Below are 140,416 nucleotides of genomic sequence, written 5' to 3'. Positions count from 1 at the left end.
TTCAGAGAAATAAAAAGCCGGAAACCTGTTGTAATTGCACTCCCACTTATAAAAGCAGGAAATGGGAACATCTGCTTTAATTGAAGGATTCCACCACTCAAAAAACCACCCCAAGCTGCCTTCTAGATAATACACAAGCAGCATCTATGGTGGCCATGGATGGTTACTTTGCTTACCTCAGCCCTGGGGTGCCACTGTGTAACACCAACAGCAGAGGTGACAGCAGATCATTGGCAGGACACTCTCACCTGTGGGAGTTCAGAGGAAATATCAAAAGAGAAAGAATTGAAGAAAATTCATTAATTCATTAAGAATTAAAGAAAATTCAAGAGGGAAAAAGGGGCCCATGGGAGCAACAAGCACACATTGGGTCCAGCAGTGAAGTTGATAGTCTTGAATAGCCCAGTTCAACCATTCAAACATCCTTGTGGCATTATCTGATGGGGTTTTCCCAGTGCCTCAGAAACAGTGTCCCTGGAGCCAGCCAGGGAGGGGACGCTCAGGCTGTCATCGCAGTGTCCCCGCAGGGACTCCTGCCGTCCCTCAGGCCATCCATGCGCTGTCACCCCGTGTCCCCGCAGGGACTCCTGCCGTCCCTCAGGCCGGGCGCTGTCATCCCGTGTCCCCGTAGGGACTCCTGCCGTCCCTCAGGCCGGGCGCTGTCACCCCGTGTCCCCGCAGGGACTCCTGCCGTCCCTCAGGCCGGGCGCTGTCACCCCGTGTCCCCGCAGGGACTCCTGCCGTCCCTCAGGCCGTGCGCTGTCACCCCGTGTCCCCGCAGGGACTCCTGCCGTCCCTCAGGCCGGGCGCTGTCACCCCGTGTCCCCGCAGGGACTCCTGCCGTCCCTGAGGTGGCCACGGGGGGGCAGGCGGGGGCCGCAGCAGCCTCGCCTGGATAAAGGGAAAAGCCAGCAGGAAAAGGGATGAAATGCAGCGCGCCTTCATTAGAGATAAATCAGGCCCATCTAGGCAGCTTCCTTGGGAAGAATACCGTAACTCTCGGTCTGAGCGTGCCTCTTTCAAATGCCACTTGCCAGCTTGCTACCTTTAGGCATTATCTAGTAATTCTCAGCAAGTCCTTCCTGGGCTTATTTTTGTCACAGTGAATCAGAAAGAGACCAGAAGCCCCAGGATCTGCCCCCTCTGTCACATCGACAGAACCTCGCACTGGCAGCCCTGCCAAAGCTGCGATTCCTGCATGCTGCAAAAGCTATTGCAGAGCATCAGACACACCCAGAATTCAGGTGAGTTGTTCTTGCATGAAATTACAGTTAACCTTTGACTTCAAGCCCAATTCATAAAAGCCTGGATTTCTCTCAAGAGTGTTTGGGTCTAAGTTTAGCAACTAAACTTAATGTTTACCAGTTCTATATGACAAACCCCAGTTCTCACGTGTCCTGTTAATACTTAAACTGCTGAGCATACCAGTCTCTACCTGTACCTTTGCAGTGCTAACAATATTCCAAAGGACGGCATGCAAATCTTCAGAAAGCCACTATGAGAGTTTTTCTGAAAAAGCTGAGGTTCTCAGTGAGACTAGTGATGGGAAGAAGTACTTTGCCATCTACAAAGGAAGCTCCAAGAGACACGGAGTTGGTGAATGCAATGTGCACACACTAAAATGGAACCAGCACCTACACCCAGGTCTCCAGTTGCTAGCAGCACTCTCACAACAAGGCCATCCTGTCCCCATGATCCCAGCATGGCTCCTTCACTGCTGTTTCATGTCCCATCCCAATCCATCCTGGAGATGGAGGCAGTGGCATTGGGCAACCAACTCTGAATGCTGTGGCATAGGTTGAAACGGCCATCAGGGGTGTGACAGCCACCTTGGTATTGGCACTTTGCATCCAGAGAGCACAGCAGGGACTTGGGCAGCCCAAGCACACAGCTACAAGGAGCCAAAAAATGTAGATGAAGATTCATAGTTCAGAGAGTTGTTGTCCAACCTCCTTTACTGCTGCTGTGGAAGGGGGCAGCTACAGACACATTAGACACAGCAGAAGGGAGCAGACCCACCAAACAGCTCACCTGATGAAAGTGACATGTCCCACTGCTTCCATGGGGAGAGGCTGCTTCACATCAGCTGAAGATGTAGCTTGCTGCCACATCAGTTATTTTTTCTCTTACTAATGACTTTGTCCTCCCCTGCGTGCCAAACCTGTTTATGTATAGCCCACATTTCTTTTACCTCCCTGCCTTTGTGCTTATTACCCTTCCTTACAGAGTTAAGAGAAAGACAGGAGGAAATAAAATACCAACCTTTTACTCAAGTAAGTCCTGACCTAAATGCAAATCTGTTCAAGCAAATTCAGAGAGCTTTGATGCTGTATAAAGAAGAGAAAAGGAAGGAGAGCAGCCTCTACTGCTATCGAAACAGATCTTTACTGCTGCATAACAACCAAGCAATGAAGCAAAAGCCAAGGGAGTTTAAAGAGGAAGCTCAGACAAAGGTCACCTGGCTGCCCCAGGTGCTTGTTATCAGTGCCTTGGAAAGAGAGAGGAAAGTGACAGGAGCTGATTACAGCAAGAGCAGGAAACAGCTGACAGGGCTGGGGGAGCTCTCTCCTCAGCATGCAGAGGGCCTGCAAAGCCTGGACTCTGCAGTTGCTCAGGACACTAAGAGAAAATATTTCTGCTTCAGATTTGAAGTGTCTGCTAGGCAGAGAGCCAGAAAGCACCCTGTTAATTGCAATACCTTGTTTTATTTGCTGCCTAGTCTTTGCAGTGGATTTGTTGGGTGAGGGGAAGGTGGCAAGGGCATGCCTGCAGAAGCAGCAGAGGAATACACTGCTACTCCCTCTGTGGAGCTACACAGTTCTTAAGCCATCTGAGAGAGAGCAAGTAAAGGGAGCTCATACATGCCTGCAGTTTCCAGAACTAGCCTAAAGAGGAGAAGAATCCAGGAGTGAGAAAACCTCAAGCTGGATCCAGCCAGAATATCATCAACAGCCTCTTGGCATCTACAAAGTTGTCTCTGACCACTTACAATGGTTCTAGTGTTTTAAGCTGCTATAAGATCTTAACATCTGTTACAGGAATGTAGATCAAACCTGGCTTTAAAATGTCTCCAGCACAGGTGGCTCAGCTGTGCTGATCTTGCTGACCAAGGGCAGGTGGCTGCTTTCAGTCCCTGAACTTTCTCTGCTGGTGTCTGCAGGGGTGAGCAGAGTTCAGGCTTTGCTGAACTCACAATTGCGTCAACCCAGAGCCCAAAGTGCACAAAAACTGGTGCTAGGAAAACCCTAGCTGAGTTCACAAGAATTAAGCTGAAACCTTTGGGACATGGAATTCCTCACTCATGGGGCACAGGTCCAGCACCCACACCCAGCAGGGTTCATTGCCACACAGAGCCTGGGGCTGGCCTGGCCAGGGCCGGTAACACTGCATGTCCAGCACCACCTACCTACAAAGCAGGTTGGTATTGCCAGTGCCATGCAAGCATGTTCCAGAATTCACCCATCCCCATGGGGCTGCTTTCCAAACAGCACTGGTCACTGGGCTGGATCACATTTGGCCTTGACTTTTAAGCCTCTAATCTTATCGAACAGTTCTTTGTCCCAGAATTTCACAAATCTGGGACCTCACTCTGCAGATTAGAGGAGGGTATCAGTCAGACCCTGCTGAAGAGTATCAAGTGTCCATGGAAAGCGGGAAAAACTAAAAGGATGAAGACTCAGCCATGCTGAGAGCAGAGTGGGCAGGGTGACATCAACCTTCCTAGAGAAGCTCCTGCTGACAGGAGAGTTTGGTCAGGACAGGCAAGCACAGAACTGCCCAGTCTTTCATCTAAAGCTCTCTGCTCTCAGGAGCCTTGCACCTCCTGAAGACCCAGAGCTGGCTTCTCTCCTTCCCACACACCATTCCTGCACATTGCAGAAAGGAATGGCAGGTAAGTGTGACCAGAGCAGACCACAGAACAACCCCAAATATCTGTTACATTTGCTGCCCTTACATGCTGAAGGGAAGGATGCACCTGTTTGCAGAATGTCAGAGCAGCCCTTGTTCCACTGAGCATAAACTCCATGGCACCCACCTGAGCATCTCCCCTGCAGCACTTTCCCCTCTGAACAGACCATAATTACTAAAGCTGGACATTCCTGCTGAGAACTGAACTGTGTGAGAGGACAGTGGCTCTTTGTATTTCCAAGCCAGTTGAAGCAGGCAGAACTAGATAGTGGTGGGCTCACTGCCCACCACCCAAACCAATTGCTTCCTTGCACGAATCATTTACCCTTCCAACATCTTATCCTCAGAAAGAGAAAGAAGCTCCTGGCTTCCTTTCTGTCCAGTGCCAACAGCAGCTCAGCCTTTGCTGCATCTCTTTGTGCTAGCAGGACATGGCCACATTTGTGCTGGGACAGGTCTTGCTGAGGCCACTAAAGCACAAGTAGGACATTAAAGACACAGGACTATATAAGAGAGTGTTCCACTGTTCAAATAGGACAGGACAACCAGAAAGTTTTACTGTTCAAACAGTTTATTATCAACTCCATTAGGCTGTGGCTATCAGGCTTTCTATCCATTCAGTGCTCCAGGAGGCTCTAGAAGCGTGGGAGCAGCTGCCAGTGGAGAGGGATGGGCTTCAGCTGACACCTGCATGTCCCTCCACACTGACCATCTGGGCTTTTGGAGGGGCCTTTCATCCAGGCCTGCTGCACACAGGGCTCTCTGTTTGAGGGCAGCTCTCCTTTTGCACATTCCCAGCAGCCAGGGATGTGCTCTGTTGAAGCTGGGGTTATAGTAGTAGAGGATCTAAAACAAGGAGAAGAGTTAGTTGCTATTATTCCAAGACTGGAAAAACCCAAGCTACAAGAACTAGGACTCTGAATTGCAAAAGAGGAGCATGGCTAAGGAAAAGGACTTTGAACTTAAATATGGAACTTAAAGCTCAGGCTAAAGCATTATGTGGCCATTGTGTTCAGCCATCACAACTGAGGTTTTGCCCTCCTGGGGGCCAAAGCAGAACAGCTGCTTTCAAAAGCTAAATATCACTATTTCTGAGCAGCTTCAGTGCAGATGTGAGTAGGCAGGAAATCCCACGATCCTTGGATGCATCTGCTTGGCATTGGGCAAGTGCCACAGGAAGATTTAATACAGATTTAATACAGCAAGACACAGAGCACAAACATTCAGAGAAACCAGATTACACTGAGTCTGTCTGTCCCTTAAACAGGTTCTAACTCAGTAGCTCTCACTGAAATGTATCTTATTTGCATTTCTACTAGTCAGAAAGACTCTCTCAAATCTGCCTGAGCACAGGCTGAGAAAGGAACGAAAACCAAACCACTCACTCCCATCCCCACCTCTTCTATGGAAAGGCCTTATTTGCTCTGAAGGTCCCTTTCCCCCCAGATTATCACAAGCATTAGTAGCTGTGCAGAGCAGCTGCTATACCTGGCTGTGAGCAGAAGCTGCTGCTTCCTCTGATAGGAATTCAGGCAGAGAGGCAGATCTTTGGCAATCCCGCTGCACTTTGGTGAATCCATAGAGGTTCAGCTGGCGAATGACACTCCTGATGTGCTGCGTGTTAAAAACCCGCTGGCAAACTCCCCTGTCCAGCACCTCCACTTCAAAGAGATCTTTGTTGATGGCCACACATTTTCCACCTTCACTCCACCAAATGGACCGAAACTGGTCACTTTCCAGCATTTTCCAAAGCTTCTCTGGAAAGCAGAGGGGCAAGAATAGATTGTCTTTGCCTGCGCTCTCATTGGAAACAGCAGGAGCTTGTCTGGTCTTGTGTGCGTCACTGCCATTCCAGATGTCCTGCTCATCCTCCATTGCTTGTATGGCAGTGTCACAGGGCACAATTCCCCCCTGTCCTGGGAGACCAGGAGCAGCCATGTCAGCCCACTGCCCCTGTGCACCTGGAGCAGAAAGGGCTGGTGTTTCTGGGGGAATCAGCTCGCTTTTCTATTCTCACAGGTGGCCTGAAGCTTCCCTCATTGGCCATTGCCCTGCACAGCCATACCTCGTTCTCCCAGTCAGTGGGCAAAAGCCAGCTGGCCATGGCTAACTGTGGGTTCCAATAAATATTCTGGCATATCACAGTGGTGCCTGTGCTCTGAGGACATTGCAGGTGACATCTCAGGGATGGTTGCCACTGATCTCACCACTGATCTCAGTGGTGCCCTGGCAGGGGGAGCAGCCCAAGCAGGAACTGCTGAAGGGAACTTGTTTCTCTGTCTGGTGGGAGCCCAGAGCCCAGCAGTGCCCACAGAGCTGTCCTGAGGGGCTGTGGGCAAGGAGAGGCCTGGGCCATGTCTGGCTGCACCAGGAGTGGGTCCCCAGGGAGGAGCTGGGATGGCTGCAGCCTTGGCCATCCCAGGGCCCTGTTTGGGGACATTTCTGGCTGGGCCTCTCTGACACCTGCAGAAATGCCCTTGTGGATATCAGGGAGAGAGGCCAGCCCAAGGGACTGCACCAGACTGCACAGGGGGAATGTGGGAAAGCCCAGCCCTGATGCCAAAGGTGGAGGCCAGCCAGGGCCTGGCTGCTGGGTGGTGGTGACAGAGATGAGGAATTCCAGACATTCTTTAGCACAGCTGGGAAGTGGGGGAGCAGCTGCTTGTCGAGGTGTACAGGGTCTGCATATGCAGGGATATGTGTTAGGGGTTAGCTGTGTTACCTTGGCAAGCACAGGGTTTCTGTGAGCAAACACCTGTGTGTCCTGTGCAGGAGCTGCTGTGAGCACCTCCTTCTCCATGCCAGCAGTGGTTCCCTGGACAGGCCAAAGATCTTGGCAGCTTCCTGAGGGGCAGCTTTCCTCCAGCTCCTCATCCAGGCACAATGCAGCTGGGGTTCTTTTTTTGTGGCTCACTCTTGGCTTGTAGCCTTCCAGCACCTTGGGATGGTCCATCTTAAAGCTGGGCTATAACAGAGCTAGAGAGTGCAGAGAAGGAGAGTTAGTTGTAACCAGTTCAAGCCTGAAAAACAAAAATACATAAGGACTAAGGCTTTAGTCTTGGCCAAAATCCAAACCTGGGTACTGAGGAAGACAGGGGAGTTTGAAACCTCAAGCTTGGGCTGGCTCAGATGTTGCAATATGGTTCTATTAAGTGATAACCAGCCCTGAGTTTTTACCTGAGCAAGTCCACAGAGCTGTCCTGAAGGGCTGTGGGCAAGGAGAGGCCTGGGCCATGTTCAGCTGCACCCAGGAGTGGTTCCCCAAAGAGCAGCAGGGACACCCCAGTGCCCCATTTGGAAACCTGTCCAACTGGACCCCTCTGACACCTGCAGAAACACCCTGGCAGTCTGCACCTTTTGTGATTGACTGGAGAAACACCTTGCAAAGCTCCTTGATAACAAACTAGCCTTTAATTGGCTAGGAAAAGTTCTGCCAAGCAAGGGGAAAGGGTTTTCTGTGTTGAAACACATTGCAGCAAGCCTTTGTGTGGAGTAAACACTCTTCATGCCAGCAGGATCACTACAAACAACCTGTCTTGGTACCCAGCTCTGAGCTGCTGCTTGTCTCTCTCTTGCAGCCCAGGGTGAGGCAGTTTGGCTGCAGCATTCTGTGGTCTCTGTGAGAGGAGAGGCTATTTCTGAGGTGACAGAGACCCAGCAGACGGCTGAGAGCCCAGAACAACCCCTGAGCTCACCTTGTTAGCACTGCCAGGTTGCTGTTCTCTGACAATCTGTTCTAAACATTGGCTAAGTTTGGAAACAGTGCTAAAAGCAGGCTTGTCATGGTCGTGCCAATGAATGAAGGGCTTGTCAACAGAGGGAGCACAAAGGAGAAGTATAAATATGATTCTATTTCCTCTATAGAACAGTTCATATCTAGCTGTGAATCCCTCAAACTGCTGCAACAGGGCTTTAATACTGTATTAAGGGCTGGTAAATTGGAGGGTCAGAGGATATTTCACTGTCTAGCTCCAGTCTTTTGCAAATGAATGTGAATCCTCCATTCAAAACAGATTCAACAAGCCAGTTCCTAACAGGTTCTGACCCTTATAAAGTGTCCATATTCAGCTTTTGACCTCAGCTTTATCTCCAGAAAATCCTCAGTAATTTAGGCTTACTCCAAGGGCAAAGCTCACCAAGCATTCACAGAAGACAAGGAGCAGCCACATGCTGCTGCTGGCGGCAGGACAAACCCTCTGGGGTGAAGAGCCAGCATCCAGTGATCACAGCACCACCTCTCCCAACTCAGCCTTCAGGAAGTAAGTTGTTGTGTTTTTTCCTGTGAAAGCAGAAAGGTGAAGAAAGATGCTGGTTCTCACAGGAAGATGGACAAGTTAAAAAAATAAGGGAAAAAAAGGGAGGTGCTACAGCTGCAGTGAGTTTGGGGTGTGCTGCTTTGAGTTATCCCGAGCTATAGGAAAAGCCTGTAGGTGTAGGAGTCTCCTGCAACACCTCAGGCCTTCTCAGAAGAATTGATTTGCCACTGCAACTCACACAGCTCTGCATTTCTTGGTCGGGCTTACTCCCTCTTGGAGACCAGGCACATTCCTCTGCCCCTGCCTTTCTGCTCAATGCCAGGCCTGCAATGTCTGACAGATAAACCAAGCCCTGGCAAAACCAAGCACATTCTTGTCTAGCACCATACCTTGACCCACAGATGAGTTATTTTTTCATTATTTCCTGGAGATGTGGGAAACAGCTGGAGCCAGAATCCGTGACAGGAAGCAAAAGAATTTCAGGCATTTCAAAAATAGAAAGATCAGCAAGGTTCGGCTTGAACCAAGTGAGGCAGACAAAGCTGTAACCCCTGCCAGGAGGATGAGCAATCCAAACAGTGGATGCCTGTATCTGAAGGAGAGATTTTCCCCAGTTACAGCACAGGAATACGTTTTAAGTAGCTGGCTTTTGGTCTCTGTTTTGTTTACTCTTCCAAAGACAAAACCAAAAGTGACGCCATAGCCTTTTTTATTAAGTGCAGAAGAAAGCATCTGGGAAGGGCAGCAAAACATGACAAAGTCCAGACCAGCCTAAACAGAGACACCCACAAAGCCTCCTGAGCCTGCTGAGTATGTAGATATTTATCTAGTACAGCCTGCTACTACAGCTGAACAGAAAACACCTGCTGGGCTTCAGGATGCTCCAAGCAGCCAGGAGGAGAACAGGGGGAACATCGCACTCAGCTGCTCCTCAGGGGTTGCTTGGTCCCTTGAATAACCACCCCTGCACCAGACCTCAGGAGCTGGGAGCAGACCCCACAGCTCTGCCATAGCTCTGTTCATGCTGGCTCCAGTTCAAGGGCTCTATGGCCACTGCCCACTTGTCAACTCCTGGCAACTTCTAGCCGGTGCCAAGCAGAGGCTGAGGAGCTGAATAAGGAAGTGATCCACTGAAACTTGTTCTGTGTGAGGGACTTCCCCAGAGAACAGCACGAGAAAGGCATTGCCTGCCCAGGAGAGTGCCACACTAAAGCTGGAGAATGGCCAAGGCCTTGTTCAAGCTGCCTGATTTGATCACAGAAGCCAGTACCTCTGCCAAATGCAGGCACTGGCTGAACACTATTATAACTAGAGCTGAGGTGCTAAACCTGTTGTTTCTAATTCCTGTTGTTTTTGTTATTTTCAGTAATTTGTGTTAACCTGAAGTATTTTCAGTATTTTGTGTTAACCTGAAGAGAGATGGTGTCCAGTTTCAAGAGGTAGGAGAAGTTCACGCTAAGAACATCCAGTTTTGTTTTCCTACTTAAGCAGAGTGGTCCAAACCTAGTGGTGCAAACCTAGGTGCACAAAAAAGGTCCTAAGGCAAAGTACTTCCCTTGCTAAATCAACTTATTGAACAATTAGGGTTAGCAGTATTTAGTTCTGTCAAATTTCCCCAGAAGTAATTATTCTAATCAGCAAATATTTATTAGAAATTGCAGAGGTACAGTAAAGGACCAGCAGAGGAAGGGATCAGCTATTTCATCTGCAGCTGTCCTGACCTTCAGGGAAAAATCTCTCTAGCACAACATGGTTGCCATAAATACTTACACCATGACAAAAGATGTCAGAAATGCAGGCTGTTGACATTACAGGATACTCAGCCAAAGCAAAACCGTATGGCTTTCAAACTGAGAGTTTAAAGACCAGCAAGTTTCATGACAGTGTGATATGCTATCCTAGAGTTTAGAGGGCAGGAAAGTGCAGCTGACATTGAACACAAATATATTATTTTCTTTTAAGGAAGTTCGTTTCCGAATGACCCAGAACTGTTTAACTCATTGCCAAGTTTCAGTTTGAAACTAAGCACATTTGTCTTGAAGGTCTCTTCCAACCTAGTGATTCTGTAAAGTTCATAAAAGTTCATCAAGGCAGAGTTCACCAGAAATTTTATTCTTTTAATGATTAACAATTTTCTCTCTCTCTCTTTTTTTTTTTTTTAATTCCTGGGACGTATCCTCTGGCTCAGGGGATTGCCACGAGCACAGAGCACACCAGCATCTTCCTTTAGAGTCTGCTGCTAGCTGGATGGGCATTTGCTCTGACTCACTTGACTCATCCAGTCAGCCAAAACTGAAGTATTCAAGTGTCAGTGTTGTTTGTGCAAAACAAAGCCTCATTTGGCAGTGTGGGGTTTCTGAAAGTGTCATCTCAGAGTGTTCAGTTCCTCCTTCTGTCTCCTGTGAGCCTGAAAAGACAGACCACCATCCCTGAGGAGGACAGACACAGGGCTGCTCTGCTTCTTGTTTGTAAAGTATTACAACACTGTGCAAGCAAATGCGCAGTGGAAGGTCTAACCTCTCATGAAAAGATATCTTAGATAAATCCCTTGCATGGAATTAATCACAGTGGTGTTGCAATCATGGGTGTCATGGATAAAAATGACCCAAAGAGGAGGAGAATGACAATTTTCCATCAGGGTTTATTTACTCTAATTATAAACAGAGATTCCCAGCTCTCTTAAGCTAGGCCAAACAACAAGCACCTACCTGTGGCCTGTTATTTTAGCTGAGGATTATGCTGGAGCAGATTTTCTGCCACATATCTGGAGGGGGCTGCCTTGATCTTACAAGGTCAACAGCAAAAGCAGCATTTTACTGTTACTGCTGAATATATGTTTCTTGCACAGTTATAGAAACATTTCCCTGCTGCTATAAAGAGGTACTCTCATATCACCTCAGGATGTCATAACTATAAGGTAAAGGTTCCTGGTGCCAACCCCATCATAATCTCTGATACCTTGTTCAGTACAAAACCCTGCCCCTGAGCTCAGCTGTGGTCTCTGCTGTGCTGGTGAAACCAGCATTCACAGTGGGGTTCTGGGCTTAGACTGTGGAGAGGAAGCTTTAGCACTGAAAAATAAAATCATGAGTAACCTCATTAAATTAAGTTGAACATATCTTTTATGTAACCCCTGTCTTTCCCAAGTGAAATGCACCTGTATGGATGTGGTGCTCTTACAGCTTTTGACCTAATGCTTTTATGCAGTAGGGGAGGTGGAAAGATGACACAAAGCCTACACACAGTAAAACACCTTTGCAGCAGGATAATCAAACCCTCTACATTGTAAAAGCAAGCAGAGAGTCAGGTCATTGGGCTCAAGCAATTGATCAGGTAGAAAACCTGAGATATCTGAGTGGTTTTCTTAGGAATGGTTGACTACTTACATAGATTGTGCAACTGCTCTGCCTGTGCTCTGCAAACACAGCCTGATGTCCACACAGCGGTGTCTGTAACAGCCTGACTCTGTATTGATATCATTTGTGTGCACTTTGTAAATAAACAAATAGTGACTCACAATGACAGGCTTGGAGAAACCCAGGGCAGGGGTTATAGCCCAGGCTAAGTCCTCACGTTCTCATCTGTCCAGGCACACAGCACAGAACGGGCCTGGCTGCAGCAGGGCAGCTCCACAGCACAGCAACCCTGGCTGCCAAGGCCAAACCCTGGCCCCAACAGCTCAGTGACATTTGGCCTAACTGGCAACAGCAGCCCTGGCCTGGCAGGATATCCCCCAAAGGTGAATATTCCCACTATATCCCACCCAAAAGCACCTCTGTCCCCAGCACTGCGTGTGCCATCCACCCTCCAGACTGCCACACTGAATTAGCACTGGGCAAGTGAAAAAAAAGTACAGAAGAGATAAACAGAAATTAATGTTTAACCTTTTCCTGCCTTACACTACTGGCAAATAGCTGCAAGCAATCCAGAAATTATTTTCCACTCATTTAGTTTCTACTGGGTGAGAGATTTTGTTTCCTCTGCCATGCAAAGAGCTCCATCAGAGCACACCTAAGGAAACCAGGCCCCTCATGGATTTAGTATTTGGATAATTGGTTTCTGGTTTGATTTTTTTCCTCATGGCTGCCACAGTTCAAGTCTGCTACAGCCTGTTTCTTGGTCAGTGGATGGCAAGGTCTCTATCAACTGGCTTTGTGGTTTCAGAGCTCTCTTAGGAACCTTTAAAAGCTTTACTGTTCTTTGAGCTTTTCACTGAACTGCAGCACAGCCACCCCGTTCAAAGGCACTGGCAGGCAGTCAGCACAACCCCAGTACAGCACTGAACCCTCACAGAGTTCAGCTTGAAACAAATGGAAAAGGAAGCCAAGAGCAATCATATCCTAGCCTGGCAAAAATCCTTTAAAGCACAAGAGAATTACAAAACCAAATCTGAAAAGGCACCGAATCAGAAGATTGTTGTTTGTAGGCTCATCTCCTCAATTCTTAGAGATGTAGCCTGAACCTCCAAACCAAAGCACTTGGACACTCATGATCTAGAGACTGGATCTTCAGCCCTGAACACTGAGAGCACAGGGAAGCTCTTCAGTCCAAGTCTCCTTCTCCTATGACCAACAGCAGCCAGCCACAACTGCCTGGCATGACCCCCCCTGTCACAAGAGGAGAGTCAGTCCTTTATCCCTGCAGCCCATCTCTGTGCAGGACTGCCTGGTACTGCTGGGGAGGCTGGCTGTGAATGGATGCCTCATTCATGCTGGGACACTGGGCTGCTTTCTGTCCCAACAGCACGATCTCACCCAGCACAAGAGAGCTGTGAAACCAGTTCCCTGCACAGTGCCACTCCACTGGGCTGAGCAACCAGAGATGGCAGAGGCTTACTGGAGGCTGTGATCCCTGAGGCTTTGTCTGGTTGTAATTAAATCACCTCCTAGGGAGGATGTCCTGCCTGCTTTACCCAGCAGTGTCTGGGCAAGGCTGTGCAGGGACAGACAGAGGCTGCAAGGGCCTCCTTTGCAGCTGCAGAAAGAGCAGAGGATGCTAAGACCATTGCATTGAGGTTCCAGCAGCCTCCTCTTGCCTCCTTACCTCCCTCAGCCTGCACCCAGAGGTGCACACTCATCCCAAGTCCTCCCTGTCTTGCCCAGCAGGGCCCAGCTGTGCTCCTCACTCATTCCTGCCCTGGGCAGGCCAGGTCTGTGCTGGGGTCACTGCACCACCCTGGAGGTGGAGGCCAAGGTCTGAGCATTGGCAAGTTGGGGTGTGCAGGAAAGAAACAACCCCAGGCTGCAGAGAACCCACTGCCACACAAACAGCCACTGTGGTTTATTTCTTCAGGCACCCTTTACTTTAACATTAATTCAAATTAGTAGCTGTTTCATCCACAGGACAACTGAAGCTTCTAAGACAAGTAACTGGTGGGACAATACTAGCTAGGAGCCCAAGTAATTATCCAAGACTCAGGCTGGTGTTTGCTTCAAAGACCCTGCATGTTCCAGTACAGCTCACCCACTGCCCACAAGTTTTACAACATCTGAGGCTACAGTAACTGTTCAACTGCTGTTCATAGTTTGGGCAAAAACCTACATTGAACAATACCAAGACTTATCTTGATATTAGCAAAGCAAAGTTGAGCAAATGGGAGATGTGCTCTCGCAACAGAAAGCTATGCAGAGCCCCAGGCCAGGCAGAGTGCTGTCAAGGCCTCCATGCCAAGTCCAAGGGCCACCTCACCTCATCTCTTATCCAGACCAACACCAGACACTTCCCAAAGAGGTGCAAGAACCACAGACTTCCTGCATATCTGGCCTCCAGCACCTCAGGACTGGTTTATGTCTGGACAGTAACACCCAAGTTTCCCTCACAAAAGCATCACTGTTGGTTCCAACACCAGGTTGCCTTGTTTTCCATTTAAAAACATGAGCTGGACACTCCATCTTGCTAAATTTATGGTCTCACTAACTTCTGAAGACAATGAGACACACACAAGGAAGCTCAGTGGCTAAAAGGATTTTCTCACAGCCCAATCATCTTTTAGTTAAGCTCCACAATTTCATGGCAACAAGCCCCAGATAGGCTGGAGATGTTGGGAACAGGAGGTTCTTCCCAGTTACCACACAATACATATTTTTCCTGGGTGGCTATTTGTTGCTACCAATCATGCTGAGAACAGCACTGTTCCCTGTGGCACAGTGAATTCAATTTATAATAAAACCAAAAAGAGAAAAAATAGGGCAGCTTTGACAAGATCTGCTTGACTCACCCCTGCTGCTGTGTTTAATATTGTTGTAGAATTGCTCCATGCAGGGAGCAATTTAGAAAAAGCTTGATGAGAAAAGGCTTGTGATGAGGAAAGCTCATCTGCTTTCCTTTAGAGCAGCTGCCTGCCCAGGACAGATGCACTTGTCACATATGTGGAGATGGCTCATGCATATTAAAGGAGCAGCTCATTCAATAACCACACATTTATGAGACAGTTTCTAATCAAATCCTTCCTCCAAGCACAGATAACAAGCCATCCTCAACACTCTCACCACAAGTACATGACAGCTCCAGCACTCTGCTGTCTCCAGCACACAGCAGCCTCATTGTGCAAGGACCCACCAAGCCAGTGTGACAATCCCAGCCTCAGGGCACCCATCCCCTGCTAAGTCAGAAAATCTTGTGCTAGGAATGTACCCTAATCCTACATCTTGACTGAGACTCCCAAGCTGTGTGCAGTACACTGGCAGTGCCTCCAGCTAAGACACATGCCTGCTGCCTTAATGCTCTGCTCCATGTGAGTGCACAAAGCATGGGAGATGTCCTGTTACTGCAGCTGAAAAAACATCATTCTGTTCAAAATGTCACTGCTGTGTGCTTCCTGCATTGACTTCTCCAGACTACCATGGTGTGATGGGCAAGGACTGCCTGCCCCTGGGTGAGACAATGGGAGAGCTGGGATCTGCAGAGAGCTCTTCAAATATTAAATAGAAACCACCAAGATCAAGCCACTGAAGAGAAAGGACAGTCCAGTCACAGACAGATATGCTTTATCAAGCCAGCACAGCAGATGCTGGTATAAAGCAAGGAGCAAAGGCTGCAGGAGGCTGTATCTGAAACAGAGTGAGCAGCTCTGTAAGAACCTGTGATCTGGGAAAAAGTCAGTGCACCTTCAAGCACAAGAGGTGGTGCCAGGAGCCTCCTGCAGCTGGAGAGGCCTCAGACACTCAGTTTTAGCCCGGGTGAATGGGGAGGGGACCCAGCAAACAGCAAGGCAGAGGCAGAGCTGTCTGCTCACTGCAGAACCCACCTCCCCACACACCTTTTCATCACCAAAAATGCAGCATACTGAAATCTCATTGTACAATTACAAGATTGTGTTACCTCATCTTGATTATGAGTGAAGCCTTTGAGTGGTTTTAGCTTCTTCTGTCAAACCCAGCTGTCTCAAAAACATGGTGTTTCTACATGTTTGAAGGGAAAGAGAAATTCCATAGTGAACAGGGAGAAAGGGGAGCTACATTCCTGCTCCTGCCAAGAGAAAGCTGCAGTTCTCACCTGCCTGCTGGCTGACCAGCAAGAACACACACACACACACACACACACACACACACACACACACACTCTCACACTTTCCCAAGTGAGAATTAGCCAGGGCACAGGGTGTCTCCCCCCAAGCTGATATTCAGTAGGTGATTTGAGAGAGAAGTGAGCATAATGAGGGATACTAAGATTTACTGCATCAGTGACAAGTACAACTGAAGGACTTCTCCAAACCTCTTGTGCACAGAGCAACTTGTCCCTTGCTTAGGTTACACTAAGGAGTTTATGCTAAGGACTTTCTCTTTCCTCAGTGGGTATCACAAGGTGTCAGCTCTGCTACAAGCATAGTGGAGCAGCCCCAGGGTAATGGCACCAGCACAACACTGAGATGAATTTTGGTTGAGGTCCCAGTTTTACTTTTGGCATCCAAAGGCATTTGCTTGTTCTGTGTCCCCTTTTCACCCTGGCAGGACAGCTGTGCCCCAGCAGGGACATGCTCTTCCAGCAACATGGCACCAGTGTGTGCTGTGCAGACACATGACCAAGCAGACCAGTAGAAACTGCTTCCTCTTTACCCGAACCAAGCCCAAGGAAGTCAATAAAGGACAAACAACCCACTCAAGTCAAGTTCCTATTGCCTAACTTAATGCACTGTTTCCCCATCACATGGCACACTGTGCTTGCTTTCAGGGTATCACACATCCCTACAGCCTCAGAGCTTTCCCTCTCCAGCTGCTCTGCCCTGGCTGGGTGGAAGAACAGGCCATGCTGCCTGCCACCTCCTCCAGGAAAACTTTCCTTGCTTTTCTGGAAGGAACTGCTGTGTGCAGGATTCATGCTGGATTTCTCCTACTTTTGAAATTGTTTATCTTTTCCTGTTGGTGCTGACCTACATAATAAGCAGGTCACTGGAACATGAGAGACGTTTTTGAGGCAGAGGAGAAAAGCCAGGCAGGTCCCCCTCCAGGGGGGCTCCTGAGGACAAAGTGCTGCTTCCCTGGGGTCCCACTCCACAGCCTCCTTCATGCTTCTGTGTGCAAAACCAGCAGGAGCTGCTGGGGTCCCACTGGGACTATGGACAGACCCTGAGCAGAACATCAGGCTGGTTAAAGCTCCACGGGGGACTGAGGGGAGCTGCAGGAACACAAACCTCCCTCATATGAGCAGTACAGAGGCCATGTGCAGTCCCTGAGCATGAGGCTGGGAGCACATGCAGTGGCCTGGCTGTGTGGGACTCAGTCCTGTGGGCAAGGCAAGCTGCCCCCAAACCAGCAGCAACAGGGGGGAGAGAACAAGAGGTCCCTGTGGTGCAAAGCCCTCCCCAGCAGAAGGAGGGATTGGGCTGTAGCAGGTCTGCAGAGCACAGGAACACAGGGCTCAGACAGTACCAGCTGGAACAGTGCTCTACCTGAAAATCTGGCAGGTTAAAGCAGGGTTAGAAGAGCTTGAACTCAGTTTACTTCTCAAGCTCCAGTCATCATTGCTGCTTCCTCATAAGGGGAACATCCCTAAGGGTTTGCCACAATAAAGCACAAGCTAGAAATGAGAAAGAGTTGAGCCAAGAGAAGAGAGGCCCTGGGATAACCTGTCAGTATCCATATGGTTTGAGGTATGGCAGCATGGAACTGGACTGTCTCAGGATGTTGTCTCCAGCACCATCCTCCTTCATCTTGCAGCCAATCCCTCCCCTGCTCCCAAACAGGAGACAGCCCTGTGAAAGGTCTATGTCAGCATATCCAATCCCCACACCAACTGAGGCACTGCAAGCAGGAAACAGAGAATTACCTACCCACGGGTAGAACAGGGATCTATTAGAGAAATTAATGTAATGAGATCCTGCCTGGGGCTCAGAGTCAGTCCCAGAAGGACACACAGAGCAAGTAACCAGAGAAGGAAAGGGTAAGAAGCTCTCTCAGACAGCCTGATGGCTCAGAGAGCTCCAGTGACAATAGTGCAAGTCTGGTAACTAGGTCACAGTTATGATCCTTAATTAATCCTGAAGATTCCCCATCTGCCATGAGGAACATGATAGATAAGGTGGCTCATTAAACAAAAAAGCAGGCCAGGGGTTATGCCAGACCCAAGCCAAGCAGCAGCTGCTTTGCCAAGCCTGCTCCCTGCCAAGCTTTTAGCCAGCAGACACACCAGGCTATCCCCATGTCCCCTGAGGAAGTGACAGCAACCCAGAGCCTGTTCACAAGCCCCTGCCCAAACCACACTGACATAATCCATGACACAGGAGAGTGATGAGATTGAAAACAGACCAGGGCAGGCAGACATGAGGCTCCAGCAGAGGAGCTGTACCAAATCCTGATGGAGAGCTGAATCCTGGATCCCTGGGCTGTGCTCCACCTGCAGCCCTGCTCTTCTCCTCTGCACATCCCTGTGCTGGGTGGGGTGTGCTGTCCCAAGTCACTTCTTCCCACAACTCCTCTGGGAGAAGCTAAGAGATACCAGCTGCTCTGCTTGGGCTGCCTCAGCTTGCACAGAGGCAGTCACAGCCCTGGGTGCTGCAAAAGGGCATCAAGGCCAGAGGAGAAAAGGGCCTGACACTGCAGCTGACACTGGAAGAGGTCACTTGCTGGCAAAGCCAGGCTGTTCACTTGGCAAAAAGAGCTGATCCTGCCCATGACAGTGGAGAGCACATCTGCCAACAGGGAGCAGAGACGGACAGGGCAAGGCCATGGATGGCTGGCACTGGGAGAGCAGTCCAGGTAAATGTCACCTGCCCTGGCCTCTACAGCTGGTTGTGTTTTGCCTCTGCACATGATCCATACAAATATCTTGATCTGCTTAAATTCACTGGTGACAGGGAGATAAGACAGGATAATGTTGATTGAGTTTTCAAGCCCTGCTTTTGCTACCTGAGCAATTAAAAAGCAGCCACTGTCAGCAAAAACAGCAACACCTAACAGAGCTTTTGAGGACTCAGCACAGAACAGAAACATTAAAAATAGTGTTTCAGAGGAGAGATGGATGACTAATAAGCTCTACACTGACAACTGTTGGGAGAGGGGGGCAGCTTAGTACTAAAGCCATGTCTCTGGGGACCTTTATTAAAGTGTCACTTGTGCTTACCACCACCCCCAAAGGCATTGTATTCCCCAACATGAACAACTGACAGCACACCAGAGAACAGACACAATTAAACCAGGACAAGCAGAAAGGAGAAAAGCTGCCAAGTAAACATAAAACAGTATTTCTACCCAAGGAAACTTTGAAAAGCAGAGCAATCAAATTCACAGTATTTGCACCATCCCTGTAGACATGCACTGTTCTCCCTGATCCAAGTGCAGCTGGGTGAGGGACTGCACTACAGTGAGATCATTCCATGAAAACTGGGTCACTGGCTATCAAACCCAAGAGACAGTGCCAGGACTTGGGGAAGGATGCACTGAAATCACTTATTCTAATTAAAATATGAGCTCAGGAAGCATCTCTAGTTTATTTGCTCTTGTAATTAGAGCTTTAAATTTCAATTACTTGCTCAAAATCTCAGTGTTCTTCATGGTAAATAATCCTGACAGAGTTTTTACTGTGGAGGAGGCAGGCAGTTTTGGGAACAAAGCTGAAATAAACACAGGAAAGATTAGCACCTTTCCAAGAGAGAAGTACAGAGAGCACAGATCTCACAGAACAATCCATGGCCTCAAAGGCTCACAAGTGCACACAGAGCTTGCCCCCATCACACCCCCCAAAGAACAGCAGAGCTGTTTGCTGTGCTAAGCAGCAGCCTCCTCTCTGCCTGTTCCAACCCAAGTGCAAGGCCAGGTGCTACACAAGCCCCGAAGATCCCTCTGGATTTCAGCACTAGAGAGCACAAAGATCCAGCAGGTTTGCCCATCTTCACTCATTAGAGCTGTTGGCTCCTGTTTTGTGGTTGGAATGGTGGCTGTCCCCTTCTCAGGCACCACACCCTCCACTACAGTGGCTCATTCTTGCTGAGATTGGACAGAATGAACATTTGGAGAGGATGAACATTTGCTCCATATCAGAGCCTGGCCAATAAGTGTGCATGGCCCAGTATGGCATCTCTCCCCAAAATTACTCCTTGCAAGATATTGTTGCCTCACAAAATTCAGCTTGACAAAAAAACCCAACCTCACACCCACCTAGACACAGAGATTGCTCAGCACCCTCCATCAGAGGTAGAAGAACTAACCTTGAAGTAGCGAATGGGCTATGGAAAAACAATGCAAAGCAACCCAACCACACCTCTACTTGTTAAACACTGCAATAATCCATCATTATGTGCTGTATTTGCAGACTTCAAAGTGCCAAAGAACTACAAGGAAATATAAAACTGCCATCAGGGCTTTTGGGGCAACAGTTCAGCCACTGTTGGCCAGCAAGAGCCTTGTGCAGTGGAGCTAATTTGAAATTTGTCTGGTGCTACTGATGGCTGCAGAACCACCAGTTATCCTTTGCCCCGAGTTCCCTCTCCACAAGAGCCACCACACTCACTCAGTGCTTCCTCCCCATGTGATCAGTCATCCTTACCAGTGCCTGGAGAGGGTGTCTCACAGCAGGTCACCTGGAGTAACATAGAATTATTTTTATTTTGTATTAATTACTGCATTATTAAACTTCACAGTGAAAACACAATGCACCTTTTTGAGAACCTGAATTCTGAATTGCCTTTTCAAATTAAACTTTGAAGCACAGACTTTTCAAGACTAAAGGTCTCTAAAAAAAAAAAGATAAGGAGTACAAAACTAAATCATCAGAACTACACCCCAGTTTTCCTAAAAGCTTGAGGGATGTCTGCAGGAATTTCTGGGCTGAAAGTCTGAAGAGCCTAAATTATCTAATGTATATATCCATAAGATTACCAGAGCTCTCTATAAAACCATAGCACACAGGTCAATCATTAGTGCTAAGCCAGCAATAGTGATGCACTCTCCCTCCCACTCTTACAGTCAGTGGGACATGAGAAACCAGGCACAGAGGTAAAGACAATGACTTAACCTCGGTTTGTATTTTTGTCATTTCAATCTTAATGTCTCAGCTGACCCCTCTCAACCTTTTTGTTATGTAATGTTTGCACTTCCATCTCTTTCTAGGACATTCTCTAGAATCAGTTTTCATCTTCTTTGCCCAGGGCTGGGACAAGATGCATTTCCAAGAGAGAGCACATGCCTAACCCCCAATTAAGCAGAGAGATTCCTGAAAAGAAGACCTTAAAAGCTCAGAGTTCTTTACCACATCTCCTGGAGGCACAAGAGCACCACTTTTTCCCACCACTACCACCACCCCAAGCCAACACAACACAACTGGGTTTGCTCAGCACACCAAGCCAGAAACAGCTCACTCCTTTGAGTCCTCTGGTCCAACAGATCTCAGCTGGAATGATGTTCAAAGCAGCTGCAGAACCATCAGGTCTAGTAAAGCAGTGCAGACAAGGCTGCCAGCAGGGTCACAGTACCCCAAGAAACCTCCCAGTCCAGCTGTCCTGGCACCCTCACTGCTCCTGGTACTGCCTGTGCCTCTTGGCAGGCAGAGCAGCCTGGGAGCCTTGGAAGTGGAGTCAGAGCTTTGCATGACTGAGGCTGCTTGTAAGACAGGGCACACAGAGCACTTGGCAGCTTTTGGGAGAGTTCAGTACCAAAGCAAACAAGGAATGGAAGCCTTGCATACTCCAATAATCTCAATACGTCACAGAGTTTCTCTATCTGAAGCTTTCAAGTTCAGATTTGAAGATACAGTGTGCTGATTTCCTCCCTTAATGTTTCAGCACAAGGCCCCTTCTTCCCTATAGCTGACACTCTTCTCATTTCAATAACTTATCACCACCCTTTATCTGTAATCTTCAGTGCATAAGGAGGAATAGCATGTCTTGCATCTCATAGGTTAAGCAACAGGAGCTATTGCAAAACAGCACAGCAAATGCCATGGGCAGAATGCACACTGGGAGCTGGAAGCATCTGGAGCTGGACTCCAAGAAGGCTGTAAGCTCATTCTTCCACCTTTCCTGGTGTATACACAGGCTGTGGTGTTCCACTCACAGGAGAGTTTGGCTCTGTGAGGTTTTATACCCCCTGTTACCACACACTTTCATGCTATTTTCATGTCTGGAAAACCTCTACTTAAATGTGAGGCATCCTTCTGCTCTACTGCTTGGCCCCTTTGCCTCAACCCTTTGGATTATGCCTTGCAAGGAGCTAACTCTGACTGTACAACTCTAGCATCCAATATTAACTATGACAACTAATTCTACAACTATAACATTTCCCTAGCCATTGATGGAAACAATGAAAGATAAAACCACTTTACTCTGTTACTGCTTGCTTTCTCCAAGATAGTTGTTAACGCTGTCTCACAGCCAGCAATATGTAATGCTATGGAATGACTGGATAAGGAGAAAAGGCACCCAGCTAGCAGAGTTCTGTTGCCTCACTGGGTACTCGTTCATGGGATAACACCTACACAGAAACACCCAGCTTGGCTCTAGCCAGGAGCAGGATTTTCCCCCACCTTCTCACGTCATCAGCAGGTACTTCATTCTGAAATGCTTCTCCTTACCTCACTGGATTTCACTGACCTTTGCAGCAGAAATTATATTACCAGATGTGTAAAAGAATTACAAACCTTTGCTGAGACAAATAACAACAACAACAAGCCTTACTAGCAGGTGTAATGTGACTGTTAGGACTTCACTGGATGCCTTTACCCCTACTCCCAGGCTGAAAAGGCAGTCTTACTTGTATTGCTACACCTGGGAACAGAAAGGCAGCATGTACAGGCTGCAGGAAATAGTACTGATTAAAAACTGTCCAGTCAGAGAATCTTCATTTTGACAAAAAAAAGGACATCAATTTATACAAAGGATTTCACTTCCTGTAACAATCTGAGTCTGTGGTGACTGGAAAGAAGTGAGGGCAGTTTTATTATGCTACTGCCTTCTTAGGTGTCCATGGCAGGCCCATGGGACAGGTAGACAAGACAGAGAGATGATTTTTGGTCATGATTTAACACCAGTAGGCACCAAATCCCCACACAGCCCATACTCAGTCTCCCCTTTCTCTCAGATGGGGGAGATAATCAGAAGGGTGAAAGTGTAAAAATTTGTGGCTTGAGATAAAGTCAGTTTAATAACTAAAAAAGAGGACAAAAGTAACAGAGAGAAAACAAGTGATGCAAAAGAAAACAATTGCTTACCACCAACTGACTGAGGTCCTGCTAGTCCCTGAGCTATGACAGCCCCAGCCAACCTCAACCCTCCCAATTTAACTGCTGATTTTGATGTCATATGGTGTGGAATATGCTCAGTTGGGGTTGTCCCTCCCAATTTTCTTGTGTGCCCCCAGCCTACTTGCTGGCAGGGCAGTGTGAGAAACAGAAAAGCCCTTGACACTGCACAAGCCCTGCTCAGCAATGACTGAAATGTCCCTCTGTTATCATTGCTGTTTTCACCAGAAATCCAAAGCACAGACTACACAAGCTGCCATGAAGAACACTAACTCTATCCCAGCCAACACCAGCATTTTTTAGAGGACAAGAGGGAGAGAACAAGGTCTGCTCCTTGCTTCCTAGCAATCTTCTTGACAGAAAACTCCTAACAGTGACATTGCTTTAAGGGAGAGAGCCCATAGGCTCCAGCACAACATTTTTCACTGCTGTAGGCTGATTTATTGTTTTCTTGTCCAAGGACCTGGACAATTCCCCTTCTGTTTTGACTTCCTCCTGCCTGCCAAAGCCCACGTAGCACAGGTATGAGCAACACTTGGGGCTCTCACTAGAGATACCTGCTATAGCAAAGATGCTTTACTACTTAAGCATGACTTGAGTGTCTTTCTGGGCCTGAAGCATTTAAATTCAAAGAGACACACACTTCTCTGACAGCTGCCCTTCCTATAGAGAAGCAGACTATCTATTTAAATACATTCTGGAAAACTCCATTCTGTTTCTTTAAAGAGCTCTGACTAAAAATCCAAGTCCTTTCCCCACCCTCTCACACCTTCAATATAAGAAGCACTTGAATTCACATTTTCTAAGGTATTTCTGCTCTCTTTGAGTAGAGCTCCTAAACTGGACGTAGAAGGTGCTGTCTCTGTCTGAGTACCTAGTGAGGAGAAGTGAGGGCTGGGATATGCAATAAAAATGACAGGCTGAATAACTTCAATAACCATGACTAAAAGTATACTGGTTGGGATCTACTGGTTCTTTCTAAGAGAAGGAGGAAAACTGTGGGAGAGAGGAGGAAATGAGGGTGTGGAAGCAAGTCATGGCAAGTGCAGCAAAGCACACAGTAGCTGGAAGGATTAGTGTATCATTTCCTGCTATGCGCTGCACAAAGCAAGACAAACTCAACAATGAAAGATTAAAACAAATTATTATGTGATTTTCCACATCTGAAGCAACTGGAGAGACATCAGGGAGATATTCTGGACTTAGGATAAGCCACTGGTGGATGTGTTAATCAGCTGGGCTGTGGACTGCATCAGCAGTGTGGGGTGGTGCCCTTCAGTGGGACAGCAAGGTACCTTGTGTGAGGGTGGCAACAGCTTCCACTGCCCGGACTGAGCCTGACTCACCCCCTGTGATGGGACTTTGCCAGGAAACCAAGCTCCTCTGCAGCAGTGGGCAACTCCTGGCAGACAGGAAAAGTGTCCTGACCCAACAGCTTAGTGAGGGCCCACCAGCAGCCCATGGATTTGAGGAGATCCTTTGCAGCAGGGAACAAAACAACTCACACTCGTTTGTATGAGATGGGTATGGATCTTGCCTGGCCTGTGTCAGTGAGGCAGGGGTGCTGCTCAGCCACTCCTCAGCATCCAGCAGCTCCTCCAGCTTGCTCCAAGTCTCTGCTGCTCAGAGGGTCCTAGAAAGGAATGAGATTTCCTGTTCTGTCATGTAAAAAAGACACTGGCTCCAAATCAGGAAACGTGTTAAAGAAATTCACCATGGGAAGAACTGTCACTATGCAGCTGCTAGAACAGGCCTCCAATTTTGCCTTAAAAGGTAAATAAACTAAATCCTCTCTAAGAACTGCTGGTCTCAGGGCCGGAGGTGGAAGTTCTCAGATGAAGCCTGGAATCTGTGTCTGGATTAAATCCAGATGTCAGGATCACACCCACTCCCTCGGAAATTTCAGATCTCAATATAGGCAAGGGTTTGTGCATGGGGAGGGGGAATTGTTTTTCTGGCTTGCCCTCTCTGACACTGACAGGATGGGAAAAAATTAGGAATATGCACAGTCTGACTTCAGAAGTGGGCAAAAGGGATTAGATGTTGCTAATTATGGTGCAGTTACAGCCTTTCATGTGAACAGGCTGAATGCAGAAGGGCTCTGACCCTTGCTTTTCTGCTAAGTATGTAAATGCTCTCTTCAAAGCATAAATTTCATGAAAATTCTATGAAAGGAGCTACCTGCAGACAAGTGCAAGGGGAGATGAATGCTCCAAACCTGTGAACCCAGTTCTGCTTCCAGGAATGCTGGCGCAAACATGCTTGAGAGAAGAGGGATGGGAGAGAAGCATTCAAGGTAACTTACACCTGACCCTACATGTAAACCAGCAACATGGAAAGAGACCATCCTCACCAGCAACTCTTCAGGGACATCTGCAGACATTAACATGATCTTATGGCAGGGGATTTTTCCCATTTCAATTTCTCTGTGGGAAGCACTTCCTGTGGCTTCTCACCCTCCACTCAAACTGCTGGAATTTAACCTTGTTTTCCCTTAACTTTTATTGAGCTAAGAAATTGACAAATCATCAGAACAGAATTGGCTTTAGGAAACTTAAATCAGCAGAGGCTCTCAGGATAGCCAAGAGTTTTCCCTTCTCTTCCTCTGCCACAGCAACACAGGAGCCTTTCAGGCAGATTGGTCTTCCTGTGCTCAATCCATCTGGTCTCTGTAAAGGCTGCTCCAAAACATAGGCTCAGTAAGGAAATACATTCTGAGCTACATTTTGTCAGGGCCAGCTGAATAAATTTGTTCTCACACCAGTGCTACCCCCTCTGCTTAAACCCTTTTCCTCCATGTTCCCCTGCCCTTTCCATAGTGCCAAGCAGCCATTCCTTCTCCCCTGCCTGCTGTACCTGCTGCCTCTCTCTGGTCTAAGCCTGATTTTCCCCTCTCAGGATGGGCCCCTGTTCCCTCCTGCTGCACACTGTGCTCCTCCTGCAGTGTGGCAAACAACATTTGTTTCTCCTGAGCCCTTTTGGATGGCAGTAATACACTGCCACAATTAACATCCTTAAACACCGTTTAATTAATCCACTGAAGCCCTAAGAAATTTTAATTAACAGCAGCTTTATTAGTATTTACTTCACCTCCAACGCGTAAGCTCTGGCAGTGTTTGCAAAGGGAGGAAGGACACTGGCAGAGCAGACAAGACCCCCTTTTCCTGACTTTTCCCTGCTCTGCTGCTGCCAGAGCTGCAGCCAGCTCTGGGCACTGACAAGGACAGTTCCTTCCTCACCCTCCAAGATGAGGGTCAAGTTAACGTCGTTCCGCTGCTCTGCGCAATTCCCGTCATGCACAAGGTTAAATCAATTCACCAAAATCAAGCTTCAAAAGAAGAGTTGTTGGAGTGTGTGATGAACAGCACAGATTGGAGGGGAGTCTGACAGGCAAGCCAAGAGTTCTGCTCCATTTGGAGATCTCCATGTCATAGCCAAGGTCGCCGTCTCTCAGCTGCCAGCCTTGAATGTTTGTGTAAAAAGCAGATGCACTTCAGGCTTCACATGCACCGCTGAACACAAACCCAGCAGCCTCTGCATTCCTGCAACCAAGCAGACTAACACGCAATCCCTCAGCCCTACACCATGGCAGGATGCTGCTGTTCACATTACCAGGATAAAGGAGGATTAGCAGATTTCTGAGGGATCTAACCTGCTGTGGCAGGTGTCCAGGCAGACAAGCTCTGCAGCCTCTTGCAGCAGATTTGCGCTCATTTGCTCAACACCTTTCTCTGGTGCCTCTTACAACAAGACACACATTCCCTCTGAGCTAAGGATCATGGACAATTGTTAAGGGAAAAATAGGAGGAGAAAGAAAAATACTCTCAACATACTATAAATCAAGGTTATGGGGCTTGATTTCTGCTGCTAAAACTGCAATTAACCCCAGGAGCACAGGAGTGATCCCTTGGGCCCAGACACATGAACTGTGCTCTAAGGACACTTGCCAGGTATCCACAAGTTAGAATGCTGTGATGTTCCCTCAATCACTGATGTGATACAAAACTTCAGGGTAGAGAGTCAAATGTTGATGTTCCAGGAAACAGGGACAGCAGTAGTCTGAAACACAGATCAGGTGCCTTTAAACTTATTATTTTGCTAAATACTTGAGGCATGTAACACTACCCAAAACACAGTTGTGGGAGGGAAAAAAAAAACCAAAAATAAATTCTTAATGAGCAACTGAACTAATAATTCAAACCACCATTCTGGTATTACCAAATGACCAGGACTCCTGCTATCATAACTGTTTCAGAGGCTGAGGTCAAATACCACTGCCCTACTTTAATAATTTATCTACAGAACAAATTAAAACTAGCACATATCTGGTGTAATGACACCAATTATGCATTACACTGACAAATACTGAGTTAAGATCTGAGCATTGAGACTTCTTATATAACACTGTCTTAAATTTCTAATAAGCAAGAAGTGAACTGTGCTTAAACCACTCCTACTAAAGCCCTACTAAAACCCAAATCCCACACCCTGCCTTGTACAACCCCAGCTAACTTTTCCAGGGTTTTGTAAGTAGTACATGAGGGCAGAACTCTGTTCCATTTCCTGCTTCAGAGCTTAGTAACACACTGGAGCTGACATCAAATCTGACATTTGACTATGAGGTTTTCTTCCTGAACGACTTACTCAGATCCCAAAGTTTACAAACTGCATGCAGCATCCTCAAAGCAAGTCAGTGGTGAATAAAAGAGGGTCAGGCAAATACCTTGCTGGTTGTCCCCCAGATTAATCTGCAGTACCTAAATGCTAAAGAAGTGTTTTTTAAAGCCAAATTTGTGTTCAGCAGCCACAGTCCTATACAGGCTTTGTACTTCTCTAGTCATGCTACATGAGCACCTTCTAGTAACTACACAATGTGACTTCATGCAAGGCAAGAGCCAGGAGTGACCTTGAAGAAAGCTCTCCTCCAAACTCCACACCTGTTACAGAACCCACTCCTGCCCCAAAGCGCCCAAGACAGCTCTTGGCTCTCTACCCAAATCCTGTCTTCCGTCAAATTGTTTCACAAGATGAGGGGAAAAAAACGTGTTGTCGTTTTTCCTTCTCCATTCTTTCCACACTTGAGCAGTCAGCACTTACAGGAAGTAGCACTACTGTGGTTTGAATGGCCACACACGTAAGGAGAACTCCTTTTACCATTACTCTCCCCACCAAATACTCTTGTAAGCACACAAGCTTTAATGTCCATTGCAAACCAGAGAATGAAGGGTACTGTTTTACTTATTGCTGTTGTTCTTCCCTTCAAAACCCGGCAAAAATGCAATGGTGAAAGTCTGAGCATCACTCACAGAGGAGCTGTTAGATTAATACCAGCTGCAGGAAAAGCGAGAGGAGTTCAGGATCCCACCATCACTACCTGAGCCCCAGGCACGGGTTCCGCAGGGAGTCAGAGGGGCATTTAGGAACAAGACACCGAGATTCGTCCAAGCAGCGCTGGATTTCCCCCAGTGCAGCTGACCCAGAGCTCGCCTTTTCCCACCAACGGGCGCGCTGGGGTGACCCCGAGTCTCCTGTCCTGGGGGCGAGGGAGCCCAAATCTTCTGGGAAACAGGCACTGCACAGCCTGGGGCTCTGGGGAAACCCGGAGCAGCGCTTCCCGTGCGGGCCATGCCCACACAGGCCCCGCTCAGAGCCGGCTGCCCCATCCCCTCACATCTCCCCGGCAGTACCCAAACCCCCTCCGTGCCCTCACAGCGCTGCGGGAGCGGCTCAGACCCCGCACACCCTCACAGCGCCCCTATTCCCCCATGGCGCCCACACCCGCTCCAGCCCGAACGACCCCCGGGGGTCTGGATGCCTGCAGCCCCTCACGATCCCCGGGAGTCTCTCCCTGTCCTCGGGACGCCTGCAGCCCCTCACGAACCCCTGCGCCTCTCCACATGCTCAGGACACCTCCAGTCTCTCACGACCCCCGGAGGTCTCTCCCTGTTCTCGGGACGCGTCCATTCTCTCAAAGCTTTTCCCCCTCCCCCGTACCCTCATTCCACCTCCAGCCCCTCACACCCCAGCACAGCCCAGAGCCGCCGGGCGCCGCCCCCGGCCCCTCCCCGCGCCTGCGCAGCCCCGCCGCGCCTGCGCCGCGCCCCCGGCTCTATAAAGGCGGCAGTGCGGGAGCGCAGCGCTGTGTCGCCTTCCCGTCACCAGTGTCGCTTTGCCGTCACCTCCGGTGTCCCGTCCGATAGCGAGGATGGAGGCGGTGGTGCGGCGCTGCCCGTTCCTGGCCCGTGTGTCCCAGGCGTTCCTGCAGAAGGCTGGGCCGTCGCTGCTGCTGTACGCCCAGCACTGCCCGCGCATGATGGAGGCGGCCCCGCCGGCCGCCCGCGCCCTCGCCACGTCCGCCGCCCGCGGGCAGCAGGCGGAGGAGGAGACCCCCGCGGGCCGCCGCGGTGAGTACGGCCGGGGAGCGAGCCGAGGGTCCCTGAGGGGGGGAAAAATAACACAGACATTGCATGTCACGGGGGAAAACTTCTGGAATAGGCAGGGGTTGCTTAATCCTGGAAATGTCCGCGGTAATGAAATTTGTGACCGTGGTATGAATCAGGGACCGGCCTGTTGGGGCGTCCTGCGGCAAGCCCCGGGTGGGATCCGCGATCCTGGGTCTCGGAGCCGTGTTTGTCACGGTACGGTGGCCCTTCATGCCACCCGGGAATATTCCTTGGGGAATTCTTCCCCAGGCACTCAGGGGAAGGAGCTGAGGCTTGCAGCAGAGGAAGTTGCACGGCTGAAGAATCTCAGAAAGTCCTCGAAAGAAGGTCATAGAATCACTGTTAGGTTAGAAAAGACCTCTGAGGTCGAGTCCAGCCTATGGCTGACCACTGCCGTGTCAACTAAACCATGGCATTTACTGGCATATCCAGTCTTTCCTTAAATGTTCCCGTTGGGAGTGAAAGAGATATTTCTGCCTCTCAAAGGGTACAGTGCTAGATCTAGCATCTAACTCAGATGTCCCTTGGGTGTCACTGGCATTTTGTGCTTGTATAAATAAAATGTGACTGCTCAGTTAAATAGTTCTGAATGGGTCCTGCCAAATTAATTCCAAAAGTAATGGATCAAGAAACTGAAGACAGTGCATTCAGATGATGAAGCTGACATATTTTCCCTTCTCTGCCCCCATCTCAGAGGCCAAGAATGTCAAAGAAGCAGCCCAGCAGAATGCAGATGGAGCCCAGCTTCCTGCTGGCCACCCACCTGCCAGCAGTAGCCAGAGTACAGCTACCAAATGCCCGTTCCTGGCAGCTCAGATGAACCACAAGAAGAGCAATGTTTTCTGCAAAGCCAGCCTGGAGCTGCAGGAGGATGTGCAGGAAGTGCAGGCTGACAGGAAAGGTACGTTCTCTGTGCACTGAAGCAGTGATTCCTCCCGAGAGCTTCTGGTGCCTTCTCAGATGTGGAGCGTTCCTGGTCTGACAGGCACCACTGAAGTGATGCAGCTGGGATTAGGGGAGACTGCAGGGAAAAGCTGCTGGAGAATGTAGGTGTTAGTGACATACCTGTGACGTTGTGCAGGGCTTCCCTGGGTGGTTCTGATGTGGGAATACTGTGAGCTGTATTTTGATGTGCTGGCTGGCTCTGTGTGAGTCAAACTGCTACACTCGCACCCAAGCAGATGCTTAGATCTGTAGAGAGCTTTGCCATGGTGCTGGTTTAGACAAAGGCTTTATATCTAAAGCTGGAGCAAAGTGTCTAGTACCAGCACAAATCCAAGCTTGAAAGCAGGCAAATGGTTTTGGGGTGGTTTTTTTCTGTTTATGGAACTAAAGGATGTTGGCTAGCTTGCAGGGGTAGTGTGGAAGGGCTGTCCTTCAGCAGAAGGAACTTTTTAGCAGTATCAGTAAAGCCTTGCTGCCTGTCTCAGAAGGCTTATTTTACTTTCCTGATTGCCTTCTGTGGCATAGTTTAAAAAAAAAATCTGTGCTAACAGAACAAAAAGGAAGCAGCTGACTAGAGCTCTGCTTTCAGTTAGGTGTGTAGCAATCCTTTCAGATGAGTGCTGTAGCTGTATAGTGTGATTCTCTGAGTCATGATGAACCAAATACATTATAAGGAAATTGCCTGTTGTACTGTGATTGATTAGCAAGGCTAATCCTTCTGTCTTGTGAAAGGCAAATTTGTAAGCAAATAAAATAGTTCATCCTAGCAGGATCAACATGGGGTTTTGGGCATGTATTTCCTAAAGATTGAAATGTTGGTTTTACTTAAAATGTTTGCTTTGCTGAATTCAACCTACTTCACTCTGTTTCAAACCAAACAAACTCACCGGAATTTATTACAATATCTGTAGGTACGGAATTTGCCAAAATACCAAGTACTTCCACAGTGAGAAAGATTGAGGCTGAGGGAGCAGAGCAGAGTGGCTTGCTCGAGAAGTTTAAGGATATTATGCTGAAGCAAAAACCAGAAAGCGTCTCTCATCTGCTTCAGGATAACTTGCCAAAATGTAAGAATGTCTGGAAAACCCCCAGAGGCCTGGTCTGTTGTGATTATTTCCTGTGTGCTGAAGTGTCTGTCTCCTTTCAGCTGTCTCCACCTTCCAGTATGATCAGTTCTTTGAGAAGAAGATAGACGAGAAGAAGAAGGATCACACCTACCGGGTGTTCAAGACCGTGAACCGCAAGGCGCAGATCTTCCCCATGGCAGACGACTACACTGACTCCCTGATCACCAAGAAGGAGGTGTCTGTGTGGTGCAGCAATGACTACCTGGGCATGAGCCGCCACCCTCGTGTCTGTGGAGCAGTGATGTGAGTGCTGCTGTGCTCTTAAGAGGGGTTTTCAAGCTGTGTTTTGTGGCAAGGCTTCTGAAACACTGATTTATATACTGTGGGACATGAGTTGCTTTTGATGTGATTCTTGGTGTGCAGTTAAGGTTACACTTGTTTCTTGAGTGGTCCCTTAGTGTTCAGATCCAGGGCTACACTGTGTGTATTGGTCACTGGTTGTGCTCCTTGGATCTTCTCTAAAAGCCCCAAATGTTACCAGATAAACTGGATGGTACATTGCAGCTGTGCTTGGTCACTGATATCTGACTGTACTGGACTCCTGAGTGTGCAGGTTGCTCCAAGACCCAGCAGCTGCTTTTTGCTGCCAATTCTTCTTTAGAACAGTCCTGATTATGTACCAGAATGTTTTCAGCAATGATCCTTTACTCTTCTGTGTGTCTCACAGCAATGCTAATTCCTCTCTTGGGCCTTCTTTAGGGAAACACTGAAACAACATGGTGCTGGAGCAGGAGGTACCAGAAACATATCAGGAACAAGTAAATTCCATGTCGACTTGGAAAAAGAACTAGCTGATCTTCATGGAAAAGATGCAGCACTGCTGTTCTCATCTTGCTTTGTAGCCAATGACTCCACTCTCTTCACTCTAGCTAAAATGCTGCCAGGTAAGATCTCAAATTGCACCTGTTGCCACAAAAACACAGCCTTGCCCCAGGCTGTTGGGAGTATGTTTCACAAAGAGCTATCCAAAGTGAGGATTCACCCTAACCCATGGGCAGAGTGTGGTTTGCTGGTTTTAATATCATATTCAAGTTATGTTCAGTACAAATGATAGTATCAACCTATTGAGATTGAGATTTGTGAGCTGGCAACTGCTGGAGGAATTACATAAACTGAGTCTTCTATTCTTGTGGTGAAACTCTACCTGAAAATGAGACAGCAGAATTTACTGTCTTCCCACTGGAAGGGATGAACTTCTCTCTCACTTCAGAAGTTAGGATAGTTAGATAACTATTTTCTCTAGCTCTCATTTGTGTTAGTGTGAATGCCTAAAATAAACCTCAAATATTCTTGCTTCATGATCTGTAACTTGCTCTATTGATCAAGAGGATTACTTTCAAGAACAAGCTACCCTTGTTTCCTGAACTCTTGCCATACATAATGCAATGCTAGGAATCAGTTAATGCTTTCTGTACTTACTCCTAATGTAACTGGGCTGTAACCTGTTTCCTCAGGCTGTGAGATCTACTCTGATTCTGGAAACCATGCCTCCATGATCCAGGGGATCTGTAACAGCAGGGTGCCAAAACATATATTTCGCCATAACGATGTCAACCATCTCCGAGAGCTATTGAAAAAGTCTGATCCATCCACCCCTAAAATTGTTGCATTTGAAACTGTTCACTCCATGGATGGTAAGCTGACATCAAAGCCTCTTCTCTGTTTCTGGGGCAGTTAGTCCTCAGATCATCTGTTTTAGGTCTCAAAGTGTACAGTTCTGTAGGGCTTGTCTGGGGGTACTTCTGGAGTTTATCCAGTCGTACAGAAAATCCTAAACTGCCAATCTCACTGCTTTGGTTCCTAGGTGCTGTTTGTCCTCTGGAGGAGCTGTGTGATGTGGCCCACGAGCACGGGGCCATCACCTTTGTGGATGAGGTGCACGCTGTGGGGCTGTACGGAGCCCGAGGAGGCGGGATAGGAGACCGGGACGGAGTCATGCACAAGATGGACATCATCTCTGGAACGCTGGGTATGCACAGCCTGGCACTCCTGCAGGAACTGAGGCTGCAAAGCTGCTGAGCTGCCAAATTAACTGGGTTAGCTCAAAAATCAGTCTAGTCAAATGAACTTGTTAAGGGCTGCTGGGGCCTAGGATTTTTCAGAAAGCCCAAGGGATTTAAGTGTGCCCCACAGTTTGAAAAGCTTCTGTTAAGCTACTTACACTGCCTTAGAAATAGTTATGGTAGCTTTGAATGGAGTTTTCTTTCAAGCAAGCTAGCAAAAAGTCCTCCAGTGGCATGTTATACAACTCAAGAAGAAATTCAGGTGAGAATGCTAGTAGAGCAGTTCTCTATATTTAGTAGTACTTAGTTCCTTTATGTGAAATGGAGTGCTCCTAATCTAGAAACCTGAGATGGGGAGTTATGTAAAGAGATTTGGCAAGTACTGAAGCAACTGCTATTATCTGAGTAGAATGCAGGCTAAGGAGTAAGTTTGCTGCTGTAATTTGAAAGGTTTTTTAAACACCTTTTAAAACATAACTAAAATTTACTAGAAAAGTTCATGCTCCTTGGAACTTAAAGTCCTGGGTTACAGCCTAATAGGATCAGAAATGTTCGCCAGACACCCTAGTTCTCTCTGTGGCTGTGTTCTGCGCTCCAAACATTTGGAAAGAAGGGCTGGTATCAACTGCACAATCACAGTAACAGCCTTGTGTGCTCCTTAGGATCACAGGCTATTTCTAGCATCTCTGAAACAGATTATTTTAAATCTGCTGAGAGACTTAGTGTTGATCACTTGGGGTCACTATTCAAGTCCCTGCTTGATAATTTGGCTTGGAAGGTCTTCCCCAAAATAAAAACTTGTGTATTTGATAGAGGCATGAACTATCCTTCCTCTGCAGCAGCTAGATCAAGATTAGCTTAAAAACAAAGCTGTACCATGTGCTGAGTAAATACAAGATTACTGGGTGGGGAGCTGGCACATGCCATGACCACATTACATGTGTGGTCAGAATAACCCATTCCTCCAAGTGGAACAACCTGAAGCCTTGGAGCTTTTCAATAGGTGGAAAGAATAAATCCAATCACTTACCTTTTTACTTTCTCCTTCAGGCAAAGCATTTGGCTGTGTGGGAGGCTACATCTCCAGCACGAGCTCCCTGATCGACACGGTTCGCTCGTACGCGGCGGGGTTCATCTTCACCACGTCGCTGCCGCCCATGCTGCTGGCCGGGGCGCTGGAGTCCGTGCGCACGCTCAAGGGCGCCGAGGGCCAGGCGCTGCGCCGCCAGCACCAGCGCAACGTCAAGCTCATGAGGCAGATGCTGATGGATGCGGGGCTGCCCGTGGTGCACTGCCCCAGCCACATCATTCCCATCAGGGTGAGCGCCGTGGGTGCTGTTAACACAGGGATGTGGTGCCCATTTTGCTGTCCGTGAGCACATTGTGCCATCAGGTACATTAGTTACATGTGCCATTAGTTACTGCCTTCACAAAGTTCAAACCCACCTTGTTGCTCAGTGGTGGTGTGCCAGGAGTATGGCTTAAGCTGAAGTCTGGTGTAAATATAAAACAGAGGGAGAAAGACTGTGGGTCTCATACATACCATTAGTTACTGCCTTCACAGAGTTCAAACTCACCCTCTTGCTCAGCAGTGGTGTGCCAGGAGTATGGCTTAAGCTGAAGTCTGGCGTAAATATAAAACAGAGGGTGAAAGATTGGGTTTCATACACTAACAGTATACAGAAAATAAGGAAACTGCTAACAAGCTAAAAGATTTGGGTTGTAAACAGCTACCTGCCCAGGCTGCAGTGGTGTTCTTATGCCCAACACAGACTTTTAGCCTTTTTTTCTGGCATACACATATATTTTGCCATAATGATGTCAACCGTCTTTGAGAGCTATTGAAAAAGTCTAATCCATCTACAACACAGACCTTTAGCCTTTTTTTCTGACCTACACATTACTTACCAGCCCTGTTGGATTCTTAGATCTTGCTAAGTTGGGCTGACAATTTTACCAACTCTGATTCTTTTGGTTGCTCTTGTAACTTAAAATTGTGAACTTCAGGTTGCAGATGCTGCTAAAAATACAGAGATCTGTGACAAGCTGATGAGCCAGCACAGCATCTACGTCCAAGCCATCAACTACCCAACGGTTCCCCGTGGCGAGGAGCTGCTCCGAATTGCCCCTACACCTCACCACACCCCCCAGATGATGAGTTATTTTATCGGTGAGTGGACTCCTGCATCAGGGCACTGAAGATCCTTCCTGTCTGTGCAGCCTTTGTACTTTGGGAAGCACTTAAGTTTTAGTTGTCGTGAGCTGGATAGCCTGTTTCCACTGCTGCAGCACATCCTGCACACTTCCTTGCTTGGAGTGTGAGGTGTGAAGGCCAGTGCACTGTGACTTGGATCAGAGGGTGCAAGGCCACTGCAGCCCAGCCAGGGCTCTTCTCATGCATTGTGCAAACCAATCTTCACATGTTACATGCATTCCAAACTCACCTGTCCTCAGCTGAGCTGTTAACTTGTCTTAAACACGGATCTGTTCAGAGAAAGTAGATCCTCCTTGATCCTGTCAGGAGAGGTGATGTGAGGATAGCTGAGACTTAGTTGCAGCCCAGTTGTTTCAAGAGGTAGATTGTGTCAGAGTGTAATCCTATTATCCCTGCTCACTTGTTAGGAGAATAAATATGCTGAAACTTCTGCTGCTTCTCTAAAGCAATCCAGTCTTAAGCTTTGATCTTGATAACTTTTCTTAACAGAAAAACTGCTGGCTACATGGAAGGATGTTGGTCTAGAGCTGAAACCACACTCCTCAGCTGAATGCAACTTCTGTAGACGACCCCTGCATTTTGAAGTGATGAGTGAAAGAGAACGAGCCTACTTCAGTGGCATGAGCAAACTAGTATCTGTCAGTGCATGAGAGCAGCAGTGTCAGTTGTTGTCCAGCTCTAGTATGGAGTCAGTAGCATTTTTTAATTGCTCAAGTATTTTAATTGTAGTTGAAGCACTACGCTCTGAAAATAAAGTTCAAGAGCCATGATGCCTTGTTGTGTTTGTGTGCTTCTCTGTGTCCCTTCCAGAACTGGAACTGATGTCTCAGGGGGTGGGATGGCATTTGATGGAATAAAACAGTGCTCCACAGTTTAATGCCCCTCAGCTGAACTACTGCCTGTCCAATGACTATGCCCAAAGAACTTCACTAGTGCTTCCTGCACGGGGTTTATTTATTATGAAAAGAGAGAATAGCTTCTCTGGGGCATCTTCCTGAAAGCCTTTGAAAACATGCAGGGATAGTTCTACATGCCCACTAATACTTAAGCACCTTGAGAAGTGCTACTTATAAGCAGCTTGCACCCATGTTTTGGGAGGCAGGCATTTAGAATGGCTGTCTCCCTCTGCTACCCTCTTCTTCATTTGTAGTTTGTACACAAGCATTCCCCTTCTGGCATTCGCTACACTGAGGAAAAAGGTGCTAATGGCATTAATTAAGTGGTATTTTCTGACCAAGGTGGTGTGTGGCAGGGGCTGGAAAAGGAATGCATGTTTACCATTGCAGGTGGGCTCTGGCTGTAAGAACTGGCAGCAAGCAATATAATAGTTCATGTGTCTGAGAGAAGTCACTGTGGGATGGCATCAGTACTGCCTTTGCAACCCTTCTGGAACCTTAGCAATTGGTGTAACAGGCTTATCTTATTTAATGCTTTGGTAAATAGCAGAGGCCTGCTTTGAACAGGGGGAAGTAAATTCTCTGGGTGAGTGCCTTTGCTCAGAGGTCAGTATTGGCACTGAACTGCTCCTTGCGGGTGCAGGCACGTCAGGCCCTGCTGCAGTGGCTTTCTCTGCCTCTGAGCAGCCACTCTCTCCAGGAAGGAGCCAGCCTGGCACTTCCCCCTGCGGGCACACTCGCGTGTGTGCTCTGAGGCTCCCTCCCACCGGGGATCTGTTAAAGTATCACAAATAGCCATGTGGGGGGGAGATACAATCCCAAATTAAAGCAAAACCATCAGCTGGAAGTCACCAGTTGTTTAAGCATGTACTGAAGCACCCTGCCATTCTCAGAAGCGTTTTTATAAAACATTTAGCTTTCCAATTAGTAAAGCTACTTTGAAAAAGCTCTTTTCCAGCCAGCCAAGGGGCTGCCTCTGCCTTGTGCAGGTGCTCCATAGAAGTGAGGATATGACCTGCCTGGCCTTGCCATGAACCATTTGTGGCCCAAGACTCAATGCATGTGCATGCATCTGTTACAGAGCTCTTCCCATTATCTTTTAGGTTATATTCCTGCATTAACTGGAGACATAAACTAACAAGCCACAGCTCCTCCATCAGCCTCTCCCAAGGACTTTGTCCCCAGCACCACGACATGCCAACAATGTCATTGCAGACTGGCAACAATCAGGGAACAGCTGTAAGCAATCAGTGCGTGTGGGAGATAACACAACATGTTGACTCACACATGGCCATATTCTGACAGTACCAGGCCACTTGCATTTCTAGTTTTTTTCACTGAAAGCTTTCAGAATTGGCCCAGTCCATTTTACAGACCACTTCATAAGCCCAGTTTCTCTCCCTAGTTTTAATAATGTCAACTCAACACTTTCTTCTACCAAGGAGAAGAAATAAGACATAGGAAGGCACCAGCTATCAAAAGTCTCCAAATAATCAGGAAAGAACCAAACTCCAGGATTCAAAGCTGGCAACCTTTGAAATGACAGGAACACGAATAACCTCAGCACGTGGCAGCCAGTGCCTCCACACCTTTAACATCAGCTGTGACAAATTACCTTTACACTACTGTTGGCAAGCAAGAGTGAGAAAGCAGAACCAGGGCACAGCAAGGGGCCAGCAGATGTCCATCACTTAACTGCAAAGGACAAATCCAATGGCACATTGAAAAGATAAATTCTCCCCAATGGAAAGGACAAAGAAAGAAAAAATAAACACATATTGTTTCCCAGCAAATAAAAATTGAATGGGGGGTTGTATAAGTAGGGATAAGTTATGCAAACTTCAGTTTGGTTCCCGGAAAAAATAATAGAGGAAGTAATCAGTAAAATATGTTTAAGGTCAGACAATGGCAGTGGCAGAGGGAGGAAGCAGGAATGCAGCCATAAAGCCATGGCTAACATTTGTCTGGGCCAAAACAATTCATCTAGTTAAATGTTGCATAGCCCTAAACTCACACCCCCTCCATTTCCCAACCTATTCACACAAAGGAGAAACCCCAGGTGCTGCAGGAGCAGCTAAACCATTCCAAGTGCAAGCAGGAGCACGTGTTCCCCATTGCTGGGAGGAGCTGCAGGGGTTTCTGCTCCTGCCATGGCATTACTGACACCCCCAAACCCACAGCTCTGCCATCCCTGGTGCTTTGCACCCGTTTATTTTGGGACACACCCTTGCACTGCACCCTGGCCTGCTGCCAGCAGCTGGGATGGGGGATGTGAGTGTGGAATCACCACAAACCATTCCTGTTGGGGCACACACTGGCGCAAGGCAGCAAAAGCCTCATGCAAGGTAGCCCCTGGCCCAGAGCTGCTAGCCCACCACAGCACAGCTGGACTCCAGTTATTTAGGATGTTCTGTGCCCCAGCCACCCTCCAGCTTGATCCCAAGTCCTCATTATCCTAGGTGAGGTTAGGTTTAGGTTAGGTTAGACACCCTCCTCCCAACCTAGACCCCCAACCCTGCACAATCCCAGGGGGCTGATCCCAGATATCCTTACCCCACAGGTAAAGGGCCCTTCCTTCCCTGCTGCTCCTACCTGCTTCCTGCCATTCCCCAAGGATTGGAGGGAGGACAAGGGCTCATCTCCCTTTCCCAGAGGCACCTGAGCTTTTATAGCCCAGGTGCCAATTGACTCTTAATTCCCACAGGTGTAACTCATTTGCAGCCCCTCTGCTCCAGGTCTCAGGGGAGTGGAAGCCGAAGGTGTCAGCTCCTCTGAGATTTTGCCCTTTTCCAAGTGGGAATCCCATAAAGAAAAGCATCACAGTCATATCATTTACTCTGCAGCTCATTTGCTGTGGACTCCCTGAACCTTTGTGTGTGAATCTTAGCCCTGAGCACTCAGGCTGGGTGTGGTGCTCAGCCACAGCCCCTGCAGCTGCCTCTTCTTTGAAATAGGCTGTGCCCTGCTGTCCCCTGCCCAGCCAGGCAAGTGCCACGTGCCCTGAGGTGGCACAAGCCACTGCTGGCCAAATGTGGCTTTCCCAAGCATCACCTCAAACCCCAGGCCTTCTGCAACAGCAGCAGCAGCAGCACAGACTTTTATCTCCAACCTTAAAGAGAAGCTGGGATGGGAAAGGAAAGCATGAGATGGGAGGAGATGGGGGACATGAGATAGGATGTGAGGGGACAGGTGAGAACAGAATAGGAAGGGATGGAAGATGTAGAATGAGCTGGATAGGAAAGGACATGGGATGGGATGGGACAGGGTGAGAGAGGAGGGGAAGGGTGCCCAGGCTTTGGGCTGCTCCTGGCCATCTCTGCCACGACCATGGTCCTTTGGCACAGGGGCTGGCACCTGGAATGGCTGCATGGCAGGGCTGGGGGCAGTGCGTGGGACAGGTGGGAAAAGGGGCACAGCCCGCACTCCCCCTCAGTATTCGGGCAAGCTAAAAATTACTGAGCACAGAAGGGGAGGAAGATCTGAAGGAGAACGGTGACTCAGCTTGTCAAATGACTCTGGTGGCATCAGCCAGGCTTATTAGCATTTATATACAGAGGGAGCTTTCCTGCACCGAGGCTGCTTCCTGCAGAGCAGCATCTTCCCTCCTTCTCCACGACAAAAAGAAACTGATTCAGGGCTGGATTTTTTTTTTTTTTTTTTTTTTTTGCATTAAACCTGTCTTTAAAAACATTTTACAACAGGCCTTGCAAATCTTCCACCTCATCCTGGGCATGAAGGGTAAAGCCAAGACATGGCAATGCCCTGACCTGGGTGAGGAGCAGGAGGATTTGGAGCCCAGGATGCAGGCAGACCCCACTGCATTCCCAGTTCTTCTCTTGGCTCTGCATCCTGCTGCATTCCCTCCTCATGGCCAGGCAGGAATTCACTCCAGGCAAGAGAACATCCCCAGGAGCACCTTCACAACCTTGCAGAATCACCAGCCATTAAAATAAGGAAAGCTGGGCTGAGCAGGGATGCTGCCTCCTGCAGCCAGCTCACTCTCTGGGCATTGCTGGAGTGGCCCAGTGTAAAAACCTCTGCCAGGCACTGTGGTTGTGCCAGAGCCCTGGACTGTGGATGTCCTTCAAGGTCCTGAGGGCTGCACTCAGCCAGGGCAGGTGGGCTGTGAGAGCCGCTGATCCCAGCTCACGATGTCCAAGCAATTTGCTTTGCAGCTCCAGAGCTCACAGCTGCTAAATGCCCAACATGGGGAACCCAGGGGATCTCCAAAGAGCATCAGACTGTTTTAAAAATACTTTATTCTTTAGAAAATACAGCGTTCAGTACAGTGTGCTCTGCTCCTCCCAGCTTCAACCCCCTGACTCCGCCGAGGCAACATCTGGACGTTCACTGCCACAGCTGGAAAGCAGAGGGCAGGTTTCACTGGCCCCTTTGCCATCCTCTCAGGGAGGCAGGTGGCTCTCAAGCCCTCGCTGATACCCAGCAGCAAGGTGCATTCCCCCAAGCCCCCAGTGCAGCCCAAATCACAGTGCCAGGCTCAGACCATGGAGCTGATGATGGCCCTTGGTGGCTGGGGACACGCCCAGGGCACACAGGGGCTGTCATGCTCCCCCACACAAGGATTTGGAGTAGCCCATGTGGTTACTGAGACATGGGGCTGCCCCAGCCCACAGACCCAGCTGAGAACCTGAGGGTAAGGAAATGGTGGGGGCTCGGGAATGGAGATGGGGGGCCAGGGCTCAGGAACCCCCCAGATCCCATCCTAAACAGGGATGGGCTCAGTCAGGGCTGCAGCAGCTCCTTCTGAGGGGGAAAACCTTACTGGAGCAGTTCAAAAAGGAGAAGCAAACATCACCCAAAGGCAGGGTCACCTTTCTCCAGGTCCAGGCTGAGCTCAGGACTCAGTGGGGAACTTCCACCTCCTGCTGCCTGGCTCTGCATGGAGAAGCTCCCATCCCACAGGAGGCAAAGCCCACCCCACAGGGGGTCCTGCCCACACCCTGAGGGGGTGTGGGATCACTCCAGCCTGGGGCAGAGGGGCCGTGCACACCAAGAGTGGGACAGGGGAACAGAGTCTGGAGGCTGGGGGGGGCAGGGAAAGAAGCATTTTCTCTTTTCAAACAGGAATCCCCAACCCCCTTCCCTTTGCATAGAGCAGCTTTCAGGTGAGAGTGTCCTTCAGTCACCCAGGGGACACGGAGAGCAGTGGCTGTGACCCTGAGGGGGACAGGAGCAGGGCTGGGGACACGGCTCTGCTGCCCCGGGGCTCGCACAAGGACACGAGGAACAGAACCAGCGACCACCCACCCTGAACCCTCCCCACCGCCCTGCCCCAGGTGCAACAAGCCATCCAGATGTTTAAAAAAGGAATGAAACAGGAAAAAAAAAAAAAAGGTAAAAAAACCAAAGAAGAGCTGAGATGGAGGGAAAGCTCCCCAGGTCAGCGGAAGGAGGGCGGGAAGCGCCGCAGGGATGGATGGTGTCCGTGCCCTGCCCGGGGATCTAGCTGTCCTCGCCGTTCTCGCCCGGGCCCTTGATCAGCCGCTTCTGTCCCCGCTTGCCCACGGGCCCCCGGGGCTTGGCGAAGGCCTGCTTGAAGGCGTGCTGCTTGGGGTGCACCTCCTCGTACAGGAACTCCGCCGTCAGCTCCGCCCCGTCATCGATCTCGATCTGCACCGGGAAACCAACAGGGCTCAGCAGCTCCCTTGGGGTTCCACACATCTCACAGACATCTTTTGTGAAAAATCCTTTCCTTAGGATTTTTCCTCCTGAGGAGCTGAGAGGCCTCAGGAACAAAATGTTAACATTGATTATCTGCTGCTGTGGAATGCAACAGGTGGATCTGTGATTGGTGTCATGTGGTTGTTTCTAATTAATGGCTAATCACAGTGAGCTGGCTCAGACAGAGAGCCAAGCCACAAGCCTTTGTTATCATTCTTTCTTTTGCTATTCTTAGCTAGCCTTCTGATGAAATCCTTTCTTCTATTCTTTTAGTATAGTTTAAATATAATATATATCATAAAATAATAAATCAAGCCTTCTGAAACATGGAGTCAGATCCTCGTCTCTTCCCTCATCCTCCGAGTCCTGTGAACACTGTCACAGACACCCACTTTGGGGCACCCAGCTCCCCCCAGGCCCATCAGAGGGGCTGGATCACAGCCCCTTGGCAGTGCCCAGCTCCATCACCTCTCGGGGGGTCACTCTCACCTTCTTGGCTATCTCCAAGCAGAACTCCTGCTCCACCGTGTCCAGCAACCGGCTCTTGCAGCTGGAGTAGAGCATGCGCTCCTTGATGCTGCACTTGTACCCGGGCATGGAGTAGATAAAGACTGCAAAACAGAGCAGGGCTTGTGGCACTGTCCAGGCCCATGGCCAGGGAGCACCGGCTGCATCCCACCCTGCTCACAGCTCCCACAGTGTCAGGCAACATCCAGCAACAGAGGGTGAGCCATCCCATCCATCACCCCTCCCAAATCTCCCCTGGTGCCCCTGTGTCACAGACATCTTTTATAGAAAATCCTTTCTTTAGGATTTTTCTTCTTGAGAAGCTGAGAGGCCTCAAGAACAAAATGTAAAAATTGATTATCTGCTGCTGTGGAATGCAACAAGTGATTAGCCCATGTTAGATGTTTGTAATCAATGGCCAATCACAGCCCAGCTGGCTCGGACAGAGCCGAGCCACAAACCTTTGTTCTCATTCCTTCCTATTCTATTCTTAGCTAGCCTTCTGATGAAATCCTTTCTTCTATTCTTTTAGTATAGTTTTAATGTAATATATATAATAAAATAATAAATCAGCCTTCTGAAACATGGAGTCAGATCCTCATGTCTTCCCTCATCCTGGGACCCCTGTGAACACCGTCACACCCCGGCAACACTGGAGGAAACCAAACCACCACCACCAAGTGCTCTGGAGCACCCAGAGACCTGCCCTGCACATGGCACCAAAGGGTTTGCAGCACCCACCATGAGAGCGAGCTGACTCGAGGCTCCCTATGCACCATCCCTATCCCCATCCCTGCTCGCTCCCCATGCAACCAGTGACCCAGGGAAAACAGGGATTGGCACAGGCTCAAACTGGCCTTTCCCAGTGCTGAGGCTCTCACCAACAGACTCCAGGTAATCTCCCTCGTGTGAGTGCTTGTACAGGAAGAAATGGTAGCGAGCAGAGTCCTGGGGGATCCTCTTGGGCAGGTCAGAGATCTCCGTGGGGCTCGTGTGCACCAGGTCGATGGTCTCCCGCTCCAGATCCAGCTTCTGATGGACACAGGGGACAGGGAGCAGGTGGCAGTGAGAGACAGCAGCAGCAGGACGTGGGGAGTGGGGCACAGAGAAGCCACGTGAGGGACCTACCAGCTGGATGTAGTTGATTTTCTTCTGCTTGAGAGCCTGGATGGCTTGCTGGGCGTCCAGCTGCAGGGGGAAGGCCAGGCCCTGCAGCGTCTGGTGCTTGCTCTCCACGCTGATCTCCGTCTTCACCTGGGGATGGAGACACCTCCAGCATCAGGGCACAGTGAGAAAGGGTGGGGAAGGGAGGAACAGGAAAACCAGCTGGTTCTGCAGCTAAAGGCTTCTCATCCAAGGAGGTGTCTGACACTTGTCCCACAGGGATCATGGCATTAAACCATGGGAGTCAGCCAGGCTGAGGACGGTGGTGCCTGTCACCATCCCAGCTCTCCAGGACACCACCCAGCCCAGCCATGCACCCCCACACCTCCTGCTTCACTCTCAGCAAACACAAACCAACATTCCCCAGGGAATCCCTGCAGGGATGCTGCGACCAGCACTGGCACACCTCCTCTCTGACCATCTCCAACTGCAGCCTGTGGGTGACAGGGGAAGCCCTGGAGTCACAGCCCTCAGCTGGGCACCCCACCCTCCTCAGTGGGCTGTACTGCAGCAGACAGACATTCCTCCAACACCAGAGCTGGGGACTGGAGACCCACAGCTCACAAAGATCCCAGCTGCTGATTTCCCCACAAGCCCTCCAAGGCAGAGCCTGCCAGCCATATCCCCAGCAAACCCCTCGTCCAGGAGACCAAACCCCGCTTCAGAGAGGGGAGAGAAGGAGATTGCAGAGACATGAAGAGTGGCTGCAGGTGGCTCCAGGCAGGGTGGGGAGCAGGGCAGACACGGGGGCACACCATACCTCCTCGGGGTCGGGGTACTCTACCAGCGATGGGCAGCAGCAACAGCCCCCCACCATCTGCCACAGAATACAGGGACACGGGGTCACCCCATGGCAGAGGAGCCCCTCCCACCCCCAGACCCCCTCCCAGGGAAGCACTCCACAACACTATGCCAGTGCTCTGCAGCGAGCGTGGCTCCCTTTCCTTTGGGATCAGTTCTGGGGATTTTGGATAGAGTCCAACCTTTATGGGGTTTTTTTTCTTTCTTCATTTCCCTCCCCCTGATAGAGAAAAGGAGGAGAAGTCAAGGCATGCCAAGAGAAACACAAGAGCTGGAGCTGACATCTCCAAACCACCGGGCAGCACCAAGGTGGCTCCTGTTACAGGCTGCCCTCTGTCCCCACACAGCCCCACACCCTGGGGACAGGATGGAGCCAGATGTGTGCCCGGGGCAGAGCATGCAGGAAAACACTGCCAGGAGAGGGAGAGACCGGGCACAAGCCAGCAGAGCAGAGCAGAGCAGAGCAGGGCAGAGCTGCCTACCATCTCAGTGCTCGAGCCTTGGGAGCAGGAATCCTGAGGGAGCGTGGGGAGAGGAGACACACTGTCAATGGCACAGGAGGGGGTGTGACAGCAGCAGGGGAGGGACACAGCGATGTGCCAGGAGCAGGGAGCTGCAGCACCCCTGCTGGAGCACAGGCCAGGCTGAGCCCAGCCGTGTGGGCAGGGAGAGCAGCAAAAACAACACAGGAGACGCCAGGGCAGCCCCCAGCCTGGCATGCAGGGTCTCCAGGAACACCCCTGTGCACAGCCCATCCCTGCCCCATCCCCACTCAGGCCGGCCCCACTCCAGGGTCTGGAGGAGTTCCAGCACTTGCAGCAATAGCTTTTGGGCTATCCTCCACTAAGGAGCATATAGGGAAGGTTTGTGAGGGGAAAACATGCCCAGGCCTCTATCCATGCCAAGCATCCTGGAGGATGAGCAGGGTGTTGATGTGCAGCTCTCAGGAAAGGGAAATGATTGCTCAGGTGGGCACCAATCCAGCTGACCTCCATCCCCCAGGTGCCCTGGCACCAGCAGGGCCTGAGGCAAGCACCCCTTCAGGGGGTCAGGACACACGAGTTCCCCTGGTCCCACCCTGTGCAGAGGTGCAGCACAAGGACATGAGCACTGCCAGCACCTCCAGAACCCCAGCTCTGTCTCCCATAAATGCAGGAAGGCCAGGAGAGCTACAGTGGGACCACAGAGACCTCAGCTCTGACACAAAGCACACTGAGGTCCAAAACCAGCAGGAAATGAAAATTTGTACCAGCAACATCAACTCCCCCATATAGCTCTGCATTTTCTACTCCTTCCCTTTTCAGAAACATTCAACTCTGGCTGCCTGGGCACTCCCCAGGGCACAGCCTGGGAGCAGTGCATGGGACAGCTGAGCATGTGCCACATCCCAGCCTCCCAACCTTGCCAGCAGCTTGCCTGGAGGTTGTTTTATCTCCTTTTCTTTAGGTGAGATTTTCTCCTCCTCTTCCCTCCTCCCTGGTGGTGCTGACCCTGCCTGAGGAGCATTTCTCTGTGTTATGGCAAATTCCTCACAGGAGGGTTCTGGTGAAGCACCAGCAGCACTGTGGGGCAGCTGTGAAGGACACACTGCAATGGCACCCCCACCTTTGTTCCTCCTCAATTCTCCTGCCTCCTCCCCAGCCCCAAGGCTGCCTTCCTCTGCCCCATGGGCACAGCAGTGGGATGTGCCATTTCTGATCCTGCACCACCTGTACAAAGCCTCCCCAGGCGGGGGTGTTGAGCTCAGTGCCAAACTCAAAGCTGTTTCTTAGCCCACGGTCTGTGACAACCATCAGCTCAGTAATGCTGGCATTTTCCAGCTAGTAAAAATATACACACATATATATAGCAGTGGCAAATTTCCATGAGCTCCCACCCAGCTATCAGAAAGGGGGTAACTCATGGCATCACCTGTGCCCATGCAATCCTCAAACCACAGCCTCAAACCTGCTGTGCCAAAGGCTGGGCAGCTCCCTGGGGATGTGCCAACCTGGGCCCTTCTTTGCTCAGTGTCAAAGGCCACTCTGCTGCCCTCACCTTCCCTTTGGGCTGTCCTGCCCTTCCCATGCCCTCTCCACACTCACCTGGTGGCTGGGGAGGAGCCCAGGCAGCTGCTCCTGGCCAGAAACACAGCCATGAGTGGGGTAAGGCTGCAAGTCTGCCCAAGCTGTGACACCCACACAGAGACCCCTCAGCACACCCAGCACGTGTCTGCTTCCCACCTTTAAACCCACAGGCAAAAATATATCCATCTCTTTCTTAATGTCAGTGACTCCTCCCTGTGGCCCAGGCTGACACAGGGGACCATGTACCCTTAAAATAACCCCAACAAACCAGACAGCAGCAGCACCTCCATCCAGGAGCTGCACCTCCCAAAGGCAAGGGTGGGAGGGAAGGAGAATGAGGCAGATCAATGAGCATCACAAGCACCACTTACCTGGGCCATACAGCCCTGTCAGACACACCCAGCAGCCCCCCAAACTACTCAATCCTGCAGCACAGGCCAGACAAGGGGATGGCAGACCACAGAATCAGCTGAGTCCAAAGGGACCCTCAAGGATCATCAATTTCAGATGTCCCAAGGTGCCAAACAAACCACACAGTCACCATCAGCACCTCTCTCTTCTCCAAACATGAGCATCTCCTTGGATCCTGCAGAACAAATCCTGCCCTCCAGGCTGGGAGCTGGGATAACTCCCCTAAGACCCACCTGGTGGACAGCACCCCTTGGTGGCATCTCCCAAATGTCCCTCCACTTTGCCCCCTGCAGACCTGCTCTGGCAGGTGGAGATCACCCCCAGAGCTGCTTGGACAGGCAGAAACCTCCTGCCTCATCTGTGCTATCAATGAATGCCATGGGGCTGGTTGGCTTCACACCGCACACATGTCCTGAGCCACCCTGAGAGCCACAGCCCCAGCACAGGCACAGGACAGGGATGCTGCTCCAGAGAGGAAAGCTTTCTAAGGGAAACTCCCCCATCCCAAAAAAAAATTCTGCTTCCAAGTGGTCTCCCCAACAGTGAGCACACCCCATTTTGTGCCTCAGTGTGTCACAGCACCCCAGAGGCTGTGAAAGGCCAGCAGGGAGCAATGGTGACACAGCCTTGTGTGCCCCCAGCCCTACCCCGCCCCACTTCCACATCCTTCCAGCACATAAGCCCCAAATACAGGCTAAGATCTGTATTTCTTGGGACAGCATCCCTCATATTTATAGAGACAAAGGAAGCGTATGGGAGAGGATGCTGCTGCAGTCCAAAGATAAGCCTGAATTCTTCCTGCCTTCCCTATCCTCAAACTCAGCTCTGCTTTTACTCCAATACCCACAGGTTAGAGACCTGCTTTCATCCCCAAACCACTTCTGACTGTCAGCAAAACACAGTCCTGAGCTCACAGCTCCCCTGAGCAAGAGGAAAAAAAGAGAGTAGTGTAAATTCCTCTTTATGCTACCAGTCTGACTGTGAGGGTGCTCATCCACCTTGAGAAGGGCAGGAATGGTTTAAATGGCAGAGAGCAAAGTAAAAATGAGCCATCCCTTTTAGCTGAATGCTCGCTCCCTGCATCCTCCATCCCTTTGTGCCCAGAGGGCCTCAGGCTCCTCTCCCAGGGCTGTTGGATACCCAGCCCTGCTGGACACCCTAATGGACACCCTGCTGGACACCCACCCCTGCTGGACACCCACCCCTGCTGGACACCCATCCTAGCTGTTGGACACATCCTGCAGCACACCATCCCTGCTGGACACCACCCTGCAGCACACCCATCCCTGTTCACCACCACGTGCAGCACACCCAGCCCTGTTGGCCACCATCCCTGCAGCACACCCAGCCCTGCTGGACACCATGTGCAGCACACCCACCTCGTTGATGCGGATCTGCTGCAGCTCCTGCTCGGCTGCGGTCAGCGGGGCGGGGGCAGAGCAGGAGGACACGTGCTTCTGGTACCCACTCAGGGACACGTCCTCCTGCAGACAGGGCACAGGGCAGTGTCACAGGGGTCACTGCTGCAGGGCTGGCTGTGCCCCCAGCCTTCAGCTGAGTCTCAGCGACCCAGAGAGTCTCAGGCTCCCTCCTGACCAGCAGGACTAACCGTGAGGCTCTCGGATTGCTCCATGCAAATCCCACACTCCCTTTGTCTGTTCTGACCCCCCTGCCCCTCCCCAGTCAGCCATGGCTGTGGCAGTGGGCTCCTCTGGCTGTTTCATGAAGCTCATGAGCATGGAAGTGAGAGGGAAAGGCAGAGCCCATAGCCCAGGAGCAGCAGAGGGACCTTGGAGAAGAGCAGGAATGCTCCCTGGCTGCCACCAGCACTGATGCCCTGGCTGTGCAGCTCCCTCTGCCCATGGAAGGGGAGGAGAAACCTCCATGCAAGGCAGGGCTAACCCCGGTGTGGAGCAGCTCTGGCTGCTGGAGTGACACTGCCACCAGCTGGCACCACTTCTGCCATTCAGCACAAAGCTCCACATCTCACAGCCTCCCTCCCGCCTCTCCCAGCTCCCCATCACAGACCAGGCTGTGCAGGCAGGAGAGAGCAGCACGGGCCACACAGTGTGGAGCACCAGCACCCTGCTGCTCCCTCAGCACACACCAGCATCCCGCACCCAGCACGCTCACACTGAGCTCTGGGCAGGCTCTGAAGCTCAGTCAGACCCCAGGGCTGCCCAGGAACCACCACGGTACCTTCACTGTGCCAAACATCTCGTCCTTTATGTGCCCCCCGCCAAACTCCTTCTTCACCGTGGCTCTGGTGGCAGCATAGAGCATCTTCAGCCGGACCTGCAGGGACAGGGGACACTGCTGTCACACAGGGGACACTGCTGTCACACAGGGGGACACTGCTGTCACACAGGGGGACCGAGTGCTCACAGCCACCACCCCAGCACGGGCTCCACACACCTCAGCCTCTCCCAGCAGCACCCACCGAGTTCCTGGCTGGGTCGGAGTTTTAATGGCAGCATCCCTGGGCAGGGATCAGCTGGGAAAACCCACCAGCACTATTTCTGGGGCTGCAGCCTTGCCAAGAGCTGCCCACAACCCAACAGTTTATTCCATGCTTTGCTTTCCAGTCCCTGAGCTCCAGAGCACCATTTCCCACCAGCACCTGGGTTAGAGGAGGCACAAATACCACAGACCCACTCAAAAGTGACTTTTGCCTTTGGCACTTCTATTGCATCGTTCTGCAAAATGCAGGGAAGAGCTCTGGTAAGTGCTCCTGGGCACACTGTGCTTCTGCAGTGAGAGCCTCTGTGGCTTGTTGAAAGATATACATATTTAAAAATATATATTATTATATATACACCTGTGTATGTACATGTACACATGCACAAATATGCACATGCTTATAAAATTACATACATATCACTTGTTTACATATTTTTATATATGTGGCGCACTTATATACACTGGTACACTTATATACATATTTTTTATATATTTTTATATATGTGACCAGTGCATGTATTAACGTGGCAGTAAATCTATCTAGCTTATAGATTAAAATAAATATATAACAAATAAATACATAGGAATATATATACACATATATGTATAATGTTTACATATATATGTATACATGTATATATATACATATATATATACATACCTACATATATACATATATATATATACGCAAATATGTATATAGTTAACACATCAGTAAATTTCAGCTGATGTGCTCAAGAGGATGGCATTTTCCAAGCTGTACCACTGACATCCTCTAAACCTGCTTCCCCTCCAACCAGCCCTTTTGTGTCACTCTCCACCAGCTGATTTTGGAGCAAGGCCTGCAGAAGGGCTGGCAGCCACTTTGCACCAGGCTCAGGCAGAGCAGGGCCAGGCTGGAGGCAAATCAGGGTCAGTGTCAGCTCTTCCCAGCAATGGCCAAAGCCATGGTGGGCTGTTCCATCCTGGCGTCATGTCCACACCATCCCCCCTCCACATCCCAGCTCCTCCACCTCCTCACTAGCACTGAAACAGGACAGAGACACAATCCCAGTGTATCTCTTTGTGTCTTAAAAATTCCCCATCCCCACAGCAGCCTCCATTTCTCAACACCAGGGTGTGAACGCTGCTCTCCAGCCCAGGGCACACACACAGTCCCCTTGGCCAGCACCCCCTGTCCCTGTCCCTGGGGCTCACCGGGGAGCTGTCTGGGGACCAGGAGATGAAGAGCCACTCGTAGCCCTGGGCGTTCTGGCTGTCCAGGCGGTACAGGACGTAGCAGGGCTGCTGCTCATCCAGCAGGGGCAGCAGCAGGGTGTCATAGTCGGTGTCCCAGCGCCGGGACAGCTCCTTGTGGGCTCCCAGCACGAGCTGCTCTGCAAGGAGAACACAGCAGAGGTGGGGTTAGACCAAAGCAAGGCTCATCTCCAGGACCAGGCGGTGGCTCACTAAGGGTTCATTGCAGCTCCACCACCAACAGTGATCTGTACTGCACAAGAACAAATTGTGACCTCAAGCCACGTGCAGGAGCGTACATTCCCACCAGGAGAGACCGTGGGGCTGTGGCTGTTTGTAGGGCTGGTTTTCTGCCAGCCTCTTGTCAAACATCTCTTCCCCTCCTGTGTTTCTCACCAGCAGAGTCTCCTCTCTGGTGACCACCTGTGGCTTCCTTCCCTTCTGCTCCCTCCAGCTCTGCAGTCCCACCCACCCCTCCTCGCTCACAAGAGCTTCCCCACCCCACCTGGACAAGCCCCAGGGTCACAGGAACACCTCAGCAGGGACACAGAGAACCACCAACACTTTGGGAGCTGAGAACAGTAATGGTCTCAGCAAAATCCAGGGTGATGAGCCAAATCTGCTCTCACTGGATTCCCTGTAACCTCACAGGGGCCAAAATCAGAGCTGATACCCAGAGTCCATGGCTGTGGGCAGCAGGGATGTCCCACAGTCCCCAGCCTGGAGGGGACCATGCTGCAGGAGAGCCCCAGCCTCTGGAAGCAACCTGTGCATTCCACACACACCTCAGGGCATCATTTTCAGTGGCAGTAGGAGCCCTGTGAGCTGGGCACTGCTCAGCTGGGACTCAAACACTGGTGCAGGCATCCCACAGACATGAATCCACACCCTGGCAAGGGCCAAGTCAAGCTTTGGGATGGCTGGGTGGAAAAGTGGGGGTGCTGGAAAACAGCCCCTGTATTTTTACTCTATTTGTAGCTGCAGAAAGGTCTGGGGGGAGATTACAGCACTCAGAACAAGATGTAGGAAATTCTGGGGGTACCAAAGAAAAATGTTTTGGGGCTTTGGGCAATTAGCACTTGAGGGCATGGCCTGCCAGGGCCTCTGCCCACTGGGAGCCCCCTGGCTGGGGCACAGCCCTCTCCCTCCCAGCCCACTCAGCTCAGTAGCTCCAGATCTCACGACAGGAAAGCTTTTAAGGAAAATAGTTGAGGAATGAAGGGTTAGGAGGAATTACCCACCCCTTGTTCCCACCCATGCCCTGTGACAGCAGTGCCCTCCCCTGCCCAGCACTGCCCTGGCATCTGCCACCACCACTCAATCCAGTTATTTCTGCATGGGTGGCACGAGTTGCTGGTTCAGTAACAAGGCCAGCAGAGAACAAGGTGCTTGAAATACTTTACCTTTTGCAAAACTACCTGTTTGGAGAAAGGGAAGCACAAAAACCTCTGTGTACTCCTAAAATAAACACAAAGCTCTGAGAATGGATTTGCATCACAAAGAAGAAACTGCAGGGGGATTTCGCAGGGCCAAACCCACTGGCAGCTCGAGGGTATCTCTGTCTGTAAAACAAACCAACACCTCGCTCACAGCAATCAGTGCTGAGTCACCCGGGCTATTCCCGGGCTGTGACTCAGCCGGACCCCGGTGGGAGCTGGCAGCCCTCACCTTTCCCCGAGCTCTCTGCAGTTTGCTCAATCCATTCAGGGACAAACTCCCTTCCCTGGGCAGTGTCAGAAAGGGGAAACTCGGAGCAGACGCCCTTCAGCAGAGTGACACAGAGTGACACTGGCTGGGTCGGGCTCTGTTTGTCCCAGGAGCTGCTGCTGGAAAAGCAGAGCCGGGAGCGTTTCTGGCCCTCGAGGTGCCCCCAGCACTCCCTGCCCTGCTCTGAAATGCCTCTGCAGCCCTGCCTGCAGCTCTGCTGGGTGCCCACTGCAAAACTCAGGGCACACCATCACCTGTGAGTGAAGAAATGCATCCAACAGGGGAGTCCGCAAAGCCAATCTTGTCCCAGACCCTGCTGGCAGTGAGGAGCAGAGCATCATCTAAAAACAGCTGGGGCACAAGCTGGGAAACTGCTGCTGAGCCTTGGTGCACATCCTGCTCCCCTACTCCCTCCTCCATCCAACCTCAGCTCTTCCCAATAGCTCTCCCAAGGAAAAACAACCTCTCAAATTGCTCCCAAAGGGTCACTCAGCCACAATGGTGCCTTGGAGCTGCCTGGACACAGAGCATCTGCCATGAGGTTCCTTGCACCATCTTCCTCTCCTACTCACTGCTGCCTGCTCCAAAATGCCCCAAGACAAATTCTCCACAGGGCAAAAGGTGCTGCAGCCACCCAGCAGAGAGGGAGGCTCCCCTTGCACATCCCCTGTCCACGCAGCTCTGCACACCTCCCTTCCAGGGTGAGCATCTGTCTGTCTGTCTGTGACACCTGCCTGGCCACTCTGAGTGCCCAAGGGTCCTTCTCTGCTGGGTACCACAGGCTGGTGTCCCCTGTGTGACAGCACAGTGCTGGCCCTGCTGCTGGCAATGCACAGATAAAAAAAATCCCTTTCAGCCACAGCACAAATGGTGGGAAATGCTTTCCATTGGTGATAAAAAGTCTCCCTTGTTGGCATCAGCAGCCACAACCCAAAACCAGCAGAACAAGCCCTGAGCATCCCAAGTCCAGGCTTAGGGACAGGCATGATTATCCTAACACAAACCTGACTCCACTTTTGAAAAGCAAAAGGAGCTGAGAGCACAACATTGCTGTCAAAGACACTCCAGAGAAACCATGTGGGTGTTTCACCCCCCAACAGTGGGGACCTTGCCAAGGAGCTGCTGAGCCCTGCTGCAGTTCCACAGATGTGTCCCATGCATTTCCAGTCACGCTGTTCTTCTGAACAGGACGTTGTGGCCTCTCCAAAGGTCAGGTGGGCTCCTTATGACCACAGGCTCCTCACAACCCCATCCACCTCGGTGATTGCACTGGTGGCCCACCCAGGGCAGGTGGTGACAGCAGCTTGGCAGGGCAGCAATGTCCCTGCTGCTGCTGCTGCTGGAGAAACAAGTCATTCATATGCAATTGTATGAGGCTGAGGTGATGGAAAACCTACACCAGGGCAGCTCCCCACCCCTGGGACATGCAATCAGTGCCCAGCTCTGCTCACTTACTTCACACATGCAGAGGCCACCCAAAGGACCCATTCCATGGCACAAACACGGGCCAGGCTGGTGCCAGCCTGTATCCTGGGCTAGGGGCAGCCCTGGGATGGGACGGAATGGGATGGGATGGGATGGGATGGGATGGGATGGGACGGAATGGGTCTCAGAGTGTGGCATTCCTCACAGGATGCCACTGCAGGCCTTGAGCCACCAGCACACCCCCTGCCCCAAGCATCCCCTTGCCCGCTGTGGGATGGCACACCCCAAAGGTCCCAGGGTCCCTGCAGCAGCCTGCCTCAGGGATCCATAATAAACCATGACACAGCAGCAGCAAAAGCCCCCACAGAGCACCGACCGCAGGCTGGTATTGCTCTGCTGGCAAAGTCACTGCTCCCCCCTGGAGCTGGCCTGGGGCTCCAAGAGCTGCTCACCAGCACAGCCAAGGTTTGGGCTTGTGTTTCAGGCCTGGGCTGCCACAAGCCCCAGCAGCATTTTCTTGAGGTTCACAAGAACACAAGCTGGCACCACAGTGGTGAGGAAGAAAGGAGGAGAGGAAACAGAGAACACACAGAGTGTAAATCAAAGCACTCAAAAATGGGACTTACCGTCCTCAATGATGACCTTGATGAGCCGGACTGAACCATTTCGGGCTTTGGCAAAAAAGTCCCTCAATTCTGTGGTGGCTGAAAGAACCAAAAACATCGTGATCAGATTCAGCAATCAAAGCAGGTGCTGGGTTGCTCAGTGACTGACCAGAAAGGGGACCAACTTGGCAGGATAGAAATTTAAAACTTTAAAAAAAACTTAATTAAATCTCTGGTGCCAAAAAATTCTAATAAAAAGTAACAATAGCAGAAATCCCAAAGCTGGGAGAGAAGTGCCACGTCTCCCTGCGGCAGAGAGTTAAATAGCAGCTGGGAGGGAGCACATGTGACCCAGAGAACCTGATACTTGGCCTGGGTGAACATAATCACCCAAATTTAGACGATGGCTTGGCCAGGGCAGCAGGGAGAGCTCAAGTGACAAGTTGATTGGCTTTGCAGAGCGGCAGGGGTGGCTGCAGGATGTCCTGCAGGCTGTGCTGCCCTGACAGGCTGGTGACACACGGCAGGATGCTGCTCCCAGCAGCTGGCAACCTGCACAGCTCCACACTGGACAGGCTGGTTTGGCTGAGCCCGTGGGCAAGGGAAAGGAACAGCCCTAGGGTTCTGCTCTGGAGCTGGCAGGGCCTGGATTGCAGAAGCTTTTGGGAAGAGTTTTGGGGAGCAGTCCTCCTCACCCTGCTCCCTGAGCAGCAGGCAATGGCAGCCAACCCTCAGCATCCTACAGGAGGCAGCTGGAGGCACTGGCCAGGGAAGGAGCAGCCCCAGCCAGCACTGGAGGCTTCATGTGCCCTCCCTGAAGCAGCACTGGCACAGAGCTCCCCGTGCCACCCGGGACAGGCTCTGTGTGAAGGCAAAGCCCAGGAGATGTGGCTCTGAGGGGCCAATCCCCAACAAGGATCATCTCCTGGCCTGGCTCCCTCTAAAGCCACCCAAGCCCTTTCCTGGATACAGCAAAGGGGGCCCTGTAGCTTCAAAAGCTGCTAGAAATACTCAAGGAACTGATGTTGCAAAGCTTAGAGACGTGGACAGACATCCCTTAGCCTACATCAGGACCTGTGCTGGGAATCTCCATCAGCAGCCCCTCCATTCCTGGGGCTTTGCTGAGCCAGCAGAGGGAGGAGCCTGGAGCCCGAGAGCACCCACAGCAGAGGCAGCCATCCCCACAAGGGCCATGTCCATCCCCTCAGGCCCTCCAGCACGGGGTGCCACCCCTGGCACAGCCCCAGAGGAGCCCTGGTGTCCCCAGCACTGCTCAAGGGACAGGGACAGCCCCGACTGTCCCTGAGTGCTGCCCTCAGCCCCTGCAGGCAGAGCCGGGCTGGGGCATTCCAGAGCTCTGGGACAGGAGGGATCCCTGGGGAGCTCCCAGGCACTCCTGCCTGTGCCCACAGTGACAGCTCAGCCTGCCCCGACCAGGGGATGCCGAATTCTCTCCCACAGACAGGAGAGGCACACAGCAGGGAGAGCAGCTCCCACACTGACCCAGAGATGCCCTCCTGACAGGAGCCTGCAGGGATGGGCACACAGACACCCCTGCAGAGGGATGTCACTCCTCAATGGCACGTCAGGGGACAAACAGAAGGTTTGCTGGTGTGATCCCATCACACCACAAGCAGGCTCCCTCCAGCAGCATCAGGGCATGCAGCTCTCCCAGCTGCCAGGGCAGACCTTCACCCTCTCCCAGCGCCAGCTGGGAGCTCAGCCTGCTCCTGCTGTGCCCAGCCAAGGATATTCTGGTATTTTTAGCCCCTTTCCCTGTTGAGAGTGGCAGTTTCCTCCTGGCAGCATCTGTGGTTATTGCACACACACGAGGCGGAAGAGAAAAAACATTTGGACACCCAGGAAACCTCATGCAGGAGACAAAGCTCTTAATAAGCATCAAGTTTCACCAACTCCTATTACACTGCAAAACTATGAGAGAATAACAGCACTCTTGGATGTTTCTACAGCATCAACTTCAGGGAAGGAATAGGAGAGCTCTGCAGCACTAACCTGCTTGCAAATCCCTCCAGTGTGACCCCATCCCTCCCAGAACTGGAAAATCAGGAGTCTGGGCAAATGCAACCCTGCAGCCCACTTGGAAATGCTGCGAGTGCCCTGCAGATTGACAGCCAGGATGACTGCCAGGTGAGGGGCTGACAATGACAGCCAAGCACTGGGGTCTGTGTAGGTACCCAGGGGTTGAAGGAGGTGAGGAAACACCTGGATGCTGCCAGAGAAGCCAAGCACAGGAGATACCACAAGGTCTTCCAAGGAGGGAGAACATTTCCAGAGGAGACAGCAGCAAAGCTTTCAAAATAACCTCAGAGGGGGCTTGCAAGATTTAATTCTGCTGGTTTGGTTTTTTTTTTTAAAGCAAATTTCATTTACATAAAAACCAGAGTGTCTCCAATGTCCCCTTCTGCCTCTCACAACGCAGAGTCAAGAGCCAGCGAGGAGAGAAAGCAATAAACCAGGGAAGGTTTGAGCACGAGCTCAGCACTGCTTCATTAGGGCATGATTACCACTTAATTGGCACAGCAGACTTGATGAGATGGCTTGTGTGCCTGAAATATTAATAGAGAAGTCCACAGTTGGCTCTGGAGGAAGAGCTGGAGGAGATCTCACCCTGGAGGAGATGGTGCCTCATGGCATCCCCTGCCAGGGAGCCTCCAGGACACAACTCCAGAGCTGAAAACCCACAAAAACCAAGGGAGAGGGAGGAGCAACAGGACTGAAAGGGACCCACAGATCCAACTCACCCTCCAGACATGGGCTCTTGGAAAATCCTGGAACAAATAATCCAGAAACAAATCCAAGCTGGGCTACAGCCAGTGTGGATCAGCTGAGGCCAAGATGCATGAGATCCCTCATGCTTCCCTCAGCACAGCCAGAGACCTGTGGGCTTCAGGGCTCTCAGCTCAGCTTCTAAGGGTCTCCAAGTGTCAGATGCCAGCTTGGGAACACGGGGGAGCTGAGCCTCCATGGCACAGACACAGCACTGCATGGGTAACTCACTCAGGGAGGGACCAGAGCTGGGATGGAGCAGTGTCCTGGGCACCTGGGGTGGGTGCAGCTTTATCCACATCTCCATGAACACTTCTGGCAGCTGCAGCAGTGCTTCCTGCAGCTGTAAGGTGGGAAGCTACAGGAGATGCAAGTGTGCACTGCAGAAAAACTCAGCGTTCTCTCAGGAGACTGGAGAAATGGGCTGGGAAGAAAAGAAATAGGATGAAACTCAATAGGAAGCAAAGTAAAATAACTGGAGAAAGGACCAGACAGGGCAGGGTCCAGCAGCTCCAGAGAGAGGTGGGTGACAAGCCAAGTCCAGGTTAGTCACTTCACACTGCTGCAGGCACAAACAGGAGCAGGACCACGTTATCTGGCGCTGCCAAGGCTGCAGGCACAGCACCAACACCACACCCAGCATCGTGCAAGGAGCCAGGCACAGCACACACAGCACCTGGGCCAGAGGGCACAGCCTGCAGGAGCTGCAGCTGGCCAGCCCAGGGAACAGAATAAAAATCATGAACAGTCTGTACTGGTTTTCCAGCCAGGAACATCAAGACCCACTGTGGTGTTTGGGAAAACTCATGATGAGGGTGCCCAAACCCTGGGAAGGACACCATGACTCCATCCCTGCCCTGAAAAATGGATGTTGCTGCTTGGGATGGAGGCAGTGTGAGCCCAGAGGCACCTGAGGAACCTTCTGGCCCTTCTACAGGGCAGCCCTGCTGCTGACCCTCATGGCACACCTGGTGGGCACACACACCCCTGTCCAAAGTCACCTTCAGCCACTGAGCCTGCAGCTCCTCCCTGTCCCACCTGTTTGCAGGCTGCAGTGAGCTGTCCCCTGGGCACAAACAGCCTGTAGAAGCCTGATAACAGCAAGTCCCAGGTCCCACACAACCTCCAGCCCAGTGGCAGCTCCATTTGGGGTGGAGGGCTGAGCAGAGCCAGCTGATGGCACCCAGGCTGGGGTGGCAGCTCAGGGGTGGCAGGGAGGTGGTGGCTGGCCAGCAGTGGCCTTCAGGTGGCCCTGACCCTGCAGGCAAAGTGCCAGAGGAGAACTGGAGCTGTGGGAGGAGGGCAGGACAGAGCTACCCTCGGGCAGCACTGACCAAAAGGTGCATTCCGAGCAAAGCCTGCATTCCCCCAGCCCAGGGCAGCCAGACCCTGGCACCTCCTGGCAGACAGAGGGATGTCACCAGGACAGACACTGCTGGCAGCCAGAGGGTGCCCTGTGCCGGGATGGGCCCCTTTGGATCAGTCCCCAGGAGATTCCAGAGCCTGAAGCTCGGCTCTTGTTGAGGCTGCTGAACGATGCTGCTTGTGGGGACCACCCTGCCAAAAGCTGCCCCAGACTGAGCCTTTTGTGCTTTTACAGCCCCAGGGAGCTTCTGTGAGCAGAGCTGGGCTGCAGGGGGGCACAGAGGCACTGAGGGGGCACAGAGACACTGATGGCACTGGAGGGGGCACAGAGGCACTGAGGGGGCAGAGAGGCACTGATGGCACCGGTTGGGGGGCACAGAGGCACTGATGGCACCAAGGGGGCAGAGAGGCACTGATGGCACCGTGGCCACAGCAAGGGCCCCTCTCTCCCAGCGATTGCCACCATGCAATCCCCGGGAAGCACCACGGGACGGGGATGGAGGTGACAGCCACAGCATCCCCCCCTCCTGCAGCCCCTGCCCACGTGTTGGGGCACAGCAGGTTGTTGCTGCTTTGACCCTTCCCCGTGGCCCCACGCAGCTCCCAGATCAATAATAGATGCTCCCTGAAACAGATGCCTCTCCCAACACACGCAGCCTCCCTGCCCTCCCGGCGGGAAACCCGAGCCCCGGGCCATCAATCTTTCATTCCCTGGGCATCTTCTTCAACTCAATGCGACTGCTTCCCTTTCACTGTCTGGGGCACAGCCTGCCTGGGATGTAACAGGGAAACACAGCCAAAAATCCAGCCACAAACCCAGGCAAAACTTGTCCAAGTTCCAGGGATGCGTGGCCAGACTCAAGTCAGGATGGTGATGAATAAAACATGGTTATACCTGCATTACCCACACTCTCCCTGCCCAGCTCCTGGTCTGGGCAGCCAGGAAAGGATACAACTGCAACAGGCACAAAATAGCTTTTGCTGCTGCTAACATTCCTTCTTTTCAGCCTATCCCAGTGTAACTCCTTTAGGCAGTGCCTGCTGAACTCGCTGCTGCAGGGAGCTTTGCTGCCGATGGACACGGTTGGCCAGTTTAAGCAGTAAGAGGATTTTATTCCTCACCATGGAAAAAATAAATATGTCCTTGCAGGAAATCTTTTCTGAGGAAAAAAGCTACAGATGTCAGAAGAAAAGAGAGAGAAGGGAATGGGGCAGGGGGGAAAGGGAGCAAGAGAGGAGACAAGCAAAGCTTTTCTCCCAATTTTCTGTGGGGCTAGACTGTATTCCTGCAGGATTTCACATGGACAGCTCCTGGTCCTTAGTGCAAATCCCACCCAGAGACTTTCAGCCACCTGCCTGACACCAGACAATTGCTTCTCAACACCTGATTTTCCACGTGTGCCCAGGACCTGTGTTGTCTGCACTTTGCCACCTTGGATTGGAGTTACTCATCCCGTCCCTTGCTCCAGGGCAGGCAGCACTCACCCTGCAGGCAGCATCAGCTGGATCCTGGGGCACAGAGGTGGTGCAGCACACATGGTCTGTCCTGGCCTGCAGAAGCTGCTGCTGCTGCTCCTTTTCTCCACCCAGTAAAACCACCAGTGCAGCACTGGTCTGTGCACAGGCACCCAGGGACAGACCCTGACCACAATCTCACTGCATTTAGTCTCACTGCACACTTCCCAAAGGATTTCCTCCATCCCATCACCGCTTCACTTCAAGGGGTTTGACATCTCATTTATCTGGTCTGCCACTGGCACTGCCTCTCTGGCCATCCTGATGTGCCCCCACCTGGATATGGGCCATACTCCCAGGGGACATCAACCTCCAAGGTGACCCCAGAAAAGAGACTGGGTCTGGCTCCCCAAAAATATCCTTGCAGCAGCCCAGTGCCCTGTGTTCCCCATGGACAAAAGGGGCCATGAACCAGCCATCCCTTCTCCTTCTCCTCCTTCACTGATGGCACCTTGTGGCATGTCTCTGCTTAGGGGGTGCCTCCAGCATTCCAAAGCTGCCCCCCAAATTTGTGCACCCAGGTGCCTCAGGAGCCAGTGCTGCCTCCCAGCACAGCCAGAGGAGAGGGGCTGATGATGTGCTCATGGACAGAGAAGGTCCTTCCTTCTTCTCACCAGAGAGACAGGAAGCTGCCTGCTTTCCACCAAGACTTTGGCAGACCCAGCAGCTCCTGGGTCCCACCTTATGCTCCTTTTTTACCCATCTGACAGCATTCCTGCTCATGTGCACCATGGTTATGCTCCTCCTGGAGCAAACACCCACTCCCACCAGATGCATTCCCAAAGCAAGATCCTGGGGCAAAGTGGCAGCTCAGCAGTGGATGGGAGCAAAGGTTCTCCCCTATGCCCAGATCTCACCACCTCCCCCAGAAAGAGCAGGCACCAAACTCTATTTTTAGGTTAAAGAAACAAAATGCATTTGATTTCTCTACTTTCTAGATGAAAAAATACCCTCTAAGAGACTTTTTCTCTCTACCCAGTGGTCTTGAAAGAGCTCCCAGAAGCAGCTGAAAGCAGATGACCTCCCACCAGCATCAAAGCCCGGTTCAGCACCGCCTGCCCAAGGTTCTGAGCTCAGGCAGCAAATGCTGTTCCAATCTAATGCTAATGCTCTCAGAGCAAAATAGGAACCACAAAACCACTCAATGAGTCCTCCCAGCAGCAGCTAAAAAGCAGGTTTCCAGCCCCAGGAAGCCCACAGCACCCTTTGAGAGCTTCCAACCGCCTCCCCAGCCTGGCAGTCTCCATGGCAGCCTGGTTTTCTTGCCAGCACCTTCAAGAGAGCTGCCTGAGATACCTAAAAAACAATAATTAGCCTCTTGCCCCTGCACGAAAGGCTCAGGCTTGACTGCACTCCCTGACCCCCCAGCTCTCCCTGCCAGAGCTTCCCCTGCACCTGTTTCTCCCCAAAAGCTGAATGAGATGGATGGAGGGATGATGTGGGAGTGTCTCAGCTCGGGGGTTCCCCACCACCACGTCACCCTGCCTCACACAGATCTAGCTCTGTGTCAAGCAAAATCCCTCCCAGCTTGTCTGCAACCTCCCCTAAGCCAGCTGCAGAACCTGATCACAACTCCCCTGGGAGCAGATGTCTTCCTGGAAATGGGGGAGAAATGGGAATGAGAAACAGAAAATGCTGGGTGCACACAAAGATAACCAGGCCCCAGAAACCAGGAAGAAGTGAATAATTCCTCCTCCTAGCAAACAAGAGACCTCAGTGCCTCAGCAGAGGGGATGAAAGTAGCAGTGGGATTGCTCTTCCTCATTCGGTATGGAATCTGCTCTTTGCTGAGCAAACAGAACAATTCAATCACCATGATGGGGTGGGGCAGACTGAAACATCCCAAACCCACCTCGAAGTGGGGGTTCCCTTAAAGCCTGGGGCACCCCAGTTGTGCATCACAGGTGTTGGAGGGGCAGATTTGCATTCAGAGAGGAAACAGCAGCTTCCGGGAAGAGAGACGGCGCAACAGGGCACGGAGAGAGAGCCCAGACACGTCCAGGATGCTGGGACAGCCAGACCACCCAACACAAGCTACTTTCCATAACCACAGGGGGGATTTTACACCACCCCAGCCCAGGAATCTGCTGCCAGGGCAGAGTCATGAGGTCCACCCCCTCCCTGCACTGCAGCTCCCTGGGGGAAGTGGAGTCCCTTCCCCTTTGCCGCTGCCGGGGCATGTCACATCCCACGGTGACTCCCAGCACTGGGCACAGTGGGCAACCAAGGTCAGCCAAGGGCAGGGCTCTCAGAGAGCCAAGCTGCCACATCTCCCTCCCTGGCAGCCGTAGGGTGCCACGAAGGACAGCACCAGCAGCACAGGAGCAGCAGGGCATGGCCAGAGAGCAACAGGCAGCATCTCCGGGGGCACACAGTGCAACGGGCCCTGCCTGCCCAAAGCCCATGGACAGCTCTGCAGGTGGGGCCAGCACCCCCAGAGCGCAGGTGGGTGCAGGGCTCCATCCTGCTGATTTTTACTTTTTAAAAAATTATTGTTATATTTTTACAATACAGGGAAGATTTAATTAGAGCATGTGCTTCAGGATCTCAGTTTAAGCCAGAAGCAATGAACCAGAACCCAAATGCCATCAACAACCACCAGCTCTCCTGAGCACAAGCCGGAGGAACATCTAAGCATCAACACTAGCCACTTCTCAGCTACAGCCCCTCCAGAAGCAACTGGAGGGGAAGGATGTTCTCGACCATGCTGAAGGAACAAGGATGCTCTTGCCAGGAAGGACCAGCACACACAAATTCCCACCCCGGCACAAAGGTGCTGGCCAGAGGGGGCTGAGGGGCCACTGTCCCAGCTCCCTCCCGGGACACGCTGCGGGCTGGATTCACACCCGACCGCACAGAGCAGGGCTCCAGGGCAGCGGCTCTCACATCCCTGCTCGCATATTGATTCGGTTACATAAATTATGCAGCACCTCTACTCCTGATTAATATTGCTAATTGAGCTGGCGAGGCGAGGGGCAGGAGGGAAATACCGTGAGGACACACAGTCAGTCATGCACCAAGCACACTCAGAAATGCAGAAGCCGCCGTGTCGGGGTGCCGGCTGGGTCTTGTGGGGAGCGGGCGGAGAAATCGGGAAGCAGGAATTCACTCGGGCTCTCCCCCGGGCTGGGGAGCAGCTGGGGCCGAGCATCCCCGTGGGCAAGGGAGCGGTGGCCGGGGCTGTGGCCGGGCAGACGAGCGTGACACATCTGTCCGAGCACGTCGCGGCGGGTGCTGAGCATCAGCCCAGACAAAGGATGCGGGAGAGTCCCGCACCGGCGGCACCCCGGGGCTGAGCCTCTCCCGCCAGCACCCAAACGCTCCCTCCGAGCCTGACTCAGTGTCCCCCTCCCCCGCCAACCGCAGGAAACCCGCCTGCGGGGGTTCCACCGGAGAACCGACGAACCCGAAGCTTCATCTTATCGCCCCCATCGCCGCCGCTGTCGCGATAGCGCCCGCAGCCGCCGCGGCGGGGCCGGGGATGCGCGGGGCGCGGTCCGGGGGTGCCGCTGCCGGGGGCGCGGCAGGGCAGCCCGGCCCGCGGCGGGGGCCGAGCGGCGAGGGCAGCCCCGGGACGGGCCGGGGGACCCGAGCGCTCGGCGGGCGCCGCTCACCGTGGATGCCGGTCTGGTGAGTCATGGCTCCGCTCGGCTCCGCTCCGCTCGGCTCCGCTCCGCCGCGTCCCGGGCAGGAAACGGCTGGGCAGGCAGCACCGCCCGTTCCGGAGCGCGGGGCCGCTCCGCTCCGCGCCGCCCCGGGGCGGGACCGCGGCCGGGCCGGGAGGAGCCGCACCTGCCCCGCCATGTCGGGCGAGTGGCTGCGGCGCTGGCGGCGGGGCGGCCCCGCGGAGCGACCCGGCGGAGCCCCGGCACCGGGCCCGGGCCCGCCGCCCCCCGCCCTGCGCTACCGCCGGCCCAAGTTCGTGCCCGGCGGCGGCGAGGAGGCCCCGCGGGGCGGGCGGGCCGTGCGCGGAGCCGCGCCCGAGCGGCCGCTGCCCTGGGGCGCGGGATACGCCGAGTGAGTGCAGCCGGCAGCTCCGGGAGGGCGAGGGGCGGGCGAGGGGCGCTGCCGGGGCCGGTACCGGGGAATAGGGCAGGTTTAGGGGGGTGGAGGGGGCGGGGGAGGCTTGGGGGGCTCCTGGAGGGGTGCCCGGGCGGTCGCTCCCCAGCTGCCCTGGCTGCGCCCCCCGGCTGCAGCCGCCCCGGCCCGCAGGCACAGCTCGCCCTCCTGCAGCATCTGCGGGCCAGCAGAGAGCGGCTTTGTGCCCCAGAGCAGGCTTGGCGGCGCGGTGAATCCTCCGGCCCCTCTCCATCCTGCCGGGGCCGGCGGGGACAGCCCTGGCCACCCCCTGCCAGCCCAGTGCCGGCTCCAGCGCTGGGACAGTGGCCGGGACAGCCCGAGAGCAGCACCGCTCCTGGCACAGTGGCTTTAAAGCGAAGGAAGGGGATGGCCACGATTTTAGAAACCTCTTGGTTTGCTGTTTTAAATGACACAGGGATGGATCAGGCAGGAGCTGTTCCCACGAACCCCACGGTGTTGGGATGGCACAGCGTGAAATGCAAGGAGAGCCCGCTCCCACCCAGGGACAAACATCACCGAGGCTGGAAGGAAAAGCAAGGGTGGTGGTTCTGCAGTGCACTGTGTCAACAAGGAAATGGCATGGTGTGGGCTGCTGACAGGGCTGCCTGAGGCCAGGGTGCAGGTCTCTGTGTCCCCAGCTGGGCTTTCCCCTGTTGCACATAAATGACTTAATATTTCAGTCATCAGCAGAGAGATCCTTGAGTTTGATCCTTGAGCAGGGAGCTGGAGCTGCAAAGGAGGGGCAAGGTGCAGCTGTTTGCAGGGGCTGCAGAGCAGCCAGCACAGCTGCCTGGGAGCAGCAGAGGTGCAGTGTGTCCCCACACCTTACCTGGAGTGTTTGCAGGGTTATCAATGCTGAGAAGTCGGAGTTCAATGAGGACCAGGCAGCCTGCTGTCAGATCTCTGTTCGGAGGAGAGAGCCAGGCCTGGAGGAGGATGAGGAATGGCTGATCCTGTGCTCCACACAGGTATTGCCCCAGGCAGGCTGTGCTCACCCTGCTGCCAGCCTCTTGCTGCCACCCAAGGGTGCAGGTTCAGGAAACACGGATTGCTCCATCAGTCCTACATGCCCACATGCTGAAACCCTTCCTTGGATGTATTTAGGGGACCTGTGCACCCTATGGCCAGCAAATACATAGCTCTGTAAATACCATTTCTACTTCTGTGGCCCATGACTTGCAGCATTTGAGGACATCCAAGCCCTTGGTGCCCTCACCTTTCCTGTCCTCCCTGTGCTTTCAAGGGCCAGTGTGTGCTGCCCAGCAGCATGAGCTGGGCACACGAGATGCTCTCACCAGGCTGTGCTGCACTTCTGGTGAAATGGCCCCATCTTCCCTAATACAGCCCATGAGGGGGGTAGTGCAGATCCAGATGCTCAAATGATGGGCTGGGCAGAGCAGCACGTGGGCATCACTTGAGTTTGAGGAGATTTACCAGTGGCAGGGAAGGGAAGCTGGGGTGGAAAAGTCAGGCAAAATACATGCAGTGGCATGCTGGCTCTGAGCCTGCCATCTGTACAAGCCCTTCAGCCCCTGTCTTGTCCCTCTTCCTCAGTTCCTGACTGGTCACTACTGGGCGCTGTTTGATGGCCATGGTGGCCCAGACGCTGCCATCATCGCCTCCAACTATCTGCACTACTGCATCAAGCAGAAGCTGGAGGAGGTTGTGGGAGGCATCACCGAGGCCCAGCCCCCCATGCACCTCAGCGGGCGCTGCGTTTGTGACAGTGACCCCCAGTTCGTGGAGGAGAAGCGCATCCACGCAGCAGACCTGGTGGTGGGAGCCCTGGAGAATGCCTTCCAGGAATGTGTGAGTACCCATGCAGGGCACCACTCCTGCTGGCCACAGCCTGACCCTCCCTGAGCCCTGCAAGGGCAGGGTCTGCTGTTCTACTTGCTGAGTAGGCTGGAACATTGGGCCAAACCTCTAAATGTGTTGGGATCACGCTGGGTCAGAGCCCAGGGCCTGTGTCAGGGTTGTGTGTTGGCAGAGGTGACCCAGAGCAAAGCTGCAGTAGCTCTGAACAATTCTGTAGGGCAGGCAGGTGGCTGTTGTCACACTCAGAGCATCTACAAGTCTGAGCTCTCCCCATCACCCTCCCAAAGCACCCATAGTGCAGGAGCAGCAGCTGAGCAGGCTGTACAGAAGCAGCATTGCCTGTTACTTTGTGCTTCTGTGACCCATCCACAGTCAGTTTTGGTTCTGGATTTCTGCTGGGAGGGATGAGACAGCGTGTAGAAAGCAGCAGCCCAGATCACACCAGTCTCCAAACTTGTTGAAACCAACAGGATGAAGTCATTGGCCAGGAGATGGAAGCTACAAACCAGACAGGAGGTTGCACTGCTCTGGCTGCCCTTTATTTCCAGGGAAAGCTCTATGTGGCCAATGCTGGGGACAGCAGGTGAGTCATAATAAAGGGGGAAGCTGCTGGGGATGAGAGCTGGGAGTTAAGCAGGGTTTCCAGCATCTTTCTGTCCTGGTTTCAGCTGGGACAGAGTTCTAGAGAACACTGTTGAACACCCACTGATGTTTGAGTTGTGCAAGCACTGCTCAGCAGCTGCTCACAGTCAGGGACTTTTCAGCTTCTCACCCCACCAGCAAGGAGGTTTGGGGGCACAAGAAGTTGGGAGGAGACACAGCTAGGACAGCTGACCCCAAGGGATGTTCCAGACCACATGGCACCATGCTTGGTGGGTGAACTGAGGGGAAAGGTGGCCTGGGGCCACTGTTGGGGAAGTGGCTTGGAAGCAGTCAGAAGGTGGGGAGCACCTGCACTGTGCCTCAGTTGTTTTCTATATTCTAATCCTTTTCTCATTATAATTTTCCCTCCATTCCTGTCCTAATAAACTCTTCTTCTCTCAACTGACAGATTTTACTTTCCTTTTTCCCAGTTTCCTGCCCCCCACTGGGTGTGGGGGAGTGAGTGAGTGGCTGTGTGGTGTTCAGCTGCCAGGTTAAAGCACAGCTCTGATTTAATCTTACAGACAGTAAATGTGCAGCCCAGCCATCCCCCTCCTGCCTGGCACGGGACCTGTTGGAAGAATGGCTCTCATGCCTTCTAGAACAGTTTGGGGATTTCAAGGGACTAAAGCTGCCCAGACACAGCCTTGGGGTGGTAATGCAGCAGCCCACTCAGCCTGGCAGGTGTTTCAAAGTGAGGGGTGATTTCCTTCACCTGATTGTGGCCCCCCCATTCCTCTAACAGTGAGCTCGATCACTGTCAAACCAGGCAAGCACAGTTCTCCATTGCAATTGCAATGGAGTTATTTGAAATACAGTGGCATTTTTTAACAGTTTTGAGTGCACAGCTATTCTCTGGCACAGCTGAGCTTTGCCTCTTCCCCCTTGTAGGGCAATTCTTGTCCTGAAGGACAGCATTGTGCCCATGAGCAGTGAGTTCACCCCCGAGTCAGAGAGGCAGCGAATCCAGCACTTGGTGAGTGACTCCTTCCACACAATCCAGCTGCAGGCATCCCACTGGGCCAGACAGGGCTTGTGGCAAGAGGACCTCCAGCATTCCTTGAAGGCCACTATGTGGCCATAATGTCAGCTGGAACCAGCCAGGGAGGGCCGGGGTAGAAATTCAGCCAACAGTCTTTAGTATGGGAGATGTTCATGTCCTCACTGGAATGTGCTTTCCCAATTCTGGTCCCCATTCTGCTGCTGGGAGTGCCAGTCCTGAGGCAGAAGCAGCTCTGATGCCCTACTCCACTGAAGCAGAACAGGTCCATGCTCAGCCCTCCATTCCCTCCCCCAGGCTTTCCTTTTCCCCAAGCTCCTGGATGGTGAATTCACCCGCTTTGAGTTTCCTCGGAGGCTGAAGGGAGATGATGTGGGCCACAAAGTGCTGTACCGGGATTACTTCATGGAGGGCTGGTGAGTCCCTTCTGCCCTGCAGGGCTGCAGCCAGGGCAGCCTTACCTGCTCACACCCATGGGGAAGTGAGGGGACAAGGGGCACATCCTGCCAATGAGAGCAGCAGCACAATGGTAGGGAAGGATGCTGTGAGCAGCTCCCTCCAAAGGACCATGGCAGGGTGGTTAGAAAACAGTCAGGATGGTCCTTCTGGCATCCATGGGCACGGGGCTGCTGCAGGCAGTCCCAAGCTGATGCAGGTAGAAGCTGGGGAGGGAGAGTGAGGATCACCTTGCCCCATCCTCAGTGAGCTGCCTGTGCATGGGGACACCACAAGGGTCAATCAGAGTCAAAACACTCTGGCTGGGTTGTACTATCAAGTCAGACAAACCCCAAATCAACAGTGAATTCTCTGTTCCAGGGGGTACAAGACGGTGGAGAAGGCTGACCTCAAGTATCCTCTGGTCCATGGTCATGGGAAGCAGGTAGCTTAATGCTTTACACCTTGGGAAGGCACAGGCAAGTCTTCTGGGGGTCCTCAGTGTCCCTGTCACTCATGTCACACTCTGGAGCACTAGAGCAGACCTGGAGCTCTGTTCTCCAGCACAGCACAGTCCCACAGCTGGGATACAGCAGGTGTAACCCAGAGCCCTCTGGAGCTCCCTCCTCCAGAGTACAGCAGAGCAGAGGGCAGCCCCGAGGGCTTGCACTCAGAACTCGATTCAGATGAGAACTTCATCCGCTCCCACTTGGGACTGTCTCCTTTAGCTCTAGTGCCTTTCCCACAAACTGTCCTCCTCGAGGAGAGGCTGAGCAATGAGCCTGGAGAGGGAAGGAGGAGGTAGGAAGAGGCAGTGACTGCACCCATCCAGCATCTGCCTGCAGGAAGTCCCATCACTCCCCCAGCACTACAACCCATGTGCCACTCCCTTTACTGAGTCAGTGCAGAACCCCCTTTGCCAGAACGGACACCCCCAAACCAGCCCAACTGTCTTTCCTGCCACCTCAAACCAAGAGCAGATGCCACCATGGGCCTCCTGAGGTCTGCAGCATTACCCAGAGCACATGTACTAACTCCAGAGCACACCGTGGGCCACATGGAGCCATTCACAGTCAGGCTGCTTCCACACTCCCATCAGGGCACTGCTTCTGATCATTCCTCCATCTCTAAAGCCTCCAGAGGCTGTTCTGGGTGATGCTTGGAGGAAGGTCCTAAAGCAACACATGGATCAGTCAGGACAAGCCACACACCAGCCTTGAAAGGCCCCACACCCTGACATTTCAATCCTGTTTTGCTCTGTTTGGGGCCAGGCTCGCCTGCTGGGCACTCTGGCTGTCTCTCGAGGCCTGGGGGATCATCAGCTCAAGGTCATTGACACCAACATTGAAGTCAAACCCTTCCTCTCCTGCATTCCTAAGGTCAGTCACAGCACATGGGAATTGGAGGGTGGAATTAAACAAGCTGCTCCTCTGAAGGATGCACCTTTTAAAGGCTTGGCAGGTCTTAGCATTTCTCCAAGCACCCTGGTCCCAGTGTGTCATGTCTCAGGGGCAGTCTCATCTCCCTGACCCCTGTTACACTGCAGGAATTGTCACAGATTTACTGCTCTGCTTTCCAGGTGAATGTATTTGACTTTGCTCTGCATGACATTAAGGAAGACGATGTCCTCATCATGGCAACTGACGGCCTTTGGGATGTTCTGTGCAATGATGAGGTGGCCCATGTGGTCAGGAGCTTCCTTGCAGAAAACAGGACAGATCCTCAAAGGTAATACCAGCTTTGCCTTTGTTTTCCAAAGAACCTGGTCAGAACTAAGGCAGGCTGAGATCCCACTGCTTCCAGGTCAGCTCTGGCATGACCACTCTTTTCTGTGACTTTGCAAACTGCCTATAATCTGTTGCCATCCTAAAGTAACAATGACAAAGGTGATGTCTTAAAAAACCTTGTTATTTTGACAACATAAAGCCACATCTCTCATCAGCAACTTAAGGGGAATAGTTGCTATATTAGCCCTTGCATTTTTCTACCCCCAGGTTTTCAGAACTGGCCAAGTGCTTGGTCTGCAGGGCAAGGGGAAAGAAGAGAGGCCACCAGTGGATGCTGGATGACAGCCATGAGGCATCCTACGATGACATCTCTGTATTTGTCATCCCACTACACAACAGGGAAGAGGACTGACTGTCAGGATGACACAGCATCTCTGTGTTCCCTTACTCTGGTGCCATTCTGCATCAGCCTGAGACTGAGGAACTTCTGCTGCTCTTCCAGCAAAACCATTTGCGGTGGGACCTGAAATGCACAGCCAGCACTTGGCACAGGATGAACAAGATTAGCTCCTTAACAACATGCAAGAGAAGCCCAGTGGGCAACAAATGACTCCCCTTTCTCATTGCTGGACCAAGGAGAACCTGCAGAGGGGGCCATGCACACCAAAGGGCACTTTTCCTAAGATCTTTGCGGTACAGTGACACTCAGATCCATATTTCTACTGATCCCTCTCCCTTTTTAATACTGAACAATAAGGATCAATTGAGATCCAGCCAGTCTGAAGAGCTGGCTTTTAATCAGACTTGAACTAAGCTGAACTGGATGCATAAGCTAAAGCATCTCTCGTATCCATTTGCTGTAATGTGAGATGTGCTGAAAACCTGGGAGCTGCTGCCAAGACAGCACTGGGCACAGCCCTGCCTGTGGCATGGGAATGCTGGAGCAGTAGCCCAGAGCCCCTGAGACAGCTGCCATTTGTAGGCAGCACCTCAAACCCAGAGGATGTAGCCAGGTGAAGCGTCACCCTGGTGTACAGAAGCCTCCTGTGCAAAGATGTGTGCCTTACTCTTATTTAAGAACACTGAAGTGTGTTAGTAACACAGTGTACAGATTTCTAACCAACCTTAATCCACACTTGCTGACACTTTCTCTAATCAGGTAATTTCTGATAGCAAAGCAGGTTTAGTAGCAGCAGCAGCACTGATGAGAACCAAGGTGTTCAAGCTAGTGCATCAGCTGATTCAGTAGAAGAGCTCCAAGTAAAATAAAACTGGATTGTTGCAATTTGTCTGCAGTGCTGAATTTCAAGCACTTATTCCAGCAGAAACACAGTGCAGCAGACATGTCAGAGTTGGCTTAAACTCTGAGGATCTGCTTCCCAACCTGTTTATTAGCCAGGCAAATTCAGGTCTGGACAAGCTTCCCCTCTCCCCAAGTCCCCACTTTGGTTTTCATTATTCATTACACAGGTTCCAGGATTCCCTAGAGAAGCAGCCAAACCCCAGTGTGTGTTTAAGTTCTGCAAGGATGAAAGTCCAAATAAAAGTACTTTGTTTTTTTCCCATGCATCTTACTGTGGTGTTATTCCTGCTGGGGGTTTTACATAGATCTGGGCTGGAGGAAAACAGCCTCAGAAAATCACTGGGAAATTTGTGCTTTTAATTTGTCTTTGCTTTTCTCCAGAAGCATCCCCTTAACCAGAACTGCTGCAAGGGCTTGGTGTTGGAAGATTATTTCCAGCAATGGGAGAAAATTCCCCCCAGGAATGGGGCAGCGTTCTTAGTTATCTGCTCATGGTTTAGGCAAGGGGTAGAATAAAAAACATCTCTCCTTCCCTCTTCTTAACTTTGACCTGAAAACAATGCACATGAGGATTCACCCATGGTAATGATACTGGCTGCTGTCCTCCCTCCAGTAGCTGTAACACATTTATATGCATTAACTGTAATTACCCAAGATTCCTGTCACCCAAATTCAGGAAGTTATTTTCTCACCTTGCTGAGAAAGAGCTCAGACCACAGGCTGCTGTGAACACCTCTCTACCTAGGGCACCATAGGTACCTGTCACAAGGCTTCCCTATGCTGATATATTCATAGGCAAAAAAAACCTCTTAAAATGGGCAATTTATGGTTCAAAGAACCACAATTTCCACTAAAGAATTTCTGACTCTGCAAAACAAAGGGAGATTTTAAAATATGGATGAGTTTAACATTCCCCCTCTAAGAAACCAGCAAGTTGTACCAGACTGGACAAACGCAGAATTTACAGCACTCAAGTGGTCTCTCTACAAAATATTTATTGGTCACAGCCACAACATTGAATTCTCCACATAGGTAGTATTTTGTGACAAAGCATAATTTGACTTTATGTATTTACACTCACTGGCAGATACCACCGAGGAGTCCAACTCCCTAGAGCAGCTCACGACCACAGAGACCAGTTTGTGAAAGGCTCACCAGGTTCCTGCCCCTGACCCAAAACCAAGGTGAAGTCTCTTAAAGTGCTAAAACAGCCAAGAGGCATTGGAAAAAAATACCCTGCTGCTTCCAAATGTGTCACTCAACTGCTCCTGCACCCTCCAAAGCACAAAGGGACTGGGGCACAAATCCAGGACCTGCAAGCTTCAATAAAGGAATAAAAAAATCTTTCAAGACTGACTTGGAGAATTACTCCTGAAATCTCCTCCAGCCCAGGCAGATGTGCTCAGCCACCACACTGCTCACTTAGAGGTGGGCTCTTGAGTCTCATTTCCCCCTTGTTCTGAAGAAAGCTCCTTAATTCATCCCAAAGAACATGGGGAGGATTTACATGTCAGATTTGGAGGGGGAATGGTGTTTGCTGCTTGGCCACTCTGTCAGACCTGGGAAGGCTGTTTTTCATCAGATCTGTTTCTCATTAGCTGGCAGCCCTAAAGAACACAGGAATTGCAGCCCTGGGACTCCTAGAGAAGCATGTAAAAGCTGAAAGCTAAATGCTTATTCACCTTTCCTGTCCAACTGTCTGAAGCACACAATCCTCATGTTCCCTGACAACACTTGGCACATTCCCCTCTCTTAAAGCCAGATGGAAAGCACTCCGTGCTACATCAGCAGAGATGTCTCTGCCTCCGTGGGTGGCAGTGGGCCCTGGGAAGGTGCTCAGCTGCCACCCTGAATGGAGAACTACTGCATGAGCCTGAACATCCCTCTTCACTCCAGAAAGCCACTGATGTGCCTGTGTGTGCATCCTCCTAAACCACTCCTCTGGTTCCCTTTTCCTTCAACATTCCATGCCACAACACACCATGTTTTACAACACTGCAAGCAGAAGAGAGCTGAACAACAACCTCTAGACAAGCGCTCAAAACCACATTAACAAAGAGCTTTTACAGAATAAAAGACTTGCAAATGCTTCCCTGTCAAAAGTAACAAGGAATATGGCCAGAGGCTACCTGTTCACTTCCTCAGGCAAAAGACTTGGAAAACCTCAAAGATAATTTACTACTGGACGCTGAAGTTTGACTGTTAAAACACACTACAAACCCCAAATATTTGTATTTTACAAAGCACTGCAAATACCAACGAAGGTAAAATAGCACCAAACAGCCTGAAATGCAACACTGCTGAGTTCAAGTGACTGAGGCCCTAGAAAACCACCTCCCTTTGCACAGGCCAGTTTTATTTATAGGCGATGGTGGGACAGCACAGGAGAGGGGTGGCACAAACCTCTCATCTGCATCTCCAGCAGCAGGCCTGTGTGGCAGAGGGAAAGCATCCATCACCCTGCTGGAGGATGGCCAACTCACACGGCAGACCTGTGGTTAGAAATGCCCCGTGTGGCAGCAGCAGCAGAGCCACAACCACAGCAGATGGAGCAGCACGGTGTGAGCCTGCCCCGTGTGGGCACAGCTCCTGCACTGCCACAGCCAAGTGCTGCAACCTGAACCCACCCAGCAGCACAGAAATGCTCAGTGCCTGTCCCCAGCTCTTAGCACAGCACCTTTCCCTGGGCAAGGACTGGGAGGGGACAAACAGGCAAGAAACAGCAAAACAGAAGCAGCTGTTCTACAAGGCATTTACTTTCCCAGGGAGTCACGATGTGAACCGTATACAGCTGAGATGACTTTGCTGTAACAGGGGAACATCAGGAAACTGACCTAAGGAAAATGCTCCAGCATGGTTTGCCAGTATGGAGTGGCCCTGGAGAGCAGAGAGAACACGCTTGTTACTGCCTTGTCACCTTGCCAGCTTTTCATATTTATGAGCAGGGAAGCACATATGGCTGGGCAAGGGAAAGAACAGACTTCCCGAGCACAACCCCAAGTGTGTTTGGAAAGGCAAGAATACAGTGAACACTACATTTTTACCAAGCCTGTCCGAGCTTGCTGGTGAATGCATTCCATTGAAGCAGCATTTCAGGAAAAAAAACCTGGAACTGGGCTTGAAGACCAGCCAGCTTTTCAGTGCTACAAGCCCCTGAGGCAGGAGAGCATGTCCCTCCCCATCACTTTGCAGGGGCATTCCTTGGAGCAGGGCCACAGCAAAGCAGAGTCAGCACAGTCATGCCTAAGATTTTTAAAATTCACTTCTGAAGACACCATCTGACAAAGGATGCACGGCTCTTTTGCAGCTATCACCAAAAACCTGCAGACCAGTGCCAAACTGTGTGATGGACTACCTACATCAGTTTTACCAACAAAGGGATACCAGTCTAAGCCTGCTGTGGGATGAATTTCATGGAGCTTATTTACAAACCAGGGGTGGAAAACTGCATCGGTGAAAGTAAACAGCCTAGACACCTCACATTACTGGCCCACATCATATTCTTTTATATCTAAAAGTAAAAAAATATGGCCCATTCCCACTGCCCACCCACCCCATGATATTTACAAGTAGGATCAGCCAAGATGGTACATAAGGAAGATACACAGGCAGACTGTGCTTTCAGTCTCAGTGTGGTTTCTCCATCTTCTGCTGACAGACTCCTTTATTGCTCGGGACACTGGCTGGACCTCAGCAGTGCTGTCTGCACCTCCAGGATGTTGACAGAGCAAACAGCAGGGAGGCTTTGGCAATCTCTGGCAGTGGATGAAACATGTGCAGTTGCACACTAAATTGCCAAAAAAAAGGATGAGAAGATGTATGAGGTACATTCACAGCTACCCACACTTCTGGTGCATGTTCCACTGCAAGAGAATCCAGCATCTGCCGTTGAAAACTGTCAGTGTTCACATTTGGCACAGAAGTATTTGCATCTGTGGACTGCAGTGAAACCAGAGATCCCAGACGTTAAAAACATGCACTTATGGAAAGGAACTGCAGGCTCCACATAGGAACATCAATAGCCTTGTGCATTTACAGCAGGAAAACACATAATTACAGCTTTAAAAAAATGCCACAAACATTTTGTAGATAAAACAGACTTCAGGGCTCTAAGAAATGACACTGTGTCAGTTCCATCTTAGGCTAAAGCCTGCTGGGCCTGGAAGGTAAGAACTTGTAGCACGCTGCTTCTGGAGCGTGCCAGGAGGCCAAGAGGAGCAGTCCTCCCAACGGAATGCTGTAGATAAAGGTAAGACATGGAAAATACGCAGGAACAGGAACACAGTCTAGGAGATGGAGGCAATTCCAGAACTATGCTTGCAGTGACGTGCTGCTGTTAGCAGTACGGAGCCATCCACAGCGCAGGAGTTAATCGTCGATAGTTGGCAACCAGAAGGCCTAGAGAGGAGGAAAGAAAACATCTTTTGATAGCAGAACACAAATCTCTCCTACAGCATCCTGTAGGAGCTGCCACCTTCTGCAGGCACACATGAGAGGCACTGAGCCTTCTCAGATTCATCTCTGAAAGGGTCAGCACCTCATGGAGCTCAGAGGAAGTTAATGCCCATATTTCCTTACCATATTGGAACATGCACTAGCGAAAGTCATGAATTTTGGATTGAACTGCAGACAGGTTATAGGACCTGTGTGTTTTCCATCTAGGACAGCCACCTTCATCCCACTTTCTCCATTCCAAACATGGATCTTCCCATCCTCTGAACCTGAAGGTAGGAGTGGAAAACAAGATATGCAAGATGCACTGGAGATGTCAGCAGAGGAAAGAAAGAACTTTTTTTTCTGTCAGAACTTTAGGAACAGGCAGGTCTCAACTTCATAACACAACCTTTAGAGTTCTCCAAGTGCCATAAGGGCAAGTACAAAACATTATAGAGTTGAAACACCTGTATCCAAATGGCAGGTTTGTATCTTTGCACTGCAGAGACTCAACTACACAACAGGGCAACACTCTTCAGGCAAAGATGTTAACTACTGTCACCCAGTAGTAAAGGAGACCTGACACCTCCAGCTGTAGAGGAGAGACCCTGGCCAACCTGCACCAATGTGCAGATGCCAAGTGCTGGGGAAAGAGTCATTGTTCACACAAGTTCTCAGTTCAGACACAGGTAAATGTCTCACTCAGTGGGCACAGAATCAAGCCTAAGCTTTCACCATGGAAGGGAACCAGATTTCAATGCACTAAGCCAAATATCAGAAGCTCCCATGGAGATATCGACTCTTCACATTACTATAATGGAACAAGTTTTTCACTTTAAAATTACATTTTTCAAACTCTGAGGCTGAGAACTTAGAAATTTTTAATTCAGTTCTGCTTTAGACTCATTTTAAATAGGATTCCTAATAAAAATGCAAAGCATTTTCTTCTCCTTCTGTATTTATGTCTGTAGCCTTTCAGGAAAAAATTAAGAAGCACAAGTTGCAACTTAACCATATGTAAAAACTGAACAGGAATAAGTGGTTTGGAACTTCTACTACTGCTTTAATTTGGAAGAGCACAACAGGAAGGTAAATATGTGCAATAAAGTGCTCTCCAGAGACAAACTAAACAAAACCCCCACCCATCTTCTCTGCAATCAGGAAGTTCTCAGCCAGAACAAAAGAAAGGGAGTTTTGCCAAGACCATCACTCATACAGGAAAAATGAGGATCTGGATATCAAATTACCACTAGGTTAAACATATTTGATATATCAGCCACAGAAATAAGATAAAGTTCTAGGATGGGCAGCACCATACAGATTCATCTGACTTGTGTCCAAAGGTCCTGCTGTGCAGCAGGTGACTCAAGTGCTCATTGTGGGGTGCCCAAGGTGCAGCACCAGCCTGTACAGGAGTTTCAGGCTGATTTTTGCCACCTGCTTCCCTCAGGAGTACATCTTGCACAGGGCCAGGGGAATCATACACTGGAAGCCACCAGACTGATGCCTACAGCTTCTATCAAGGGTTAAGAATTTGTTCCACAGACACGGGGGTTTACAAGAGCCACATGAACAAACTGCAGCAGCCCCAGAATGTCACCAGTGAGAACAGCCCTGTACAAATGTACCAAGCTACAAGACCAGTCTCCCAAGCACAAATATGTGCTTTGGTCATCAGGGGATGGCCACAACACAGCCACAAAATGCTGTGAGGCAGCACATGAGGGTGCCCTAGCCACAGGGAGAGGACCACTAACAAACTGTGTGACCAGTTTTCCCACACTACAACAGTTCCCTGGTTTCTTATCTATTTTGGAACAGCATTTATATATAGGAAAAGAAGAAAAGACTTCTTGCAGGCTTTTTTATATTTCAGTCTAGACAACACTGAGCAATCTAACAAAACAGAACACTGTCACTGCAAAGAAAGCTTACAGCTGTATTGTATTATTTAAATACATTCTGTTTCCCAACAGACACAGCTTTAGCCCTACATAACACGGCTAATTTCAGAGCACTGAAATTCTTGCCAAGAATTATCTTACCTATCATGATGAACTGAGAGTCTGGTGTGAATGATGCCTCCAGCGTGACAGCCTTACTATTGTTATAACCCTATGGCACAAAACAGGAGAATATGTAGTAGAGAGTGTGTCCACAGCAATCTCACAACCCAAGGGCACCTGCTCCCCAAACTAACAGCAGGTTTTCCAGCAGGTACCAGAGGCAGCAGGCTCACCCCAAACGTGTGCAAGACAGCTCCTTTGAAGGCATCGATGAGCCGGATGAAGCCGCCGTTGGTGGAGATGAGGATGAGTTTGCCATCATTGCTGAACTTCAGGCCTGTCCACTCACACGTTCGGTCATACTGCATCTTAAACGTGGCAAATGGTCCCTGCAGACAGAAAATGGGAAACATGGAGGCTGTTTGTTCATGTTGCTGTTAACAAGAATCTGCTTTTAACCTTAGTGCAGGAAAACAGCTCAGATTTTTTAAAAGAAAATCCTTAGCCCTAAGATACCAAAAGACAGTGTTAAGACAAACGTGACTCTCCATGTATAAGTTTCAATATATGAATCTAGTTTCCAAAACAAAAAATGAGAGCAATAGGTTGTTTCAATCCAACAGTTTCATACTCTACCACAATCAACAGCACAAAATAAATTAAGGTAGGAACAGGTTTTTGAACAAGGCTGCTATTGAAGTTACAGAAAGAATGTGAGCCAGCGTAATCATCATCTGAGTTTTGAGAACCATGGACCTAACTATGCTCAGTGTTTATTCAGTTCAGCTGACCACACCAGTACAGTTTCCTTTGAAATTTCCATCTCTTCTGACAGTCCTGGCTCAACCTTTGCCAGTGTTCTTCCAGAATAAGCAGCAAGGAAAGAAAGGCCAAAACCATACAACAAAGAGCCTGAACTGCAGTTTGGAGCAGGTTCAAGAGCTAGCACTTGAATATTGGTTAGGTGTACCTCAGGATTTCTATCTCTGTCCATTAAATGTGTGCATAATGAGAACTCTCTGGATGCCAAGGAGGCACCCAGACAGCAAACTCAAGTACACAAATCCAGCCTTTGAGCACTGAGCTTAGATTACTTCTTGCAAGATCAAAGCTGTAAAAAGTGAAGTCAGGGTACCTCACCTTGTCAAAAGAACGGAGATCATAAAGCTTCACCATTTCAGAATTGACTCCAGCAGCAAAAATCAACCCTTCTGGGTCAAAAGAACACACTGGCTTCCCTTGGAGATGCATTAAACCCTAGAAATAGAAATAGCCAGAATTATTTTGCAAGACTGATGCTTATGTTTCTACCACCCCCCTTTGAGTCCACTGGGAGCAAGACAGCACACTAGGGGTGGAACAAATTAATTTCAATTGTAAATACTGAGGTTTTACACGGGTTCAGAACTCAGCTTTCTCAACTTTAGGCCATCATATAGGGTTTCCAATTTGCTTCAGTCACAAAGGTTACACCAAAACAAATAAAAAACTCATTCAAGGTGTCAGGCACTCCAAAAGTCCCCGGAGAAGGGAGGCTCATATGGGTGTGTTAACAACAACACCAGGCAGCACCACAAAACACTGCTGCTGGCATCAACAGCAATGCTCCACCACTTATGGCTGCACAAGGGAAAAAAAGTACTTTGAAAGCAAGGGAATATCACTGCTGAGCTTTACATGCCTGTTTAATGAAACCTCATACCTGCTGGAAGCCAACAGACCTTACATATGTTACAGATACATATTATAATATTGGCCCTTTGCAAATATTAAAATGAATACTCTATGTGTTATGTTGGACAGTTATGCTGTAGTAATCTCTTTTAAGTAGTGCTGTATTCATCTCTTTTAAGCAGTGTGGTAAACACAGTTTTCAGGCTATAGCATAATATTAAAATAGAAACTATGTGATGTAAGATACTTTTTGTAACTAGCTCAAGGAATGGAAAAGATAAGCAAGAAATTCTTCACATTGTCCTATCTGGATAGAGATAACAGCAACAGACATCAAGATCCCAAGAGAAGAATTATTGCTTCCTTATCAGGAAATCTCAGACTTTGAGGAACGAAGAAGATTGATTTACAAGATGGGGGAGGGAAGCCAAAATTAAGCAGAAACACCCTGGTTTGAAAGGAATGTTTGAATCATGTATGAGATATATGAATATGCAATAGGCTATTGCTTTTAAGGGATAATCCTTTATTAGCAAGGTGTGCTTTGTAGCAGAGTGCCAGGCACATGGACATCCATAATTCTTTGCTTTTTATTGTCTCTTATAGTCCTAATTTTTATTACTATTTTCAGTACTATTAAACTTCTAAAATTTTAACAAAAGTGAATGGTGTTTTTCACACATATTAAAATTGATAGGTTACTACCAGTGCTTATTTCTAATGTTAACTTTTCCTTAAGTCACATCATAGAAAACACTTGAGGAAGTTTGTTAAAAGCCAACAAAATATGTAATCTTCTGTATCCTCACTACCAGTCTGTGCATGTTTGTCAAACATTTTCATGAACTGTATGCACATAAACAAGAACCCATCTTTGATTAAATCCACAACACATTTAACAAGTTTCTGCATTTCTATTTATTTCTGCATTCCTCTTTAGGTGAATCTGGAGATTTTACTGCTTCTCTTCTTTCCCTCACAGGTCCATTTTCCCTGTGGTCTCTGAAGGTGAGGCAGAGCTCAGCCAGTGCTCAGGGCCCTGGTGAGTGGGCCAGCTCTGGTTTCCCAGGAACATTTCCAGGCAGTGTGGCTGCCATCTCATGGGCCAACTGAAAACTACAAGTAACACTTCCTCCACCTGTTTCACAAACTTGGCTGGATGCAGCTTCCAGTTATAAGTCCCAGTTTTACCACTCTTACAAGTTCAAGCATTAGCATAAGTCACAGAATGGCTACTGCACTTACAACCCTGTCTCATGTGCAGCGACTTGGAGATGGAGACTCATCCCAAGGGAAATCTACACGCCGGAGTTAAAGGCATACTCCCAAAAAAAAGCAGAATTAAGAAAAAATATAGAAAAGGCTTGGTTTGAACAATGATAAAATATTTGGTAAGAAATGTAACTTTTTTCTTTCTCTTTCATAAACAGTTCCATCATCTGGAACAAGCAAGAAGCCCTCTCTCATAAGCAAAACAGTCCCAGAGAGATGGGGAAATATGAGAGCACAACATTGTGTACTCAGATACCAGGACAAAACAACTCAGCACCACTAAAGGTAGAGATTGTACTTCCAATCTTTCATTCCTGCCACTGCTGCCAGTTCTTGTATTTTTCTCAGGTCTTACAAGCCTGCTTCCACTAAGAAGAGTAAAGCATTTCACACAAATAAGTAAACAAAAACAGTTTTGCTGTCTTGCTATCGAGTCAAACCTGCTCACAAACAGTTCTGATCAACAACAGAGGTGATGCAAGGAGGTGGCAGACCATATGGCTGCTGTGTTACTTTAGATCATCACTTTCTTCATCAGATTTAATTGCATCAAGGCACCAATTTTAGACACACAAACACTCAGATAAGATGCATTCTCAACACAGGAGGGATGCCAGCTCTGAGAGAGAACACTCTCTGCATAAGGTAGCAGCCTGATGAACAAGCTGATGACACCCAGCCCTTCTCCTGTTTCATCAGCTGTGGGTGTTATTTCTTGCCCTCCCCAGTGCCTCTCCAGCAGAGACACAGGTGAGAGCAAGTGCTGTTACACAATGTGACATACACACACTGCACAGAGATTCCTGACCCAGGCTCCTTCAGGAACGTGTCAACACTAAATCAGCAGCACACACTTCTGGCAGTATTTTTAGTTTGTCACCAACACACACCCATTTTTTATTCTTCCAGCTGAAAATTCAACACATTGTGCACAATAATTTTATAACCCACCTGGCAATTGGGAGAGCGGAGATCCCAGAGACGAATAGTTTTATCCAGAGATCCAGAAATAAAAGTATCATCCACTGGAGACATTGAAAGAGCAACCACCCTGCAATACAGAAACCCACATGCATCAGACACAAACCAAAGAAGTGAATGCAGCAACACCCACCCCAACAGTTGTGGAAAAACCCATAACTCAACTTAGCAAAAGCAGCATGAACCAAGTGTAAGGAACTCAAGCCCACCACCACTCTCATTTCAGTTTCTCCTGGCCTGTCCCCAAGCCACAGCTCACCTTTTTGTGTGCCCTGGGAAATAGCGAATGTATTTGTTGTCATGCAGGGAGAGGTATCGGATTGTGTCTGAAACATAAACAAACCAAAAGCTTTATTATGTATACCACCAGCCCAAGGTTATCTGAAAGAGATCACATAGCAACTTGCTCCCAAGAGCAATAGTAATCTCACCACAGTGCTTAAGCCTGGTAATTTAATTTCATGTAAGACTTGGACAGAGAATCAAGTTGAAACAGAAATAAACCAACTCAGTTCTTAAGCAGAACTGAAAATTAGGCAACAGGAAAAGATACTTCTCACAGTCTGAAGTCATGTTACATTTTAAAAATAACTGTCATGTGATTTATGCAAGGTAATTTCAAAGGTGCTAAAATTTAAGTAGCAGCTAGCAGCAGGTTTTATTCCATTGCTCTCACGAAATGAAGAGTATCAAATTTACAGAGTTGATACCACTTTGTATTGCTTTGCAGCATGAATATTGCTCTCTTTCCTACATACACATTTGTACACAGGAAATGTACAAATTCTGGCACTCAGCTAATGATAAAACCATAACTTTGAAGCCAGGATAAGATCATTAAAAATTAGCAAATCTCTCTTTTTTTTTGTTTAATCTGACAATCAACAACTTCAAACTTTCTCTGCACTAAGCTCTAAAAGAGGACAGAGTAGTCTAAAGCTCAGTGCACTTCAAGCACCCTTAAACATAAATTGAATAGATGAGAGCAGTAGCACAACATTTCTTAAGTGCCAATTTTATCCTGAGTATAGGTGAACACAGCAAGAGTAGTTCACGATTCTGGAACATGCTGTTGAGACTTCCTCCCCAAAATTAAAAGAAATCCTTCTAAGAGGAAACAATTATTACAAGACAGAAGCCACTTTTTAATCTTTATGTGGAGACTCTGTACTGCTGGAACAACCAGTCCTGCTGAGGGTCAAGGACATTTTACTTTTGACTCAGAAGAACATGTGCCAAGAGGATGCAACATGAACTGGGTGTTTGGACAGTCAGAGGGGCTACTGTGTTCAGAATGTTTTGAAAGGCTCATTCAGCAAAAGTTTCTGTCTGTGAAAAAACTGTCAAGTTCTCATTGTTGCCTGAGGTTGCTCATCAAGCTGAGATCAGAGGTCTAAACTACCTTCCAATGTTTGAGAAGCAAACTGAAGCTGCCTGAACAAGCTGGAAATGTGGTACTGGTGACAGTTGTGAAAAGCTCTAAATGACCTGAGGTGATTATCCAAAATAGAAATCCCTAACACCAGTGTCACATCCCACACTGGATAGAACCAACATGCTCCAAAGCTGCTATTAGGGCTCATCTCCAGTTTCCTGCAAGAAGTGTCATTACCTGATCTGAAGTATCCATGCAGAGTTCCATGCTCCATGCTACAAGGAAGCACAGGGCAGTTGTGCTCCCTGTGCTGTCACTGCTGGCAGGGCTCTGTCCCAGGCAAGGCAGTGGCCTGTACAGTTATCTCCTGTACCGGGTGGTATCATAGACCCTCAAACTGTACAAACTACTACCTCAGCCTGGAATCAGGCAACACGAGTTAAGTCCAGAGGTCTTGAGGAAATCTTCACAAGCAGACTGGTAGCAACAAAACATTCAACAGAAAGGAGCTTGCAAGCAAGCACCAGCACTCCTATAGAATGTTCCTGAGGTAATTTTCCCTCCCAATACCTGCAAAACAGGTTAATACAATGCACCTTGCCCATGACCTCATGCATTAGGGACTACAGAGTTCCTGGACTCCTACAGAACACACTGCTGGTTTTATTAAGGTTACAATTTGTAACAGCAACAAACATTCTCACATTGTCTCTTTTTCTTTTCTCCTATTTAAGTGTTCACCATAATGCTACCCTGCAGCAGGAAGATTTAAGTCTTAAGGCTTACCATTGCTTAGAAACAAAAACTCAGTATTCAAAATGGCATTAAAATGCTTCATTAGATTGTTAATTACTACTTATTGTAAATTAAATAACAGTCAAATTAAAAATGTGACATATACTAATAATATAATGTAAAAAAGAAACAGGTTCTGAAACAGACTAAAAAGGCATGTGCTTCCTGTGACACTTTTAAACCTTTTACACCATTAAATCCAATTCTGGTGGAGACTTCCTTGTTCCTCTATAGTTTCAGGCCCAGCTTGCACTAGTTTAAACCAACCTCCTAAGTCTTAACTTCCACCTTCTCTAAATTCACAGCCTTTGCATTTCCTTTAGTAGCCCAGCACACATCACAAGGCACCACCATCTCTACTGTTAAGTTTCATCTGTGCAAAGGAAAAACCAAACCAAAACCTCTACTACAGAAATTATGAGTCTACAAGTAGAGTGTTAAAATCCATTTGTGAAGTGCTGTGCTAAGAGATGTGGTCACTGCAAAATTCTCAGACATTGACTGTGAAGAACAAAAGCAGGACTGAGCTCTGTGAGCTCCTCCAGGCTGGGCTGTGATGTGCTGAGCTGCCTGAAGCTCTACCCTCCTTCCTCTGCAGCTGAGCTGTGTGCAGCAGGCACAGCTGTGGCACCGGGCCCAGCTGCTGCTTCCACCTCACTCAGGTAGGAAATGAAGGGGCAGAGGCCGATGACAGCACTGACACCAACACCAACTGAACAGCCCAATGAAGAACCTGAGTTTTATCTCCCTGACATTGTTTAACCCCTCAGTTACTGCAGCAGTGAATGAACATGTAAGGAAGCTCAAGGGCCTAGCACCAAGCTGTGCATGAGTGTTGGGCATTAATTCCCTCCTCTGCCTCTGACAGAGTTCTCATCACTGAAGACCTGTTATAACTTTTTCCCAAATCTTTAGCTCTAATTATCCAGACACGCAGGGCAAGGAGATCATTATGCTCCACTCCAGTGCATCACTTACCATCTATTTTGTTGGAGCTGTACACAACAGTGTTGGCAGCATGGGTGTATCTGATGAGGTCCACTCCATACTTCTTACTGTACAGGGTCCTCTTTGGCCTGTCAGGAGGAAGCAGAAATAATTGCACTCTCTGCAACAAAAATCTCAAAACAAAACACATCAACAAGGCCTGTTCCCATTGAGGCATTACATGATTGTTTCAAGAAGTCAGATGTTTTTATATAAAGAAAGAAAAGCTTTTGTATTTTATTTTCAAACAAGCATCTTGTTTCTCCAAAACCACCCCTAGGCCTGAGGAGCTCTCTGTAACACCTGCTAAATGCATGTGTCTCCTCCAAAAGTCCTTTTCCTATGACATCTACTGCCAAAAGAGAAGGAGGAGCTACCATAATGAGCACAGCAAGCAGCACTGCCTTACTGTGCCCTTGCCCATTCAGATCTCCCATTCATCTGCTGCTTATTTTAGCTGAGCATAATTTGTCTTTGTTCTCTGTTACTCCAAACCCTAGAACAGGGTGTCTTGTTCATGGGGTACTAACCCCAACACATCTATGCACCAGCCATCTCTAACAGACAGAGTAACACAGGGACTTCTCCAAACCACTGCAGAATCACACTTGCATCCAATCTTAGGGAAAGAAATTTAACATTTTGCAACCGAATGAAAAATCCTAGTGAGAGCAAACACAACCTACAGAACTGGGTTTCTGGGGGTCTGGTAAGCAGGTAAATTAGCACTAGAAATTCAAACTGCAGAGCAAGCTTGGAAGCAGCTGCCTCATAAGGGGATCTCAGAGCAGGGGTGCCTGTCTGAGCAGTGCAAGGTCTCCAGCAGCCTCCTTCCCCTTTCATCCCCAGCTGAGGGAGCATGAAGGTTTCAGAGCTGGGCAGTGGAGCAGCGAGGGCACTGATCAACACCAGAAATGCCATTCTTCTGGGAGCTATTTTTATTCCAGACTCATTACTCTGGTTATTACACAGGCCCACAAAATATTTTACCCACACAACCAAAGACAAACAGCATGGGAATGGAAACAAACAGCAGGAGCACTCAAACCCAAAACTGCTGCCAAGAGAAAAGTTTGTCAGACTACACCTCAGACAAGGTATTTATATTGCACTGGACTTTTTCCTTCTTCATTAGCCTCAACCTGACACACCCAAACAAGAGCACAAGTTGGAGACTTTTCATATCAAAACAAAAACAAGATATTCATTCTTGAATATCAATTCTCAAACACCAGAAGCCAGAGGGCTTTGACTTCAAACAAACTTACTGGGGACAAGTTCCCATGAAGGGAAAGCCAATCCAGCAAGTGCAGTGAAAAGCCACACACCACCTGTACCACAGAGCAAATCTCAACTGATTCTTCCCCAGTAACTCCAGCACTTTTTAAAATCATTCTTCAGATCTAAACATGCCACACACTGAAAAAGCACACCTAATTTAAATTTTGACACACTCTAACATTATGTGTGATATACTTCCCCACACTGACCAATCTGGTGGGAATAAAACCCAACAACAAACCCCAATCTCAAAATAGATTATATGTATTAGATTCTCCCATGCCTAGTTTGGCTTTTCCTTTTCTATTACAAGTTTAAACCTCAGAAGATCTATTTAGAATGAATTAACAAGAGAGAGACAATAAAGATCAACAGACAGGCAAAAGTACAAAGAAGGCAAAAGAGTTTTGTGTTCTACAAAAGGTGAAATTTTCATGTAAACTGATACAAACAAAAGTGTGTCTCTGCACACGAGACCTGTTGCCAGTCAACTATTTTAAACACAAACCAGAAAACTAAGTCGTTTTAAACAACAAATCACAATCACTAAAACAATTCCAAAGTCAAGGTCAATCTATGCAGCTCACCTACAAAAAAAAAGCAATATTGACAAAGAAAAATACAAGATCTCAGGCAAATCTGCTACAAAGATGAAACAGAACACAGGCAAGGACTGCAGAATCATTCATGCCTTGGTTTGAATCACTGCTGCTGTGGGTAAAACATCACCACAACCAGGAATGTGGGTGTGCCCAGCAAACACCACAGTAAAGCAGGAGTCCTGATCTGCCACTTTATTTGTTTCAATAATACACAACTGAGAGACACCAAAACACAAGCTAAACCTTTACTGGAGCACCTTTCTACCACTGCAGGGTCACCAGTGTGCAGCCAGGCTGGTCCCAGCCTCAGGGACTGCTGTACCTCCAACACACAACAGCTCTCACAATCCTTCCTCAAGCCCAAACAGACTCCAGCCTGCTGTGGAGGTGATGCAGGATGGGTTACAAATTCAGTGACAATTGAGTTGTTTGCACACTTTGAAATACAAATGGAATTTCAGGACCAAAATCATTGGATGCTCCTGTCAGTTCTCAGCCCAGAACAATACATGATAAGGAGATAATCTTGTCCTGTCAGCCCTTGGCTACACAGCACTGTCCCAACTGTCCTGACACTGTCACAAGTGAAGAATGTGCCCAACCCCATCTTAGAGCTGAACAACTCATTCTGGTGTGGCAAAACAAAGCAAACCAGGTGAGGATACTCCTAAAGTACAAATAGCTGCATTTTAATTCTACCAGCAGAACTGCTCACTGACAGAGGAAACACCAGATTTTCCCACTTTTACACAGGGAAAGGCATTAATTTTCAGGCCATTTGATGAAGCAGGATATCCTACATTGAACCCCAGCAAGCAGGACATTTCATTTCCACCTGGCCATTCTATCTAAGCAGGTGAGAGTTCCAGGCTCTTGAAATTGTGATTTGTAAGGAAAAACAAACCAACTATAAGACTGAAACTGCCACAACAATGATCACTCAGAGACCTGAAATATCATCCTCACATGAATTTCAAGTGACAAAGTAATTCAAAGTAAAACTTTCCAGCTTAGAGAATAAGTGTGCCCTGCATCCTTAGACACCCCTAAAAATCACAGCTACACTTTTAAGCCAGCTGATAGTGCATGAGAAGCTTTCAAATAATTTTAAAATTTTATAACCACCAGAACTGCATCCTGACACAGAAGTTACCTTGAAACCACTCTCACTGCCATGCAGCACTGCAGTAGAGGACCACTGATCTACATTTAACTTAATTAAAGCAAAGCCTCTGACTGTAAAGCACATCAGGATTAGATGGAGATAGGAATGAAAGGGCCAAATGGTTCCCAACCCATCAAACCATTCTTTACATGTTTGAAAGGGGAAGAGCAATCAATACCATCTGCATTAACATCACTCAGCCCTGCTACCACTGTCTATAATTAAGATCTGGGATACAATCCATGGCACAATCCATATGTATAGAGTTACCTGTTCTTACAGAAATCAAAATTAAATACTTTTATGTCAGAGCTCATTCTAGCAGATGGGGAACACCAACAATTTTAATGAGTAAAGCAATCAAACTACAGAGAAGTCTAAAATAATATATAAAAGGTGTGCCATAAATAAAGAGAATATGTAGGAGGAAATCTTTCCTCCCAGCAAGTATGATGTCTTGGCCTGCTTGGAAAAGTAGGAGGGTTGGGAACACCTAGTTTACTAGAAAATATATATATTTTATGTATATATATATACACAACAGAAACATACAATACTGACATATCTCTATCTTGAGACCCCCAAGCCATTTCTTTTTCATTCCTGCACTACCCTGACCTTTCCATTCCCTGCCCTATAACACACACACTTCTCCTTTCACGTTCTGTGTGGATGTGATGCTTCCCAGCCCTGACTTTACAAAAAAAACCAAGAAAAACCAACAACCTCAGAACTACATCTCTACACCAATAAGCACATGTAAAACTTAAAACCCGCAGGAATTTAAAGCAGACAAATGCACACTTGTACAGAGTGTGAGAAAGAGAAAGTACAGAGAAAGATTTTAATGGCATAATGACACCGTTTGGCTCAAATTGTTCCAACTCTCACAGACTACAAAAACCCTTCCTTAGTGTAGGTTTCCATCTGCTGAACAGGAGCACCAGATCTCAAATGCTCTGCAGATTTCTGAGAGTTTATCCGAAAATCGAGATGAGCAGCATGTGATCAATTATAGAACAAAGATAAACCCGGACAGTTAAATAAGAAACAGAAACACACCCTCAACTCAGTACCCTTAGGTAACAGAAATCAACCAACACCCTGATCGATTACACCCAAACAGGCAGTGTTCAAAGACACAGGCAATTCACACGGTGCTTTACAGATAAGGACACAACTAGAGAAAATGATGCAAAGCACAGAGGACCACGTTTGCCTGCAGCGATCCAAGACACCACTTAGGAACTGGGTTTTACGGAAAACACCACCAGGTTTTTCTTGTTTTAGTTTAGTCACATTCTCTGCACCTTTTGGCTTAAAGCACTTAGCAAAGAAGTTACACTCAAATGAGGCATTAAAAGGGCACATCTGCACATTGCTCACAACAACCACATCTCCACTAATTAGCGAGACGTGAGCCCAGAGAAGCCCGAGAAGTCAGTTCCATACCTGCAGCAACCCTGCAAATGTGACCAGACTGAACCCTTTAGGCTTAGCAACTGTTCAGCTCTCAGAGAAGTGAACTTTCGCTTACACTGAGGAAAATATCACCACTGTCTCCAGCCTAACGATAACAAGTACATGCGTAGAGCAGCATCCCCACGCTGCTGCCATCCCTGCCGCTGGGACTCTACTCAGAAGCCTGCGCTTAAAAACAATTAGAGAGAAGCTCAAGCTGAAGCTCACGGGCCAGATGTGCGGGCACAGCTTGTCCCCAGAGGCCACTGTGGGCAGTCGCCAGGGCCCCTCGCACGCCGTGCCCCAGACGCTGCCCCAGCCCCCGAAGGCCGCGGCCGCAGCCCCGCCACTCACTTGCCCTCCTGGCAGTCGTAGAGAACGATGGAGTCATCGTCGCTGCTGGAAATGACGGTCTCGCCGTTGGGGCTGAAGTCGAAGCAGTTGATCTTGTCCGAGTTCTCGCGGAAGACCTTGGCCACGCGGAAGCTCCGCAGCACGTTGTCCGTCAGCTTCATCCCGCCCGCCGGGCCGCACCGAGCGAGGGCGGCGGCGCTGAGGGCAGCCGGGCGGGGCTGCGGGCGGCGGCGGGAACGGCCGGGCCGGGCGGGGCGGGGCGGGGCGCTCAGGGGCGGTGAGGGGCGCTCGGGGGCCGCGGGGCCGGCGGAGGGCGGCGGGCTCGGCGCGGTCAGGCCGCGGAGAGGCGGCTCCCCCTCATTGTGTCCGCCATCTTGCGGCTCCGGCGGGGCCGCGCGGGACACGCTGGGAACGGGGGGTGCTGAGGGGGCGGGCGCGGGGGCTGCTGGGACGGGGGAGGGCGGGGTGGCCGGCGGCCATATTGAGTGTGGCAGGAAGGGCAGAGAGGCCCGCGCGCTCTCAGTCCGCCGCGATTGCCAGCATCTGTCACCGCCCCCGCTGCTCTCGGGGCGCGAGGTGGGAAGGGGCGGCGGAGGGCACGGTCGAGCGGCTGTGGCGGGGCCGGGGTTCGTTATCCGTTATTTACCCACCCACCCGCCCGTGCCGATTGAGGCGTAGGGGGCCGGGTTGAGGGCATGACGTCATACCGTAGAACGGGCAATGGCTTCGCGCCGGCGGGAGCGCGTCACTTCCGGTGCGGGGCAGAGCGGGCTGCGGGCCGTGAGGGGCCGCGGGCAGCGCCCTGTGCGGGATATCCCCGTGTGATGGCGATTTAAGGCGGTTCTCGGAGTCTCCAGTGGAAACTAGAGAGAAACGCACTGGTCGGCAGCCGGCTGAACATGAGCCCAGGCGTGCCCGGGTGGCCTAGAGGGTCAGTGGCACCTGGCCTGTACCAGCCATAGTGTGGCCAGCAGGAGCGGGGCAGTGATTGTCTCCCTGTCCTCGGCACTGGTGAGGGCACTCTTTGAGTGCAGTGTCCAGTTCTGGGCCCCTCAGTTCAGGAAGCACATTGAAATATTGGAGCAGGTCCAAAGAAGGGCAGCAGAGCTAGGGAAGGGTGTGGAGCACCATCATGTGAGGAGCAGCTGAAGAGCTGTGGGTGTTTACCCTGGAGAAAAGGAGGCTCAGGGGTGACCTTATGCTCTCTACAACTTCCCCAAAGGAGGTTGTAGCCCGGTGGGGCTTGGCCAGCTAACCACTGACAGGATGAGAGGACACCGCCTCAATCTGTGCCAGGAGAGGTTTAGGTTGGACATCAGGAAGAATTTCTTCACGGGAAGGGTGTTTAGACGCTGGAATGGGCTGCATGGGGAGATGTGGGGTCACTGTCCATGGAGGTGTTCCAGGAAAGGCTGGCTGTGGCCATGTGGGGTCTGGGTGGCACGGTGATGCTGGGCCATGAGTTGGACTCGGTGTCTCAGGGCTCTTTTCCAACACAGGGGATTTTGTGCTGTGCAGGCATCTCGGCAGAGCCCGGCAGGAACAGCCTGAGGGCAGCCCAGCATCAGAGTAGGGAGCGGCAGGAACAGCCTCAGGGCAGCCCAGGTGACCAGGGAGTGTCAGTCAGCTCCCTCTCCTTTGAAACACACTGTGATCACTTTCTCACCCTTCCCCTCCCACTTTCAGTCCAGCAGTCAGCACATTTTTATTTCCTAGTAATCTTTATTTCCTCTAAAAATTTTCAGCACATTTTTATTAAATCCCAGTAATCTTTATTCCTCTAAAAACTTGTTGGCAATATTACAGCAACACCACAGCTGTAGCACCGTGCTCCTACACCACGTGGGCTCTCAGGTAAAGGTGGGCAGCACACACTTAAGCCTTTGAGAAACACACCGTGGCTTTTGAGGATGCTGCTCCAGTACACACACCTTGGAACTGCTTTTTTCTATCACAAATCCTGATGACAGGCTCAGTGTGCATGTTTTTGTGTATTTCTTACCTTAAAAAGCTGCTCTTGGACTATGAGTAGCTGTGAAAATTTCACCCCATGAAGTTTGCTGCTATTTTAAATTTAGAAACCAGCAGATCTTGTCACTTTGATCCCCCAGAAACACAATCAAAAGAAAAAAAAGAACTGTAGATGCCTTCCTGAACGTTAATTGCATTTCCTCTCAAGGTGTCCAGAATAGAGTTTGATTTTGCTTTGGATCCTGTTGCCCTCCTGTGGTCAAACCTCAGCAAGTCCAAGGACTGTTAAAGCTCTGCACGTCCTTCAAACGGGCTCAATTATTTTGTGTGCATTTATTTTTGTCTGATTTAGTGAATTGTTTCTTTTCTCAGAGTCCTTGCCCTCGCTGTTTGCTTGCTGGAGCTCCCTCTTACATGTTTAAAGATCTCATCCTCTCACACTGCTGTGGGTTTGGCTCTCAGAATGATTTACCTTTTTTAATTTGAACCAAGTCAAGACTTTCACAGGGGAGTCCAGGGATACCAGAACACGCCCTCATTCCTCCCGAGGGTCTGGGGTCAGCTGCCCCTTTGTTAGGCCAGTTCAAACCCCACAACTGATTTATTTTCCTGTGAAAAGAGGGTTTAGAAAAGCTGGGAATGTCGTGCCTCCTGCACACTCTAAATTGCAGGATCAGAGCCTGGATTATCTCCTGCAGGCCCGGAGGTGACTCACCAATAACATCATAAGACAATTTACTTCAAAACACCTACAATACTTAGCTAAGTTTTAGAGTTGTATAACACCGTGGGTTGTTGATTTGATATTTTGTCACTTCCTTTTTATTCTTCTGCCTTTCTTCCTAATCGTTGGAACTTAGTTTGTCAGTTTATACCAAGCTGGAATTTAGCTGGCAGGATAATTGGATCTCCTAGAAAAATGTCATATTAAGTAGGAATTATGGATAATGCCCCTGCAAAATTAGTTAATGGAAAAAATGTTTAATTGCTGCTTGAGTAATATCGATCAAATGCAGTTATTCTACCTATGCATTTCTGTATTAGATACCAGGGAACCTGCACAATACAGGCACTTGTGCTTGCTCAGCAGCAAAAATTCACACTTCTCCCTGCTGAGGGCCCTGAGCTTTCTGTGGGCCCCGACCTTGAGTTTATCCCAGTTCCTCTGGAAGGTGCCTCCATCAGCAGTTCCCCAAACTCTGTGCTGCTCTCTGGGTCCCTAATGAAGCCGTGGGGCAGCACAAGCACCAGCAGAGCCCCTGCTGATGACCAGCTGTCAGCTGGACCCCGGGCCATGCTTTCTGCCCTCTGAGCCCCGTGGTCAGGCTGGTGTCCAGCTGGGATTGCCCAGCCCACCCTCCAGCGTGCTCACAGGAATGATGTCAAAATCCCCAGCAAAGTCCAGGCAGTTCACATCTGCTGCTTTCCACCTTCCCCACAGCCTCTTGTCTCAGCCCAGAGGGCAGCTGTAATTGTCATCCTGTGACTGATTAAGATTCCTGGCTCTTTCTCCTCTTATGTTATTTCCAGCTGAGGAGCTCATAATTTTCTGCTATTAATCCCAAAGACCATGACCTTGTATTTTGCAGCACTGAATTTCAACCCCTTTCTACTATTCCAGTCCTCAAGGCTCGCAGCTTTTCATCTTCTCTAGAATACTGTGATCCTTCCCTGGATTTTAAATGACTCTCATCTTTGATGGCAAGTTGACTCAGAATAGGGAGCTTGAGAAATTACAGCATGAAAGGAAGTAAACTTGGCATGGGCTTGGCTTCAGGGTAGTAGTGTTCTGTGTTGAGCTACAGAAGAATTTTTAGTGAAAAATTTTTCTTCCTTGCAATACCCAGAGCATGGGAAAATCATTTCCAAAAGGTATATAGGGAGTGAAGGGAGTGTGACCTAGAAAAACTAGTAAGATGCATATGTCAAATCCAGTTAATTTTTTTTTGCTAATGATACTGATCTATATATATAAAATGCTGAATAGAACACTTATCTTCCCTGTGTTTGGCCTTAAGCCACATTCCCCATCAAAGGCAGAGAGACCCTGTTGACACTTTCCTGGTGAGTAAATCAGTCATGAGAGCAACATATTTCTTTTCCGAGCAACATATAGAGAGCCATGTACTGGAAACTAGGACTCCTGGCTTTCCCAGAGCTCAGCATATTCTTAAAACAAAGGTATCCAGGCTCCATCCTACTTTCTCCCTTGCCTGCCTGGCAAACCCTGTGGACTCATCATGCTGCTGCTGACCACCCTGATACTTTTTCCCACTTTTGGATGCAGTGAGAGGGGGCAGAGGGCCCCTCACCCTGTCCCTGCACACCCACTCGTGCACTGGACCCTTCATAGCTGCCCATCCTTGCTGCAGACATTTTCTCTTTTGCCAGATGTGAATGAGGCAGTGCAGTAATTTTATGCAAATCCATGTGCAGATTAAAAAATTAATCAAATTCTGAAATTTTCATTTAAAGAGATTAGTCTTGAAAAATCCCCCATCTAATCCTCCCAGAATAGTCACTTGGAACAAGCCTTCAGTGCGTTGTTTCCCTCCTGGGTTTAGTGCATCTCCTGGAAAATTTTCTTGTAATGCTTTTGGGACCATGTGGAGCAGCAAGCCTGGGTTTGAGCAGGGCTCACCAGGCGAATTAAAGTTGATATATCAAATGATAGAGGAGATGTGTCAGTAAGTGGGAACAGGGGAGTTTAAGGCAGTAAAATCTCCACTTTGTTGTACTTCATAGGTAAATTCCCCTGGTGATGCAGGAGGAATTGCAGCAGGGAGCCTTGGTGAGCCTGTCAGTAATTTACATGCTGAGAGGCCAGGAAAAAGTCACGCAGCAAGAAAAACGAGGAACAAGAGACACTGCTAAAACTTGCTGTGTCTGGGAGTTTACTGCTGTAATCTGTCTCTTAGAGCTTGAGCTCAAAATTATCCTCCAACAACTGGGGTTTGATCCAGTGCTATCTCAAATATTTTCCTAGCCCCTTGGGGATTTTGAAGCTGACCCTGTAGAAGGTGTGCCAGCCACCAGTCCTGGAGGAAATCCAGAGGCATCCTGACAGCATTGAAACTAAAGTAACTTAGGTCCCTGTTCTCAGTTAAACCATGTATTCTGGCACAGCATCCTCTGATCTCACAGCACCTGAAATGCTCAGGATGTCTGTGTGGTTGGGTTGGCCTGCAATAAGCTCAATTGCCCCAAGTTCAAAAAAACCACAAGCCCAAGATGCAAATCCTTGAACAAACCTCCAACCACAGCACCTGGAACAGCTCAGCCCTGCCCAGTGATGTCAGACTGGCCCCTAGAAAGGAGTAAAGAAGTATTTTTCTAGCTTTCAAGTACCTGCCATGGAGTGAGGTGCTGGCTCATTTTTCTCACTGCATGGGCATGGCCAGCTCATTTGTTCACTGTTTTCTTCCCCAGTGTGCCTCCAAGTTTATGGCTCAGACTCTGCCCTGCTATGTCCATGCTTTTGGTCTCTTGCCACCATCCAATTTACTTGGCAGCTTTACCACATTTCTGCCCCTACTGCTGGATTCTTTCTGTCTCCCTCTGACTTTGGCTCCTTGCCTGCAGAATTGCTTTAATTAAAAAGTTAATGAAAGGTAATGCAAACGAGCGTTTTGCCTGTATTTTATCACAGTCCAGCTCCTTCCCCTGCCTCTTTCCCAGAGAAGGTGAAAATGAGAAGCTGGGGTTTTGCTGCATTTTGGTGTGAGAGCTAACAGTGAAAATTTCTACAGGCTTAGGAGGAGCCCTCTGAAGAAAGGGCTTATAATGGTGTGTGTAGATTATTATAAGTGCGTAGATTATTCATGAATGAAAGCTGAGGAAGTTTTCATTTAAAGGGGATTAATCTAAACCCCTTACAATCCTCCAGCTCTCTTTGGAACAGGCAATTCTTAGCATCATTTTCATCCTAAGCTTAGTACAAACTTACAGAAAACTTTTCAAAAGACTATATCCCAACTCCACATTATCCCAACCAGGGACAAAGGGAAGGTGTGAAACCTGAACCTCACTTGTGCCTATAGCTTGTCACCTTATATCCATACAGAAGAGGGCTCATTCATCCTTAAGTGATTTTCCTGAGAAACTGGGAAACTAAGATTAGTGCATGAAGTAATATGAGTCACATCATCAGCCCCTTCTCCCAGCCCAGTTTCTCACAGCCAGCAGTGGGAAGAGGAAAAGGCAGGGATGTGAGGGTGTAATTTCCCCTCGTGCAATATGTAGCAGTTAACAGGCAATTACACCACTTCTAAACCCACCATCTGGGGAGGGAGCATGAGAGCTGCCATTTGGGTTATTTTTCTTTCCACTACTGCCTGTGTTTTGGGGTGATATTCAGTTCTCTTGATCTTGTTTTTAAAGCCTTAGTGAAATGAGTAGGAGTTTTATTTTTTGTTAATATCTACAGTGGATTTCATAGCACTGATTTATAGCTGTTCCCTGATGACATTTAGTACCCAGTGCCTGAAACTGTATAAATAAATTACATAAAAAGGGATTTGTGGTATCATTAGCAGCACCCCCATTCCAAGGGGAGTCTCCAGTGAGCCTGTGTGTCTAATCAGAGCTGACAAGGAGCAGAGTCACACACTGAGACATCCAAAGCAAATGGATCTGTGCCAAATTCAGCTCTCTGTTGCACTGGCATAACGTTGGATAACCTCAGAGCACTAGGGGGTTTTACACTGTATTTACTCTGCCTTTACACCTGTGCTCTGAGATCAGTGCCAGGCAGTGAACCCCAAAATCCTGAGATGCAATAGAAAGGCACTTGCTGGCTTCCACAGGCTCTGGATCAAGCCTCGATGGTTAAAATATAATCTGAGTTCAGAGTGCAGAAAACAGATTACATGCCTGCTATTGTACTGAAATGCTTTCCAGAGTAAGCATTAGCAGTGTGTACACAAGTGCCAGATGAATTAAGCTGGCATTTAGTTTTTCCACCTCCAGTAGGAGAGGACTGCCTTTAAAGAACTCCTGCCTGCTGTGTGGTGTCTGGAGCTGGAGCTGCCAGGAGGGCACGTGTGACAGAGCCACGGCTGAGGTCTGCTTGTGCTCAGTTTCCCCTGCAGGTCTGCTTGTGCTCCATTTCCCCGGGCTTCAGGGTCAGCGGCGCGCAGAGACATCAAGGCAGAGACAAAGTCTGTTAAAAACTTTGGGGCTTTATTTTCTTAAACTCCCCTGCCTCCCTTTAAGCTTTTCTTCTCCAGCCTTTCCTGCAAACCCTGTATTGCAGCTCAGACGAGGTGACCTGGGGTGTGATGCACCTCTGCTTTGTAGCACCTTCCTCTGATTGCACAGTGCCCGGGGCCAGGTGAATCAGAGACCTGCTGGGAGCAGAGATGCTTATCTCAGTTCCTGAGAGGTGCAGGGCTGACCTCCCTGCGGCCTGCACAGTTACTGTGGCCCTCACTGAAGTGGGGTCAGTGGTTTCAACTGCTGGCAGCATCAGCTGCCATGAAGTTTAAGAATCTAGTAACAAAGTGGTCAGGGCACCCTGTCTTTTGTTCTCCTGTCTCCTCGTGGTTGAAAAGCCAGTCCTGACAGCACCTAAAGGGAGTACACATAGGTAGTTAATCTGCCTTGGCTTTTGGCTTTAAAATCTGTTCCCTAAGCAATGAATCGTTTACTTCTAGCCTTGTTCTTAAGGGTCTTTCCCCGCTTCCTGGGGTTCTTTCTCTGACAAACTTTTGATTCTCTATATAGCCTTACCTACAAGTCCCTTGTCCCAATATTTCAGAGTGTTCCCAAGTTTCAATGCCTGAGAAGGTGTGTAAAGGTTTTCTCTGTAGATCTTTTGGGTCCCTGCAGCAAAATAAGGCAGATTTAGACCCAGAGGAGCTGTTGAAAAGCTTGTCCAGCTTAATGATTAACACCTTGCAATGCTAGGGAGTGTCAGGACAAAGAGACCTCTGGACTCCTGAGCTCTCCTAAAAGAAGCCCTTGCACAAAACACATCCATTTACTTGAGAGAGGATTAAATCTCTCTCAGGGAATTTCAATGGGTCTGTGATCAAGTGTGTTGCCCTGGCTGCTTCAGCCTCCTGGCACCCTGCCTTAAATGCCATGAGCAGGAGAGATGCAGATCACAAGGATCTTTGATCCTCAGAAACCAGCAGTGAACTTGCTGCCAGTTAACAGAAGGAAGGAGAAATGCTGGGAGGGAATAGATGTGTGTGTGCTGGCAGGGGCCACCTTTCCTCTGTCAAGACAAGTATCTGCCCTTGAGCAGCTGAGATCTTTTGGTCCATGCACAGATCTGTTGCAGATAATGCTAATGCTCAGTGGAGAGCAGCTCAAATGGGCTTTCACAGACACAGCTTTCACAGACACTTTGCCTGGATATGAAGTCTTATTTGGGCTCTAAATGTGATCTTAATGGATAATGAGGAGTAAAAGAAAAAGGTAAATTATGCCTTGTGTTAATTTGCTGTTTGGTGAGGAAACCTCATTACTGGTCTCTCTGTGGCCACCAGCAGCAAGGGATGGGGCAGCCAGCAAGCCTGTTGTTTCTCCTCAGTCCGTGTCTGATGCTGCAGGGACACATGGGGCAATGCACAGCCAGAGGGTGACATCAGCATTTGGCTGGCATGGGGAAGGGAGTTAATGTAGTGAAAAGCTGTTCCACCCAGATGCCCTGCTCTCTCCAGGACAGAGAGCAGCTTCCCCAGTTTGGAAAGGTGTCAAACGCTAAACAAATAGAAATGATGGCTTGCCAGTGGCAAATCTACAGTGATGGAGGAGCTGGCTGGCAGAGCTCACCTTCCCTGCAGGAGGTGATGAGATTGCAGGGGAATCACAAGCTGACAGATAGTTTGAATGTGACACTGTCCTTCCCTTCCTCCTGCCTGGGGAAAAGTTAGAAAATGCTGCTTGTATGACACCTTAATCTAGGGGAAACAGGAGCTAGAGTTCCACAGTTCATGTTTTGACCTCTCTGTTCTTTCTGTGACAGCCCTGTCTCTTCTACTAGCAAAAGTGTTCACTTTCCCTTGCAGGTCGGAGGCTGCTGGCTGTTTCAGCCTTTGGTGCCTTGCCAGTGGTGGCAGGAGTGCAGAAGCCCACCCCACAAGGCAGAGGGGCTCAGCCCTGGCAGCCTGTGCCCCATGTCCCTCCGCGAGCACGCGCTGTCCCTGTTCCGCGGCGCCCTGGGCACCGTCCGCCCCGCTCCCATGCTGAGGAGGGCTCTGAAGCTCCAGGGAGATGGGAGCCCTCAGCTGCTGGTCAAGGGCCAGGCCTTTCCACTGAAGAGGGACCACCTGTACCTGGTGGGTTTTGGAAAAGCTGTGCTGGGGATGGCTGCAGCAGCAGAAGAGATCCTGGGAGAGCACCTCACTCGGGGGATTATCAATGTGCCGCTGGGGATCCAGGAGAGCCTGCAGCGAGCAGGAATGCAGTAAGGACTGTTTCTGAACAATTTTGGGGAACAGGAAGGAGGGGTATAAGCTGCCAGATTTTTCTCTGTGGGATATTGCTATGAACACCTTAAGTCCTTCTGAGCTGCCCTTGCTTTGCTGCCCACCCCATCCACCCCACTGTTCTCATCTTCAAGCACCATCACATCCCAGTGACACCAGTAATGCAGCTCACCTCTTGTGCTGGGTGTGCTGCCTCTCTGGCTGTGGGGAAGAGACACTCAGCAAAGGCCTTGTGTCCTGGTCACTCCCTGTATGCCACTGGTACCCCAGGCACCTGCAGGTGACAGCCTGGCTGCCTGTGTGGGTGCACAGATCCGTGCTGTAATTGCCTCTCTTACCTCACCAGGGAGATGCTGCTGAAGCCACACAGCAGAATCCAGGTCATCGAAGGTGCCAAGAACAACCTCCCAGATGCAGAGGCTCTGAAGGGAGCAGTTGCCATCCAGGAGCTGGCTGAGGGTCTGACTGCAGATGACCTGCTCCTTGTGCTCATCTCAGGTAGTGTGGGGATCCCAAGGGAGTGGGATCTGCTGAGGCCCCCAGCTGCCTGCCCACCCCTGACCCTGCAGCAAGGGAGTGCTGTGCCGTGCCAGCCCCTTCAGCACAGACACCTGCACCTCTGATTTTCCCTCTCCCTTCTGCCATCCTTCCACCAGGCATGCAGCAAGGGAGAGCACAGGGCTTCCTGCTGCTGCCTCCCAGCACTGGAAAGAGGCTGAGCTGCACAGGCTGGGTCCTGCAGCTGTGCCACCACAGTGAACTGGCACCTCTGGGCACAGCCTGGCAGCTGTTCCCACCTCTTGGCAAGGAGACACTTTCTTCCTGCCCCCTCCTTACCTTTGGGGACGCAGACTTGGAGAAGCAAGCACCTGGTAGATTTGCATGCTCAGCCTTTGTGCAGGAGCGTGAGTCTGAAAGCTGAGCTCTGGGACTGACCTTTCCCACGGCTTGGCTCCTTCCCAGCTAGTGGAAATGAGGCCTCCAGGTAGCACACAGTAAGCTGCATGCCTTGCAGGGGCAGCCCTGCACACCCCCAGGGCTGGCTGGTGGCCCCCAGGCTGTCCCCAGACCCAGGGCTGTGTAAGAAGATGCATCAGAGGGATGCAGTGACATCACCTCATCCTGAGCTCAGTGGCAGAAGCATGCAGGGGCTTGGAGCAGCTCTGCAGAAAGGCCTTGTTCTCCTCTGCTCAGTGTTTATTCCCCTGTGGATGCTGCAGCCTGATCCAGTACAGAGAGAGCAGTGCCATTAGGCAAACACCCAAGTGACTGGAAGCTAGCTGTGCTTTCTGGGGATTCCCCTGGGCTTCCTCCTGTCTTCTGGCTCCAGGGATCTCCAAAAGACTCCTTAGCCCTTCAGGGAGCCTGAGCAGGATCTCCCCGTGGCTGTGACTCCCTGTGCATGTGCACTCCCACACAGCAGCCGGTCCCCAACTGCTCCTGCCTCTCAGCTAGATCCCTGGCTATTGACTGAAACACAGGCATTTGCATTTGTTTTCCTTGCTCATCATGTTTTATTGATGCTGATTTGTCTCAAACCTCTGAGCAGGCTTTGCATTTTGACAGTAGCATTCAGCTGTACTTCTGTGCACGTTCACTCTGTGCACAGACCTTGCTCTTTTCTCCTCTGTATTTTCAATCCATTCCACTTTTCCATTAGAACCTTGCCTTCTTTTCCACATTTCCAATGCCTGCTTGTGTCAGACAGAATTCCCAGCAGTGAAGCTATCACCCTGGACTCAGAGTGTTCTTTGTCCTTTGCAATACTGTCCCCCCTTTTCTCTCCTCCCAGGCCTAGATGAGTGCAGTTCAGCAGTTTCCAATCTTGCTGCATCCCTAGCCAGTGTTTCTACACACTGCCCTGAATAAATGGAGCCAGCACAGCAGGCAGTGTCCCCATGTGCCCAGCACTGGCTGCTGTGTGATCCATGGAGGCCATGGCTCCCTGCTCACCCAGCCAGGTGACCCCTGAATATCAGTGTGAGGAGCCAGCTGCAGCCCAGTGCAGAGGTGAGGGTGGGTGCTGTCCCTCTTCTGTCATCCCCACCACACTGCAGGCTTGTGGTGCCCCCATGCAGCCAGGCTCACACTGCCTGGGTGAAGTGTAGCTGACTGCAGAGAGTGCAGCACAGCAGTGATTCAAACCCACCACTGAAGACGACTGAATTCCCCAGAGATGTTAGCTTAGGTCCCCAGCCACCTCTGCCTTCCCTCCAGACACCTGTGTGGGAAGAGAAAAGGCTAAAGCCTTGCTCTCCTTTGTCCTCCTTCTCCTGCTATCCTGATGTCCTTGCCATCTCTTCTGCATCCTAGGGGGTGGATCAGCCCTCCTGCCTGCTCCCATCCCTCCCATCCTCCTGGAGGAGAAGGAGAAGCTCACAAAGCTGTTGGCTTCCCGAGGAGCTGCCATACAGGAGCTGAACATTGTCCGGAAGACTCTGTCCGTGCTGAAGGGTGGAGGGCTGGCCCAGCTGGCACATCCTGCACAGGTAACCAAGGGAAAGCCCCTGTCTGCCCAGACATCACCCATCTACCCTCAAAACACAGGTTTAAATCAGCTTGCCAGGTTTTTGTCCATACTGAGTGAACAGCTTTGCACACTATTTTGGGGCTCTCTGGCTAAGATTTCACTTTGGACAGAAAGTCTCAGGGAGACAGAGCTGGGAGAGTGGGAATTCAGACTTGGAAAACATCAGCCATCCCATCATGCAGACCCCAGCCCACAGCCAGCAGGCGCTTCCAAGTGTTGGTGCTTCAGCAGAGTGCTTTCAAGGCTGGCTCTGACTCTTGGCTCCCCTGGGTGCTGTTCTCAGTGTGTCCCATTGCTAAACCCACACTAGGTTGGGGCTGACAAGTGCAGTGTCACAGGTTACATCTTCTAACATGATAGTCCAGCTTCAAAGGGGACTGTAAATCTGTGGGTTTGAGAAGGGCAAGGTGACACTCACAGGTCCATAAATTAAAAATGGGTGAAGACCTACCCTGTTTCCATCTGCTTTGATGTGGGGATGGCACTCAGAGCAGTGCTTATGCCAGGGCTCTTTTGTGGTCACCTGTCTTTGCCTCCTGCAATAATCTGTGGGCATCTCTTTCCACAGGTGGTGAGTCTCATCCTGTCTGATGTGATAGGTGACCCCCTGGACATCATAGCGAGTGGGCCCACTGCTCCCAGCTCCCACAGTGTCCAAGACTGCCTTCAGATACTCACCAAATACAACCTGCTGCACAGCCTGCCCAAGTCAGTGGAAATGGTCCTCTCCAGCTCTCCCACCAAGCCCACTGCTCCAGAAAACTACTCCCACGTTTCCAACATCATCCTTGGCTCCAACAGGCTGGCTCTGGAGGAGGCCAGGCGCCAGGCTGAGGGCCTGGGCTATGCAGCCCTGGTGCTGAGTGCAGCAGTGCAGGGGGAAGTGGGCAGTGTTGCCACCCTGTACTGCCAGCTGATCCAGCTGCTCTGCCTGGGCTTCAGCAGCCTTGCAGAAGGGCCCCTGGGGGATGAGCTGAGGGGCAATCTCCTGCAGCTGGCAGCACAGCTGCAGATCCCAGGCTTGCACCTGGAGGAGTTCCTACAGGCCCTGAGAGGATTGGGGCCCGACAGACCAGTCTGCATCCTGGCTGGTGGAGAAACCACGGTCCAGCTCCAAGGAACAGGCAAGGGAGGGAGAAACCAGGAGCTGGCCCTGCGTGTGGGGCTGGGGCTGCACAGGGCCCAGGCCACAGGAGCCAGCAGCCCCCAAGGGAGGTGTGAAATCCTCTTCCTCAGTGGGGGAACAGATGGGCAGGATGGGCCAACGGAGGCAGCAGGAGCCTTCTGCAGCCCAGGGCTGGTGGCTGAGGCACTTCAGCAGGGCCTGGATGTGGAGGCCTTTCTCAGGAACAACGACTCCTACACGTTCTTCAGCCAGTTCCAAGGTGGGCATCACCTCCTGGTGACAGGCTTGACAGGCACCAATGTCATGGACATCCAGGCCATTTTAATTAGAGCCACGGAGAGATCATGAGAGCTCCCTCTGCAGACACCCAGATGCACTTAATTAGGAGCAGGAGTAAATGAAAGCACCAATGCTGTGGACAAATGCAAACTACTTAAATTAGGGCTCACTGTTGAGGCTGCCAGTGTCTTTGACAGAAAGAATCCACTAATTAGACACATGAGTGGACGTCCACAGCAAAAACAAGCACTTGTAATTGGTGGGATCAGAGGAAGGTAAGGGGTCACATTACAGACAAGGAAACTGGATTTAAGGCTTGTGACTGCTCCAGCTATGGTTAATTTAAGAGATGTAGGGAAGTTGAGGCCATTTGCAGAGCTACCATGGAGAGCCCTTGCTGCACTGTTGCACTTGCAGTGTTCCCAGCTAAGAGCAGCTCAGCAGTGGAGTTTTAGGGGTCCACTGGAGCAAATTACAGTGACTGAAGGATGTAACAGCAAGGCCTGCTCACCTGAAGCATGGAGCTGCTGGGGGGATGTGCTGGGAAGGGGACACCCAGCACCTGCTCCACAAGCCAGCACAGTGCCCTGCAGCTCTTCCCACAGCAGAGTGCTGGGATGACAGAGACCCCAGGCCCAGCAGGATGCACAGCCAGGAGTGTGGCTAAGAAGCACACTGGCAGAGAGAAGTTCTTGATACTGGCTGGGTGGCACAAGCAGTGCACAGTGACAAAGAGGATGACATACCTTCACTGTACAGTGTAAGGATGGGGATGAATGAAGCGCAGCGACAAGCCAGCTGTGTGGAGTCCTCCTCCAGCCTCCTTCCCTCCACAGCAACATCTTCCCTGCTGGTCCCTGTTGGGAGAGCCTGTGTGCCAGCAGCATGTATGCTATGAGCTTTCATGGTGTTGTTTTCCAACGGTAGAAAACTGTCGTGCATCCAGCCCGAGCCACTGACCTTTCCTCTGCACTGAGGCAGAAGTTGCTGTCATTCTGATTAACTCTGCTAATTCCACAGAACAAAAGACAAGGAAACCTTCGTGCTCAGCTCTCCTGACCCATACTGCTGAGCTGATCAAAGGGCAGATCTGCCAGAGCTGTGCTCTGACAGGGAGCTGCTCCCCCCACATGCACGAGGACACAGTGGTTATCACGTTTTTGTCACCTACTGCAGTGTGGTATGTGGGAGAGCAGAGATGAGCGCCGGTTTCCCAGGACAGGGAGCTCACAGTGGGGCTGGATTTCAGGAGGGCTTTGCCTGCAGCAACAGGCACACTGACGGTTTGGCTGGGTATTCAAAGGGCTTTAGCTCAGCAGCCAGTATGACCCAGCACGTCCAACTCCTTTTGAATATCCGTCTGTTTGTTACAGAGCCTAAGTGAGAGCTGAGCTCCTTTGAAAATCCAGCTCTAATGTAATAGGACACGCTTGACTCAGACTCTTTCCAGACAGACCGACCTACTCCGTGTGCCTGATCTCATCTCGTGACATAAATACACCCTTGTGCCAACAGCCTGTGGTGTCTCACTGAACAGTCACTTGTTCTGCACCCCACTTCAAGGTGGATCAGAGGGTGGGGTTTTGTGGAGGATGCAAAACCTCCTATTTTGGTTTTGAAGCCAGTATCTAACAAGTAGGGATATCAGCAGGACCATCGTGGGGCCTGCTGTCGATGCCAGGCTGGCAGCTGGACGTTCTGGGCTGCAGCCCAGGCTCAGAATAAGGCACAACCCTGGGAATTTCAAAACCCCACTCTTGCCCGGTGGTTTAAACTCATCCATGCATCTCATTTGTCCTCAGAGTCTGAAGGTCTTTTGTAACATGCCTGAACTTGCTCACAGTGGCAAACAGCTCTGAGATCTGCTGGGGAAAATCTGCCAAGCGTTACAGAGCTCGCTGTGCCCCCTGTAATGTCAGGGGTGGTTGTGCAGGAGAAGCTGCTTTGTGCCCTGTGTTTTTCTCCAGAGGTCGCTGGCAGGTCGCCTGCACCGTGCCCAGCAGGGCAGCTCCATGGGGCACTAACACAGGCAGCCACACAGGCACAGGTGTGGGCTGCAGCCAGGACAGCTGGGTGAGGCTGGCTCCACACTGCTGGGTGCTCCCTGGGCCATTCTGCTGACTCCAGAGTGTGCTGGGTGCTCCCTGGGCCACTCTGCTGGCTCCACAGGGTGCTGAGCCCTCCCTGGGCCACTCTGCTCCAGCAGAATGCAGAGTGACTCCCTTTCGGGCTGGGGTGCCTGGCAGAAGGGTCACTTCAGCAGCAGACCAGTGTTTCAGCCAGGGCACTCTGCCACAGGGCCACCACAACCCTCTGCCCACAGCTCTGCCACGCTGCTGAGCACCACCCTGGACTAGGAGCTGCTGCTTGTGCTGCCTCCCAGTCAATTCCAGAGGACCTTGGGCTAGTGCTGGCTGGCTTCTCCTGGGAAATGCCTGCTCCAGGTAGCCCCAGCAGTGTCCTTGCTTCCTGAATGGTGGCTTTTCATAACGATTAAAGAGTGTGTGTTGGGGAGGAGAGAAGTCTAATAAAAGCTTTGTTGAAAGGATGGAGCTGTTTGAAGTGCATTTCCCATCTACCTTTGCTTGGCTGCCATATATGGATTTTTGTTCTTGTCCTTTCTTTCCTAATGAGGAGATAACAGGCCAGGGGGAGGTTCAGCAAGAACACCCAGGCTACAGAAATACTTCTCTGATGCTTCTGCCTGGATAACTCAAAGCTCCATTTCCAAGGGGTTGCTTTAGTGGACCCTGTGCAACTTCTGCCAAGGGACAAAAGGAGCATTGGAGTGTGCTCAGGCCTCCCAGACAAAGCAGCATCTTATTCCTCTGGACAGTGCTCAGCAGGGGATTGTCTGCTATCACTCCAGCCCAAGGCCAGCTCCCTCTGACCTGCAGTGCCTTCACAAAAGGTCAAAAGGCCCCATGCATGAGCCAACATACCTTTGGGCCCCACTGGCCAGGTTTAACAGGATTTGTGAGATAACACAAATCTTAAGACACGAGAGAGAGCATCGCTTACCTGCCTGGTAATGATTTGCCTCTGGGCTGGCAGGGCTTGGCAGGAGCAATGACTTTCCCATTGGAACTCAAGTGAGTCACCAGAGCTGAGCAGGCTTTGCAGCTTGTCCTTGCTGTCCTGGATGGGATATTGGCGTCATGAGAGTAAAGCTGTGCAAATGAAGACACCAGAGTGTGGCTGCAGTCACACCGAGCAGCCCCAGTGTGTGGGCCGTGCTGGCACCAGCTCTGTGCCCCCCTGGCTCTGGTGCTTGTGCCTAAGGAGAAAAGTCACAGAGAGAGAGAGAGTGAGGACAGTAAGAGACACAGGGGCTTGATGCTCACAGTCCCTTCCCTTTTTATCAAAAAAGCAAAACTCTCTACACCAGCCAGCCTTCAGGAAGGAGCCAGGTGGGTGAAGATAGCCAGCAGCTCCCTGGCCATATCCATACACATGGGCAGGGCACAGTGGGTGGGAAAAACGTGTTCAGATGTTGTGTGGGGAGCAGGTGAGCAAAGTCTGGGTATGTTCAGGGTTGATTTGCTCTCCTAGGTCGGCAGCTCGTAGCCAAACAGGGCTAACGGCCAGGGGAAGTAACAGCGTTATTAACAGCACGAGCTTCTGGCAGTAAATTAAAAATCTTGGCTGCCGCCCTTGGCTCTGCTCTTGCCTCTTAGAAGACATTAATATCACAGCTCCCCAGCATTCCCATTATCACTTCATTAAGGATCCAATAATGATAAATGTGGATGGTTTTATTTTGCACAGAGCCTGATTAATGGCCAATAATTCACTAGGTGTTAATGGGGCCCTTCCTTTACGGAGGCATTGGAAGGGGCTGCCTTTCATCTCCTCCACAAGCCACAATTTTCACCATTTTCGCTAATGTGACAGATATAACACAAACCTTGAAAGAGTGGCTGAGGCCTCTTGAGAAACCTTGAAGAGCATCGTGCCTGGGGCAGCCCTTGCTGTCGTGGCCATTCCTCAGCATCTTTTTCCTCTTTTTCCTCTTCCTCCTCCCCTGTGCTGCCGGCAGTGCCTGCATATCCCAGGATAGTCGGGGACAAAAGCAGAGCAGCAGATTCCCCAGGGATCAGCCCACCAGTGCAGTCACTGGGGCTCTCCACACAGATGTGGTGCAGAACCAGGCCCACCCTTGCAAGGGGGTGCAATGCAAGGAGTGGGCTTGTGCCAGCCTCACCCCAAAGCAGCCTGGCACCCCTCATCTGCATCGCAAGAGGGCTGGGGAGCCTGGGATGCAGGATGAGCTCAGGCTGAGGCCAGCAGTCCCCCTCCAGCCCCCGGGGACAGCTCTGGCGGCTCCTCTGAGGCCGGCTCCCGTGGCACAGGGGCTGCTCTCTGCCGCAGGAGCCCGGCGTAGTGCACGGCTTCAATCCCTATATGAAGTGGGATGTATAATCACATAGGAATAAAAAGCCATACAAGACAGCAGGCTGGGAGATGCTCTGTGCTGGAGGATGATGGGACAGTCCCTCTGCCTGGGCTGCCACGGCCCTGCTGGGATGGAGCCGGACCCCAGGGAGCCCCAGGATCCCCCCAGCCCCTGCCTGGGGTCTGTGGGGACACACAGGAGCCCTGCATCAAAGAGAGGCGATGTGTCAGCCAGGAGAAGGCTTGGGAGCCCCAGAGCTGCTGCAGAGGGAGCCCCAGGAGGTGCCAGCACTTGCTCCCAGCTGTCCCAGCTAACAAGGGCCTCCCATCCCAACTCCCTGCTAGGAGTTGCGACAAGACTTGCTCTGTGCAGCACCCAGACCTCCTTCCCTCTCACAGTGCCCACCTGGGAGCACTACCCTGCAGGAGCTCCTCCAGCCTGGGAACCCTCTGTTTGTACCACCACTGTCCCCCAGGGCTTTACCAGCCCCACCAAGGCAGTGGGCACCACAACCCTCCAGCCCCACCAAGGCAGTGGGCACCACAGCCCTCCAGCACCATCACAAACACCTGGTGAAGGGAGAAAAAGGAGCCAGCCTCCTCCCTGTGGCAGTCAGAGCATCCTTCTCCATCTTACCAGGGAGAGGAGCCCAGCAGCCGGAGCGAGCAGTTGCAGGGAGCTGTCAACACCCAGCTGTCAGATCCCAAATCCCCTGGCAGCCCATTAGGAGCAGCTCCTGGCTGCCTGCAGGAGCTCTTGACAGGGGACCAGGCACTAACATGGATCCTCCTCTAAGGAGGTGGATGTGGGTGGAGGGAAAGCAGGGAGCTGTTCCTCAGTGAACACTCAGAGAGCAGCACTGGCACAGCCAGGGCAGGGAGCCCACCCAAGCAGTGCTGGGGATGTAGCCAAGGGTGGCCAGCAGAAAGGGCTGTTTGTGCCACCTCCTCTCCCCCTGCCTTTCTGCTCACAACCCAGCAGCAATTCTGGCATCCACGGGATGGGAGAGCTGGAGCAGTGCCTAGGGCAGGAGAGAATGGGTGCTGGGTGCAGGCTCATGCAGTGCAGCCCAGACTGAGAAGGGAAAGGTCTTCTAGCTAAAAAAAAAGAAAAAAAAAAGAAAAAAAAAACCCAAACCAAACAAAAAACCTCAAAACCAAACCAAACAAATAAAAACTCCACACCAACCTCCCCCGCCAAAAAAAAAACCAAACAACAAAACCCCCCCAGCAAAGTAGCAATACACTCTCTGGTTGCCACACAGCACTAAAAAAAAACTCTTTTTGCTGGCCCAAGACAGCACAGCCAGCCAGCAGCCTCCAGCTGAGCACTATGGTGTTGGTCTTAAGCAGCTCGAGGGGCTGAGCCACCCCAGAACCATCACCCCGGGCTCCCCTTAAGCCAGCAGGAGGAATTTCAAGCCTCAGACTGCCTTTCCATGCCACAGGGTAGCACTGGGAACATCCACACTCTTCAAAACACTGCCAGAAGCCTTCCTCCACCCCCAGTGCCCAGGTTTCTCCAGGGGCTGGGGCTGTGCAGAAGGGTGGGCTCAGCACATCATCCCTTGTGCTGAAAGGTGGCTGGGCAGAGTCCTGAGGCAAGGCTCTCCACATGTCCCCTCCCTGGGCAGCGCAGGCTGAGGGCTGCCAGACCCCAAGGAAGGGGGATCCATCCCCACAGAAGCTTCTTTCAGTGGGTTTGGCTTTCCACATCAGAATTCCAAGGCTGTCACCAAGAGCTGTGAAGAGGTGAGCGTCAAACCACATCTGTGCCACTTTTTGGGAGGATGGAGAGGATGCAGAGGGGGACAGCCCTGGCTTTCCCTTGGCCAGGCTGTGCCACGGAATTTGCCACATTAGGCACCGTGACTCTTTCAAAAGCACAAATCCCACAGTTTGAGGGGCTTGGCCCAACGAAATCCCGAGCAAAACCCCCACAGGAACCAAACGGTGCCGGGCATTGGGGTGACAGGGAGGGGACACTCCCAGGGACCCAACACCTGAGGGCAGCGCCGGTCCCGATCGCTCCTTCACTGCTCCAAAGCCAGTCGGCAATTACGGGATCATCAGCTGATGAATTGTAGGAAAAGATGCGTTTGTGAATCACCGCACCCCGGCTGGGTACGAACACTGCCAGCGCTGTATTTGGGAGCAATTACTCTCCCCGAGCATGTGAATCATTAGGTATAATTACCCTAATAAATAAAAGGAAGATAACTCCAGTCTCTAGCCTAATCTAGAACAAGCGATTTTCGAGGAGAGCTGTGTGAAATAAAAGCAGGAGCACAAGGCAGAGGGAAAGCAGGGAGAGGAGAGCTTCAAAACCTGGATGTGCTGTTAATCCTTCCCACAGGAACCAAAGTGGAGTCTCTCCCACAGGTCCTCACTGGAGTTTGGTGGCAGAGAATTTGCCACAGAGGGCTCAGTTTGGATGCAGCAGGGTTGTCCCTTCCCAAGGCAGCATCCCACCGGAGCACAACTTCTCTCGGCAAAAGTTTTCCTGCTACAAAAATGCAAACAGGTTAAAAAAAAAAAAAAAAAAAAAAAAGCCAAACATTTATTTTGGAGACGATGGGGGGGGGCAACAGTTACTCAGTCTAATGAAACCGTTTTGCTTTTCCCCTGGGAAACACCGGAATGAAAAAAAAGAAAAAAACAACAAAACTCTAAGCCCACCCCACTCAAAGTTGACATTTTGAAAAGAAGCAGCAATTTTCTTCTCCACTTAAAATGTCATCACAGACTTTTGCTGTAAAAAAAAGCAGCTTTCCCTGAGTGACATTTTGAGGGGAAATGTTGACTTAAAACCAGAAGGAAACCCCCAGTCCATGCAATGAAATGTTTCGAGCTGAAGTGAGACTCCTTGCAGGGAAATTGATATTTTTTGCAGGGAAAAAAACCAAAAAATCCTACCCCCAGCTACACATATTTAGTGGTTTGAATTTCCCACGGGAAAAACCCATTCTCAAGGAGGTAAGACTTTGGGAAAGGATGGAGCAACATCACCACCCTGTTCTGGAAGAAACAGCAAACAGCATCCCTGATTCTGGACCAGTTTCCTCAAAAGGTTTGTAAGGCAAAGCAAAAAATCAGCAGTAGAGTCTGTTTGTCCTAGCAGGTGCCAGACAGGTGGAGCTGGCTCTGTCCTGTCCCTGCAAGATGCCCAGCCCAGCAGTGGGGAAGATGCCAAGGCCAGGGGGTGCTGGCACTGGATTGGGGAGCCCTGGTGAGCAATAGCAGGGTTTATCCCACAGCCTTTGAGGGAGAAATTGGATTTAGGCTGTGACTCATGGGAATCCTGCTTGTTCCCCAGGGAGAAAGAGGATTGTGGCTCACTCCTCCTGTGCTTGCAAGAGGGGCTGGGCTCTGCCCAGAGATGCTCCAGGAGATGGGGCTGGGCCTGCACTCTCCTCTTAGGTGGGGTTTGACCAGGAACAATCTGTGCTCGGGCTCTCCCTGGGGCCACAGTTATTGCTGCCTGGGTTCTGGTTTTTTTAATAAACCTGTAATATGAGAAGCCTGCCCAGGAGAGCACAGGGATTATTGGCAAATATCAGGTCCCATTTGCCAGGCTTGGAGGGGCTTTAGCCACATGGATTAGCCAGGAACAGAGGGAGGGACACAAAGCACCGGGATGGGACAGAGCAGAACTGACTCCTCTGAACGCAGGGCTGCAGCAAAATCCTGCAGACAAGGATCCTCCAGCCTCCAAAGGAAAGGGCTGGGTGGGAAGGGCTGTGGAATCCTAATTAGCTTTTTGATATTAATGACTTGGCACAGAAGCAAACAAGGCAGTAACAGTGCCTGGCACAGATCCTGCTGCCACATCCCAGTCCCGGCACTGGGCAGCCTGCACGAGGGGCTTGGTGGCACAGCCAGGGACGTGGGGACCCAAAGAAACAGCAGCAGAGGGGGGTACATGCCACTGTGGGACAGGAACTGCTCTGGGATGATGGCACAGGGAGGATGCAAAGCATACAGGATGTGAGGGTACACAGCAGGACATGCTGTGGTTTCTGCCACCATCACCAGCACATGCCACCACTTGCACAGGGCCACCTCCCCTGCCAGGGGCTTTCTGCAAGGCCAAGGCTGAGTCACTTCATCCCAGCAGCCCAAGGGCAGGGCACCCATCACCAGCTGTGCCAACAGGTGCCTGCTGGCTTGGAAACACAAGGTGTGCAAATAAGTCTTTGTGCTGGACATCTGTGTCTAATCCCTTTTTAGGGGCTCCAAAAGTTTTTGGGGCACCCAGCAGGCAAACCAAGAGGAGCCATGGGGTGCAGGCCAAGGGCCCATGCCAGGGTGCTGGGGACACTCTGTTATATTAATGAGAGCTATTAATTTTTAAATGCTGCAGGGCAGGGAGGGGATGAGCCTCCCTCTTGCCCAGGAACACTCAGTGACCAACAACTTCTTGTGTCCAAGGCTGACAGCTGCTCAAGGAGGCAAAGGGGCTCCCCACACATCCCCTCCAGCACTCTGGGTGCAAACCTAAGAGCCACCCACCAGCAGCTGCTGGATGCACAACCCAGCCACAGTCCCACCACCCCTGAGCTCAGTGTGATGCCAAAAACAAGCAACACAAGCACTTCTGTGCTGAGACATCACTTCAGATACAGGTTTTGAGTCCAGCTCACCTCTCCTCTGCCTTTACCAGCAACAAGGCCAGCCTGGGAGGACATAAGGTCTACCCCAATACCTGACTAACTTAACTTGACTTATCTACACAGCCCCACAAACAACACCACACCCTCCCCTTTACTGCTTTAACCTCTTGTAAACCCTCCTGGAAAGGCAGGAATCGCTGTGTGCTGTGCTGAGCCACCAGAAGTTGATTAAGCCCTAATTAATTGCATTAAGGTCAGCCAATGTACTCTGTTGAGGAAGAAAGCCAATAATTAAACTCCACGTGTGGTGTGCTTCTGCCATTAGCTCCCCAGGCTGCGGTGGCGGCGTCGGGCTCGGCGGGTCACAGCCAGCGCCGCTCGCCAGCACATGGCCCTGGCACTCGGGGAATAATGAAGTGCTGGGCATAAAACCATCAGCACTTCAGCGGCCGGGTGGCACAGCCCACCCAGCAGGGCTGGGGACAGCAGGGGGACACGGGGAGCATCCTCTGCAGGGCGCCAGAGCAGGAGGTGGCTGTGCCCGGCAGGGCTGGGGCTGGCACGGGCCCTGCCCGGGAGGGAAAGGCTCGGGGAAGGCTCGGGGAAGCCGACAATGGGGTTTTGTGTGGTCCCGACAGGAGCACCTGCCCCGCGCTGGGAGCCGGCCAGGGACACCATATGGAGGGGAGCTGGCCCTGGCTCGGGGCCAGGCCGGGTGGGACACAGCCCCGAGCCCGGGATGGGACCCTGGGAGCCATCGCCCCTCCAGCCTGGCAATGAGATCAGGGGCACAGAGATGGCGGGCACCAGGCGGGTGTGAGCGCCGGTTTGGTCCTGGCCATGCCAGCCCCAGGTGTGACACGGCCTGAGACACTGCAGGGGAACCACAGGAGAGCCCAGCCTCGAGGAAAATCCTTGCCTTGCCCTGGGGCTGGGCAGCAGAGCAGGGAGTCACCGAGGGATGGGCAATGGGGTCCCGGCATCTGGGGAGAGGAAGGAGTGCAGGGCACTGGGGGCTCTGCCCCGTCAATCCCGCCCTGGCAGCAAGCTCATTTAAGGCTTTTCTTTGCTCCCAGCTGAAAAAATAAAGGCCAAGGTAATCTGCCTGCCTGTCCCTCTTTGTCTCGGGGATAATAGCAGCCAGCGCAGTGTGGAGCCCCCCAGGGCTTTGCAGATTAGAGCTTTCAGAGATGTCTACAGTGAGTGCCTGGTGGTGGAGCAGAGCAGGACGAAGGGGACCTCACAAGGTCACCCACTCCCTGCCTGACAGAGATCTCCCCTCTCTGTCTCCTGCCAGTGGGCAGGTGGGTGATGGGATGGTGGCCAGCAGATGGGACAGTGGCACAGTGCTCCTCTGGGCCTCCCAGCTCCAAAGGCTGACCTCTCTGAGGGCAGAGTTATAACTATGTCACAACAGCTTTTTTTTTATAATTTACATTTTGATGATTCTGATTGTTACACATTTGAACCTGGGATGGAAATAGAGACAAAACCATGTAACCTGCCACAGAAACCACAACAGTGTGAGCTGCTGCTCCTGTACTCACAAGGACTTCTCTGCAGGCCACCTACAGAGCCAAAATGACTGGCTGGAGACATGGGAATCGCCGTGCAGGGCTGAGCTGCAGCTGGCTTTTCAATAACTCAAAGGGTCAAGACACCAGAGAAAAAAATCCCAAACCAGTTCCCCTATTTCTCATGAGTTTTGTCTGGCAGGAGGCGTTCCAGCCCCGGCAACGAATATGCACTCAGGAATGTCTCATGTCTAAAAGCACACACACACAAAAAGGGGGGAGGTGGGAGGAAACCCTACGCCCGGCCTTCTTTCCGTGTGGCCGAGTTCAAGCGGCTCGGAGAGGGCAGGCAGGGGCAGGCAGGGGCTCGCAGCAGCGGCGCAGGGCTCGGCAGCGCACAGGGCCGAGCAGAGGAGACGCCATGCCTTGTTCACCCCCCTCCCCACGCTCTGCTCGGGCTGTGCACGTCCACGCGAGCCCCGGGATGCGGCCAGTGCCTGACCGTGCCCTGCTGCCCTCCCTGCCGTCACCGCACGCGTCACTGCTCCAAACACAGCCCCTGGAGCCGGCGGGCCCGGCCAGCGCTCCCTCCCCACGGGGCTCGGAGCCCCACACTCCGCTCCCGCTCCGCCCGGGTTCATCCAGCTGAGCAAAGCCATCGGGGGCCCAAAGCCATCGGGGGCCCAAAGCCACGGCAGCCTCCTGTACGAACTTCCTGGGGACAAGGGAGCGGGCGCTTTGTGTGCGCACCCCGAACCGCCCCGCATGCCCTCTGTGTGCTGCCCACCCAGCATCGCCTCCTCCCTGCCCGCCAGAGCCAGCCTAGCCACGGAGAAGGAACCAGACAGAGCAGAGGGCAGACACAGACGCCAGACAATAAATCCATGGCTAAACCTGTGGTCCTCAAGAGCCCAGCTCCGGGCTGAGCAGAGCCCACCGCTGCTCTGCCCCCTCGGGGTGCCCACACCTTCCCCCGGGCGCAGCACCTACGCCGGCTGCCGCCCGGGGTGATCCACGGCATCCCACTGAAATTTTAGCTCCGGCCTCCGTAGCAGATGGAGATAAGGACAAAACTACTCCCTCGCTTATAAACAAGGGGCCAGATTCTGCCGCCAGCATCCGGCAGGCGATACCCGAGCCGGCGAGGCCGAAGGCAGCCACAAAGCGGCTCCATGCCGGGATCGCAGCCGGATCCGGCTGCCGGCCCGCGGCTCGAGCACGGAGCAGCCCCGGCTTCTCCCTTCACCTGGGGCTGCTGTGAATCCCGGCAGCGCAGGAGGAGCCACGCAGAGCAAAGGCGGCTCGGGGAAATGGGATCCCCGCCTGGGGACGGTATCAAAGACACATGCAAAAGGGAAAATAAAAGACCAACCCCCCCCCGCGTCCATCATCCTCGTCCCTGCTCCGAACAAAGGCAAACCTGGGCATAGCAGCACACACCTGAAACACAAGCCCCTGAGACCCCAAGCCCCCTGCGAGCCCAGGCCGGCTGAGAGGCCCCCAGCCCCACGGGACCGCCGGGGACCAGCAGCAGCACACACAGACCTGAGTGACACAGATGCCCAAACCGAGACACGGGGCCCGTGACCAAAATCATGCCGGGAGAAAAGCCCACCCTGGGGAAAGCTGCTCCGTGGAGGTACCTGTGTCATACCGGCAGTGCCCCCCAGCCGCGGGCCATCCCGACACCGGGAGGTGGCAGGCATTTATTGGGGCTGTCCCCCGCGCTGGGCACCGCGGCTCCGGGGCGGCAGGGGCTGCCATTGGCTCCCGCGCCACCCGGGCAGCATCGCTCTCCAGGGGCTCGCTCTGCCACGGCCAACTTTACAAGGGAAGCAATTATTTTTTTTTTTTTCCCCTGCTGAAACAAAGACGAGGGCTCCAGCGAGCGAGAGCAGGGATGAGAAAACAGGAGAAGGAGGGGGGGAGAGTGGGCTGGAAAAAAAAAAAGTCCACACAAACCCACGGATCTTGAAACAAGAGGGAAGGATAAAAAAGAAACCAGAGGCTGCAGAGGTAGACGTGGAGATGGGAGGATGAAAAATTGCAGAGGGAAGAGGCGGCAGCCGGGAAAGGAGCAGGGAGCTCAGCCGTGTCACATGTATCACATCCCCTGAGAGCCACCGGCCACCCCGGCAGCCCACCGAGGCCACCCGGGACGATGCAGGGAACCTACAGGGAGTCTCTCGCGGGCCGGGGCTCTGCGGGGAGAGCAGACAAGGGCTCGGCCCCTCCGGACACGACTCCTGCCTCCCAGGGTGTCCCCGCTCCCGTGGGCTCTCCCCCAGGCGCCCCCGGCCCCACCGGGGTGTCCAGAGCAGTGACCGCTGGGGAAATGGGGGCCACAGCGAGCGGCCCGGGGGTCCCCCGAGGTGTCCCTGCCCCGGATCCACCTGCCGCCAGGCAGCCGGAGCCCGACCCACGCCCACGCCAGCCCCCGCCATCCCCCGGCCTCGCTCCCCGCGGGCACCCGAGGAGCCCCATCACCCCGGGCGGTCCCCAGTACCACCGATCCTCCATCCCGGAGGATTTCCGCCCCGGCCGGCCAGGCAGCCGCCTCCCTGCCGGCAGGATCCAGCCCCGGCTCCGGCCCAGCGCCCCCGGGCAGCGGCAGCAGCGGGAACACCCCCGCGCCGCTCCCATCCCCGGCCCGGTACCGCCGGGCAGCCCCCGGCGCCGCTCCCGCCGCTCCCGCCGAGCCGGGGCTGCCGCACCTGCCCCGCCGCCCGCTCCTGCCCCGCTCCGAGCTCCCTCCCCTGGAGCGGCCGCGCTGCCGCTGCCGCTGCCGGTGCCGGTGCCGGTGCCGGTCCTACCTGCGCGGCGCCGCCGTCCCCGTCTGCAGCCGCCGCCGACTCGCGCTGCCGCGGGGGCGGGCAGCGGGAAAGGGGGGGCGAGCGCCCCCTCCCCGCCCCCGGCCCTGCCCGGCACCGGCCCCCAGCCCGACCGGGGCTCCCCGCCCCCTCCGCAGCCTCCGCTGCCCGACAGCCCCTCGGGACCCCCACGGGCTCCGAGCGAGCGCAGGGGGAGCCCGGCCCGGGATGGGGACACGGCCCGCATGGAGGTCACGGCACACATGTGGGCAGAGGGAGCCCGGGGCAGGGATGCCCACCCTGGGAGACCAAAACATCTCGGGCAGGATGGAGCATCGCCGCCGTCCTCTTTCCCGCTGGCTTCCCTCTGAGCAGTGGCAGGTGCAGGGAAGGGCTGTGACTGTCCCCACACACATGGCAGTGGGGTGCTGCAGGTGCGTGCTGCGCTGGTGATGCAGCTCTGGGCCCCAACATGCACTCAGTCCCACAAACCACACACACATGAACACCCCTCTGTGTCCTCAGCTGGCTACTGCCACCCCTGCCAAATGCTCCTGGGCAAGGTGGCTGTCACCTACCATCCTGGGTGACACCAACTCAAAGGGGACATTGGGGATGGTGTTGCACCCCATCCACATACACACAACCCCTTTTGATGCCTTGCAGCTGATTTGGCTCCTTTTTCATCTCTGAGGGCTGGCACCAAGGTGGCAGAAAAAAGGGGTAAGTGCAGATGTCACCCAGGCTTGGTCCCATTCATCCCCTGCTCACTCCCAGCCTCACAATGCTGCTGGCTGGAGCGTGGCACGGGTGCCAGGCCCTGAACCACGGTGGCAGAGGTGGCCCTGGGGCTTGCCCTGGAAAAGGAGGGGATGGCAGTGTGTGGGAGCTGTGTCCCACCAGTACCAACTCCCCGGGACAGCTTCAGGCTCTACCTTATCAGCCTGATTCACCCAATCTCCCCTGCCTCTCATACCCCCTGTCCCAAGCCAAGCCATTCCTCTAGCATTAATAAAGCCATTAATTAGTAGATTGGAGATACGGCTCAGAAATGCCACTTTGGAGCAAACTGCCACTGAGATCACGGCGATAAGCAGGTTCAAGGAGGCAGAAGATAAGTTGATACCAGGGCCAGTGTTTAATACAGGCAATTCCTCCCCAGGCCATTCTGGAGCCCCGAGCACACCGAGCCCGTGAAGACGAGCAGGGCCGGGTCGGGCTGGGCTGGGCTGGGCTGGGCTGGGTCCCTCGGGAGAGCCGACGGAGCGGGGAGAGCGGGGCCGCGGCTGCCGCGCCGAGCACGGAGCACCGAGCACGGAGCACAGAGCGCCGAGCACAGAGCCGCCTTTCATTACAAAGGGCCGGGAAGCGGCTCCGAGCTGCCAGCAGCACTGACACCGTGCAAGAGGGGATTTTTCAGGCTGATGCAGCAACAAAGGCAGTTAAATCTAGCCAGGTAAGAGGCTTTCGAGGTTAGCTGGCTGTTCCCACAGCACAGGCTTTCTTTTCTTTTTTTTTTTTTTCTTTCCCCCCCTCCCTCTTCCCTCCCTCCTTTTCTAGGGGGAATTATTTTTGGTAATCCATGTGTTGCTGCTCGTTGGGCGCTGGAGCAGAAGTAAGCAGGTAAGCGGCACTTTTATCCCCAGCCCAGCTTCCCACCACGGCCAGGACTCCAGTGAGGGGCTCTGAGCTCAAAGAAAAGCAGCAAGGCTGGGCCAAGGCAGCTGGAGCTGCGCTAAGCTCACAGCAGCTGGGAATTCCTTCTCTTTTTTCCATTGAAACGATGGCAGGGGGAAGCTACCTGGAGAGGAGCAGGTTCCACAAGAAGCACCTGCTGCACTGCTGGAGCTGTGTGTGCTGAGGTGTCACTGGGGGGTTTAGGGTGATGGCACCCACCTGGAGTCCCTCGCTGCCTGGCAGGGCACAGGGGTGCTGGGCATGGAAAGCCACCCATGACACCCACCTCCGTCCTAGGGCAGGGGATGCTCCCATCACTGCCTCTGCAGGGAGTCCAGGAGGTTCAGGCACCTCAGTGGGACATTGTGGAGACAGATCAGGATGAAGCCCAGACCCTGGAGCCTGTTGAAGGCCTGGAGGGTGTTTCTGAAGGGATTTCTGTTTCTGGAGACCTGCATGCCAGCCCCAGTGCTCCCTAGGGAAACACCCTGGGCTCCCAGCAGCCCTGCCAGGTGGAGGATGCTCCAGTGGCCTGTGACTCATCACGTCCTCCCAGTGCTTCACACCAGCAGTGGGATGTGACAGGACCCTGGATGCTGCAGTGAGCTGTGTCAGTGATCAGTGACTGTGCTGCCATGCAGGGACCCACGGCCCCCTGCCATCCCAGGCTCATGGCCATCACAGGGTGGCCACAACTCACCTCCCTGATGGAGCTCATCATCTCATTCTCTTCTGGTGGCAGCCCCTCACACATCAGCTGCTGAGCCCAGGAGCCCCTGTGTGGGTCCAGCTGGGGCAATGGTGTTGCTCCATTCCCTGAGGATGCCTTTGCATCACCCTGGTGCCATGCAGTGCTGGCTGCTTCCTGTAGCTTGTGCCCACACTGTGCCCTGGTTAATGGTGCAGCCACCACCACCAAGGTGCCCAGCACCCTGCCCAGACACCTGAACCCTGCCTTGGTGTGGGGTGAAGGCAGTTGAAAATCCCTCTTCCTCCCCATCATCCTCCTCTTCTCCCTGCTCAGCCAGCGTCCACCACTGCAACAAGATTAAACCAATTGCACCATTATTTGTTCCATATTTAATAAGGGTTTGAGGAGCAGATCTCCCAGCAAGCCCTTGCTATCAATCACACCCGCACAGAGTCCCCCTTCGTGCCTGCCTTTCCAAGAAGAAAGAAAACAAAATTGGTCTAATTTATTATTCATTTGTTCATTAAGTCTGTATTAACCAGATATATTATAAAGGAAAACAGGATTGCGCCTTTTGATCAGCAAACCCTCTGCTCATGAATACCCATGAGGCTCCCCCCTGCCCCAGCACCTCTCCCGTGCGATGGAGGGCGCAGTGGTGGGTGCTGGCACCGGGCTGGTCCTGGCACAGCTCAGGGCTGGGAAGCTGCTCCTCAGCTCTCAGCTCTGTCTGCTTGCAGGGCACTGGGGATCAGCTGTGCCATCCCACGGCACTGCAGAGCTCACCACTGACGAGTGCCCACAGCTGGCAGGGAGAGGCCAAGCCCTGCTGGGCGCAGGAGGCCGTGGGGACGTGCTGGGGGGCACTGGGGTGATGGGCTCCCCTCCCTCGCTGCCTGGGGCTGAGCAGGAAGCCGAGCAGGTGGTGTTTCCTCGGCGTGAACAAGCAGCATATGTGCCTGGATCCCCGGCGCGTGGCGGCGGCGCCGATGCCGCGACTCCCCCTGCAATGGGGGAGGCACACGGGACCCCCAGTGCCAGGGATGGCCTGCAGGACCAGCACAGCCTGCAGCAGCACCTATCCCTGCTCCCTGGGATCCTCCATGCGCCTCCTGGGCCATCCCAGGGAGGATGGGAACGCCAGGAGATGTTGCAGGGACTGGCTGGCACCGGGTCATCAGCTCATGGTGGCATTCCCCCAGAGCCAGCAGCAGCGTGTGCAGAGCCGTGTCCCAGCCCAGCAGGATGGTGGATCCCAGCCCTGCCCAGGAGCTGTGGCACCCTGCAGCAGCAGTGGGCGTACACGCAGAAATGCCACATCCTCATGGATGTCCATGCACCCATGCAGTCCAGCCAGACCTGAAAATAGGTTGGTTTAAAAAATGCATCACTTTGAAGTTATGTAAATGAAAGGCAGCGGCAAACAGAGCATGCTGGCAAAAGGGTTTTCAATTTTTTTTTTTTTTCCTCCTCGCCAGCTTCCTCCAGTTAAAATTGGGTTGCAATTCATTAATAAAGGAACAGTTGTACTGAATAAGCTCCCGTGCTTAAATCAGGACAGAGAAGCGTAATTAACCCAGCTCCAGTCTGATGTGATGGAAGAGGAAAATGCTCTTCTGTTTTGGTCCCTTCCCTTAAAAGCCCGCTGCGTTCTCCCGGCCTCTGGGGAACAGAGCTGAGCTTCTTATTTAAAAATGAAGCTCGCAGCCTGACAGAGCGGGTTCATGTATATATATATAAAAGCTGTCATGATGATATTTTATTCATACCCCTCTTCCCCTTCCCTTTGCTTGGAAAATCCAGGAGCAGCCAGCAGGCAGTGTGGAGAGAGAGAGAGAGAGAAAGCAAGAATCCCCTTTTAAAAGTGAATTACAGATGCAAGTCACATTAGTTGAAGCCCCACGAGGCGGCAGATTCCTGAGTGCCAGGGCTGGCCCCGGCGGCTTGGCCAGCCCAGCCCTGGCACCGCAGCTCCCACCCGTGAGACAGCGGGAGGGGACGGGGGGTGGCACCGGCTGCACTCCACTCATTTGTACAAGATTTGTCCTCGCTCCTCTGAACGCAGCGACCACCTAAATTGCAGCCTCATTAAGGGCCACAAAGGGCTCCCGCTGGCCGTTCCTGTAGGTGGGGTTCAGCCCATTGTCCTGGGCTCCAGGTGAGAGGATTCCTTCTCCACCATTATTTCCGGGGCTGGCTCTCCACCTTTCCCCCAGCAGTGTGTCTGGATGAGCCAGACGCTGTCCGGCCGCCGTGGAAGCGGCACGTGGCTCTGCATGTTGATGGAGCATCCCTGCGGCTCGGCTCGGCTCGGCTCTGCCCGGCCCTGCTCCCCCTTCCCCCGCCGCCGCTGCCTCCCCTGCTGCACAAATAGCTGCTCAATGGGGGCACGGGAAGGCAGACTGGGTTTTGGGGGGTCTTTGGGTGGGGAAGAGCTGCCCACAACAAGGGTGCTGGGTTTGCTGTGCAGGGCAGGGAGTCTGGGGAAGCAGAGCAGGACAGAGCAGTCTGTTAAAACTGGGAGTGCTGCAGGATTGGCTTGATGTGAGAGGCAGATGCTGAATTCCACACAGGACCAGCCACAGACCCACCAACATCTCCTCTGCCCCTGCTGAAGCCACCCTGTGTCACCTGGGGTGAGGCGAGGTGAATGCCCAGAGGGACGCAGCCAGTGATCCCCAGGGCTGTGGGAGCACCCCAGAGGAGCAGCCCCGAGATGGGGACACACAGAAGGAGCTCTGCCATGGGGAGGTGCAGCAGTTCCCCTGTGCCATGGGGCTGCCCAATTACCCTGGGCATGGAGCTGGAGCAGGGGTGGCATTGCTCCATGGCACCATTCCCCCCTCCCTGGGGACCTTCTCCATATTCCTTCTGCTTCACTCCCAATGCCTGCCCATGTCCACCCCTTGTAGCTCTACCCCAGGGGATTTTGAGGCTGTAATGGTTTTATTAAAACTAACAGGTTGGCTCCCAGAGCCCAGGGATGCTGGGCCCTGCCATGAACCCATCACAGCCCCCCATGAAGAGCTGGGTACTGGATTAGAGGGAACAGGGGCACTGCCAGAGTTCATCCTGCCCTGCAGACACCAGCATGCCTGGAAAGCCTTGATGGGGCAGACTGAATCCCTGGGGATGAAGGAGATGTGGGTGATGCCAGCCAGCCTTTTTGTAGCAGAGATGTTTCTGGTGAGGAGAAAAAAAAGAAAAATCAGTGTTTGTTTCTTTCTGAGAAGATTGCTCTCTGCGCGCTCCTTGTATTTAGTTATTATTAAAGGGTTGTTTTGCTGTCAGTGAAAGCCTGCAATTACGGGCTCTCTCTTCTTTTCCTGGCTGTCACTATTCCCCATGAAAGCATTGCCCACAATTCTAGCATTTCTGCATTTCAATGTAAAAGAAAAGAAATTGGGATTTGGGCTGACACTTTCCATGTGCGCGTGGCTAGTTTCAAGCTCCTCTGATTGTCCCCCCACCAAAAAACATCATTTTGGGGGCTCAGACCAGAGCAGAATGTAGCTGTGCACTAGCAGAGCTCTTTGGTCTTTACCCCCTTGCTTGTTCAATCCATATCCAGGCAAAAAGCTCACAGGAATCCTACCAATGCCAATGCTGTGGTCAGGAAGCCAACACCACCTCACACCCTTCTCCCATAAGTGTGCTGTGCAGAAAAAAATACACTATTTTCACTGAAGATCCTTATAAATTTCCCTTGGTCAAATAATTCAAGGCTGATGGCTGGAAACACACTTGGTGTCCTGTATCTGTCTGTGCCAGCTCCACACTGTGCCTGCCACACCATAAATCCCTTCCCTGACCCCGTGAAACATGGGATATCCCCAGCCAGAACCAGCATCCATGTGGAGCCAGAGATGCAGCAGATGGGGCAGACTTGGCTCTGCTGGACCCCAAATCCTCAACATTCCTGGAGGAATCCCCCCAAAGTTCATGGGGACGCTTCTCCTCTCTCTGAACCCTCCTCCCCGGCTGTATCACCGCTAATCTAATGTGGCTAATTTTAAACGAAGCTGCCCTCCCTTGACATGCATCTCCCCGTGGCATTGAAATTAAATGTAGGCTGTAATTTGGCATTTGAGAAGCGAAAGGGATGGTGGCCCTAAGGGAAAAGATAACAGCTTGGCTGTTTGTGTTAAATAGCTGTCTGCGAGCTTCAAACTGCAGCCGGAGATTCAGCTCACGGCGGGCAGGCTGCCAGCCCCCGGCCTGCTTTGGCTGCAGCTCCTCCACAGCAGCAAGCTCGGAGGGGGGATCCAGCCCCGACCCCCCAGAGCATCTCACAGGGCATCTGCTGCTCCCCAGGCTCCGTGGCTCCTGCGGAACTGTCTGGCGGGATCCTTGCTCCAGCTCCAGGGATGGATGCACAGCCGCGGGGAGGGAGGAGCGCAGGGCTCTGGGCATTGTGGACCTGGCACGGCCATCCCCAGCCCATGCTGTCCCCTGTGAGGTGGTGACATCCCCGCCGAGTGCTGCACCAGTGTGGATTTGCAGCTGGTGATGCTGGGATGTGGCCTCAGCGTGGCACAGAGGTTCCTACATTGGCTCCAGACCCCAGCTCTCCTTGCAGGTGAAAGCTCTGTGCCACCTGAGGACTTTGCTTGAAATAAAAGTTTGCTTCCCTCCAATCCAATGTTTCTCGTGGCCTGAAACAAAAATTAATTTTAATTTCAAGCTCGCTTTTTTTTTTTTTTGTATTTTAATAGATGCTGTTAATAAAAGGGAGACTTTGAGATGGCAATTTCCAGCAGCAGAACATGCCTGTTTTGGGGGCAGTTTGTTTTGAACTGGAAAAATTTGCCAAGGCAGTGGGAATTTGCCTGTGCCCCTGGGTTCACGGGGGGCACTGGGGCAGGCAGGGCATGGAGGAGGCAGATGTCCCCGTGGCCAGGGCCAGCTGCAGCCCAGGGATGGGGCTCCCCTGTGGGATGGTTACCTGGGACACCCCCCAGCCCTTCTCCTTCATCCTTGCCAGCCCACCCACCTCCATCCCTCTGCCCTCCTCCTTGCCCGCACCCAGTTCCCATTCCCCAGGAGCTGCTCGTCTCTCCCAGCCCTTTGTACCGCTTGTCTCCATCCTCCCCTTTGTTTAGCATTTTAATTATTTTAATTACCTTGTTTGCCAGCTTATCGCGGCGTTCAAACCCATCTGTGTGCGAACGAGCAGACACAGACTTTTATCTGCAGCCCGCCGTCAGCCCCATTAGCATTTTTTACTCCGGCTTTGGTGGAGGAGAGGAGAAATTTGCATTTCTGCCTGGGCCGGTGGGGCTGGCACGGCCGTCCCTCGCCTCGCAGGGTCACCTCATTCTTCCCAGAAGAATGGGACTAATTTATCTCTCCCCCCTCCTTGTATCCATTTCAAATGAGAGATTAATATAATGACAAACATAGAACCCGAGGGGGGTGATGCCTGAGCCCTGCCATGGAGTTTTCCCTCTCCAGGGAGGCAGGTGAAGTGGATGCTGTCCCCAGGAGCACCCTTGGCTCTCCAGGAGCAAGGTGTCTTTGGGGAAAAGCTTCTTTCTGTTGAGTTTGGGTGCTAAAATGCTGCTTGGTGTCAGGGACAGGGGTCAGAGGCAGGGATGCTGGACCCAGCTGCAGATGGCAGGGGATGGGGACATGGCTGGGGCTTCAGGCTGTGGTTAAACAGCAATGCTGCTGCAGTGGCAGCTGCCTTCCAGGTGGGCTGCATGCCCCCCACTGTACTTCAGGGACAAATGAGAGATGTCACTGCTGGAAACCCTCTCCCAGCATCCTTTTAGCAGTACTTAAATACTCTCCCAAAGAGGCCCAACCACCAATAAACCTGTATCAGCTCACCTTCAAATGCACTTCGGTGCCCTATTTTCTCTGCACAACAACAAATTAACAGCCCCAGGTTTGGGAATGACTGCCAGTCCCCCAGCAGGGCTCCCCTGAGTGGCCCAAGACCCCTTTTTACTGCCCCAAAGCATGGCTGTAATCCAGCTGTGAGCTGCACCTGGAGCCCTGCCCGTGGGGAGGGCAAGGCTGGGTGAGCAGGGGTCCCCTAGGGAAAGCTGGGTGGCCAGGGCTGTTCATGGATACCCAGCTGTGCCATGGTGTGAGCAGGGTGGAAAACATCCCTTGGAGCTGGGCTGGGCAGCCAGGAGTCCATCCTTACACAGGACACCTCATGGAGAAAGAGCAGCCCATGGAGACAAGCTGCTCCATGGAACCAGAAACCCTTGTGGAGAGAGGAGTGCACCCAGGTCAGGATAACCCTTGGGGACAGGATATTCCTTAGGCACAGGGCCTCAGTTTAGGACAGGGTGTTCTTTGGGAACAGGACCCCATCCATGACAGGGCATCCTTGGGAACAGGATCCCCTGTTCCAGGATAAGAATGCCTCTGTGGGACAAGAGTCCCATCCAGGGCAGGATGTCCCTTTGGGACAGAAATCCCATAAGGACAGGCGGGATGCCCTCAGAGCACAGGCCAGGCCCTTTGCTGCCAGGACCCTCAGATCCCCCTCAACATCTGCTTCTAAACCCTCCTTTAAACACTCAACACACTTCAGTGTACAAATAAAGGGTCTCACACTGCTGATTAGAGTCACCAGGTAAAATGGAGTGAGTTAACCAAATTCCAGAGCAGAAGAATCTCCTAAAATCCTGCACACATTTCCTGCACCCAGCAAAGTCCTTTAAGACCCAGGAAAGGCAATAAAGGCAATTCACTGGTTCCAAATCTGTTGAAAAAAGGAGTCAGAGACAAAAGGATCCATCAGCCCAGAGAGTCTTGAGGGAGACATGGAGGACAGTGACCCCAGCAGTGAGGAGCCCACCATGTCTCTCCACCACCTGGGAAAGCAACAGGCCAGTGTTTTACTGAGGTCTGGGCTGCAAAACTTAACAAGGAAGAAATTCAAAAGAGAAACTTCACTAAAATAGCTTTAGGAAATCATCTCACCAAAGGGATGGGAGGAAGAACCAAGGAAGGCAGAGGGAGCAAACCCAAGGGAAGGGAATATCAGGACATGGCACCGTTCACTGAGTCTGCTAAGGTGATGATGAGGAGGGGAAGGAGGAAGGACTGCCCAGCTGCCTCAGCACAGCCCAGTGCCACTTGCTGGCAAGGCCAGCCTTGGCTGTGTGGTGTGGGTGGTGGTATTGAAGGGCAGGTGAGAGAAGAGCAGCAGCCCCAGTGTCCATCCATGCCATGCTCTGGGTCACAGCCACTTCCTTCCCAAGCACGTCACCAGCTCCGTGCTCCACTGCTGCTGGAAAGCATGGCAGATTTCATCCATAATTTACAGGCATATCCATCTGGGAAGTGGCTTGACAGGCCTGGGAGAACAGCACTGCTCTCCTGGCTCCTGCTCTTCTTTTAATTTAAAATCCTCAATTCTTTACATTGAGGCATGGTATGAATAAGGACCAGGGGCAGGCACCATCCCCTCCCTCTCCTGTCACTCCCTCCTTGCCTAGCCACAGCAGGTCCTTGCAGCTCCCCAGGACACAGTTTGGAGGTGACTCCCACACCTTTAGCTCAGCTGCTCGGGACAGGCTGTCTTGGGAAGCCCCCAGAGATGCTGCAGCTCCAGGGCCGGGCTGGAGGATGCTGGTTGCTGTGGAAACAGCAGGGCCAGATCCAGGGACAGCAGCATTTCCCTGCACCTGGGACCAGCTCCTCTCACCTAGCTTGCAGCTGGAGAGCACAGGATGCAGAGAGCTGTTCTGGTGGCACTGGGCTGTTCCCAGCCCCAGTCTGTCTGCTCCCAGTCCCATTTTCCCCAGGGATCAATGGATTTACCCCCTGTCACCCTGTGTATGTCATGCACAGCATGTTCATTGCACAGGGCTCCCTGGGGTGGAACAAAATGCTTTGTACCTGGGCCACCACCTCTCCTCCAGCCACCTGGGGGCCAGATCCAGCCATCCCCCAGGAACAGCATGGCACAGCCTGGCAGCTGCAGGCCACCACAGCCCAGGAAAGCCTTTTGCACCAGCACCATGACTTCACTCAACCAGGGCACCACCGAAGCTCTCCTAAATGTCACCCAGACCTGCAGGAGCTGGGACACAGTGGGACAAGGCACACAGTGCAGCCAAACCCTGCCACCAGCCAGGCTGCCAGGCACCCCAGGCTCATCCCTGCTCCACTCTGGGGCAGCTCAGCTCCTTGCAGGAATGCCAGGATGATGGAGGATCCTGCCGGAACAGAAGAAGCCAGGTAAACCTCTCCATCCATCAGGGCCCCCACTTTCTGCTAAGCACATTAGGGGATAATTAAGTAAAAATAGGCCTTCCGACCAGTGTAGCTCATTAAGGGCTAATTAAGTTAATTAGTGCCAGGTGTGGATTGCAGCGCTTGCGCGTGTGGCTGTTGTTTGCTGTAATTGCATTTTCTCAGCAGCTTCCTCCGCCGGGCTGGAGTGCTGCCAACAAGGAAGGGATTCAGTGCCCGCTGTTGGTGCAACACGGGGCAGCTGATGGGCACCCGGCGATGGCACCGCACCAGGGACAGTTAACCCTTCTGTCCCCGTGCCCCCTGAGGGCCTCTCCCACCCCAAAGCCAGGGCCTGACCGTGCCTGTCCCTCTGGTGTGCTCCTCCTGCCTGCACGCAGGGCATGGACAAGAGCCTGTGCCACAGCAGTCCCCAAAAGCAGCCAGGAGGGCAGGGGACAGCCCCCCAGGGACCCAGCACCGAGAGCAAGAGCTCTGGAGGTGTGTGAGGGTGACAGGCAGGGATGAAGGGCAGGGATGGAGCAGTGAACACAGCCACGTATGTTGGTCATTTTGGTGCTGAAAGATGAAAGAGGGATGGTGGGGAGGAAGAGAAAAAGGCAAGAAGGAAGCAGAGAGGGTGAGAAGAGATGCTGGGCTCTGATCTCTGCTTCCCGCACCTGGGAGCAATTAGAGCTCCTCTGCCTGTGCCCCGCAGAGACACTGAAGGGATGAAGATGTGACAAAGACCAGGCTATTTTTTGCTGAGGTTACTGTCACTAATAAATGGAAACTCTCCCTTGACACGTGTTCCTGTTCCTTCCAGCGTCTGGGCATTTTGCATCCTCCTGCAAGCGCAGCCTTAGCGGTGGCAGCCTCACTTGGAGCTGACCCACACTCCCCCCAGGGAGGCAAGACTGGTAAACAATTCTGTGAAATACAGCTGAAAGGCACTGAGGGGATGGAGAGGCTGTGCAGGCACCCCATCCCTCTCCCCACACCATTAATCCACCTGCAGTGAGGCAGGAGCCAGGCAGGGAGCTCCATCCACAGCCCGGGATGGAGGCTGGGGAGCACAGCCAGTGTTCTGGGGCTGCCTTTCCTGCAGCCTCCATCCATGGAAAGTTCCTGCTGCCTGCACCACTGTGGCAAGGAGATGGGGAAAAGGGAGCTGAAGGGGAGGCAGGAAGAGAGCTGGGTCCTTGCATCCCCACAGTGATCTCTCAGCACTGAGATAATTGTCTGCTGGTGACAGCTGAGGTCAGGCATGACAGATACCTTGGGAAGAGCTCCTGGCTCTGAGGCCTCCCTGCAGCAGCCCAGTTCAATACTGGGGCCGAGAGGTAATTTTCCCACTCTTCCCTAACACAGGCTGTCTCTGGGTGGATCCAGGTTCAGGTGATGATCCTTCCATCATCCCTGCCTCCAAAGGGCACAGGGCCCCACCAAACAGCTCCACACGGAGGTTGTGATCCCTGGGGACGGACAGGGAGTAGTTGGGTACCCAGCCTGAAGGCCTGGAGTTCCCATGGGGTGTGATGAGAGCAAGCAGGCAGGAACAGTGCCCACCTGGGGGTCAGTGGGGTGCACATGGATCTGCCTCTGCCCTCTATCCTCCCATGTCCAAAGGAGGCTTTTTCACCTTCCTCTGACGCACCAGGAATGCCTGGAGCACCAGGCAGCCCCACTTCCTCTGCCATGGGAAAGGGGCTGGGCTGGGGGGTCCTGCAGCCCCCTCGGATGGCTGGGTGGGCACATCCTGGGGCTGGTAACTCATCCCACATTCCCTCTGCACTGGCTTTGCTGCAGTGGGACTTGGCTCAGGTGTCCCCCTGCTGCAGTGCTGAGAGTGGGGCAGGGCAGGAGAGCTCAATGCTGGGCATGGAGAGGCCAGGGTGAGACATGATGCCACCAACTTGGCACCTGCAGCAGAGAGCTGTGGCCAGGCAGGGCAGCAGACAGGGAGGGAAGGAGGCAGGTAGGGAAGCAGGCAGGGAGGCAGGCAGGGAAGGAGGCGGGAAGGGAAGCAGGAAGGGCAGCAGGCAGGCAGGGAAGGAGGCAGGGAAGGAGGGAAGGAGTCAGGGCAGCAGGGAGGCAGGCAGGGCAGCAGGCAGGGCAGCAGGCAGGCAGCGCTCCGTGGCGGCTCCGCAGCACCCTCGGCTCCCGTCCCCCGGTGCCGGGGCGGCTGACAGGATCATTACAGCCGCTATCTGGGCTCACGGGCTCATCCCTCTCCCTTTTGCCTTTTGCATAATGGATAGGCTGTGAGTAATGGGAAATGGCAGCCCAGCCGCGCTTGCTGGCAGCCCCTTAATGAAGAATATGGAAATCTCATCAGTCCAATCAGGCCAGCAAATGAAACTGCTTTCCCCCGCCGATGTGAGCAGAAGGCTAACGACCCGCGCTCCATCCCGCGCCCAGGAAGCCCCCCCTTCCCTTTTCCATGTTGACAAGTGAGCTGTGAACTTCATTTTTTCTGGCAAGTAGAACCTCAGCTCATCTTCCTTGCTCCCCTTCCCCAGGCCTGGGCCAGCAGGCATACCTGTCCTGAGCCTTCCTTTTGCTCCTCAAGGGCATCACTCCGCACTCGTGGTGGGGTCACCATCTGCAGGTGTCACCCATCCCCAGCTCCTGGTCCTCCCTTGCATCCTCCTGCTGTGCCCGAGCCTCCCAGCACCAGCTTTGCCACAGGTGCAAGTCAGTAATCCATGGTGAGGATGTGGGACATAGGTGGTCCCCCAGGTGCAGTCACCTGGTACCACTGTGTCCCTACAAGCACTGAGGTCTGCTGGGCTCATGTCCATAGAATCCCAGCACAACTGAGATCCATGGACTCGTGTCTTCTCCTGGAGTGACACCTGCAAAGAGCTGCAGTGTGAAGAAACCACTGTTTCCTCTCTTGTCTCCCTCGCCTGTCACCCACAGCCTTGGGCCTGGTACAGAGCTCAGGTCCATCTCCACTCGCCTCCTGCAGCGTGCACCACCTCTGAGCAAGACCTTCAGTCATGGCACCTGCACAGTGACACCCCTGGTTGTGCCAGACCTGGAGCATCTTCCAAGGGGCTCTGAGCCCCAGTCACACAGGGGCCACCCTGCTGAGCTGGCACCAGCACCCCCCACTTTGGTTCATCTGCAGCCTTGGTGATGTACCTTTTGTCCCCTCTCCCCATAAGCCCTGTCCTGGTCCTGAGCTGCCTAGAAGTGCCTCCACTTCAGGTCCCACAGGTTTTGCTGTTGCTCTGGGCTTCTGAGCTGTTGTCTCCATGGGGCTATGAAACACTGTCAATTTGGCTACCATGATGGCCTAGAACTTTGACTTGTATGTTTGAGAAAGCCTGAAAGACTGAGAAAGTCTATAGTGGGGCACAAGACATGGTCAGTGCTGGGCTCTCAGTCCACACTGGGATCTGTACAAGGATGGTCACCTTGGATAAGGACCTGAGGGATGCAGGTTCTGCTCTGCCTCAGACTCATTGCACAGGCTGTTTGCCCTAAATCTGCAACACTTCATAGCTGGACTTGCCGAATCGAAAATTTGGCAAAAACTGGATATTTGCACAGCAGGTCCTGACCTCCCGGGCAGCATCCTCTGGCCTTTGCAGCACTTCAGGCAGGGGAGAGCAGCAGCATCCTCCCCTGCATCTGTCTGCTCTGTGGGCAAAGGCAGGAGGCTGGCAGGGAACCCGCCACTCGCTGGTTTGGGGGAATGTTTAATTATTGCTTTTCACAGGCAGTGTGTGGCTCCTAAACTGACGGTGTGAATTTGCCCAGAAACACCGAGGTGGGTTCAGGCTTTAATAAAATCCCCAGCTATGTGTACACCCAGGGCATTCAACCATACATAAATACCTTCCGTAGCATATGCTTGTGCTACAGCAGAGGATGCTAGCTCAGGGCTGGAGGAAGCCATTCGTTTCCATGAGTTATAAGATCATATCTGGAAACAACTCTAGCAAGCCAAGATGAGCGCAGCGGCGGAGCTGGCGCTGGTCCCCGGCGCGGGCTGTTTGCACACACCAGTAATGATGTGAACGAGCGGCTGTTCAAGGGGCTGATCAACATCAAACCATTGAAATTAAAGGCTGAGGAGAAGCAGAGCCATAAACATTTATTGCAACACTCTGCATATCATCAGCTGCTGATTTGGAGGCAGTGGGAATGTGCGGCTGAAATAATAGGATTTATCGGAGTCTGAGATGAACTGTCCTTGATGAATGGTTGGAAAAGGGAAACAATGTGCCATCTCCAGCACAAGGCCATTCCTAAAATACAGCAAGGGGGTGGGGGGGCCGTTGCCTTTATTAACACTAATCCCTCTCCATTTTAGAGCCCATACCAGCCATCAGACCCAACTGCAGCTGAATGAGGAAGCCAGCTTGAAGACAATGTGCTGGAATATCCCAGAGGACTGGAAATCAGAGTTGTGGTCTCTCAACGCTGAGTGTGTAATTTGCTGGAAAGTTGACACCCTTTCTGCTTTGTCTTGATGCCTTTTCCATTTGTTTGATCCCCTTTACATTTTAGTCTCTGTTCTTTGGACAGAAAAAGCAAATCTAGGAATTTCTTCAGCTGCTCTCTCTTTGCTTCCCATTTTTTTTCTGTTGCTTCACTAACACAACTCAACTTCATTAGTAATGACACTGACAGTTTGCCTTTTAAAGCAAACTCCATCTCCTGTCACCCACCAATGCAATGGAACCCCACCTTTGGAGGGGAAGCAGCTGCTGTGCTCGCCCCAAACAGCAGGGTAAGGCAGGAGCCGATGGCACTCAGAGCTCAGCTGCTGTAATCAAATCGTCTCCTGTCACCTTGAGCACCCTGTAATGCTCCTACAGCTAACAGGCTGGGAGGAGGAGAGGGCTGAGAAGAGCAGTGTCAGAAGAATGTAGGAAGAGAATAATTTGATAGATTTTTTTTTAGTTTGGTGGGTTTGTTGTTTTGTTTTTTTGTTTTTTTTTTTAACATTGATCTGAAAATTGAAGTTATGGATTGTTTTTTAAAAGGGAACTTCAGAAAAAAAATCTCTCTTCCTCCCCCTTTCTTTCTCTCTCTCTTCTAGAAGTGATCTCAGGGAAGTATTTCCAGGCAAAAGCCTCTGACTTATAGATCATTCAAGGTGTTTATGCACATCAAAGTACCTAATATTTGAAACAGGAGAAAAACCGAAATTGACTTAATCAGATTTACAAACAAGTTAGCTTTGGCTGCATTGAACATCTGCTGTAGCCCCCATGGAGAGGAGCTGTCTCATACCTCTCCTGGGAACTTTTGGGCAAGGCTAGATGCAGAAAGTTCACTGCTGTGACAAACTGGCCTTAATTTGCCCTGTAAAAAGAGGGGGGCAACGTTACAGCTAACCTTTTGTCAACACTCTGTGGCACTGACAGGACAAACACATCTGGATCAAGGCAAGAGGAAATGCAACGCTGTCACTGCCCCATCTGAGACATCCCCGAGAGCCCCAAATTTAGAGCACCATTCATACTTCACTGGTCTCTCTACTACCCCCTCAGCACCAGCATCTCTGATAAAACAAGCCTCCCCAGGAGCCTCTAACTCATTTTTCTTGCTCAAATGGGTTGCAGAAGGGACTTGCTTTTGTTTCCACCAACACAAAGCCGAAAAAAACCCTCAAAGCTACATCCGTATGGAATGTGGGTGGTTGGAGAAAAATGGGTTTCCTGCTGCTTTGTATGTCCTAAAGCCTATTAACTGGTACTCTGTCTCTACCACTTCTTGTTTTGCCTGACAGGTTAAGGCCGCGTTGGCTTGATGAGACATTAGTGGCAGAACTTTTCCTGTGCCAGCCTGACACAATTCCCACTCCCACAGCTCCAATGTCCCCCATTAGCTGCTCTTGAAGGCACCATTTGAGGATATTGCACCACATCTTCTCACTGAGACCTCGAAGGGAGCCTGAAACCCTCTGAAGATTGCTGTGAACTGTGCAGAAACAGAACTGGTTTCCTCAGGGCTGGTGCAGCGAGGGACGAAGGCGGAGTGGGGGAGCAGGGACACCTAAGCAGAGATTTTCTCCCTGTTCAGCTGCTTTGGGCATTTGGCTTCTTGTGGCCCAAGTTCCTCTATCCTCAGTAGTGAGAGCTGCAGTCCTCATTCCTGCTTGTGGTCCACAAGCAGTTTTCTTCTGCTGCACCTCCTGACAGAGATCTGTTGGTAAGTGCACCTAAGCCTGCTTCCCCTACCTGCCCTGACCTTCTCTGTCCCTCAACATGGAAACATTAAAAACATCAATGCTAACACTCTTGCAAATGCAAGAAAAGGGACTTTTTCGTGTGGCTTCACATCTCAGGCTTGCTCAGGAGCCATTTTCAGCACTTCAAGCTGGAGTGCTTTTGAAAAGGAAAATCAATGCTGAGGCAACATGCCCAAAAATGAGGGGTCAGTAGGCTGGCGTGGGGGAGGTGCAGGTGATGGAGCAGCAACGGGAGAGTGCCTCCAGTGTGTGATCCCTCATTGTGGCTGAATCACTAACCCTAAACACATAAATCAAGCCCAGCTTGGGGATCACGCCTGCAGGCACACTCTGTTTGATCCAGGAAGGCTCACTTCAGCAGCAGCTTTTGGAAAGACTTTGCCAAAGCTGCACAATGGGAAGGGCTGCTGTGTGTTTCTGTTAGCATTGACACATTTGCCCCATTATTCATGGCTGGTCTGCATTTTGCTTCCTCTTGGTTCCCAGCCTGCTTTTTCAGTGGGTTTTCATGCCTTTGAGGCAAGCAGCACTGAAATGGTGCCAGTCCTTTGTCAAGAGCCAATTGGGCATACCCTGGGCTTTAGTTTTTGCTGGCGACAGTCCCAGGAGAAGGTGTCTTGTGGTCCTCCATCACATGTGTTGCCTCTTCTCTCTGCTGTCCAGCTCACTAATCAATTTTTAAATCTATTAGCTGATTTTTATTTTTTTTTTAGGTAGACATGATGGAAGAGTAGGGGTCCCAAAGACAAGTGTTAGGAAAACTGGTGTCCGGACCTTTTTCCTCCATCTTCTTGCAGCACCAGCTGAAGTGAAAGGCTATGATGTATGAGCTCACTTTTAATCAGGTAATCCAGCTGGGAGAGAGCAATACCATAACAATCCATTCAGGATTAAAGAAAAGCTTCTGGCAGTCCCTCTCACCATCCACAAGACATCCATTGTCTCTGCTACGAGCTGCAGGCTCTTCTCTGCTGGGCAGAGTCCCCCAGGATGGCCAAGCACTGGGACACTGCCCACAGCAGGAGCCACTCACTTCTCAAGGGGTCCTTATCCACTCAAACATCACCAGCTTGGCCTTTATCTTCTGTTTATGCCCCCAGCAGAACGGAACAAAACCCTGGCCATCCTTCCCAGCATCCCATCTCTGCCCATGCCTTGGGCTTTGCTCAGGTGCCCTTAAAGAGAGCAGAGTGGGGCAGGGTGAGTGGGAAACAGAGCTGCATTGCCAGGAATGGGTCTTCAGAGTCTTGTGGCCAAATTATGGGTTGATTTGAGTGCTCCCAAGACACTATGAAGTCTGAAGGCCAGGAAAAGAGTGGTGTTATGGGGTTCTCCTCTGAAATGAGCTACCTGAGCCCAGGCACACAGCTCAAGTCAGGCTAGAGTTTCTCTAGGGAGGTTTGGCTACTGCTGAAGCTGCTAGCTGTGCAGGGGGACAAAGGGAAAGATTTGCTTGTGTTTCCTCCATTAAGACACCACTTGATGTGTGCCCACATTGCTTCTTCCCTGAAATGCAGTGCCAGGAAGGTGCTGCTGCTCTCCCAGTCACTGGCACGAGGAAAGCAAACTGGCTGTCCTTGGCATTTGATATAAGGCTTTCCACAAACACCAGCTAATGGGAATTCCTCACTGGTGTCCCTGGGAGTTTCAATATTGGATGTCAAGGCAGACTTTTGTCTTCTCAGCAGGCAGTTGGACCTGATGTGCTTAACCCTTTACAGCCCAAACCAGAGGGCGAGGGACTGAGCCTGGCAGGGCCTCAGAGCGGGCTCCAGCTCCCTGCTGTGCTTGGCTGCTGCATGCCCTGGCCTCAGCTGCACAGCACTCCTGCTCCTGCAAACTCAGTGCACGTCCAGCTTTGTTTTATTGTCAAGGTGCCTCGGAGGACGGGGATCCAGGAGGATTACTGAATGCCTCGCAACTCGGAGCTGGCAGGCACACGGGGCACGCTGAAGGGTTTTGTTTGTGCCTGGTGAGAGCAGCTGTGGGCAGGAGTGGGTGAGCAGGGAAGTTACCAAAAGAGAAATAAGGAAACAAAAGGCGAGTTGGGGCAGGGGGGGTATGTTTGCATGGGGGAGGGCAGGAATTTCTTTTCTTTGTCGGAAAGTCTAAAGTGCCTTTCTTTAGTGCCTCGGTCGCTGCATGGGGCCTTGGTCAATAACATTCCTCCCTCACCCTGCGGAAGGAGACGGGCCAAGCAAGACACGGCTGAATGAAATTCCTCTCACCTCACCCCGTAAACATCCCAAGAGTCTGGCCCCATTATGGCTGGGTACAAAAGTCTGGGTCCGAGGCCGAACAAAAGGATGGGGAAGAAAGTGCAGGTTGCCAGGGCAACGCTGTCCAGGCTGCCTGGTTTTATCAGCAAGGGGCCTGGGTTTTCTGCCTGAGTTACGGGAATATGAGGCAATTTATTTCCACCACAAGACAGAGGCTTTGGAGGGCAGCCTGGTAAGGTCTGCCTTTGCTTTTGGTGCTCACAGCAGGGCAGGTGAGGTGGGAGAAGCCAGGTCAGTCTCCAGGATACCCTGACAGCCAACAGCATCCTGGGGAGCACAGCAACGCCCAGGGGGTGTCCTGCAAAGGGTAACACACAGGGGACCCTCCAGGGGGTCTGTCCAGTCTGCCCCTCACAGGGTGTGGGCTCTGTCCTAGCCTCCTCTGCAACATAGAGAGTCTGCTCATGCCTCTGTTCAGAGCCCATTCATCTCCCTTGACTGAGGATGGACTTATCCCTACTTGGGGATCCCAGTACCCTGGCAGGCTGGGTTAAATTGGGGAAAGCTGGTTTTCTAGTAGCTTGACAGAGAGGGTTTTACAGTTTAATTCAGACAGGCTTTGCTATTTGCCTTCCAGATGAAGGCATGGAAAACATGCCTTGTTCTAGGCCTAGTGTTGTCTGTACTAGAGAGGATCTGGTTCACACCCAGAGAGCATCAAAGTTGCCTCTGACAGGTCTGGATTGCAGTGGGAACATCTGGACCCAGTGCCTGAGGGTCAGAGGAAGCAGGACTGCCAGGCCCCCTGGCACAGCATTTAGCAAAGTTAATGCAAAGCCTTAAACTTCCTGAGCCCTTGAAGAATGGACCTGGGATGTGTTTGCTTCACGTTGAAAAGGATGAGTTCAGCTCTGGGAAATTCAGTTCCAGCTGGATTCATATCCTCCCCTACCTGTTTTGAAACAGAACACCCAAGAAAAAGAATACTCTAGAGACCAGGAAGCAGTGTGGACAACGTAGCAAACTGGCTGACCTAAATCTTAACAAAGGGTATTAAGACACTAGGGAAAATATCATTCAGGCATCCACTTAGTACAGTGGCTCTATTGAGTAGCAAAGGTGTTCATGATGTGGCTCCCAGTCAGTCTGAAGAGGATGATAATGCTGGATGTAGGGTCAACATGCAAGATAATGACAAAGCCTGAATGGAATAACAAAATAAGATACAACAGTCAGACACATTAATGTGTTACAGCTAGGACAAGCAGGTATTTGCTTGGTTTCCAAACAAACCAAAATGCCAAAATGCAGGTGTGATGGCAAGGTTTCCAGGGGCAGAACCTCTTGCAGAAGAGAAAGAACCACACTGAATGTTGTGAATGTAGTAGCCATTCCTGGTTTGCTTGATGTTTTTACTGTGGGGCTTGGGGAGTGTGTAGGATGGGTCAGCAGCATGCAAAGACCTGGAACAAAACTTGCAGGCCAGCTCAGTTAAAGGGCTGGAGCAGAACCAGCTCAGCAGGCTGTGGAGAGCATTCGGCCGAGACTGCCTGCTCATCTCCATTCATCTCGACAAATTTCTAGACAAATGCACCAAGCTGTGCTCAATGGAGTGACAGGGAAATTACTAATTAAACTGAAGATGATGGGATTAGTGGGAAGAAATAGAAGTTGGGCACAGAAGCTGTACCTCTGGACAGAGGCAGTAGCAGGCTGGACAGAGTTCACCACTGGAGTTTCTCTGGAATCGATCCTGGGATTGATCTTGTTTATTCTCTCCATGAATGATGTTGTCATAAGAAGTGGAAGCGCTTAGGTTAAGCCAGCTGATGACGCAGGAGGGGGAGGCATTGTGAATGCAGAGGAGACAGGAGATCAAACAGAAAGCAGCAGACAACCTTGAGCACGGAGACGCAGGAACGAGTTGAAATTCAAGAGCACGAAATGCAAGACTAATCACAGGGTTGGGGTTTTTTGTGCTAGACAGGGAGTGTGTCAGTTGGACATGACTGAGGAGGAGGTGAACTTCGTTGTAGCAGTCATGGGTGATTATGAACCACCAATGAGCTAAAGGCACAAAAAGGCGAACGAGACCTGAGGGGTTTGGGATATTGCCAGTAGAAGCAGGAAATTATTAATAGCATTTGCGAAGTACTGACAAGACCTCATCTAGCATTGGGTAGGAGTCCTGGACAGGTAGGCTGAAATGCTGCCAGAAGCGGTGCAGAAAAATTCTCTGAATATGATCAAGGGAGTGGAGATCCTGTTTCACAAATAAAACAAAAGATGGAAGGAGTTATCTTCTCCATCGGTTTGCTAGTGAAATCCAAGCACACCAGAAAACCTCAGTGATTAGAAAGCAAGGATCCTGACAACCCCAGACACCCCATGTCCCTGTGTGTCCTGCCCACTGAAACCACCTGAGCTCTTGCCCTCCACAGGATCTCTCTTGCAGAGAGACCCTTTGCACACTGCTCCTTCCCCCTCCTCGCCTTCTTGCCTGGAAACTGATCCCCACTTCAACTCTAAATAGGCAAAAAGAAAAGGAAAGCCAGCAGACTGGGGCTTTTGTACAGCAAGGCAGATTAGGGGCCTCCCAGGGACTTGCAGCTTGTAAGAGGGAAGGGCTGGGAAATGGAGGGAGGGAGGTAGGGGGGTGGCCCTGCTCTCCTCCACAGACAGTGAAACTCAGACCTGCCTTTGGTCTGCTCCTTGCAAAGTCTTTTTTGTCCACCTTCCTTCCTTCCTTCCCCCCCCCGCCCCCTGCCTGACACTGTGGATCAGCTTTTGGGGGACTAGGATCTTTTCAGTTCCTGCAATGGATTTAATTCCTGAAACGTGTGTCCTGTTCCCCTCTCCCATGCTGAATCAGCAAAGCATTCACCCAAACAAAAGCCAAATCTCCCTCCTAGGGGCAATCAGGAAAAGGGGTCCCTGCAGTGGTCTCTGGTTTGCAGACAAAAGGTTCCTTGGACTATAGACAAGCGGGTTAGTGCCACCATGGATTATAGAAACAGCTGTGGAAGAAGGATTAGCCACCACCTGTGTGACAAAGGCTACAGGTCTCCAGTCCTGGGCCAGCAGGACCCATGGCAGATGCTTTGTGCTACCTGTCTGCCCAAGCTTGACTCTCAAGGTGCTTTCTTTATTCTCAGCTTGCTTCCCTCAAATGCAAAGTGCTTCGGCTAGGATGAGCCAGACTTGTGTAGACCCAGGTTTGGACAATCTCAGCCTCTTTTAATTTGAATTGACCCATTCCCTCTTTCCTACAGCCCAAGGCCTCTTTCCCTGTGGGCTGTGGGAAATGCAGTGCTGGGCACAGGGCAAGCACAGGCCCTGCCAGAGCAGTGCTGGGCACAGGGCAAGCACAGACCCTGCCAGAGCAGTGCTGGGCACAGGGCAAGCACAGGCCCTGCCAGAGCAGTGCTGGGCACAGGGCAAGCACAGACCCTGCCAGAGCAGTGCTGGGTACAGGGCAAGCACAGGCCCTGCCAGAGCAGTGCTGGGCACAGGGCAAGCACAGACCCTGCCACTGCCTCCCAGGCACTGAGCTGCTCCTCGTGCAGCAGCTTGGTCTGCCATAGGACACTGGCTTTATTAAAGCCTCTTGACCTGAAGGGAAGTTGCCACACCTTTTAAGTGGTCTGTAATGTCCTACCTGTTGGTGTGTCCATGCAGCACTCCATCCCTTTAGGCCTTCTGGGCTCATGCTTTGTCCCCAGCCATAGTGTAGACCCATCCTCTGGTAGGGAACTTCCAAAGCTAAAATCATTACCAGTTTTGAAACATTCAGCTATTTCAGTGAACTCAATTGAAAAGCTTTTTAGGAGACTAATAATCCTACCTCCCTAGCAGAGATTGAATAATGTGCAGTAAATCCTGCCTCAGGCTTCGTGCACTCAACAACACTGTGGAAAAGCCTTGTGAGACTTTTTGCTAACAGTGAAAAGTCTGTCCTGTGTGTGGGATGGACATGGGTCCTCTGCAAAATATCTCAGCTGTGAAATGAACACTGAACTTGCTGCAACCAGATTGTTTTGGACAATTTCATGTGTAAAGGCATGTATTGTTCTATAACAGTCACTTATACAGTCCTTTCTGTCAAAGAGTGTTTGAGTTAAACTTTAAACAAAAAACTTCACCAGAAGAATAATCCAACACTGGAACTGTCTGCCTAGGGAGGCTGAGAGGTCTCCATCCTTGGAGATACTCAAAACCTGATGAGATGTGGTACAAATCAACCCGCTTATCTGTCTTTGCTTTGAGCCAGGTGGTCAGATGAGGTCTCCAGAGGCTTCTGCCAACTTCAACTGTTCCTTCATTTTTAAAAAGCTGTTGAAGGATGATTTAGCCTCTAAATTTCAGGACACAAAGTTTGCCATGGGAATGACCATCCAGATGCAAAAGCACAGAGCCTGCAACCCCTTGAGCAGAGGGCAAGGAGACACCCCGCTACCCACAGAGCATGAAAAGCCTCTTCTCTTTGCTTCTTCCATTCAGCCAAGAGAAAAAGACAGCAGTGGTGGCCTGAATTATGGCACTTGTGGGTTTTTCCTGTTGCTGACAATAATGAGGGGCAGCATTAGTTTCCAGGCAACTGATTTGGTGTCTTTCCAAAGGCCTCTGGCAGTGGGGTTTCTCACTGAGGACCCTGTTTTCTTCCCTTCCCTTTGTAAGTATTACACTCTCACCTAAACTGCACTCCACTCTCCTGGTTGAAGGTTTTTGGCATCCTTGCCTTCAATTTTCAGATCCTCACAGTTCCTTTTTTAAACACAGGCTCTCCTCGTGGAAACCCCCAAAGTGGGTGGATCTGCAGGGGCAGCAACACCAAGTGAAGTGTGGCAGAGATGAAAAACTGGGCTGGTGAGGGTGGCAGAAGACACAGTGGAAAGGCACAGCCACAGAGAAGGGCATGAGAACCTGGTGCTTCTTGTAATCTGGAATGACAAGACTAAAGGAGAAAGACTGGGAAACTGGGATCAGCACACAACTTTGGCAGACCTTCATGTCTACAAACCTAAAAATGCTACAAACCACTCAAAACAGTTTTATTTTAACTAAACCAAGTCCTCACCTTGGATTGTGGTGATACTGCAGCAGGACCTGAGGCAAGAGGCGCCCATGAAGCTGCTAAATGCCACAGCATATTCCCTGC

The 140,416-nt window shown here is 51.5% G+C and overlaps 5 protein-coding genes across 5 annotated transcripts; 3 read left to right on the top strand and 2 right to left on the bottom strand.

The window, feature by feature from the left end:
* The first annotated feature begins 28,957 nt into the window (after positions 1-28,957).
* Positions 28,958-36,335, top strand: ALAS1 (5'-aminolevulinate synthase 1). Its single transcript, XM_054280869.1, has 10 exons — positions 28,958-29,236; positions 29,970-30,176; positions 31,132-31,287; positions 31,368-31,590; positions 32,047-32,231; positions 32,802-32,981; positions 33,152-33,316; positions 34,401-34,669; positions 35,358-35,520; positions 36,055-36,335. Exons 1-10 carry the CDS (start codon positions 29,038-29,040, stop codon positions 36,213-36,215), a joined length of 1,908 nt encoding a protein of 635 aa, XP_054136844.1. The 5' UTR covers positions 28,958-29,037; the 3' UTR covers positions 36,216-36,335.
* A 4,367-nt stretch (positions 36,336-40,702) lies between these two features.
* TWF2 (twinfilin actin binding protein 2) lies at positions 40,703-63,900 on the bottom strand. The gene is made up of 9 exons (XM_054281083.1): positions 63,807-63,900; positions 54,547-54,624; positions 50,750-50,928; positions 49,292-49,387; positions 48,472-48,576; positions 43,779-43,904; positions 43,532-43,682; positions 42,633-42,754; positions 40,703-42,092 (listed from the first exon to the last, which is right to left on the bottom strand). Exons 1-9 carry the CDS (start codon positions 63,829-63,831, stop codon positions 41,925-41,927), a joined length of 1,050 nt encoding a protein of 349 aa, XP_054137058.1. The 5' UTR covers positions 63,832-63,900; the 3' UTR covers positions 40,703-41,924.
* A 94-nt stretch (positions 63,901-63,994) lies between these two features.
* Positions 63,995-71,457, top strand: PPM1M (protein phosphatase, Mg2+/Mn2+ dependent 1M). The gene is made up of 10 exons (XM_054281147.1): positions 63,995-64,209; positions 65,117-65,240; positions 65,827-66,081; positions 66,561-66,673; positions 67,624-67,708; positions 68,030-68,148; positions 68,549-68,612; positions 69,439-69,546; positions 69,747-69,895; positions 70,162-71,457. The coding sequence occupies exons 1-10, from the start codon at positions 63,995-63,997 to the stop codon at positions 70,304-70,306; spliced, it is 1,377 nt and encodes a 458-aa protein (XP_054137122.1). The 3' UTR covers positions 70,307-71,457.
* A 4,094-nt stretch (positions 71,458-75,551) lies between these two features.
* Positions 75,552-89,802, bottom strand: WDR82 (WD repeat domain 82). The gene is made up of 9 exons (XM_054281072.1): positions 89,585-89,802; positions 84,713-84,810; positions 81,824-81,890; positions 81,535-81,634; positions 78,778-78,894; positions 77,871-78,026; positions 77,677-77,746; positions 75,776-75,918; positions 75,552-75,595 (listed from the first exon to the last, which is right to left on the bottom strand). Exons 1-9 carry the CDS (start codon positions 89,743-89,745, stop codon positions 75,566-75,568), a joined length of 942 nt encoding a protein of 313 aa, XP_054137047.1. The 5' UTR covers positions 89,746-89,802; the 3' UTR covers positions 75,552-75,565.
* A 279-nt stretch (positions 89,803-90,081) lies between these two features.
* On the top strand, positions 90,082-103,397 carry GLYCTK (glycerate kinase). The gene is made up of 5 exons (XM_054281055.1): positions 90,082-90,160; positions 98,572-98,969; positions 99,338-99,489; positions 101,305-101,480; positions 102,090-103,397. The coding sequence occupies exons 2-5, from the start codon at positions 98,680-98,682 to the stop codon at positions 102,993-102,995; spliced, it is 1,524 nt and encodes a 507-aa protein (XP_054137030.1). The 5' UTR covers positions 90,082-90,160; positions 98,572-98,679; the 3' UTR covers positions 102,996-103,397.
* Positions 103,398-140,416: the final 37,019 nt, after the last annotated feature.

This window comes from Melozone crissalis, unplaced genomic scaffold (genome assembly GCF_028551555.1).
Source record: "Melozone crissalis strain CALT ecotype California unplaced genomic scaffold, PUWL_Pcris_2 ptg000029l_1, whole genome shotgun sequence".
Lineage (NCBI taxonomy): Eukaryota > Metazoa > Chordata > Aves > Passeriformes > Passerellidae > Melozone > Melozone crissalis.
The sequence above is the reverse complement of the archived record's forward strand: the minus strand, read 5'-3'. Positions and strand labels throughout refer to the sequence as shown.

Excerpts from the sequence above, each read along its gene's own strand:
- WDR82 (XM_054281072.1), bottom strand. The coding sequence starts at position 89,745 with ATGAAGCTGACGGACAACGTGCTGCGGAGCTTCCGCGTGGCCAAGGTC. Across the intron at positions 78,895-81,534 it reads TCCGCTCTCCCAATTGCCAG|GGTTTAATGCATCTCCAAGG; the intron begins GTGGGTTATAAA and ends TTCTATTTCTAG. Across the intron at positions 75,596-75,775 it reads CTAGTGCATGTTCCAATATG|GCCTTCTGGTTGCCAACTAT; the intron begins GTAAGGAAATAT and ends CCTCCTCTCTAG.
- GLYCTK (XM_054281055.1), top strand. The coding sequence starts at position 98,680 with ATGTCCCTCCGCGAGCACGCGCTGTCCCTGTTCCGCGGCGCCCTGGGC. Across the intron at positions 98,970-99,337 it reads CTGCAGCGAGCAGGAATGCA|GGAGATGCTGCTGAAGCCAC; the intron begins GTAAGGACTGTT and ends TTACCTCACCAG. Across the intron at positions 99,490-101,304 it reads GCTCCTTGTGCTCATCTCAG|GGGGTGGATCAGCCCTCCTG; the intron begins GTAGTGTGGGGA and ends TCTGCATCCTAG.
- PPM1M (XM_054281147.1), top strand. The coding sequence starts at position 63,995 with ATGTCGGGCGAGTGGCTGCGGCGCTGGCGGCGGGGCGGCCCCGCGGAG. Across the intron at positions 66,082-66,560 it reads AGAATGCCTTCCAGGAATGT|GATGAAGTCATTGGCCAGGA; the intron begins GTGAGTACCCAT and ends TGAAACCAACAG. Across the intron at positions 68,613-69,438 it reads TCCATGGTCATGGGAAGCAG|GCTCGCCTGCTGGGCACTCT; the intron begins GTAGCTTAATGC and ends GTTTGGGGCCAG.
- TWF2 (XM_054281083.1), bottom strand. The coding sequence starts at position 63,831 with ATGACTCACCAGACCGGCATCCACG. Across the intron at positions 49,388-50,749 it reads GGTCCCCAGACAGCTCCCCG|GTCCGGCTGAAGATGCTCTA; the intron begins GTGAGCCCCAGG and ends CTGTCCCTGCAG. Across the intron at positions 43,905-48,471 it reads AGCAGATCCGCATCAACGAG|GTGAAGACGGAGATCAGCGT; the intron begins GTGGGTGTGCTG and ends CTCCATCCCCAG.
- ALAS1 (XM_054280869.1), top strand. The coding sequence starts at position 29,038 with ATGGAGGCGGTGGTGCGGCGCTGCCCGTTCCTGGCCCGTGTGTCCCAG. Across the intron at positions 31,591-32,046 it reads CGTGTCTGTGGAGCAGTGAT|GGAAACACTGAAACAACATG; the intron begins GTGAGTGCTGCT and ends GGCCTTCTTTAG. Across the intron at positions 33,317-34,400 it reads CATCATCTCTGGAACGCTGG|GCAAAGCATTTGGCTGTGTG; the intron begins GTATGCACAGCC and ends TTTCTCCTTCAG.